This window comes from Medicago truncatula, chromosome 6 (genome assembly GCF_003473485.1).
Source record: "Medicago truncatula cultivar Jemalong A17 chromosome 6, MtrunA17r5.0-ANR, whole genome shotgun sequence".
NCBI lineage: Eukaryota > Viridiplantae > Streptophyta > Magnoliopsida > Fabales > Fabaceae > Medicago > Medicago truncatula.
The window spans coordinates 16669049-16813227 of NC_053047.1; the positions used below are offsets into that span (position 1 = coordinate 16669049).

Genomic DNA, 144179 nt, shown 5'->3' on the forward strand with positions numbered 1-144179 from the left:
ATTTGCATCTACCAATTGAAATCCATCGTGTTCCTTATTCAACTTTGATACTAAGCATCCCAAATTTGCATTGAACTCCAAAGCTACATCATTGTAATGGCCAGAATGCACCACTTGGAATAGAAGAAAAAGAAAAAAAAAGCTTCACCAGCATCAGCATGGTGTTCCATAAGGTATGCAACTTGACCCAAATAACCCAATAATAGGCACGGCAAAACAAGAAATAAAAATGTAATCTGAACTGATCGAACAGAGAAGTAGCAAAGATCTGCAAACATGGCTTCATGGTCAGTTGGACACAGAAGACAACCCCGGCCCAAGAGAATACCATGCTTTAGTTGAATTCCTTGCAAAGAAATAATAGATGTGAATAGGATTAAAAGCCCTAAAAACGCTGCTGTCATATTTGACAAGATAGTATACACCATTACCCGCAAGAGAACAGAACCCAATGCAGGTCCTACATCAAGCCCAAATTTACTTGTTCCATACTTCTGTAAACTGAACAAAACGACAAGGCAAGCAACAGAAATCATCACCACTTCATCTTGTCGAATTGCATCTACCCCAACCTTCAAGCCGTTAACACAATTTGATTGGGTTTGAGTTTTCATCTTCCTGATTAATTTTTTTTTTTTTTTGTCATTTTTGTATCCATGATTACAATCAAGAAGAGTTTGTTAAATCTTAGGGGATTAACGTGTAATCACATGAAAAATCCTTAAGGATAGCGTGATCAGCGCGTCTTAGACTTTTCATCGTTTGTTCGTCTTGTAATCTTTGCGGTTGATGTTACAATGAATATGATAAGTTGTCACAAGATGGTGATCTAATTCTACAACAAAATCAAGAAAGATAAGTTTCCTTGAAACCTCTCTTGATCATTCTCATTAATTTAAATTCATTCTTATATTAATATGTTGATTATTATTTATTGAGATAATCTTATGTCTAATTTTACAACATATCAAACCAAAGTAAGTCTTATATATGCTTATCCAGAAGTCCTAGCTCAACTGGTAAAATGCCGAAATTGTTAGACCGAATGTAATGACCGGGGTTCGAACCCCGGTACCTCCACTTGTATGTGTGAGTTTATAATGGCTTTGTCATTCTGCCTATCTACCAAAAAAAAAAAAAAAGTCTTATATATGCTTGATTCAAATGAATACCAATGAACAACATTATACTCTATATTGTTTGATTTAAATAGTAAGTTTCATATAATTAAATTATGGATTATCAAACTAAAGTTTTATTATAAAATTATAATATGAACAATAACATATAGTATTTGTTTTTTTGAATAATAACATATAGTATTATTGTTTCATATTATTGTAACATTGTCATTGCAAAAACGACCATTATACATAGTAACTGAATTATCATATAGATACATAAAAGAAAATACATTTAATGATTAAATCAAGCATTTCACATATTCCAAATTTTTTAGTTAGATTCTCAAGAAAAAACATGTTCTATCATCAATTCTGTTGGGAAATTTGGTCAACGAATTAATAAGAGGGCCGTTCCTAGAGTTTTACGAATTTTAGACATAATATGAGAAATAGGCCCTTATATAATACATCATAAAAACATTTAGTTCATTGTTGTGTTTATATTAGTTCTTCATTTAGTTTTTTTATTCCATTTTCACTGCTAAATAAATGTTTTTTTAGGCAAAATCCGATAATAAGAGGGTGGGTGTATATAGAAATCTTCGTGCTATACTTCTGAAGAGATGTTCAGAACTAATTGCAGCAGATAAAAACCAAGAGAGAGAGAGAGAGAGAGAGAGAGAGAGAGAGAAGAAAGACAAAAGCAATTTATACAGGTTCCTTCCACAAACCGGAAGTCAGTCCTGTCCCCCTTGCACTTCCAAGGAGAGATCACTATTTAATATCTGATTACAATTGCTCATTGCTAAAACTAGCAAGAGAATTCAAATGCTCAAGCACAATTGCAAGAGACTTCATATGCTCCTCAACACAATCAAGAGACTTCTAATGCTCAAGCACAACTACAAGAGACTTCTGAATTCAAACATAATTATAAGAAAAATGTTTGAGGTTGAACATTTGATATACAATTAGTGGTGTTCACAATACAAATCAGATACAGACTCTAAAGACTCTAGAATTTCTAAGATATGAGCTTTGATAAGAAATTCTTAGAAATTCTAAGTGAACTTAGAATGCAGAACAATTTCAGCAGAGTTTTGGCACTTTTAATTCTTGGTATTGTTCTGTATATAACTCTAAGTCTTCACTCCTTTATATAGAGGTGTGAAAGAGACGTTGAATTGCCAGCACATTCAAAATAGAGTCGTTTGAAGCTTTTGATCAATCACCAATGAACTTTTGTCTGATGTTATTGTCCTATGAAGGATTAATTTCAAATGCATTCCCATTGTGAAGGAACATCATTGCAGGCAGAGCTGTTTTTCTTGTCTTGTAGAAGAGACAAAAACAGAGTAGTGGAGGTAGTGGTTGTACACTTCGTACAAACGTACTTTGTCAACGCTCTTTGAATAACAAGCATTCAATGCCTTCAAATCCTTTCAAATTAGTCGTTGCTTCATTTTTCCAGTCTTCTGCAATCTTTAGAAGAGTTTGAATCCGTTAAACAGCTTTTGAAGCTTTAAGTTGCATCTCTTGATGAACTACAGCTTCTGGTAATTCTCAGCTTCTGATAAACTTGCTTCTGATGACGTCACCACTTCAGGAGCACTTTGTCTTAAGGAGCAGTTTTTTTCAGACGCTTTAAGCTTCCCTTTTTGTTGATTCCTTTGCTCTTTATTGTTCTTCCAAGACCTTTTTAAGATGTCAAATTTTTTCTATAGTCCTGTACACTTGAACAAATATTAGCATATCCAATTGACAATTTTTAATACCTTGTTATCATCAAAACTCTTAAGGGTTAATGTTAAACACATTTTGTTCCAACAGTGTGGGATTGTGATAACTTTAATAGTCCGGGTCCCGATGGCATCAACTTTGGATTAATCAAGAATTTTTCGAATTAGATGAAAGATAATATTGTGCGCTTCGTTGTAGAATTTCATTGGAATGGAAAGTTGTCGAAAGGTATAAATTATATGTTCATTGCTCTAATACCTAAAGTTGAGAGTCCTCAATCCTTGAATGATTTTCGACCTATTTCACTAGTGGGAAGTCTATAAAATTCTGGCAAAAATTGTAGGAAACAGGTTGAGACAGGTCATTGGGAGTGTTGTGTCAGAAGTCCTATTTGCATTTGTTAAAAATAGATAAATTCTTGATGAAATTCTGATAGCTAATGAGGTTGTCGATGAGGCACGAAAAACTAAGAAAGATCTCTTGTTATTCAAAGTGGATTTTGAAAAGGCGTACGACTCTATTGATTGGAGGTACCTAAAGGAGGTAATGGGGAGTATGTCTTTTTCGACATTGTGGAGAAAGTGGATAAAAGAGTGTGTCTGCACCGCTACTGTATCAGTTTTAGTGAATGGTAGTTCAACTGATGAGTTTTCTATTGAGAGGGGTCTTCGTCAGGGTGACCCTCTATCTGCCTTTTTGTTTTTATTAGCAGTAGAAGGGTTGAATGTTTTGATGAAAACAATGGTTGAAGCAAATATATTTACGGGGTGCTCTGTGGGGGGCGCTAATTCAGTGGCTGTGTCTCATCTTCAGTTTGCTGATGATACGCTCCTAATTGGGAAGAAAAGCTGGGCTAATGTTCATGCATTGAGGGCTGGTCTCGTTTTGTTTGAGGCTATATCTGGCCTGAAAGTTAATTTCCATAAAAGCTCTCTGGTAGGGGTCAATATTAATGCCTCTTGGTTGTCTTAAGCGACTTCTGTGTTGGGTTGCAAACTGGGTAAAGTGTCGTTCCTCTATTTGGGCCTGGGGGTGATCCGCGCCGGTTATTATTTTGGGAACCTGTTGTTAATCGAATTAAAACTATATTGTCTGGTTGGCATAGTCGGTTCCTTTCTTTTGGTGGTCGCTTAATCCTTCTATAGTTCGTCCTAACTGCGCTTCCTGTTTATGTACTTTCCTTTTTCAAAGCTCAGTTAGGTATAATCTCTTCCATTGAATCTTTGTTAAATATATATTTTTTTTTTTTGGGGGGGGTGGGTGGGTAGTGAGGATAAAAGAAAAATATCTTGGATTGGTTGGGATTCTTTGTGTTTAAAAAAGGAGTATGGAGGGATGTTTGTTAGGTGGTTGAGAGACTTTAATATTGCCCTGTTGGGAAAATGGTTTTGGCGGTTGTTAATTGATAGAGAAAGTTGTGGCGTAAGGTGTTGGTGGCTAGGTATGGTGTGGCGGATGGGGGCCAGAGTTGTTCTTGGTGGAGGGAGAAAGTGAGGATTTGAGATGGGATATGTAACACCCCGTTTTCCCAACATAAATATTCCATTTAATAATCAAAGTTATTCACGTAAACGGAATGCTACACTTCTTTTCTTAAAATCATAAACTGAATAAATAACTATTTATCCTTTAAAATTCAATAACAAAATCTTTAATACTTCGCAGCGGAATTTATTCAATAACTAAACAGTCTTTGGCACGAAGGCCTCTTCATAAATTTCTCATATAATCCAATCTAAAACCATAGTCATAATTCTTCTTAAAACAATACGTAAGGAATAGAAAGACAACAATAAAATTCTCATCCCGTTACGTATCAGAGCACCTAAAGACACACATGAGAGCTACACAACAGCAATCTAACAGCAACTTAAACTCGATCACCTGCAAGTTACTCATACGAAGAGCAACATTTCCAAGCAGAAGGGGTGAGATTTCACAAAACAATAATATCAAGCATATAATTCAATAATTATATTTAACAACACAAATAACTTCATCTATTAGTAATAATAATTCTTCATGTATAATTCTTAATAGTCCAACCAACTTCTAATTATCATTTACTTCATATTCATCACATTATAACATCATCATATAACACGTATTACCCAAACCATAACAACATAGATCATCACATCATACTCATAGTTCATATTCAACATAACAACATCTTAATCTTAATTCATATACGACTTTGACTCGACAAATGCGACAATGCAACTTAGACACTTATATGCATGTGGTACCAATCGTCATCATAAGTATTAATATACTTTCATCGTGCGGAGGACAAAGCTCCTAAACGTGCGGAGGACAAAGCTCCTAATCATGGTGAGGACAAAGCTCAATGAATGCTAATGCATGGACTCTATCAACAAGACACCTTAATCAACTTATCACTTATACATCCAATAATTTGGAGTTCATCATCAACTTATTCATACTCATGCAACTTAGTTAAATAACAATTGCAGCATAATCAAATCACATCAAGCTTAATAACAATTCATTTCAACAACATCTTGATCATTCAATAATATTTCGAGCAATGCATTTAATCATTAAATCACAGTATATAATATTCTCTCATTAATCATATCATCAAAGTAAATCATATTCATCACAACAACAAATTAGCATCAATCAATAATGATAATCATCATATATAACAATTACAAATGCATGTCATCAACATCTCAATCATCAAACATAATTCATGCAATATATATCTAATTATATAACATTATAAATATCATCAAATCATCTTAATCATTATCTAAGGTCTAAGGACAGTTTCTACATCTTTTTAACAAGTTTCCACCGTTTATTCATTAATTCTACAATTTTAACCTACTTTTCAATTCCTCAAAAACTCATCCTACATCATGTTAAACCTAACCATTGATTCACATACTTAATAGAATTTCAAAGTTAGTCTCACCCTTACCTTTGGATTGATCGACGAAGGACTCTACCGCTTTCTCTTCTCTAAAAGGATATTAAACCGAAGAGGGATTATGGTCTTAAGAACACTTTTAATTCCGAAGGGACAGAAAGGAGTAGAAAAAGAAGAAAGACTCGTCAACACAAGTCAAAAGAGGGAGAAGAGAAGAAAAGTACAGGAAGCATCAACTGTGAATTTCGGTGTGTAGAATGCACTGTGTGAGTTCTCTATTTATAGAGATAGTTTACAACTAATAAGTGAGAAACTTTGGAAACAAGTAATGCACCTATTAGATCTAGTAATTAAATATATCAATTGAGTACCAAAATATATTATATTAAGTACAAAAATATATTAGATTGCCTACCAAAATCTCAATATTCTATTCTAATATATATATATATATATATAATATTTATACAACAAATAACAATTATATCTCTATAACAAATATATTTCTATAACATATATATATTTATACACCAGATAACATATATTTCTACACAAAATAACATATATCTCTACACAAATTAACATATATTTCTACAACAAATCATGTGTATTTCTACAACAAATTATATATACTTCTACAACAAATAACATTTATTTCTATATCAAATCACATTTACTTCTGCAACAAATCATATGTATTTCTATAACAAATAACATTTATATTTCTAAACCAAATAACATATATATATATATATATATATATATATATATATATATATATATATATATATATATATTTCTAAATCAAATAACATATATATTTCTAAATCAAATAACATATATATATTTCTAAATCAAATAACATTTATAAATCAAATAACATATATATTTCTAAATCAAATAACATTTATATTTCTAAATCAAATAATATATATATATTTCTAAATCAAATAAAAAAAAAAAAAATATATATATATATATATTTCTAAATCAAATAGCATATATATTATACTAATAAATACTGTTATACCCTGTTTTTGGACCTAAAAATACTGGGCCCAATTTCATTTCAAACTTTGTCAATTATCAAATTTCAACTGCACAGTTCAAATTGTCTCTGCCTCGCAGTATTTTCAATCACAATTTTACCTATGTTTTTCTTGCATAAAACCTTTCGAAATGTCTTTACTTGTCTTGTAAGTCATTCAAAAGTGTCTCTGAATCATTACATTGCTTTTTCTACAGTTTATTTCAAAATTTGCAAAAAAAGTCATACAGAAGGGTATTTTGGTCATTTCCTGCAGTGGGACCCATTTTCATCCTTGTGACTGTCTCTGAGTCTTTCTCAGAATTTTAACATTTCATCAGTAAACCTTGTTAAAATTCATTTCAAACTTGCGTCTGAGTCAGTGTCAAGTCTGTTTGAGTCAGTTTAGGTCATTTTTAGCCCTAGGGGCATTTTGGTCATTTCACACGAAATTTTGACATAGGGAGGTTACTTTGAAGTACCTCATTTAGGCCATTGGTTCGTTTTAGTCCGTTTTGTCAGTTTTATTTTTGTTTCGCTTTACGTTTAGTCAAATTACATATTTTAATTCATTTTTATTTTTACTTTGCATTTTAAATCCTTCAACTTTTTAAAATTGCATTTAAGTCCAAACTGTCCAATCTTTATGTTCTTTTTAGTTCTATTTTTAAAATTGCAGTCCAGTCCCATATTTTACAAAATTGCAGGGAGGTCCTCAAAGTCCAAAACTGCAAGGCCGTGCCATTTTTTTTTTCCAGATCCAGGTGTCCTGTTCTCATTGGTTCAGATGCACACTTGTCAGCTATAAAAGCAACACAGTGGCAATGAATTTCACACGTTTTCCATTCATCAAGTGCCAACTCATAAACACAAAATCACACTCTCTCTCTTGTCAGTTACGAATCAAACAGAAAAAGCTTCAACATTCATCAATGGCGAAAACCTAAACCACTTCCAGAACGCAAAATCCAGAAAAGCCGAACTGGTTTGTTACTGCAATTCTCAGTGATTCAATTGAATCATCATCACTGAATTGCAGACTCTGCAATTCGAAGCACGAGCTCTTCACCTATGGCAAAAAGCTACGAGTGCTGATCGCAGAGATTCGAAGGAAGAAGAAGAAAAGAAGTTAGGGTTTACACCGAAGAAGATGAAGATTCAAGGCTAGCAAGGACCACACTGATTTATTTTCAGTCTCCAGAAACGAAATCAGATCAAAACAGAAACAAGATTTGAAGATTTTCTGAAGAAATCAACAATCTCCATACAAACTCAGGTAAACACGTGAATCTTCATCATTCTCATCATCAAAGTCAATAACAAACTCAGAGAAGATGTAGATCTGTGAAGTTGAAAACATTTAAGCCAAAAAAACCTAAAAGATTTCCAAAAACCGTAACACCAAAAGCGCAGATCTACATCATCCAGACCGTTAATCTCTTCATCTTTTCGTAAAAAGGACCATCAGTACGTGAATCAACAGAATCTCAAAAAAGATTCAAAGAATTTCATCAAAAAGAGCAAACCCTAATTTTGCGAAAAAACGTAAGTGAGAAGACCAGATTCGCGTTGATTCACGTAGTGTTTGTAAAAACCAAGGCCAGAACCGTAATCGCAATGAAAAGACGAAGAGAATGATGTGATTTTCATCAGATTCTGGGTTGAAAGCTCGCCGGAACCCTAGGGAGCTCACCGGAGAAGATGAAGGTTCCGGCGAGCCTACGGTGGCTCCAGCCAGACCTTCATCTCTCACGGTGGCTCAACCCAGAATCCGGTGAGCTTATGTTAGAGAGAAGAGAGAGAAGCTCTGAGTGTAGAGAGAGAAAGGTTTTGTAAAAATGAAAAAACCGGTGCTAGCTTGTTTATATAGGCAACTGAACCGGACCGGTTCAAGACCGGTCCAATCCCTTCAATCCTGAGCGTTGGATCTAGGGTTTCCTTCCCTGGATCAATCCAACGCTCCCTGTGCATCCGGATCTTTTAGTGATTGGGCTTTGGTTTGGGCTTAGTTTTCCTTTACGTTTTTTTGTTTTTTCTGCTATTTGCACTGTTTTTCTTTGCTATTTGAACCTATGTCTTGATTTAAAAATCTTGATAAATTTCCTAGAAAATCCATGCTTACTTCTTGACATTTTCTTGATGTTTTATGGCATTTTTGCACGCTGGAATTGGCAAAATTCTTGTACGATTAATCCATGGCATTTTAATTCTTCTTGGATTATTTCTTATGATTGTTTTGTCAATTCTATCATTGATTTGTGAAAATGTGATAAAGGCCATTTGATATGTTAATGTGAGGTGCTCACACCTACGATCCTATCTTGATTTTGCTGTTTTAAATGGATTCATGAAACCTTGATTGTATGAGCAACGTATGCATATTCTAGAAAGTAATAAGATGCTAATTCTATCTCAAAATTGGCATGAAACTAAGCTTGTTTGTTTCTAATGATCCCATAATTATAGCTTGAGATAAAAGAAACTATTTCAAACTTGCTATAGCATGAGAATTAGAAGCTACAAATGCCTTAGTTCTTATATCAAAATTTTGGGTTTTTATTACCATTTTATTACTATCTTTATGGCATTTTATGCGTCTTTGCCTCTTGCTACTCTTTATGCTTTATTTCACTAACAAGTTTATTTCCATGTTTCATGCATCCCATTTAGCATTCCCTCCACTTTCTTTAGCCTAGCATTTATCTTTTGCAAGTTTTAATTCATTTGGTAATGTAATTTGTTATCATTGGTTTGTAGCTTGGCAAAGGGGCCATAGAATGTATTTAGGCAATTTTTGTAATATGGACTATGGACACTATGACGCACCGACACGCACACACTCACCTTAGATGTATGCGTAGGATTGTATGGTTAGATGAGCGCTTAGGTTTGAACACTTAGAGAAAATCCATCTTTTTCCAAAAGAGAACAATTGAACTTCATTTCAAAAATTTTCATAATAAATATGAAGTCAACACTTCATTTTTTTTCTTTTCTTTTTCTTAAGAAAAATTCAATTCATCTTAATCATTTAGACTTTCTTTTTAATCACTAATCAAACCTCACTTTTTGCTAAATCTAATGCCCTTGAGGCCTCTCATCTCTATTCTTCAAAATCTCTTTTCAAACTTAAAATCAACCAATAAAAACAGAAAACCATTTTTGAGAATGAACTACGAACGGTTTTGATCCCTTAAAAGGGTACGTAGGCAATGAGTCAAAACTCATCCAAGCCGAAATAAAAATCAAATTCTACTTCTTCTCACCCCCCATTCTTAACTAATCACACCTTCATTTTTTACAAATAGTCTCTAAAAATAAAGCGTAGAAATAAACTTAGGAGAGCGGTTCTTATGGAATACCATAATCGCTCCGGGTGCCTCACACCTTCCCGTAGCGAAAACGACCCCCGGATTCGGAAACTCAAGGGTTTTTCTCCCTTTTACCCTTCCCAAGAAAAAAGAGAGATATCAACGGTCGAAAGGTTCAAGTCCAATTAATGGCTTGGCATCCAAAAACCATGATAACAGAAATGGCGACTTCACTGGGGATTCTTTTTAGCGGGTCGCGCCTAGTTTTCCTTAGTTTATATTTACGCTTTGTTTTATTACTTACATATGTGAATACTTGTTTATTTTCATTTGACGTGTGGGGTGAGAATATCAAAAGTCCTATACCCGGGCTGAGTGAACTTATGTTTAGGTAGAGATATAATCGACAATTCGATCCGGGGGTTGCCTCGTGTATTGGATTATGCGATCAATCTCACATAGCTGAGGCATTTTGAAGGTGATATTGTCGGCGTGTGTTGTCATGCTTAGGCACTTCACTTTCAATTGTTCGACGAAGCTATGAACCGTAGTTACCAAACCCATCCTAGCCTTTTTAGGACGTAGTGCGGTGGCTAAATTGAGTGTTGTCTCAAACTTTAGTCGTCACGCGATACTACACTCAAACTAGACCTTCTCACAAATAATCATGGAACGGGTGTCGTCCTGTACTACCATGATATATGTGAGAGAGGTTGCAGTTTGGGAACTGTGTTAGAACCTTGGTTACTACTATCCAAAGCCTTAGTTCACCGGACGCCGTGTCCATCCGTGGCCCTGTTACTTTGAATCTCAACCCACCTTGTTCTTTGTAACTAAACAAAACAACCATGCATACATGCATTCATGCATAAGTTTTTTTTCACGCATACATCGAAGATTTTTTTTAGACAGATCGAAACATTGTAAGACACCGCAGGTGTGAACTTGTATTCATAAGTTTACCATTGTAAAACCTTATTTTGCTTGTTTAACAGTGTTTACAATGTTTCGAATTTGTTTAAAAAGTCCTTCGATGACATTAAAAAGAGTCGTTTTTGCATTTGCATCTGCATATCATGCATCATATGCATCATACATCGGTCACAAAGGCTTCCAATTGCTCACTACTTCCTGGTTCCTCTGCCACAGTTTGAAAAGTGGCTCGTGCTCAGAAGGTCTACGAACCTGATAGAATCGATCGAACCAGAGAGTACAGTGTTGGAACAAAATGTGTTTCACAATGAACCTTATTAAGTTTTGATGATAACAAGGTATTAAAAATTGTCAATTGGTTATTACTAATAATTGTTCAAGTGTACAGGACCAAAGGCTACTCAAGTTATTTCAATAGGTCTTGGAAGAACAATGGAAAGAAAAAAAAGAAATTCTGAGCATCTGAAGAAAACTGCTCCTGAAGCTAAACTGCTCCTGAAGCTAAACTGCTCCTGAAGAGATGACGTCATCAGAAGCAGAACGTCATCAGAAGCAGAAAGTCATCAGAAGCAGAAAGTCATCAGAAGCAAAAGTTTTCATCAGAAGCAATATCTTCACCAGAAGCTACTTTTGATCCTTTAATCAAACTGAAGATTCAAAGTTGCTGATTCTCAATTCAGTCTTATCAAAGAAGAACAAAGAATTGAAAGGGAGGTATCAACGGATATATGGATAGCACTGAGCTCTTGTCTCTCGTTAATAGAGTTGACAAAGTACAAGTGTACAACCACTACCTCCACTACTCTGTTTTCTGTCTACGCTACAAGACAAAACAACAGCCATGCCTGCAGAATTTGTACACTCAAGATGGGAATGAATTTGAAGTTTATTCTTCAAAGGACTACACCCAAATCAGGCAAAGGATCACTGGTGGATAATCAAAGGATTTCAAACGACTCTTTAGACGTGCTGATTATCTCAACGTCTCTTTCACACCTCTATATAAAGGAATGAAGACTTGAAGATTCAAGAGAGAGAGATACATAAGTTTAAAAGCGCCAAAACTCTGTCAATTTGATTCTACAAAGCACACTGAATTTCTGCACTGATTTGATACATCTTAGAAATTCAAAGTCTAGAGTCTTTTCTGTATTGTATTGTGAACACCACTGATTGTATATCAAGTGTTCAATTCAAACTCAATTCTCTGTATTTTTGTTTGATTAGAAGTCTCTTGCCTGCGTGCTTGAGCATTAGAAGTCTCTTGCTTAGTGCTTGAGCATTGGAAGACTCTTGCTTGTGTGCTTGAGCATTGTTTTGTGAAGTCTCATACTTTGAAAGTATTGAGCAGTTGTAATCTTTGTGATTATAGTGAAATCTCCTTGGAAGTGCAAGGGGGACTGGACTACTTCCGTGTTGTGGAAGGAACCAGGATAACTGCTTGTGTCTTTGTCTTTCTTTTCTCTGCTCTGTTCTTTTCCGCTGCAATCTGACTCTGATCATTTCATCAGAAGCAAACAAACTGCTTCTGAAGTTTTATCAGAAGAAGTATTTTTTAAGAGAAAAAGAAAACACAATTCAACCCCCCCTTCTTGTGTTTTTCACCTTCAATTGGTATCAGAGCTTGCTCTGTTATCACAGCACTTAACCGTGTTACAGTTCAAGATCTATTAGAAAAACATGTCTGGAGATGAGGAATCAACTACTACAAAATACACAAGTGTCAAGCATGACTATGATACTGCTGACAAGAAAACAGACTCTGGAAAAGCTCCAAAGTTTAATGGAGATCCAGAAGAGTTTTCATGGTGGAAAACTAATATGTACAGCTTTATCATGGGATTGGATGAAGAGCTATGGGATATACTGGAAGATGGAGTTGATGATCTGGATTTGGATGAAGAAGGAGCTGCTATAGACAGAAGAATACATACTCCTGCTCAGAAGAAGCTTTATAAGAAACACCACAAGATAAGAGGAATCATTGTGGCTTCTATACCTCGCACCGAATACATGAAAATGAGTGACAAATCTACTGCGAAGGCCATGTTTGCTTCTCTATGTGCAAACTTTGAAGGCAGCAAGAAAGTAAAAGAGGCTAAAGCTTTGATGCTAGTTCATCAGTATGAACTTTTCAGAATGAAGGATGATGAGAGTATAGAAGAAATGTACTCAAGATTTCAAACTTTAGTTTATGGATTGCAAATACTGAAGAAAAGCTATGTTTCTTCTGATCATGTTAGTAAGATTTTGAGAAGCCTACCTTCAAGATGGAGACCCAAAGTAACTGCCATTGAGGAAGCTAAGGATCTAAATACTTTAAGTGTTGAAGATCTTGTTAGCTCACTCAAAGTGCATGAAATGAGTCTAAATGAGCATGAAACCTCTAAGAAGAGTAAATCCATTGCTTTACCATCTAAAGGAAAGACCTCAAAGTCTTCCAAAGCCTACAAAGCCAGTGAATCTGAAGAAGAATCACCTGATGGAGATTCTGATGAAGATCAATCTGTAAAGATGGCTATGCTGTCCAACAAGCTTGAGTATCTGGCAAGGAAGCAGAAGAAATTTTTGAGCAAGAGAGGTAGCTACAAGAACTTCAAGAAAGAAGATCAGAAGGGATGCTTCAATTGTAAGAAGCCTGGTCATTTCATTGCTGATTGCCCTGATCTTCAGAAGGAGAAGTTTAAAGGCAAATCCAAGAAATCAAGCTTCAACTCCAGTAAATTCAGAAAGCAAATCAAAAAGAGCTTGATGGCGACCTGGGAAGATTTGGATAGTGAATCTGGTTCTGATAAAGAAGAAGCTGATGATGATGCTAAGGCAGCCGTTGGGTTAGTGGCAACAGTATCATCAGAAGCAGTATCAGAAGCTGAATCAGATTCAGAAGATGAAAATGAGGTATATTCCAAAATCCCTAGACAAGAACTTGTTGATTCTCTAAAAGAACTTTTATCACTGTTTGAACACAGAACCAATGAGTTGACAGATTTAAAAGAAAAATATGTTGATTTGATGAAACAACAAAAGTCAACTCTATTGGAACTGAAAGCTTCTGAAGAAGAACTCAAAGGGTTTAACCTCATATCAACAACATATGAAGATAGACTCAAGAGTCTTTGTCAGAAGCTACAAGAAAAATGTGATAAAGGTTCAGGCAATAAACATGAGATTGCCTTGGATGATTTTATTATGGCTGGAATAGACAGAAGCAAAGTTGCTTCTATGATCTACAGCACATACAAGAACAAAGGCAAAGGGATTGGATATTCTGAGGAGAAATCCAAAGAATACAGTCTCAAGAGCTACTGTGATTGTATCAAGGATGGATTGAAATCCACCTTTGTGCCTGAAGGTACAAATGCTATAACTGCTGTTCAGTCAAAACCTGAAGCTTCAGGTTCACAGGCTAAGATCACATCAAAGCCAGAGAATCTTAAGATCAAGGTAATGACAAAATCTGATCCTAAGAGTCAAAAGATTAAAATTCTGAAAAGATCAGAACCTGTTCATCAGAATCTGATTAAACCAGAATCTAAAATTCCAAAACAAAAGGATCAGAAGAACAAAGCAGCTACTGCTTCTGAGAAAACAATACCAAAAGGTGTCAAACCTAAAGTATTGAATGATCAGAAGCCACTCAGCATTCACCCTAAGGTACAAGGGAGGAAAAGTAAAACCTCCAAAACTAACCCAAAAGGACCCATGAAGATATGGGTACCTAAATCTGAATTGGCCAAAAATGCAGGTGTGCTTAAGGGCAAGAGAGAAACAAAGGTCATGGTACCTAGACAGCGGATGTTCAAGGCACATGACTGGAGAGAAAGCTTTGTTCCTTACCCTTACAATGAAAGATGGAGGAGAAGTGAAGTTTGGTGGCAACCAAACTGGAAAGATCATTGGTACAGGTACTATTGGTAATTCCTCCATCTCAATTAATAATGTGTGGCTAGTAGATGGTCTGAAGCATAACCTATTGAGCATTAGTCAATTTTGTGACAATGGGTATGATGTAACGTTCAGTAAGACCAACTGCACACTAGTCAACAAGGATGACAAATCCATTACATTCAAGGGAAAGAGAGTTGAGAATGTCTATAAAATAAATTTCTCTGATCTGGCTGATCAGAAGGTAGTTTGCCTTCTGTCAATGAATGATAAAAAATGGGTATGGCATAAAAGGTTGGGACATGCTAATTGGAGATTAATTTCTAAAATTAGCAAGTTACAACTGGTCAAAGGATTGCCTAACATTGATTATCATTCAGATGCACTTTGTGGTGCATGTCAGAAAGGGAAAATTGTGAAAAGTTCTTTCAAATCTAAAGACATTGTATCAACCTCCAGACCCTTAGAATTACTCCATATTGATCTTTTTGGTCCAGTTAACACTGCATCTTTATATGGAAGTAAATACGGATTAGTCATTGTTGATGATTACAGCAGATGGACTTGGGTAAAATTCATTAAAAGTAAAGACTATGCATGTGAAGTGTTTAGCAGCTTCTGCACTCAAATACAATCTGAAAAAGAATTGAAAATTTTGAAAGTCAGAAGTGATCATGGTGGAGAATTTGAAAATGAGCCATTTGAACTTTTTTGTGAAAAACATGGGATTCTCCATGAGTTTTCTTCTCCTAGAACTCCACAACAAAATGGGGTTGTAGAGAGAAAGAACAGAACCTTACAAGAAATGGCCAGAACCATGATCCATGAAAACAACTTAGCTAAACATTTTTGGGCAGAAGCAGTCAATACTTCATGTTATATTCAAAATAGGATCTATATCAGACCTATGTTGGAGAAAACAGCATATGAACTCTTTAAAGGAAGAAGACCCAATATCTCTTACTTTCATCAGTTTGGATGTACTTGTTACATCTTAAACACTAAAGACTATCTGAAGAAATTTGATGCCAAGGCTCAAAGAGGAATCTTTTTAGGTTACTCTGAAAGGTCAAAGGCATACAGAGTGTATAATTCAGAAACACAATGTGTTGAAGAATCTATGCATGTAAAATTTGATGATAGAGAGCCTGGAAGTAAAACTTCAGAGCAAAGTGAAAGTAATGCAGGTACAACTGATTCTGAAGATGCATCAGAATCTGATCAACCTTCTGATTCTGAAAAGTATACAGAAGTTGAATCTAGTCCAGAAACTGAAATCACTCCAGAAGCTGAGTCTAATTCAGAAGCAGAACCTAGCTCAAAAGTACAGAATGAAATTGCTTCTGAGGACTTTCAAGATAACACTCAGCAGGTTATTCAACCTAAATTCAAGCACAAATCTTCACATCCTGAGGAGTTAATCATTGGAAGCAAAGATAGTCCTAGAAGAACAAGATCACATTTTAGACAAGAAGAGTCTTTAATAGGACTGCTTTCAATAATTGAGCCCAAAACTGTTGAAGAAGCTCTCTCAGATGATGGATGGATATTAGCTATGCAAGAAGAGCTAAATCAATTCCAAAGGAATGATGTGTGGGATCTGGTACCCAAACCTTCTCAGAAGAACATTATTGGAACAAAATGGGTATTCAGAAACAAGCTGAATGAACAAGGAGAAGTAACCAGAAACAAAGCCAGACTTGTTGCTCAAGGCTACAGTCAACAAGAAGGCATTGATTACACTGAAACATTTGCTCCAGTTGCAAGATTGGAAGCAATCAGGTTACTTCTATCCTACGCAATTAATCATGGCATAATATTATATCAAATGGATGTCAAAAGTGCTTTTCTTAATGGTGTCATTGAAGAAGAAGTGTATGTTAAACAACCTCCTGGGTTTGAGGATCTTAAGCATCCTGACCATGTTTATAAACTTAAGAAATCACTATATGGCTTGAAACAAGCTCCCAGAGCTTGGTATGATAGACTAAGTAATTTCTTAATTAAAAATGATTTTGAAAGAGGACAAGTTGACACAACACTCTTCAGAAGGACTCTTAAGAAAGATATTTTGATTGTGCAAATATATGTTGATGATATAATATTTGGTTCTACTAATGCATCTCTTTGCAAAGAATTTTCTAAGTTAATGCAGGATGAATTTGAAATGAGTATGATGGGAGAATTGAAATTCTTTCTGGGAATTCAAATCAACCAAAGTAAAGAAGGAGTATATGTTCATCAAACAAAATATACAAAGGAGCTTCTGAAGAAGTTCAAGCTAGAAGATTGTAAAGTGATGAACACTCCAATGCATCCAACCTGCACCTTAAGCAAAGAAGATACTGGAACAGTAGTAGACCAGAAGCTATACAGAGGTATGATTGGTTCTCTGTTATACCTCACTGCATCTAGACCTGATATTTTATTCAGTGTATGCTTGTGTGCAAGATTTCAATCAGATCCTAGAGAATCTCATTTAACTGCAGTTAAGAGAATCTTCAGGTATCTGAAAGGAACAACTAATCTTGGACTCCTGTATAGGAAATCCCTAGATTATAAGTTGATTGGATTCTGTGATGCTGATTATGCTGGTGATAGGATTGAAAGAAAATCAACCAGTGGAAATTGTCAATTCCTGGGAGAGAATCTGATATCCTGGGCAAGCAAAAGACAAGCAACTATTGCTATGTCTACAGCAGAAGCAGAGTACATTTCAGCTGCAAGTTGTTGCACACAACTACTTTGGATGAAACATCAGTTGGAAGACTATCAGATCAATGCTAACAGTATTCCCATTTATTGTGATAATACTGCTGCTATTTGTTTGTCAAAGAATCCAATTCTACATTCAAGAGCCAAGCATATTGAAATCAAACACCATTTTATCAGAGACTATGTTCAAAAAGGAATTTTAGATATACAATTCATTGATACTGAACATCAATGGGCTGATATATTTACAAAACCTTTGTCTGTTGAAAGATTTGATTTTATTAAGAAAAATTTGAACATGCATTTTGTGTCTGATTGAAAAATTGCTTGCCTCTGAATAAGAAGTTTGGTTCTGAAGTTTATTCAGGAGCATTTTGGTTCATCAGAAGCTCTTAACTGAGGTTCTGAGGAAAATGTGCTTCTGAAGATGACGTCAGCACTAAAACTTCAGAAGTGTTATTCTTTGCTTCTGAATAGCTTGGTTAGTGGGAACGTTGGTAGTTACTTTATGTAACAGCTGTCCCATTACCCAAAAAGTAGTTTTCTGAAGAGTCTCTGACGTGGTCTATTTGTATTGGAGTATAACAAAAAAAGGGCAATGATGTTTTTATTCGCTTTTTAACATACTTACACGCGCCCCTAATTTGTCATTAATGCTGTGTTTGTTTGTCCCTTCTGAATTACAAACGTTTTAATAAAAACACTAAGTCAATTCACACACTACTCACTTCACAACAAACACTTTATATTTTTCGTCTTAACCCTCTGCGAAAGTAAACGCATTCTCTCATCCTCTCAAAAACTCTTTAGAACCCTAAAACCACTTCATATCAATGGCATCTTCAAGTTCTGCCGGTGGTTCTTCATCGAATATGGATATAGATACTCCTGCTTATGAAATCAAAGGAAGAACTATGTCGATTGAGGAATGGGATCTAATCATTCAAGCGGAAAATCCAGTGGATTTCACTTCTCTAACTCATCATGGATGCGACTTGGTAAGATTCTACAAAAAGCAGAAGCTGATGAGTTACTTCAGTCTTCTCAACGGTCCTACTTATGAAGTGCTTGTCAGACAATTCTGGGTAAGAGCTTCAGTGTTTGACAAAGTTGCTGCTAAACAGGAAGAAGCTCAGATGTTTCTGGTTGATCCTACTTTGGAGGGAAAAACCAGAGAAGAAATGGGTCTACTCGCCTTCACTGGGACTGAGATTAGATCAAACGTCATGGGGATTCCTGTAACAATCAATGAGCATGTGATTGCTCAAGCCATGAGAAGGGATGCTTCTGGGACATACGATGGAGAAGAGATTCCTAACCCCAGAACAAGCCCATGGAAGGAGATAGTAAACAACACTATCTACGGATCAAAGGATGCTAAGCCTTACAGCACCTTAAGCATGGAAAAGAAAATGCTGCTGAAGATCCAAAATGAAAACATTTTTCCCAAAGGTGGAGGAAATGATCAACCTTCACTTGGTCACAAAGTCTTTCTGCATCACACCATCTCTCAGGAAACAACAATGAACGTTCCCAAGTATATGTTTAAATACATGATCAAGGAACTCAAGAAGAGCCAGATGGAGAACAGGAAGTTTGTTCCCTATGGAAGGCTGCTCTCCATAATCTTTCAAGAAGGAGGACTCCTAAGTGCCCTGAAAGATGTGGGTATTTATGATAATCAGAAGCTGGGAGCAGTCACAGGAAAAATAATCAATGGGGCAACTCTAGTCAAGATGAGGCTGATTTCAACTTGCAAGAAACTAGATACAGATATGCATGAATCTGATGTCATATCTGATCTAGTCACTCATCACATCCCTATCTGCAAGAAAGATCCCCTGGATGTGCAGAGGGCCTACATCTTGGACTACTACAAGAGCTACAACAAGAAAATCAGCCTGAAAGATATCCCAGAAGAAATGTATGGTGGTGATCTGCCTGTGGCCAAAGGCAGAAAATCTAAAAAGAAGCAGATCACCAAGGAAGAATACCTTGCTGAAGATGCTACTGAGGTGGGTGCTCAGAAGCATAAGAAAGCTAAGAAGGAAAAATCTGCTATGTCCACCATTCTTGAGGAAGTGGAGGATTTGGATGATGTCCCTCTTATCAGAAAAAGGACAAGGAGTACTCAAGAAACAGCAGAACAGCCTGCTTCTGAACAAGCTGGTTCTGAACAAGCTGCTTCTGATCAAGCTGCTTCTGAAAAGCCTTCAAGTCCCAAAAATAAAAGAGAAGCTGCTCTTCAGACCATCAAAAGGAAGAGGTCTAATTCAACAAGAAATCTGAAGACAGCTGAAGGAAGAAGGGAAGAAATGTTGAAAGAACTAGAAGAGAACTGGGATGAGCGTCTCAAGGCTGCAGGGTATGTGCCTACTCCTGACATTGCTGCTTTAGCTTCTGAGTTAGAGCAAGAAACAGTTCAGTATGGAGCAACTCTGCTTTCTCAAGCCTTGAAGAATAAGCAAGCTTCAGGAGCAACTTCATCAGATCCAGTTTCAACAGCTCCAGAAGCAATTCATCCAGAAGCTCAGTCCTCAGGTAATCCATCTAAAGCTCCAACTAATACTCAGTCTCTATCTCTACCCTCTTCACCCTCTTCATCATCCACAGAATCAGATGACCAACCCCTTAGCCAACATATAGACAAGCTTCTAAAAACCAAACCTACCAAACTAACAGAATTTGGAACACTTGACTATGAGAGTACTCAAATAGAATTTTCAAAAAATAGGATAAAACTTTGTGAGAAATTCAATTTGCCTACTACTCATCCACTATATCCAGATATTCCAGAACCTGTTAGTATACAACAACCTGAACCCAACCAAGAACCTAACCAAACTCCACAAAAAGCCTCTGAAGTAGCTTCAGATGCAACTACTTCAGAAACCCCCCAACACCAAGAATCCTCAACCCTTCACAACTTAGAAAAACATCTAGGTGGTGAAATGCAACCAACACCCACTAAGGCCTCTAAGACAGTTTCTGAGAAGACTGTCTTGGAAACCCAAACAGAAACCCAAACAGAAACCCAAACCATCCCTGAGCAAACTGTTCAGGAGCAAACTGCTTCTGAACAAGTTGCTCCTGACCAAACAACTTCTGACCAAACAACAGAACAACAACAACAACCAGACTCACCCACTATAATAGACTTAACCTCTGACAAACCTTCCACATCACATACAACTCAAACTGAACCTTCACCCATCCCTGACCATATCCTGGAGTCTGAGTATATAGAGGAACAGCTGATTAGACTTAGTGATGAGATTCAGGCACTGATTCTTCGCAGAACAGTTCCTGCACCTCCTATTCACTATTATGATCAGTGGATGAATCTACAGAAGAGCTTTGATGAGCTGCTGGATCAGCTTAGAACTAAATGTGTGTCATCTCACTCTGCTATGCTGAAAAAGCTTTTGGATGATATGCATGAAGCAGCTAAGGAGAAAGAGCTGAATTTTGTGCCTCTGCTGGACATCACTCCTTTCTATCCAGAAGAAGAGTACATCACTAGGGCTGCTAGAATTCAGGCTGGATTTAAACGAAGAATGAGGGAAAAGGATGAGCTACTTCAGAAGAAGGATGATCAGATCAAGTATCTCTTAGAACAGTTGTATAAGCAAGCCCAACCTTAGTTGCACACCCAACTCTAACTTGTTTTTTACTTTTGTTCTTAGTAGCTGTGTCTTTGTATCTTAATCTTTCTTTATATATATTATCATTGTTTCTGGATCTTGTGCTTTTTCACCTTCAATATGTTTTACAAGCTTTAACTCTGATGATATTTACTGTTTTCAATGCTGCTTGCTCTGAAAGATTATATGTTTATTCTTTTGTTTTGTTTTGGCTCTGATACTCTTTCTTTTGTTTCTATTCTTTTTGTTGATGACAAAAGGGGGAGTAAATGTATAGTATTTGTTAAGGCACTGAGCCCTACTATAACCACTTCTAAATTTCTTTTAAATACTTCTGATTTGATTTTATAAGTATTTTATTGAAATTTAATTAATAAGAATAGAACTTAGGGGGAGCTTACAAACCTCACCTTAAAGAACTATTAGACTCAGGGGGAGCTTACAAACCTCTGTCCCAGTAGTCAACTTATTAATTAGATCAACAACAATTGAACATTTTAAATACTATTGTTTGTCATCATCAAAAAGGGGGAGATTGTTGGAACAAAATGTGTTTCACAATGAACCTTATTAAGTTTTGATGATAACAAGGTATTAAAAATTGTCAATTGGTTATTACTAATAATTGTTCAAGTGTACAGGACCAAAGGCTACTCAAGTTATTTCAATAGGTCTTGGAAGAACAATGGAAAGAAAAAAAAGAAATTCTGAGCATCTGAAGAAAACTGCTCCTGAAGCTAAACTGCTCCTGAAGCTAAACTGCTCCTGAAGAGATGACGTCATCAGAAGCAGAATGTCATCAGAAGCAGAAAGTCATCAGAAGCAGAAAGTCATCAGAAGCAAAAGTTTTCATCAGAAGCAATATCTTCACCAGAAGCTACTTTTGATCCTTTAATCAAACTGAAGATTCAAAGTTGCTGATTCTCAATTCAGTCTTATCAAAGAAGAACAAAGAATCGAAAGGGAGGTATCAACGGATATATGGATAGCACTGAGCTCTTGTCTCTCGTTAATAGAGTTGACAAAGTACAAGTGTACAACCACTACCTCCACTACTCTGTTTTCTGTCTACGCTACAAGACAAAACAACAGCCATGCCTGCAGAATTTGTACACTCAAGATGGGAATGAATTTGAAGTTTATTCTTCAAAGGACTACACCCAAATCAGGCAAAGGATCACTGGTGGATAATCAAAGGATTTCAAACGACTCTTTAGACGTGCTGATTATCTCAACGTCTCTTTCACACCTCTATATAAAGGAATGAAGACTTGAAGATTCAAGAGAGAGAGATACATAAGTTTAAAAGCGCCAAAACTCTGTCAATTTGATTCTACAAAGCACACTGAATTTCTGCACTGATTTGATACATCTTAGAAATTCAAAGTCTAGAGTCTTTTCTGTATTGTATTGTGAACACCACTGATTGTATATCAAGTGTTCAATTCAAACTCAATTCTCTGTATTTTTGTTTGATTAGAAGTCTCTTGCCTGCGTGCTTGAGCATTAGAAGTCTCTTGCTTAGTGCTTGAGCATTGGAAGACTCTTGCTTGTGTGCTTGAGCATTGTTTTGTGAAGTCTCATACTTTGAAAGTATTGAGCAGTTGTAATCTTTGTGATTATAGTGAAATCTCCTTGGAAGTGCAAGGGGGACTGGACTACTTCCGTGTTGTGGAAGGAACCAGGATAACTGCTTGTGTCTTTGTCTTTCTTTTCTCTGCTCTGTTCTTTTCCGCTGCAATCTGACTCTGATCATTTCATCAGAAGCAAACAAACTGCTTCTGAAGTTTTATCAGAAGAAGTATTTTTTAAGAGAAAAAGAAAACACAATTCAACCCCCCCCTTCTTGTGTTTTTCACCTTCATACAGAAGAAGGAAAAAGGCTATGGAAGAAGAGAACGCTCAGCTCCGTACCGAGTTAGCCACTCTAAGGGAGGAATTGGCTAAAGCTAATGATGTCATGACTGCTCTGCTAGTCGCTCAAGAACAATCAGCTACGGCTATCCCTATAGCCACAGCTGCACCGGTGACTACAAGCGTGCTCCCAACCACATCTGCAGACGCTCGCTTTGCTATGACAGCTGGGTTTCCGTATGGGCTTCCACCGTTCTTCACTCCCAGTACTGCAGCTGGCGTTTCTGGTACTGTCAATAATGGCCAGATTCCTGGGAAGAACCATGTCTCTGTCAATACCACCTTGCCTCAGACAACGGCCACTCTGGATCGATTGAGCTATCGGGGAACTCCCTTGGGAATGAGCACCTTTCTGGTTAAAGCCTTCGACGGATCCCGTAAGAACATTCTTGGGGAGATAGATCTGCCAATAACTATCTGTCCCGAAACCTTTCTGATCACGTTCCAGGTCATGGACATCAATGCTGCTCAGCTACCTCCGTCGTACACGTATGCGCAATACTCTCAGCATCCCTTCTTTCCACCATTCTATCATCAGTATCCTTTGCCATCGGGTCAAACTCAGGTACCCGTTAATGCCGTCGTCCAGCGAATGCAACAACAGCCTCCAGCTCAACAACGACAGCAGCAACAGGCTAGACCTACCTTTCCTCTGATACCAATGTTATATGCTGAATTACTCCCGACTCTACTTCTCAAAGGGCACTGCACAACCAGACAGGGCAAGCCTCCACCTGATCCATCGCCTCCCAAGTTCCGTTCGGACCTCAAGTGTGATTTCCATCAAGGTGCTATGGGTCATGATGTCGAAGGATGCTACGCGTTGAGGTACATTGTAAAAAAACTCATAGACCAAGGAAAATTGACCTTTGAGAATAACGTCCCTCATGTCGTCGACAATCCTCTTCCGAATCACGCTGCTGTAAACATGATTGAGGTATATGAGGAAGCTCCCAGATCGGACGTTTGTAACGTTGCAACTCCTCTGGTGCCACTACACATCGAGTTATGCCAAGCCTCTCTGTTTGACCATGATCATGCCAGTTGCCCAGAATGCTTCCTTAATCCTTGGGGTTGCTACGTTGTTCAGAATGACATCCAGAAACTGATGAACGACAATTATCTGACTGTCAATGACATCCAAGAAGGACAAGCTGCTGGCTGGGGCAAGTTAATACAACTCCTTGAGAATAAGCATAAAGAGGGTCTCGGATATTCCCCAACTTCAGGAGTCTCCACATGAATCTTCTACAGTGTTGAGTTTATCAATGCAATTACTGAAGAGGCGACTGGATGTAGTCCTAGGCCTATGTTTGTTATACCAGGAGGCATTGTGAGAAATTGGGATGCCATCATCATTCCTTCAATCATGCATGTTTCCGAGTAATGTGTCTTGTTGCTTAAGTGTTTTGTTTTTCAAAAATAACAATCCTCTCGCTCTGCCCGAAGCGACAGTGATATTTTTTGTAAGGGCATGTTTGTTTCGGCATCGCCGTTATTAATAAAAATTGTCGTTTCTTTCACGACTTTTTTTTTTTTTTTTTTTTTTTTTTTTTTTTTTGAAATAATGGTAATACCAGAAAAAACCAAAACATCTTTATTTTTCTTATCAATTTCAAAGAACTGCATAAAAAGAAAAAAAAACCATTTTCTAAAATCATTCAACCATTCTATGCAGTTTGAACCATAATAAACCCGTTGAACACAGTAATCCTACAGTTCCTCCAAATTTTGAATTCCCTGTGTATGAAGCCGAAGATGAAGAGGATGGTGATATACCATATGAGATCACTCGACTGCTTGAGCAAGAATCGGCCTATTGTATGGAATGATGAATGCCAAGAAGCTTTTGATAGCATCAAGAATTACCTGCTGGAACCACCTATCCTTGTCCCTCCCGTGGAAGGAAGACCTTTGATTTTGTATTTGTCAGTGTTTGATGAATCTGTGGGATGCGTGCTTGGTCAACAAGATGAGACTGGAAAGAAAGAACATGCTATCTACTACCTAAGCAAGAAGTTTACCGATTGCGAAACTCGGTATACAATGCTTGAGAAGACTTGTTGTGCTTTGGCCTGGGCCGCTAAACGCCTGCGTCATTATTTGGTGAATCATACAACTTGGTTGATATCCAGAATGGATCCGATAAAGTATATCTTTGAGAAAGCTGCTGTTACTGGGAAGATTGCACGCTGGCAGATGCTTTTGTCTGAATATGATATTGTGTTCAAAACTCAAAAGGCAATCAAAGGTAGCATTCTTGCCGATCACCTTGCTTACCAACCTCTTGATGATTACCAACCAATTGAATTCGATTTCCCCGATGAAGAGATCATGTATTTGAAATCCAAAGACTGCGAAGAACCGTTGATTGATGAAGGTCCAGATCCCAATAGCAAGTGGGGTTTAATCTTTGATGGTGCTGTCAATGCTTATGGTAAAGGAATTGGGGCAGTCATTGTATCCCCGCAGGGGCATCACATTCCTTTTACCGTCCGAATTTTGTTCGAATGTACCAACAATATGGCTGAGTATGAAGCATGTATCTTTGGGATCGAGGAAGCAATTGACATGAGAATCAAACACCTCGACATCTATGGAGATTCTGCGCTCGTCATCAATCAGATAAAGGGTGAATGGGAGACCCACCATGCTAAGTTGATTCCTTATCATGATTATGCGAGACGTTTGCTGACATATTTTACAAAGGTTGAGCTGCACCATATTCCTCGTGATGAGAACCAAATGGCTGATGCTCTTGCTACTCTATCCTCCATGTTTCGAGTAAACCATTGGAATGATGTGCCAATAATCAAAGTGCAACGCCTTGAAAGACCTTCGCATGTGTTTGCTATTGGGGATGTGATCGATCAGGCTGGTGAAAATGCGGTTGACTATAAACCCTGGTACTACGACATCAAACAGTTCTTGCTGAGCCGTGAGTATCCGCCGGGTGCTTCCAAACAAGATAAGAAGACCCTGAGAAGATTGGCCAGTAGATTCCTGTTAGATGGAGATATTCTGTATAAGAGAAACTATGACATGGTATTGTTAAGATGTGTTGATGAACATGAAGCAGAGCAGTTAATGCATGATGTACATGACGGTACCTTCGGGACCCATGCTACAGGGCATACTATGTCAAGGAAGTTGTTACGAGCAGGTCACTACTGGATGGCCATGGAGCATGATTGCTACCAGTACGCCAGAAAATGCCACAAATGTCAAATCTATGCTGATAAGATTCATGTGCCTCCGCACGCTCTCAATGTTATTTCATCCCCATGGCCGTTCTCAATGTGGGGCATCGACATGATTGGAAGAATTGAACCGAAGGCTTCAAATGGTCATCGTTTCATCTTAGTGGCAATTGACTACTTTACCAAGTGGGTTGAAGCAGCATCTTATACCAATGTGACCAAGCAAGTGGTAGCTAAATTCATCAAGAATAACATCATCTCTCGATATGGTGTTCCCAACAAGATTATTACCGACAATGGTACCAACCTGAACAACAATGTGGTGCAAGCTCTTTGTGAAGAATTCAAAATTGAGCATCATAACTCTTCTCCCTATAGACCTCAGATGAATGGTGCAGTTGAGGCCGCCAACAAGAATATCAAGAGAATTGTCCAGAAGATGGTAACCACTTACAAGGACTGGCATGAGATGTTACCCTATGCTCTGCATGGCTACCGTACTACTGTGCGCAGTTCAACCGGGGCAACCCCTTTCTCTCTTGTATATGGTATGGAAGCAGTTCTTCCTTTGGAAGTGGAGATCCCATCTCTCCGTGTGATCATGGAAGCAAAGTTATCTGAGGCTGAATGGTACCAAAGCCGGTATGATCAGTTGAATTTGATTGAGGAAAAACGTATGGATGCCATGGCTCGTGGACTGTCATATCAAGCAAGAATGAAGACTACCTTTGACAAGAAAGTCCATCCTCGAGAATTCAAGGTAGGGGAACTTGTATTGAAAAGGAGGATAAGCCAGCAACCCGACCCAAGGGGCAAGTGGACGCCTAACTATGAAGGTCCTTATGTTGTCAAGAAGGCCTTCTCCGGTGGTGCTTTAATCCTTACACACATGGATGGTGTAGAACTTCCAAATCCAGTGAATGCCGATATAGTCAAGAAATACTTTGCCTAGAAATATGAAAAGAACAGCGTGGTAGGTCGAAAACCCGAAAGGGCGGCCTAGGCAAAAATGCGCTTCCCGGTGGATCGAAAACCCGAAAGGGCGGTCCAGGCAAAAATAAGGGACAAAAAAAAACAAATATAAAAAGCTCGCTGAGATTGAACACAACTCAGGCAAGAATGAGCGTCTCGATGAGCCGAAAACCCGGAAGGGCGGTTCATGCAAAAATGAGATTGAAACAAAAGGCAAGTAACTATATATGGCCAACCACCGTCCCCCTTGGGGCATCTGCAGCTGTTAATGACCATCTTCATCAAAAGCGAATGCTTGCGAATTCAAAGTTTCTAGGAAATGTCATGATCACTGTGTTCAATGTACCACCAACCAATAAAATTACCATTTTCCAAGCTTTGTAAATCCGTGGAGTCACGCCTTCGGCTGACCACCCCTCTTATACATCAAATTGAGCCTGTGCTTTTGTTTAAAACTCTATTTTCTTCTACTTTCAAAGCTATATACAAAACATTTTCCTTCTATTTTGATAATGACAATGCTTGAAACAAACATTTTTTTTGAAAATTGAAAACTTTTTGTCTATTTTGAAAAGCAAACCTGAGCAACAGGGTACATTCAAATGAAACATGCATGAGCGAGAGTATGTTGATGTCTATTTCAATATATGTTACAAGCAGGTTCTCCTCCAGGATAGTCTGTGGTCAATGGCAAGAATGAAAAAACAGAATGAAAATGCATGAAATTGAATAGGCTCGCTAAGTTGAAAACCCGAAAGGGCGGCTTAGGCAAAAATGAGCACCCCGCTGGATTGACAACCCGAAAGGGCAGTTCAGGCAAAAATGGGGCATTGAAAAGAATTTATTTCCCCGGTGGGTCGAAAACCCGAAAGGGCGATCCAGGCAAAAATGGGATGCAAAAAATGAATGATGAAAGTTGAGAAAATAACATGCAAAAAGCATTGACCACAGATGCGACATCCACGGTACATCCGGCATTATTTCCAGTAGAGTCTCCCAAGATTCTATCCCCAGCAAGTTGCATAGCTACCGGCCCTCAGCCTAGGTCCCGAAACGTCTCCCAACGACGTCATCTCCAAAGAGGATTTCCAAGAATGTGTAATATAGCACGAGCCACTACGTGCCCAATACTCTGAGGTCTTGTCTTCCCCGTGAAGTCGTGCCTACAAAATGCCAACAGTCATGCATTACAAGCATTCATACATGCATAATCATGCATATTACGTGCCCATGCATTTAATGAAACTGTTATATCATCCGTGCATATTGCATTTCCAATGTCAACATCAGTCTCAATTCGATACTCATGTCAGGTTCTCTGTCAAAACCTTGTGAGCCAATAATATCGGTCAATTTCTGCCTTTCAATTCAAATCGACGTCAAGTCAATCTCAATCTATATTTTGTCAAAAAAAAACCAATCCCCAGTGAATATGTTTCTGTTTGGTCAAGTGGCTAGTTCAAGTCCAAGAACAGCTTGTACCTATCAATTTGCTTATGTTATCGGTCGAGTGCCCAGCTCAATCCAAGAGCAGCTTGTACCTGTCAATATGTTTCCGTTTGGTCAAGTGGCTAGCTCAATCCAAGAGCAGCTTGTACCTGTCTATCTGTTTCTGTCCGGTGGAGTAACCAGTTCGCATCCAAGAACAAGCTCACACCTGTTTATTTGCCTTTGCTTTCGGTCGAGTGACCAGTTCGAATCCAAGAACAACTCGTACCTATCTACTTTTCCATGACCCCGGTCGAGTTACCAGTTCGAATCCAAGAACAGCTCGTACCTGTCTATGTGTCTATGATTTTGGGTCAAGTGGCTAGTTCAAGTCCAAGAACAGCTTGTACCCGTCTATCTGTTTCTCGCTCAAGTGGCTAGCTCGATCCAAGAGCAGCTTGCGCCTGTCTATTTTGTATTTGTCTCCGGTGGAGTAACCAGTTCGCATCCAAGAACAAGCTCGCACCTGTCTATTTGCCTTGCTTTCAGTCGAGTAACCAGTTCGAATCCAAGAACAACTCGTACCTATCTACTTTTCCATGACCCCGGTCGAGTTACCAGTTCGAATCCAAGAACAGCTCGTACCTGTCTATGTGTCTATGATTTTGGGTCAAGTGGCTAGTTCAAGTCCAAGAACAGCTTGTACCCGTCTATCTGTTTCTGTTCGCTCAAGTGGCTAGCTCGATCCAAGAGCAGCTTGCGCCTGTCTATTTTGTATTTGTCTCCGGTGGAGTAACCAGTTCGCATCCAAGAACAAGCTCGCACCTGTCTATTTGCCTTGTTTTCAGTCGAGTAACCAGTTCGAATCCTTAAGAACAACTCGTACCTGCCAATTTTACATGTTTTCAGTCGAGTCACCAGTTCGAATCCATAAGAACAACTCGTACTTGTCAATTTTCTCTTTTTCCAGTCGAGTCACCAGTTCGAATCCGTAAGAACAACTCGTACTTGCCAATTTTCTCTTTTTCCCAGTCGGGTCACCAGTTCGAATCCATAAGAACAACTCGCACTTTCCAATATCCCCAAGTGAGTTACCAGTTCGAATCCATAAGAACAACTCATGTTTGTCCAGTAACCTCTATCCCCTGTGAAGTGACCAGTTCGAATCCATAAGAACAACTCGCAGTTGTCTGTTTGTTTCATTCCCGGTCAAGTGGCTAGTTCGAATCCAAGAACAGCTTGTACCTATCCAACTTGTTTCTAGTTTCCCGTTACTCTGCTATTCACTATCTTTGTCAATGTCTACCAATCCCGCAATGGATACGACATATTTTGTTAATTCCAATCTCCATGAGGTCTTGCATTTATAATCCAAATGATGCATAGCATGCATATTATTTGAAAATGGGTAGGCGTATTTTTACGTCCAAACACAGTGCAAATGTTAATATTTAAGTATCTTCGTCCTGTCAAGCCAAAGACTCCGTCTCTTGACTCTCCAGACAAAGAAACTTAAGTAGGGGCAGCTGTTATACCCTGTTTTTGGACCTAAAAATACTAGGCCCAATTTCATTTCAAACTTTGTCAATTATCAAATTTCAACTGCACAGTTCAAATTGTCTCTGCCTCGCAGTATTTTCAATCACAATTTTACCTATGTTTTTCTTGCATAAAACCTTTCGAAATGTCTTTACTTGTCTTGTAAGTCATTCAAAAGTGTCTCTGAATCATTACATTGCTTTTTCTACAGTTTATTTCAAAATTTGCAAAAAAAGTCATACAGAAGGGTATTTTGGTCATTTCCTGCAGTGGGACCCATTTTCATCCTTGTGACTGTCTCTGAGTCTTTCTCAGAATTTTAACATTTCATCAGTAAACCTTGTTAAAATTCATTTCAAACTTGCGTCTGAGTCAGTGTCAAGTCTGTTTGAGTCAGTTTAGGTCATTTTTAGCCCTAGGGGCATTTTGGTCATTTCACACGAAATTTTGACATAGGGAGGTTACTTTGAAGTACCTCATTTAGGCCATTGGTTCGTTTTAGTCCGTTTTGTCAGTTTTATTTTTGTTTCGCTTTACGTTTAGTCAAATTACATATTTTAATTCATTTTTATTTTTACTTTGCATTTTAAATCCTTCAACTTTTTAAAATTGCATTTAAGTCCAAACTGTCCAATCTTTATGTTCTTTTTAGTTCTATTTTTAAAATTGCAGTCCAGTCCCATATTTTACAAAATTGCAGGGAGGTCCTCAAAGTCCAAAACTGCAAGGCCGTGCCATTTTTTTTTTCCAGATCCAGGTGTCCTGTTCTCATTGGTTCAGATGCACACTTGTCAGCTATAAAAGCAACACAGTGGCAATGAATTTCACACGTTTTCCATTCATCAAGTGCCAACTCATAAACACAAAATCACACTCTCTCTCTTGTCAGTTACGAATCAAACAGAAAAAGCTTCAACATTCATCAATGGCGAAAACCTAAACCACTTCCAGAACGCAAAATCCAGAAAAGCCGAACTGGTTTGTTACTGCAATTCTCAGTGATTCAATTGAATCATCATCACTGAATTGCAGACTCTGCAATTCGAAGCACGAGCTCTTCACCTATGGCAAAAAGCTACGAGTGCTGATCGCAGAGATTCGAAGGAAGAAGAAGAAAAGAAGTTAGGGTTTACACCGAAGAAGATGAAGATTCAAGGCTAGCAAGGACCACACTGATTTATTTTCAGTCTCCAGAAACGAAATCAGATCAAAACAGAAACAAGATTTGAAGATTTTCTGAAGAAATCAACAATCTCCATACAAACTCAGGTAAACGCGTGAATCTTCATCATTCTCATCATCAAAGTCAATAACAAACTCAGAGAAGATGTAGATCTGTGAAGTTGAAAACATTTAAGCCAAAAAAACCTAAAAGATTTCCAAAAACCGTAACACCAAAAGCGCAGATCTACATCATCCAGACCGTTAATCTCTTCATCTTTTCGTAAAAAGGACCATCAGTACGTGAATCAACAGAATCTCAAAAAAGATTCAAAGAATTTCATCAAAAAGAGCAAACCCTAATTTTGCGAAAAAACGTAAGTGAGAAGACCAGATTCGCGTTGATTCACGTAGTGTTTGTAAAAACCAAGGCCAGAACCGTAATCGCAATGAAAAGACGAAGAGAATGATGTGATTTTCATCAGATTCTGGGTTGAAAGCTCGCCGGAACCCTAGGGAGCTCACCGGAGAAGATGAAGGTTCCGGCGAGCCTACGGTGGCTCCAGCCAGACCTTCATCTCTCACGGTGGCTCAACCCAGAATCCGGTGAGCTTATGTTAGAGAGAAGAGAGAGAAGCTCTGAGTGTAGAGAGAGAAAGGTTTTGTAAAAATGAAAAAACCGGTGCTAGCTTGTTTATATAGGCAACTGAACCGGACCGGTTCAAGACCGGTCCAATCCCTTCAATCCTGAGCGTTGGATCTAGGGTTTCCTTCCCTGGATCAATCCAACGCTCCCTGTGCATCCGGATCTTTTAGTGATTGGGCTTTGGTTTGGGCTTAGTTTTCCTTTACGTTTTTTTGTTTTTTCTGCTATTTGCACTGTTTTTCTTTGCTATTTGAACCTATGTCTTGATTTAAAAATCTTGATAAATTTCCTAGAAAATCCATGCTTACTTCTTGACATTTTCTTGATGTTTTATGGCATTTTTGCACGCTGGAATTGGCAAAATTCTTGTACGATTAATCCATGGCATTTTAATTCTTCTTGGATTATTTCTTATGATTGTTTTGTCAATTCTATCATTGATTTGTGAAAATGTGATAAAGGCCATTTGATATGTTAATGTGAGGTGCTCACACCTACGATCCTATCTTGATTTTGCTGTTTTAAATGGATTCATGAAACCTTGATTGTATGAGCAACGTATGCATATTCTAGAAAGTAATAAGATGCTAATTCTATCTCAAAATTGGCATGAAACTAAGCTTGTTTGTTTCTAATGATCCCATAATTATAGCTTGAGATAAAAGAAACTATTTCAAACTTGCTATAGCATGAGAATTAGAAGCTACAAATGCCTTAGTTCTTATATCAAAATTTTGGGTTTTTATTACCATTTTATTACTATCTTTATGGCATTTTATGCGTCTTTGCCTCTTGCTACTCTTTATGCTTTATTTCACTAACAAGTTTATTTCCATGTTTCATGCATCCCATTTAGCATTCCCTCCACTTTCTTTAGCCTAGCATTTATCTTTTGCAAGTTTTAATTCATTTGGTAATGTAATTTGTTATCATTGGTTTGTAGCTTGGCAAAGGGGCCATAGAATGTATTTAGGCAATTTTTGTAATATGGACTATGGACACTATGACGCACCGACACGCACACACTCACCTTAGATGTATGCGTAGGATTGTATGGTTAGATGAGCGCTTAGGTTTGAACACTTAGAGAAAATCCATCTTTTTCCAAAAGAGAACAATTGAACTTCATTTCAAAAATTTTCATAATAAATATGAAGTCAACACTTCATTTTTTTTCTTTTCTTTTTCTTAAGAAAAATTCAATTCATCTTAATCATTTAGACTTTCTTTTTAATCACTAATCAAACCTCACTTTTTGCTAAATCTAATGCCCTTGAGGCCTCTCATCTCTATTCTTCAAAATCTCTTTTCAAACTTAAAATCAACCAATAAAAACAGAAAACCATTTTTGAGAATGAACTACGAACGGTTTTGATCCCTTAAAAGGGTACGTAGGCAATGAGTCAAAACTCATCCAAGCCGAAATAAAAATCAAATTCTACTTCTTCTCACCCCCCATTCTTAACTAATCACACCTTCATTTTTTACAAATAGTCTCTAAAAATAAAGCGTAGAAATAAACTTAGGAGAGCGGTTCTTATGGAATACCATAATCGCTCCGGGTGCCTCACACCTTCCCGTAGCGAAAACGACCCCCGGATTCGGAAACTCAAGGGTTTTTCTCCCTTTTACCCTTCCCAAGAAAAAAGAGAGATATCAACGGTCGAAAGGTTCAAGTCCAATTAATGGCTTGGCACCCAAAAACCATGATAACAAATACCAACATATATCATAACAAAATATCACTCATCAAAATAAATCATATAAGTCATACAAATCATATAAGTATATTCTAAACTCATTAAAAATAATCAAATAATTAGAGAGGGCGTTACAGGATAGACAAAGGAGGGGAGGGTTGGTTTTCGGATTGTGTTAGGAGGAGGGTGGGGGATGGATCCGAAACTGATTTTTGGCGTGATTGTTGGTGTGGTAATGTTCCGTTTTGTGAGCTCTTTAGTCGGCTATATGATTTGGCTGTCAACAAAGTAATCACAGTTAGGCATATGTTCTTGCTGGAGGTGGATGTTGGTGGGGAGGCGTGGCAGTTGCGTCGTCGTTTATGGGCGTGGTAGGAAAACTTGTTAGAGGAATGTAGGGTTTTATTACTGACAGTTTCTTTGCAGGAATCATTGCCTGATAGATGGTTGTGGTTACCGGATCAAGGTGGTGGGTATTCAGTTCGCGGTGTGTCTGACATGCTGACATCACAGGAACAACTTCAGTTACATCCAAATATGAAGTTAATATGGCATAAACAGGTTCCTCTTAAAGTCTCTATTCTTGCTTGGCGGCTTTTGAGGGATCATTTACCTACGAAAGCAAATTTGGCAAACCATGGTATCATTCCTTTGGAGGTGCAGTTGTGTGTCACTGATTGTGGGCACGTGGAAGATGTGAATCACTTGTTTTTATCTTGCCCAATTTTTGGTGCCTTATGGCCATTGGTGAGAGGCTTGGCTTGGGGTTGAAGGGGTTCATCCTCAGCATATTTCAGACCATTTTTCGCAATTTGTTCATTACGCAGGTTGCTTGAAATCGCGAAGATCTTTTTTCCATTTGATTTGGCTTAAGTGTAATTGGGACCTATGGAATGATCGGAATGATAGAATTTTTAGAAACAAGCAGAGTTCTTTACCACAAATGTTAGACAAAGTAAAATCATCTTCTTTGTGGTGGTTAAAAGTTAGTAATGTTGTTTTTAGTTTTGGTACTCATAATTGGTGGTCGAGCCCACTTTTATGTATGGGCATCGACTAAAAACTTTTTATTCTTGACTAAACCTTGTTCTTTCCGTGATTGTTTAGTACACATTGTGCTTCAACAATTACGCTTTTGGTAGTAATATACTTCATTTTCGTTTGTTAAAAAAAAAATATTTAATGCAAACATTATTTAGCAATTGTTAGATCTTAAAATAGAAAAATATAGAACTGATATAAATATAATAGGATTAATGGTGATTTACCCCCTGTAATATAGGTCATTTTAGAAAACAAAAAATGACCTATATTACAGGGGGTAAAACACCATTAACCAAATATAATATATCAGTTCTAACAATGAACATCAAATTAAATTAATAGAAATTAACTTGCAACACAAACTACAACTATTCATTTAAATACCATTTGTGTTTGGGGTGAACATGTTTACAAAATACAACATACAAAAATATATTTAAATGCAAAAAGATAGGGCCTAAAACCTTTGCTTTAATGGAAACCCTCTTAGACTGACTTTGTTTCTGTCTAGATTGACCTTTTGAAGTTGTCCCAACAACCATGAAGTTGGAGCACAATGTGAAACTGACATTTCATAATACCATAAATGCCAAAATAATTGAACACAGTGTTCTCGAACTTGATACTTCAATAGCTCAACCACTTCAACGAAGCAATGCATGTGCAAATTATATCGCAAGTAAATTATATGGAAAATGCTGATTTGAACGAAGCTGGCACGCAAGAGTCACAAGAATGTTTGTTGGCTATTCATGCATGCTTTTCATTAGATGGAACATTATCTATTAATTTTTTATTTGTTTAAATATGTTAAGCAAGTTTGAAGAATATTGGTCATTTATTAATATATTTATTATTTATTAAGCAAGTTTGAACAGGTTTCACGGAAATCACCGGGGAGTCAATATGGAAAATAGAAGTAAAAAAAATGGCTTATCTTTTTTAATATAATTTAATATAAACAAATATAATATAAATCTTTATATTTTTTAATATTACCAATATAAAATTAATATAGAAAAATTTGTTTAAGGGTATAATTGAAATTATAAAAAATTCAGCCCAAAATTTCTATCTCATTCATATATAATATTGATAATATTATTCCTATTGTAGTGAGATATTTCCTATTTTAATGAGATGTATTTTTTTTAATTGAAATTTAAAATATTATTATTAAAGGATAAAATAGTCTAAATATTTCCTATTGTCAGAACATTGATTTGACTAGAGGAACCTGAATCTTCATCAAATAAATCATCATTCTGAATTTGATTTAAATTCTCAGAAGATTCTTTATGCGATTCATTCTCAGATGACTCGATTAACAGATTAGTAATATGGTCTTCAACTTCTTGATCAAGGTTAAGTGACTTAATTTTCCCTTGTATCCTGCAATATTTACTAAGATGGCCAAGCTTTCCACAATTATAGCAACCAGCTTCATTCCTAGGTTTCTTAGGGACATTATTGAAATTGAAAGGGAAGCTAGAGTTAGGCTGCTTTTTTTTTTTGAAGGAAGAGTTAGGCTGCTTACTGGGCTAAGAATTGAAAGGTTTATTATACAGTTTATTATAACCTTTATTGTAAGGTTTATTATAGTTATTGTTATAATAATTTGGTTTGGGTAAATTCTTCTTTGGTTTAGGTTTAGAATTCTTTGAACAAGGAGGTAGACCAAATGGCTCACAAAAAGATCCTAGGTCTTTACGATTTTAGGCCTTCTCTTTAGCAAGCTGTTGTTGGATCTTATCATCTTGGCAGATCTTTAAAGTCACCTTTTGAATATAAGCAATTAATTGGACATAACTTAATTGTTCATATAAGGGATATCACCACTAGGGTTTTGGCCTCTAAGTTTTTCTCTAACTTTATCTCCTAGAGGAAGAAGAGGAACAAGAATCCTTAGACCTCATCATAAACAACCTCAAAAATAAAGCTTTACAAACCAACCCAAAAACCAAAACTAATCAAATTCATGAAGGAACAACCCATACACAAACCCATGACAATCAAACTACCCGGTTTCGATACACACCAAAGTCCAAATACACTACTAGAAAAAGCAAAATTAACGAGGGAAATTAGTGACGGAAAAAATGAAATTCCTTACAAATTTCTTGATCGCAAAATTTAGTAACGGAATTAGAGAGGAATTTTACGTTTTCCCTCACTAATTTTTGTTTTTTTAGTAGTGATACCTACCTGTTATCCAAATGGAACTAAAATTCTAGGATTTTTCCACCAAGATTCCACCACCAACCTATAGCCTTTAATAAAACACAACAATTTTATGAATTTATCCTGGTAGATTCAGACTCAATTTCCATCAAACATTATAAAGATGTCAAAGATGCATCAAACATTACACACTCAACAGTTAAAATTTTTCATCTTTATCAGAATAAGATTGTGATTGTATCATATTGAGGCCTTTTGTAAAAGATGGTTGAGGCGTTTGACGACTATCGGAAATAGTTGTATGGTAAAGTTTTAATTGGTTATTAACCATATGTTGAGAAGTTCATTTTTAACTTCTTCCTTTAATTTTAGTTTTTGGTTAGAGTCTTGCAACTCTTTTTTGATTTGTTTAGACAAATTAAAAGGTTTAAATTATAAAGGTTTTCTAACAGGGTAGAAGAGGATGTTGAGGCCTGATTAAAAGAATTTAGGCTAAAATATGGTTTTAGTCCTTGCAAATATGCCTCGTTTTGGTTTTAGTCCCTGCAGAAAAAAAAATTTGTTTTTGGTCCCTGCAAAATTTTTTGTTTTTGGAAATAGTCCCTAACCCCACTTTTGTGATGATTTGCATACGTGGCACATTATAACTGAACCAATTTTTTAGTTTTTGGTCCCTGCAAAATATTTTGTTTTTAAAAAAGGTCCCTGCAAAATTTTTTGTTTTTTAAAATAGTCCCTGAGGGACTATTTTAAAAAACAAAAAATTTTGCACGGACCAAAAACAATTTTTTTTTTTACAGGGACTAAAACCAAAACGAGGCATATTTGCAGGGACTAAAACCATATTTTAGCCAAGAATTTATTAGTTGATTCATTCCTAAAGCTTGAAGATATTTTTTTTTAAGAAGACTTTAAAATATTTATTAATATAATTAGATTGTTCAATAAGATTTTTAATATCTGTTGAGTTTATAGGTTCACTTTCAAGTTTAGTTTTGCAAGCAGAAGCCAAAACAGGATTATCACCTTTACTTTTAAGTTTAAAGGGAGCATCTGGAGGAAATTCAGATTGGATAGTTTTATCATCTATTAATAAATTCAATACGGATGAATTTAGAGGGTCTCAATATATATATATATATATATATGAGATTTGCTAGAACACACCCACTAATTTGTATGTGGGAGTGTTTTAACAAGTTATAACTAAAAAGTTAATAAATACACCTTAAGGTGTATGTTGCTATAACACACCTTCTAAAAAAAGCAAGTGGGTGTGTTCTAGCAAATTCTATAGGCATTTTCTAGAATACACCCACTTATTTTTTAGAATGAGTATTTTAGCAAGTGAATAACTAAAAAGTGGTTAAATACACCTTAAGGTGTAGCTTTGCTAAAACACTCCCACATAAAAAACTAGTGGGTGTGTTCTAGCAAACCCCATATATATATATATATATATATATATATATATATATATATGCAAACTATCAATGTACAGGTCTAGTCCATAAAAATGTTAATTGCTGTCATTTGTGTCTAGATTGACCTTTCATGCAAATATTTTAACTAGTCCAAGCAACCATGAAGTTGGAGCACAATGTGAAACTGACATTTCATACTACCATAAATGCCAAAATAAATGCACACATTGTTCTCCAACTTGATAAAATTATATCGCAAGTAGTAAATTATATGAAAAATGCTGATTTGTACGAAGGCTGGCACGCAACTTCACAGGAATGGTTGCAGGCTACCCATGCATGCTTTTCATTAGATGGAACATGTTCCACTAATTATTTATAATTTGTTTATATATGTTAAGCAAGTTTAAAAAATATTGGTCATTTATTAATATATTTATTATTTATTAAGCAAGCTTGAACATGCTTCGCGGAAATCACGGGGAGTCAATATGGAAAATGGAAGTCAACAAGTTAGCTTATCTTTAATAATATAAATATAATATAAACAAATATAATATAAATTTTTACACTTGAAATTATAAAAAAATTTGTCCAAAATCTCTATCTCCTTCATATATAGTATTGATAATATTGTTCCTATTGTAGTGAGATATTTCCTATTTTAATGAGATGTAATTTTTTTAATGAAATTTAAAATAATATTATTAAAGGATAAACTCATATAGGTAATGAAAAAGTTAGCTCAAACTCATATATTTTAAACCTATTTTCAATATATAGTATATATGTTGCTACTATATTTTCTTCCTTAATCATCAATGATACAATATAATAATAAGAAAATGCATATTTTCACACATTGAACAAATTGGCCATGCACAACAAAATTTTAAGATCCATCACTATTTATTTATTTATTTTTTGGTCAAGTAGCCTAGTGGCTAGAACTCACACAATTAAATTGTGGAGAAGTGGAGTGTCCAGGGTTCGAACCCCAGCCCCTGCATAAAATATGCAATATCCCTACCAACTGAGCTAAGCTCAGGGGATGATCCATCACTATTTATGGTCCACTAAAAGAATAATTGAAATTAAAATTTAATATTGATATTGTGTTCACATTACAGATAAATTCTATATAAAGAGAGCCTTCACAAACCGAAAGCAAAACATTCATATCCTTTACCTTGAAAAAACAAAATAAATAAACCTCCAAAAAGAAAAATGCCAAACGCCATAGATGCTGCATTTTGTTCATCCAAAGCGAATGAATGTTACATATTTGTGAAACAAAAGTATATGGTTGTAAATTATGCTCCTGGAGGTCAAAAGAAAGATATAATCAGTGCTCCAACAAATATTGCTGGTGGGTTTCCAATGTTTGCTAATACAATCTTTAAATATAAAATAGATTGTTCATTTGACACTGGAGACAATGTTGCATTCTTCTTCTCCGGCGATCAATGCGCGAAAACAAGCTACACTCCAAATTCATTAGCAAAAGCCAGATTACTTCAAGGTCCTATGCCAATCAAAACCATGTTTCCTGCTCTTAAGGGAACCACATTTGAAAGTGGAATAGATGCTATATTGAGATCTCACAAGGAGAACCATGTTCACTTGTTTAAAGGAGATCGAAGGTGTCATTTCAACTTCAAATCCAATACTGTAACAGGAAATAGCTCTATTTCCAAATATTTTCCACCATTACTTGGTACTGTCTTTGAAAAGGGTATTGATGCAGCTTTTAATACTCACTTTGAAAATGAAGTTTTCATTTTCAAAGATCAATACTATTTACATTACAATATTAAAGATGATAAGTTTTTAAATGGGTACATAAAGCTAATCAGTGATGATTGGCCAGCTCTTCGTCGCATATTATAGTATGCTAGATTTAAGTGTTCATCACTTTGATGTGATTTTTTCAAGGGGTTTGGATTTGAATTTTGTGGTCATTTGTGATGGAGTTGGAGGCTTTTAGCTTATTATTTGGATGCTGCTGGTTTAAGGGGGTTTTGTTGGGTTTTGGTGTAGGCTTTGGAGGTTTTTTTTTCTTTTTCTTTAATTGGTGTTGATGATAGCCGTTGTGGAATTGTGTCTTTATTGATGTTTATGATGTACGATATATGTGTTTTCTTCTAGGTGTTTCGACTATGTACGAACCTTTTGATATGTAGTTTCCGTGTTGTCGGTCTCTTATTTTCTTGGCAGACCCAGATATTAATAAATTTTGTTGTTGAAAAAAATTGTTTGTCACTCCTAAAAAGAAAGAAAAAAAGTTAATTAGGTTGAGATCTTACCATTAAATAATGGTAGATAATTTATCTAACAATCAATAAAAATAAAAATTAGTTGTTTGTGTAAATTTACAAGTGGTACTTATAAGTTAATATTTACTTCAATTGCAAATTTAGCTATGTCCTTAATTTTGATCAGAGTAAACCATTAAATTGATACTTTTCTGGTTTTTTCTAAATTATCTTTGAAGAATGGTGGGTAATTTACCCACCAACCAATGAAAATGAGCAATTTATTTGTGGGGTTAAGATACTTCATGAATATGTGTTTATGTGGCTAATGTGTATTGGTTGGGGTAAATTACCCATCATTCTTTCATGGGTAGCCTAGTTGTCACCTATTTTTCTTTATAAGCCACTCTCATATTAGTCCCCGTTTATATTAATATTTTAAACTAGTCTATATCCTTGTCAAAAGTTTTTCAATTACGTCCTTCGTCATGTGACAAAAACATAAAGACATGAACCTAATTGAAAAACTATAACAAAGACTAGTTTAAAATATTAATAGAGTTAGACACTAACTTGATAATGACTTGCAAAAATAAAAACCAATTGAGTGGTTTACTCACTTTTATTGCTTTGTTGAGTAATCTAGAAAAATAATAGAATAAATTTTTTTTTCATGTTTAAAAATAAATGATTTATTTAGTTTTAGACTTCTTAGAGACTTTGCTGTCGGTTCTTTTGTTGACCTCATTATTAAAATTCTTTTGTAAAAGGGTAAAATCTATCTTTCCAAACGTAGCTCCAGTTTGGGCTTCCAGTTTTGGTAAAAATAGCCAATCTCAAAAGACAGCCTGCAAATATTGTAAAAGGGTTATAAGGACAGGACTTGCAGTCCCCAATTGTTTTGAAATAACAATTTATTCCAAAGCATGTAGAAGGACCTGATCAAGTTGTATCTATATCATTTTGCAATATCAGTTCACAAAATTTTAGAGTTGGAGTTGATTAAAACCATCACTTTTATTCCTCACACTCATAATTCTTGTCTTGTAATTGTTTGCCTGTGTTTTTGACAAACTACGGGCTAGTTCTGATTATTACATATGCGAGACCGAACTAGAGATCTTAGGATCAGGAGCATGTTGTGCAAAGGTTTCGATCGAAAAAATGTTTCGAAAAAGGGCCACGAGATGAAGATTGAAAAAGGGCCACTTCACAAATGCATTTAAGGTATGTTACCATTGCAATGCATTTACTAAAACCACTTCATGGTCAAACTCCAATTTGATGAATACATTCTCACACTGCAAGGATAGGCATGTAGAAATGGTTAAAAACCGTGTACGTCACAAGAAGAGATCATTCCATGTCCCTCAAATCTTTGACAACATCACAAATATGAATATCTTTGCTAATGAGATTTAAATCTTTTCCTTTGAGTTATGATTACTTATACATTTGAAAACTTGAACCAATGCCATTATTAAAGTTTGAGTAAATTACACTATCCTCGCATGAGAAATGCTCATATTACATTACACAAATGCATTTCAAGTAGTTACCTTTTAACTGCAACGTGATAAAGATTCGGAGGTACGGCAGCGGCCGTTCCAGCAGAAGAAGCATGTGGAGAGAATTTCGAACGATAGCTAATGATCTTCACGCCCTTTCCAAATGCTTCAACCTACTACTTCCGTCCCTAATTATAAGTTTCTTTTGAAAAAATAACGAGAATTTAAGATAGTGGATATTTGTATTAAATATGTTTGTAATTACTATTGTTTTTACAATTTTATCCTTTAAGAAAGAGGGTTGGCTTATGTTTTCAACATTCTATTTATTGCTGATTGAAGAAAAAGATGTATAATAAATAGGGGCATATATGTAAAGAAATAATTAATGTAGTTGGAAATAGAAAAGGGGTCTTATAAAAAATGACAAAAAAAATTCTCAAAAGAATTATAATTAGGGACGGAGGTAGTATTTAATAACATTCATTCACAATGATACATTTAAGATATATTAATTCTCTAAAAAAAATCACATACAAAAGTCATGATAATAACCAAAACAGTACTTTATCAAATTAAGCTCTTAATCCTCACAACCTTGTGTGCATAATGATTATCTAACAAGAATTTTTTAGGTCAACGACATGACTTTTATTCTTCTTAATCATTCCTTAAACTACTAGTACATTTCATAAATGAAACATACCGCAAAACCAAAAGTTACCTACAACTTGTTAGCAATGCTTCCATCAATATTGGCAACATACAGTGAACAAGCTACATTTCTACACAGGGTAATTTTGCAAACAAAACAGCTTATCCACTATATGCTGCCAATATTGATATTGGCTGTTTTAAAATTGAAAGAAACTTAAAAGTGAACCCTAGAAACGACATTATTGTGTCGCAACAAATGAAAACGATAAAGGTATATAAGGGTGATAAGTTTGTATGAATATTAGTAGAAACGCAAAAGCAGTCTTAAATATTAAATCAATGGAAGAAGACAATTTACAAAACTTAAGCAGAATCACAAATTTTAAAGGGAATAATTTACGTTACATACTTCTCTCTCTCAATTTCATCCTCTCACTTCCTGAATATGTGCATCACCAGTCCCTTGCAAATCGCCTTTGACTGTGTAAATGCCACATAAGTGCTTATTTCTAACTTTTCCATTCAATGGAATTAGTTTTCATACAAAAAAAAAATAAAAAAACGCATGCTGGTTGGGGTTAATATTTCTGACCCATGGTTTGTTGGAGCAGCATCCATTTTGAATTGTAAAGTGGGACATGTGCCGTTTTTGTATTTGGGCCTCTCCATAGGAGGTAATCCTCGTCGTCTAGCGTTTTGGGACTCTGTGTTGCAAACCATAGCGTTTTGCATACCATATGTAGTTAATTTGGCTTCTTTGAATTTGGCTAGTTTGGAATGAGCGTAATAATAGGTTATTTAATAATTCTCATAGTTCCTCTTTAGAGCTATTGGAGAAGGTTAGATTTCATTCATACCGGTGGTTGAGGGCTAATAATGCCTTTTTATTTTTGGGTGTCAGCAGTAGTGGTCGAACCCCTTGACACGTCTAGGAATCGGCTAACTATTATTCTTCTTCTTATTGTGACAGATACTGTAACTTTGTGAGCCTTTTTGTTACACCTTATGCCAAGGAGGAGTCTCTGTTTCTGTGAATAAAAATTCCATTTTTGTTTCTTAAAAAAAAAAACTCTTTCAATTCATAAAGAAAAAAAGTATATCTTTGACATTTTTAAGGACCAAATTAATATTTCTTTAATGAGTAAATAGTCAATTTCCCCCTGGAAATTGTAAGTTTCATCAATTACCCCCCTGAAATTAACAAAACTTCAATTACCCCCCTGAAATTTCACAACGTTAGTCAATTTACCCTCTGAACATGACGTTTTGCAAATACCCCCCTGAAGTTTTGCACTTATGTGCAAAATTCCGCCCAAACTTAAAAATTTATATTATTTTTTTCTTAAAAATAAACAATTAATAGTTAAATATTAAAGCTAACTATTAATTTTGGAGTTTGGAAAAATTACATACATATATATACATCAAAATAGAGAAAAATGTGTATTTTTAAAATGGCAATAATGGTTATTTCTAAAATTAATACATATATACATGCATATGATAAGCTGAGCGGATCGAGAACATACCATCTTTTTCACTATGCCAAAGTTGTTTATCATCCCGAAGGCTCCAAGGGAGAGGAATGCTAAGAATTTGTTGCGCTTCGAACCTGTTGAAAATCTGATTGATCAAAACCGGCTTCCACTTCTTTAAGTCCACATCTATAAGCTCACTTACTAACGCATCAGCCCCCAAAATAGAGACTGGGCTGCAAACTTTGAAACCAGCTTGATTTGGCAACCAGTTAGCTGGGAGGCTTTATATCTAGCACACATGCAAACACTAAATATAATTTCGGGTCTACTAGCGGTTAAATAAAGCAAAGAGCCGATCATACCTCGGTATCTCTTACCATCTACCTCAATGCAAGATTCATCTTTGTTAATGGATAGTGCAGATGCCATAGGAGTGGAGATTGACTTGAAATCTTGCATATCAAAATTTTTGAGAAGTTCTAATGTATATTTTGTTTGACTTATAATATGCCGTCACGATTTTAAATTATTTGAAGACCAAGGAAGAAGATGAGCTCTTCCATGAGAGACATCTCAAACTCTCAATGCATCAACTTAGAGAATTCTTGACACATAATGTCATTAGTAGAACCAAAAATAATATCATCAACATATACTTGGACAAGTACAATATCTTTCCCTTTATGTTTACTAAATAAGATGTTGTCTACATTTTCACGAGAGAATCCTTTTTCCAACAAAAACTTGCTCAAACGTTCATACCAAAATGCGAACTTAAACACTAATCCAAAATTAAATACGCATAAAGACAAGTAAGCACGTACAAACACACATAAACACATATAATAAGTAATTAAAAAAATTCTAGCTAAAAATGGGATGTTACAAAGAACTTCCAACTCTTTATAAACCCTGGTAACCAAAGATCAACGATTATAGATAGAGGAAACTAAAGGGTCCACGGTCCAATAGTATTTGCAGTCGTCTGATGGTATATGCCACTATCACTTAAGCAATCTAAAGTCAAAAGAAGTAAAAGTCATGAAAACACACTTTGGAGAAACAGTTGTTGAACAAACTTAAATTGTACTCGTCGCGATCCAAAATTCACAATCGTGACCGGCGCACGAAATAGAACATCGTAGCCCGGCAAGTCTAATGACGACACTTGACAAACTATAATTTAAACAATTTTCAAATTGACTTACCATTGAAATTTCGACAAAGTATCCTCTCTATTTTGAATATTTTCCAAGATATTATTAATCCTGTTTTATGAACATGTATTCTCATCCAGAGTTTCATATTTACATATTTATACATCTCAAAATAAAACATTCCTAGACTCCAAATAGCTGCAGGTACTCTGATTCAACATATACATAAACAAAAGAGACATCCATCAAAAAAGCCTGCCTAGTCTACTAGCAGCTTTCTACTTAACTGCTTGGAAATCTGAAGAAAATAATAGAAAATAAAAGAATAAGTCACAAGGACTTAGTGAGAGACAACAACCACCACCAACTAGAAGGGCAACACACAAGGGCACGATTAAATTACTTTTCTCAAATCTAATTTTAATTTACAAATAGTACCCGTATAAAAATATAATCAACTCATAATCTAGTGTACCTTGAAAATTCGGAAAACTTTGTAACTTTATCAAACCAAATAAGACTACATCAAAATCGCAATGTCGTACAAAGGTGAACCCAAATCCACAACTTTAATTAGAATATAGAAATCATCCATAATGAAAAGGATCGAAATAATCAAATCCAAATCGAATATAAAAATTGGATTCAATGAAATGGAATCAAAATAATCAACTTGAAAGAAATTATAAAAATCCAATTTTAGTGAATATATCAAAATGGGTGAATCGAGAACTAGATTCTTCTCGTTGATAGCCCTCTCCTCCTAATGGTGGTCTTTCCATAGGGCTGGCTCCATCTAACCGATAACTTTTTTCTCTCGACTAAGTGTAAAATATTTTCAATTAGGGAGTTTACCTCTCATTGATAGCTCTCTCCTCTTAATGACGGCCTTTCCATAGCATAAAAAATTAATAGGTCTATGATAACCACTTTTAAGGTTCATCTACGATAGATATTTACATTTACAGTTAAAATTAACAGAATATGACCCAATAGACTGACTAACGTAAAGTTAAGGGATGAGTATAAACATTTAAGAGGTATGACATTCAAAAATTAATTAAGCGACCAGTTAACCAATTACGCTTTAAATTAAAAAGTAATGAAGATCCAACAGTGTTATAACATTTTTTTATGGGTACAAAACAAAACAGTGTTATAACATTATTCTTCTCTGCATACATATTATGAGAGCTTCTACGGTGCAGTCATAACATTATTCTGCTCTGCATATCTATATAATACCCTCTAATTACAAACGTTTTCAATTAAAAAAATAAAAGCATTACACCTATACAATATCATTAGGTAAGAAGTCTTGGTTGATCGACTCAATTTGTTTCCTGTGTTGCTTGAAGATCGTTTGGAAGAACATGTGTTTCTGTAGATGGTGTGGAGCGTAACAAGTATCTATTAGTGTATTCTTTAATCTTTAAAATACACTTTTGCCAAATAAGAGTTTCAGAGACAATTAAAGCCAAAGAGATTGAAATGCCAGTAATCATGAACAGCCCTGCGAAGCTGTGAAAGGTAAGACTTGGTGATGCTGAAGACACTTGCGTAGACTGCTTTTGTACATCTTCGATTCTCCCAAAATATTTTTCCTCAATTTTATGCATTATATCATAATTTTCAGTCACATTCAAGATGGCTCTTGAAAAGTGCTCTGTAAGATTGGATTTATAAGGGAATGCCTGAAAAAAATTATAATTAATAAAGCATAAATAACAATACACACACCTACACTCTTGCTATACAAGGTGGACATCAAATTCAACATGAAACATATTTGCTAACAAATAAAAACATGAGACACTACACCATTTGTTGTCTCCAACAACATTTTTTTGGGGAACATGTAAAAATTGTCCCCTAAAAGTCTCTAAGGCAACGATTTACGAGTGTTGCCAAAAATATTTTCGCAACCCCTGATGAACATCACCCTAAAAGTCTCTAAGGAAACAAGGATCCATATTTAATTAGAAAGTACTTACAAAACCAAATCCTTCAGATCTAAAGGTCGGACCAGCTATGATGTAATTTGATCCAAACGTTTGAAGGTAGGCATTAAGATAGGGCACTTCGTCGAAAATAGCTATGACACCACCACCTTGGCTTCCAAGCTTTAAAGCATCGTGGTAGCTATAAATGTTTTTATATCCCCTCAACTTGGATGGATCAAACTTCAATTGTTCTACCAAAATATCATAAACGAAAGAACCAGTTTGATATCCAACATAATAACCCCATTTCTTTAGATCATTCAAAGTGAGAAATCTAGGTTGTATCTGATCTACGGTTAATATAGACGTCAAGTTTGCTGTGTAACTTTGCATGAGGACAAACGCCAATAGAAGCCAAACCATCAACACAAATCTCGAGCAGTTCTTGGCAACTACCTGTCCTAAAAATCCAAAATTTATTTGATTTAAAACCAACAAATCATCAAAAGTAGGGGTAACACTTGGGTGACATTGGTCAACCACACCGTGTGTAAAAAAAAAAACAGAAAAACCCAAGTGCTAGTAAACATAATTTGTATACGAGGGGTCCACTACACAAGTAGAAAAGAAATCCCTATTTTTGCTTTATTTAGTTATAAATATTAAACACCTTAAACTTTTTTTTTTTTTTGTACTTTCATTTTAATCTCTCTTTAAGTTACAAATATTGAACAGTTTTGTCTTTTTGTCACTTTTCCAATTGCCATTGTTGAATGTCTTGTATAGATCATTCAAAGTTCAACGAACCTCAATCGTCAAACATATTGGAAAAAATTCAAGATGTGTATTGAAAGTGTGCTCTTAACAGATAAAAGATATGGCACGATTAGAGTTTATAAAAAGTGATAGCTCTTAACAAACCGATTATGTAAGGATTTTGTAAGGATGAGGAAGACTCAATATAGAAATTTACTTTCAGGAAGAACGGCTTGTGATATCGGAAACCATAAAATGGTTACTGCGGTTAGTTGTTGTCGATATGATGAACTTTGGTCTTGATGAGGAAGGGTATGTACGTTTCTTTCCATAATAAGTAAAACAACCCCTATAAGCATGGAGATTATGAGTGTGCTCAACCAAAGATCCCAGCTAAAGGGTTTCACAAAAATCCACATGGTTTGGTGCCTCCCGTGTACCATTGGAACCAACATTCTAACCCCCATTTCTGTATATGGCAGTGTGAAATCTACAAATTGTGCACGACGTGCCATGATTGTTATGTCGCCCACCGCAACATCATACTGTAATTAGTATAGAAAAAGTAGTGTTAATCTAAAATAAAACTGCGGCATTAATCTATTAATATTGTCATTAGTATAGATATATCTTCATATTAACTTTTTCATATTATGAGGTCATTTCCATTCTAAGTCATGATTTGTACTAGGCGGGAATAAGCCGGGTCGAGTTAGACTTTGTTTAAATAGGTCCGACCTAGTTGAAAAAATTAAATCCTAACTCTGACCTATTAACCAGCCAAAGACTTTATTTTAAGTCTGCCATAACCTTTTTAAATGTCGGACAAGACCTATTAACGTGTCTAAAAGCCTAATTTATACTTATAATTTTAAATTGAACATTTGACATCTTTATAAAAAGGCTAATAAACATATTTTTTTAGAAGCTAATAGGTCAATAAAATTTTGTAAAGCATGTACATCCATTTTTCCGCCACTTTATAAGCATATATTTCATATATTTCAAATAAAATTTTGTTGTGCTAATACATACATTTTATGAAAGCTAGCGTTTATTATATAATGGAAGATATATAATTACACATATAAGGGTCGGTTTTGTAGATATAATAAAGTTTATTATAAGTCTTAATCTAATCTATTTAAATTAATGAACTTTTTAAAATACTTGACCTAAATGTATTTAATAAACGAGTTAGAACAAGCCAAATTTTAGAAAGGCAGAATCATAGGCACTTGACCGATGGCCTTGCCTATTCCCACCTAATTTGAAGATATCATGAAAAATAGTAAGTTAATTACACGTGCTAACCTTTGTTGGGATTTGTTTAAGAATTGAGTTGTAGTATGATCCAACTGATTCTGATCCATTAATAACATGAGGTTCCATTTGTACAGAAACCTTAAATGTTAAGTTGTTTACAACGGCGTTGAAAACATCGATGCAATATCCAGAAACATTGTACTTGTTTTCATGAGAGTCCCAGACTATTCTCACAAATTGGTCGAAACCTTCTTTCTTAGGGACTCCAACTCTCAACTTGATTACTCCAATCGATGTTTCATTTGACCCACTTGAAGTCACAGCCGTTTGTGTCTCTACCACAAAAAGTAAAAATAACGTAAACCATGAATAACACGAAAAGGACTTTGCCATATAGTGAATAGTGATCATTAATTATGGCAAGAATGGATTGCACTTTGTTCCATTTGCTTCTCTTTATAAACAAACATGCAGTGTTTGAATGGTTTATGCTAAATTAATCTAACTAATTTTAATTCAAGAAAAGATAATAATATTTACTCGCACAATAAATTATTATTTTTTCAACAATAGCGGTTAGAGAAACAATCAATATTTTGACATTAAAATTTTAAACCAAATGCGTATCATTTAGTTTTGAGAAATGATATTTGAACAACATTTGTTACAACTTTCTCTCTCATATTCACATTATCTTTTTATTTTCTCTCTCTATTGCTTTGGTTTTTGTGTTACTACTTCATTTCCTTTGTAAAATTTTGGTTGTCACAAAAGTTGTTACATATATGGATGTTCAAATAACACAACTCTTTAGTTTTTTATGCGTATATTTGAAAGTTGTTTTACGAAAACATTTTGGTCACGCGTGTTTCTTTTATGAGTGGGTCATGAAACCTTTTTGTGTTGGCAACGGTAGTGTCTTGCGATGAATTTGTCTAGAGGTTGGTTGATTAAGGGGTTCTATTTCTAGTCTTCCTCTTATTCAATTGTGGTTGGATGCTCTTGATAGGAATTTAAACAGCTTTCTGATATTGTTTTAGTTTTCGCTCTTGTTTTATTGTGTGAGGGGTTTATTGATTTTGTCATCTCCTAACTTGAGTACTTTATGTACTCAATTTTTATATATGTTTGTACTTATCGATTACATACATACATACATACATATATATATATATATATATATATATATATATATATATATATATATATTCTTATATTTTTTAAGAAGATTTAGTTATATTTTTACAAATAAAATGTTTAATTCCTCCCATTAAATTTCATAAGAATTAGTTATATTTTTACAAAGAAAATGTTTAATTCCTCCAATTAAAAACAAGAAGCTTCGCAAAAGGTACCATATATAAACGGACTAACCAAAAGGAAATCCATAATCCTTATACATCAAAAACACCATTAAACACACAATCAAAACCAGAATCAACACCAATATCGCAACCTAACCTTCTTCGAAAAACTCATGCATGTTGACTTCTATTTGTGCCAATCTGGCTTGAAAGAGAGTTCATGTGAGCTTAGCTTACTTGATAAGGAATAATGCGTGATATATACAGCGGTCAGAGTTTAAATTTCGAACAGTCTATTTATTCATCTCTAAGGTGAATTTCTCCTGCCGTTAGGCTAATTTAAAAAAGAAAAAAAAAATTTGGCATGATTCCTTTTTGTTAGAAAGTTGCGTGATTTTTTATATTTTTTTTTATCTAGTCACCTGAATCATGCTAATATTGTATTTATTAAGTCAATTCAAAAAACTCTCATATATTACTTAATAGACAAAGACTGGACTGGGTTGGCTCCTTCAGGTGGTGTATAAATATATGAAGAGATTATTCTATCTGGCTTCCCCAATTTTAAAATTGTATCATTTAATGTAAAGAATCATTCTATCGAATCATAAACCTTTGACTTATGTTTCAATCTTCATTCCACCTTCTGGGAAAGATTCAATTAAGTACCAGGAAATTGTTCATAATTTTCATGATTCACGAACTGAAAATTGTCTCTTTCTAGCCAGATTGGCACAAATAGAAGTCAGCATCCATGATATTTTTGAAGGAGATTAGGCTGCATTATTGGTGTTGATTGTGGTTTTGGTGGTGTTTGTGTTTTTTATGTAAGAAGTTTATGGATTTTTTTTTTTGGGTGATTCGTTTACATACGGTGCTTTTTACCTATTTTTTTGTCTTATCGGTTTTTGTTCGTTTCGTGCAGAAATGTGATTATTAATAAACTGGGGCGGTAAAAAGAAAAAAATATGCATAATATTTTCTATACCTTATTTGACTTGGTTTCTGACTATTTGTCACTGTCTCAATCTAAAGGGATCAATTAATAAATAAAATTAAGAATTATATATTTTTTAGAGTGTAAGAGGAAGAATTTAATATCACTCTACCCCAAAAGAGCTCTAAAAAAAACACTATATCCACATTCTTTTTTTTAATCATACTAGTGTTTTGACCTGTGTTAAACACGGCATTGCTCACAATAACTCAACAATGACTTTCATCTTTTGACATATACAAACAATAACAGTGACTCATACATTGAATCAATCATCTTAAATGAGAGTTAGTTACAATACACAGAAAACCTTCATAATTTCCTCAAGGCTTAAACTCACTTTTTACCCCCTAAGTTTGCAAAAGTTGCAATTTTGACACCCTATTAAAAAAAATGGCAAAAGCTACCCCCCATGTTTTCCCCCTTTTGCAAAATGTCAATTTTGACCGAGTCAACCATATGTGGCATGCCACATGTGTAAATTTTTAATTAAAAAATATTAAAATTGCCACGCGTGTATCTTTTGAATTAAAAAAAATCAAAAAAGAAAAAAAATGGAGAGGCACGTGAGTGAGAGAGTCTCTATGCTCTCTCTTCTTTCTTTTCCTCCCAATTCTTTCTTCCTCTTCCTTCTTTCCTAATTGCCGCCTCCCTCTTCCCTTTTTCCGGCCACTCTTTCCAGCCATCCAACGTGGTGCTTCCAACCATCCTTTGTCAAACAAAATACATAATATTTATTCACCCTTCCTTCTCTATCTCATCATAAGTTTATTTTTGGATTGGAGATATTTTGAGTTTTCAAACCACCACCTTCATTGTTAGATTTAGACCACCACAAAACGTTTTTCGATAAATTACCACAATAAAAGTACTCTCCTTCGTATTCCCTACAAAAACCCACAAAAAATTATGCTTGGATGACATTTCTCCGACGACCACCACACCGGAAAACATCACCACCGCGCCGGAATTTAAATCTATTGTTTTCAGTTTGTTTTCCAGAAGCTACGCTTCTTATGACAGTTGCCGATGATGAACTGCTACATTTTTTCATGGATTGCTCCTCAATGTTGATAATTTTAATAATTTGCAAGTCTTGGTTAGGAAAGAAGGAAGAGGAAGAAAGAAGTGGGAGAATTTTTTTTGCAAAATGCATTCTTTCCAGCATTATGGACAAAAGAAACAACAATGGTGTTATGTTCATTCACTCACGTGCCCTCTCTTCTTAATTTTAATTTTTTATTTTTTTTATTTCTTTAATTATACATGTGGAATTTATGGATTAAAAAAAATACCCAAGTGGCATGCCACATATGGTTGACTCGGTCAAAATCGACGTTTTGCAAAAGGGGGAAAACATGGGGGGTTGCTTTTGCCTTTTGTTATACCCTGTTTTTGGACCTAAAAATACTGGGCCCAATTTCATTTCAAACTTTGTCAATTATCAAATTTCAACTGCACAGTTCAAATTGTCTCTGCCTCGCAGTATTTTCAATCACCATTTTACCTATGTTCTTCTTACATAAAACCTTTCGAAATGTCTTTACTTGTCTTGTAAGTCATTCAAAAGTGTCTCTGAATCATTACATTGATTTTTCTACAGTTTATTTCAAAATTTGCAAAAAGTCGTACAGAAGGGTATTTTGGTCATTTCCTGCAGTGGGACCCATTTTCATCCTTGTGACTGTCTCTGAGTCTTTTCAGATTGATTTTTTTTTAACATTTCATCAGTAAACCTTGTTAAATTCATTTCAAACTTGCATCTGAGTCAGTGTCAAGTCAATTTGAATCTGTTTAGGTCATTTTTAGCCGTAGGGGCATTTTGGTCATTTCACACAAAATTTCGGCATAGAGAGGTTACTTTGAAGTACCTCATTTAAGCCATTGGTTCGTTTTAGTCCGTTTTGTCAATTTTATTTTTTGTTTCGCTTTACGTTTGGTCAAATTACGTTTTTTATTCAATTTTATTTTTAATTGCATTTTGGTCCCTCAGATTGAGGTCCCAAAATTGCATTTTTTGTCCAAACAGTTTTTAATTTCATTTCAGTCCTTACTTTCATTTTTCAGTCCAGTGCATATATTTTTCAAATTTGCAAACAGGTCCTTCAAGTCAAATTACAGGGCAGCGCCCCTTTTTCAGTCCAATGCCACATGTCAGCTTTCTAATGGTCCAAGATCACACATGTCAGCTATAAAAGGTGTACAGTGCCACAGAGATCCATTCATTCCACGCCAACTCATAAACACAAATCCATTTTTTTTTTCTCTCAGCAATTGAATCAAAACAGAAAATTTCTCAGAACTTCTCAAGAACACCAAGAACACAAAACCCTAACCGTTTCCAGAAATCCAAAAGTTCATCAGGATCAACAATTTTTGGATCAATTCTCAGAGATTCTGTGGAATCTTCATCACTGAATTGATCATTTCTCTGCAATTCCAAGCGCGAGCTCGCATTGAAGCAAGCTCAAGCGTTGATCACAGAGAGAAGATCAGAAGAGGAAAAGCAAGTTCAAGCGTATAATCACAGAGAAAGAATCGGAGAAGATGAAGAAACAGAGCCAGTGAATCACCGATTTATTTTCGGTCCAAAGAACAAGCAGAAGAATCAAAAGTCATCAAGAACAAATCCAAGTGTTTCCGAAGAAACTCAACAGAATCTCCACAAAAATTCAGGTAAAACTCATTTTCTCTCTCAAAAAGTATTTATCACCGTTAAACCTGCAAACAAGATCTAAAAATTTCCAGAATCATAAAGATAAAATCATAACCGTAAGCACCAAAACATAGATCCATAAGGATCCAGGATTTGTAAGCGAGAACAAGCACCAGAGAAGTAATAAACGACGAAACGATGTAGATCCTTAAAGATATAAACATGCTCTTTCAAGAAAAGATCAAAAAAATTAGTTTCAAAACCGTACGAAGTTTTTTCCGATCTACGTCGTTTCAAGATTTGTTTGTAAAAACCAGTGCCAAAATCATGCTTAGAATAAGGAGACGAATCGATTGATGTGAATTTTTTTGAATTCTGGAAAATTAGGTCACCGGAAAGTGCTTAGTCTCGCCGGGGAAGATGAAGTTTCCGGCGGACCTTCAAGGTCTCCGCCGTTGCTTCATCCTCACCGGCAGTGAGTTTTAGAGAGAGGCGAGAGAGAGGCGAGAGAAGAGGAGTTTAGAGAGAGAAAGACTTGGTGCAAATGAATAAACCGGCGCATTAGGCTTTTATATAGAGCGCTAGACCGGACCGGTTCAAGACCGGTCCAATCCCCTGCGTTGTGAGCCTTTAGATCTAGGGTTTGGGATCTTGGATCAATCCAACGATCCCTGAGCGTCCCTGTGAGATCCGTTTTCTTTGAGTGTGGGCTTTGGGTTTGGGCCTAGGGTTCTGTACGTTTTTTTTGCTTTTTTGTGCTACTTACACCATTTTTTTGTGCTATTTGAACCTGTGCCTTGACCAAAACTTTGATAAAAATTTCTAGAAATTTTAGGCATACTTTTTGTTGATTTCTCTTTGTTTCTATGGCATTTTTGCATGTTGAGCTTGATAAAAATATTGCATGATTAATCCATAGCACTTTAATTCCTTTTGGATTATTTGCCATGAGTTTTTCATCATATTTTTATCATTAATGTGTTAGTGTGTGATAAAAGTCTTTTGATATGTTGATGTGAGATGTTTATGCCTATAATCATATGTTGATCTTGCTGTTTTGGATTGATTCCTTAAATCTTGACTTTGTTACACATTGTGCTTGACAAATTCTCATGTTTTTACCCCTTTTTATTGCATATTCATTTGGTGCATCTTTCATCATTCCCATTATATTTTTCCTTGTTTCACTAACATCTTGTTCCTCATGTGACCTCACTCATAGCATTTCACTATCTCCTCCACTTTCTTTAGCTTAGCATTTATTGTTGCAAATTTTAATTCATTCGGTGATGTAATTTGTTATCATTGATTTGTAGCTTGGCAAAGAGGCCATAGAATGTATTTAGGCAATTTTTGTAATATGGACTATGGACACTATGACGCACCGGCACGCACACACTCACCCTAGATGTATGCCTAGGATTGTATGTGTAGATGTATGGCTAGGATTGCATGGTTAGATGAATGCTTAGGTTTAAACACCTAGAGAAAATCCAATTTTTTCCAAAAAAATATGCAAACAAATTCGCTTCAAATATTTTTCATTAAAATGGAGTCAAAACTCCAACAATTTTTCACCTTTTATTTTCTTAATGAAATTCTCAAATAAATCTAATCATTTAGATTTTTTTGCAAAATCACTAAACAAACCCCCACTTTTTTTTCATACTCTAATGCTCATGAAGCCTCTCAATCCCCTTCTTCAAAATCATTTTTAAAATTTAAAATCAAACAATCAAAAAAAAAAAAAACAACAAGTCTTTTTAGCAAGAACTACGCCGGTTTTGATCCCGTAAAACGGTACGTAGGCAAGGGACTTTAACCCCTCCAAGCCGAAATAAAATCAAATTCTACTTCTTCTCACCCCCATTCTTCACTAATCACACCTTCTTTTTTTACAAGTAGGCAATAAAAATAAAGCGTAGAAATAAACTTAGAAGAACGGTTCTTATGGAGTACCATAATCGCTCCGGGTGCCTAACACCTTCCCGTAGCGAAAACGACCCCCGAATCTAGAACTTTTTAAAGGGTTTTTCTCCTTTTACCCTTCCCCAGAAAAAAGAGAGATATCAACGGTCAAAAGGTTCAAGTCCAATTAATGGCTTGACACCCAAAAACCATGATAACACCTTTTTTTTTAATAGGGGGCCAAAATTGCAACTTTTGCAAACTTAGGGGGTAAAAAGTGAGTTTAAGCCTTTCCTCTAATAAGAGTGACTCTCAGACTAGGTCATCCTTACGGTACATTTTGCTTTTGACCATATTTCACATGTAACCATCTTTTTTATATACTGACTTAAGCGTTGGAGTGTTAACGTGTCTGCATACATATTTCTCATCTATCAAGATGACTCACCCTCCGCCACACTAGAGATCCGTGAACCACCGTTCTTTAACCGTGATAACCAGACAGATCAATATTAAAATTGAGAAATAATTACGAAGATCACTAAAACTCATTACATATATTGAAGAAAAGAACAAGAAATTAAACAAGAAAAATAGAAAAAACCAAGACTAAAAACAGGAACAACAGAAAAGAACAAAATAAAAGACAAAGAGAAAACGACTCTAAAAAAAGGGGAATAAAACATTTATTACACCGATTTAAATAGTGTGTACTTATCTACCATTGCATGGTGAACGACAGATAATTGCAACTCTGTTAATGGGATTTTAGGACTAAAATAGTGATTGGATCGATTTTAAAAGTGTCGACTACTAGTTAGCTATTGTTGTGTGACGAACGACACTTATGTTCAACTATCTGTGAACGGTATTTTAATTTTTTAGCAAATCAAGGGTGTCTGAAGAGCAACCTTCTTGAAACTTTCAATTTATGAATCCAAAAATGTTAAACACTGTGAAAAATGTCTACTCCCTCCGTTCCTATATGCAAGCTCCCTTTGTATTTTTCACATTTCTTAAGAAAAGTTGTTGGTGTAATTAATGTGTCTGTTTTGTGTGTTAATATTACCAAATTGTCATTAGTTTGTATGTGTCTTAAATTTAACTTTTCATATTTCAAGACAAGTTAATAGTATTAATTATAGGTATGTTTTGAAAAAATATAATAAATGCATCTAGTAATTTGAAAAAAGGTTTACATTTAGGGACAAAAATAAAGTTAAATGGGTGCTTATGTAACGCCCACTTTCGTTTAATCGTTTATTTAATCGAGTTTAGGTGATTATATTATAATTATATAATATATGCATGATTTTGATATGTTTTGATGATTTATGATGATTTGATCGATGACGTGATGAGTTATGAGTTTTGGAAGATTTGATAAGGATATGAGAATTATTTTATTGTTAAATAAAATAAAGATTTGAAAATAATATAAAATATTTAGTTAAAGGCTGTTTTGATATTTTAGATAGTTTTGGGGGAGAAAGTGAGATAAGATAAGTAATTAAGAAGAGATATAAATAGGGAAGACCTAATTGTTAGAAAAACTGATTGTACGTGAAAACTTTTGAAAAAAGGGAGAAAAAGCTTAGAGAGGAGCAAGAGACCAAGAGGGCTGCGATTTTCTGCAAACTTAAGGTAAGGGTGAGACTAATAACTCAGTAATATTGGTTGTTGTAATTCTGATGATTAATTAGCAAGAATTAGGATTAATTGGAGAAAAACGAAAACTAGGTCAAAACCTTAGAACTGATGATCAAACGGTGAGAATTGGTTTAATTGATGTAGAAAGTGTTCCTAGACCTTAGATAATGTTTAGGACGAACTTTGGAATCAAAAACAAGCTTAGAACCATGTGGATCGACGGATTTTTGTGATTTTAGGAAACCTGGCCGTAGCGACATTCATCGCTCGCCACGGCGAGCTATGAATCTCGCCTCGCGAGTGATGAACTTTATCGCTCGCCTCGCGAGCCCTTTCCTTTCGCCTCACGAGCGTTTCTGGCATCGCTCGCCACGACGAACAACCCTTCCTCGCCTCGCGAGCTTAGGCAGAGAGCATGTCATATTTTGTGTTTCGACCTTTTTAGTTGGACCTTGGATGCCTTAGAGTGCCTGAACATACCTAGTATTGATTAGGAATGAATGTAGGATCAGATTGAACCCAGAACAACACTAGTTTGGGAGATGAGTGGTACTCGCCATGGCGAGTAAGAACTCTCGCCTCGCGAGCACAACCAGAATTTAGATGCTTGAGTGTTTGTGCGATCTGTGTCGCACGTGTTGATCAAGAGTGAGCCCCTAATTGGTAATGAAACCTAATGATGACGTTTAATGCAATCTGTAAAGCCTTTAAGACATGTTGTCGTTAATTAAGCATGATTAATGTATTGTACCATCATGTAAGATATGAAAGTTAATTATGATGCAAATGATTTGCTGTTGATATAATGATATCATCTTGTTATGTGACTTGTTTATACTGCTTCCGTTATTTAACTAAGTGCATATGGTAAATGATGAAGTTTAGCTCCAAATTATTGGATGCATGTTGATATGTTGATTACGGTGTTTTGTTGTTAAGAGTCCATGCATAGCATATCATTGAGCTTAGTCCTCACCACGTTTATTAGGAGCTTTGTCCTCCGCACGTTTTATAGGAGCTTTGTCCTCCGCACGATTAAAGTATATTAATACTTATGATGACGATTGGTACCACATGCATATAAGGAGTCTAAGAGCATTGTCACATTGTCATGATTAAGATGTCTTGTTGATAATGATTGAATATGTGATTACGTGATAAGTGTTTATCAATTATGTTATGTTTTTCATGATAATTGGATATATGATTACGCAGTAACTGTTTAGCAATTATGCAATGTTGTTAAAGAAATGATTATGATGTTAATTTATGATTCGCAATTACATTGATTAATGTTATTTTGTTATGAAATCTCACCCCTTCTGCTTGAAAATGTTGCTCTTCGTATGGGTAACTTGCAGGTGATCGTGCTTAGTGTACAGTTGCCGTCGTGAGTGGCCTTGCCTTCTCTGTGTCGTCTAGGTCGCTCTGATACGTAACGGGATGGGGTTATATGCTATAACATGCTTCATTCTTTTACGTGAACTGTTACAATTATTTCTGTTTTGATTAACTCTTTTGAGATACCTTGTTGGGGCCTGCGTGCCAAACTGATTTATGATTTATGAACTAATATTCCGCTGCTATGTTAAGATATTATGTGAAAGTTAAATTATTATTTAACTGTTTTTTTTGGATTACGTTTCTATGTGATATCCCGTTTATGGTTTTTACTCTGATAAATGTTTAAGAAATTTATATATTGGGAAAACGGGGTGTTACAGCTTAGATATAGGGACTGACGGAGGGAGTAGTTTATAGTATTTACACCTTCAAATTCAATTGTGATAATTACTCTCGTCTAATTGAATAATCTTGAGAGATTTAAATCGGCAACAACAAAAGAAATAGGATTTTAAAAAGGTAGAGGGTGGGAAGAGAAATTTCTGACTTATTTAGATAATATTTTTGATCATAATATTTTAAAAACTGGAAATAAAATGTATTATATGAGGTAGAACACTGTTAACCCTTTATTGAAATTGAGATACGATTACAAAGAGTACTTAAACTCATTACATGGATGAAGAGAACAAGAAACAACAAAGAAAAATACAGAACATTTCAAGCAAGAACAGAAGAAAAGACATAGAAACGGGCAAAAGAAAACACACATTCACGCATTCAGATCATAGGTAGCGTGAATGCGTGGTCCTTCTTAAGTACCGATGATCTTCGAGCTCTAGCAGCATCATCAACGTTAACGAATACCGCTCCTAAGGCATCGCCATCCATTTCATAGACCAAACGCATTCCATTTTCGTCATTCCTCCTACTTAAATAAATACATACACCTCGTGTAGGAGATAATAACTTGTGACAGAAAAAGATAAGGTATCCCGTCTTCTTGAATCCAACTATTTGAAACCAACCATCATAAACATTCTTGTTTGTACCATCAATAGTCACCCATGGTGCAGGGTACTCATTTTCTTCTTCAACCACCAACCACTTGGAGGATTCTGCACAATCTGGTTTGTTTTCAAATGTAATGTCAATAGGCAACATTAAAGTGATGGGATCATCACTACTTGTTTGATTTTGTGGGGTAAATTTTACTGGCAGACCAGGACCAAGGTTAGAATAATCTTGAAGTACAGTAAATGGACATGTTGAATTTTCTGTTTCACCAAGCCTCAATTCACCACCATTTATTAAGTAATCAGGCCAAATATAGTAGCTGCCACTAGGAACAACGGGGTTCCCAAATATATCTTTGACGATAAATTTATTTGCATGTGTAAAGGGTAATGGAAAGTAGATGGTGAAGGAAAAGAGGAGGAAACAAAGGGTGGTAACTAATGTAGGCTTCATGGCAATTTTATTTGTTTGTGTTTGTGTGTATTTGTGGTGCAATTGTTGTACCATTGAAACCTTTATTTATAGACTTGTTCTAACAAATCATTCATGTTTATCGATATATAAAAATGAATATATACATCACATGCATGAAAAAAATAAAAAAATTAAGGAACCCAACAACGTTCGTGTGGCCGGCCATATATTCATAGATTCTCTTTAAACTATTATTTTTTATTTTCTTTAAAAAATAGACCATATTCATTAATTTAAATTGATATAGTAAATCGATACAATATAGATTCAAAGTCGCTAAAAACAAAAAGATGAATCTGCGAATAAACATACCACATCTATATTAATAGTATAAAACAACAGAATATTTATGGCTACTAATTATTGTGACTATATTCAAGTCTTTGCAAAACTTATGAATCTGCAACGTCGACGACATAAAAGTCATTGATTAAATTTGCACTTACTCAAAATTAATCTTTCAACTTAAATCAAATAAACATAGCATTAAGGCAAAAAATCAAAGACACTACACAAAGATGGAAAACCAAACAAACAAAGTTGTGAAAAAATAACCAAAACAAAAAGAGAAATGAAAGAAGACCGAAAATGCGTGGAAAGGAATTATTTAACTAAACTTCAAATATAACCGTCGGACTACGTACATCTAGCCATTTGAACATTTTTGCTAGTGCAAATGCTAACTAGATTTCAAGTAGGACGAGACAGAAGAGATTAACTACTAGAGGATGATATATTTAATCCCTTCGGCACCAGCTCTCCCTCCTTTAGGCTTTAACCACATATTGGGCATGTTCTAGATTAAACATCACTTCTTAGACTTCACTGGACTTTGAACTACTTTCTTAGATTTTGTTTGCGAATTTAGAGGGGTGGAGTTTGAAAAAAAAAGGAAGAATTAAGTTGAAGTAATAAATGACATTGATAGGGAAAGGCTATGGGGTTTCAGATATCTTCATAATATAAAACCCTCCTCATTTGGAGGGCTTATATGAATTCTTCAAATTTAATATAGGGAGTTATAACATTCTTAAAATTAAAAATATATTAATCATTATCATTAATTTATCATTCTCTAAAAAATTACTCGTTTTTTGTATCTAGGTTTGCCCATTGATGGTGATCCGATGCGTTTATGAATGTGAGAAAAACACAAGAAGGGGGTCGAATTGTATTAACTTTTTCTTCGTTTTCACCTAAGCTAAAAACACTGATCAGAAACAGATAGAGTTCTACTTATGAAGTGATGTTCAGGACTAATTGCAGCGTATAAAAAAGAGAGATAGAGAAAGACACAAAGCAATTATACAGTTTCCTTCCACAAACCGGAAGTCAGTCATGTCCCCCTTGCACTTCAAAGGAGAGTTCACTAAAATGTAATATCTGATTACAACTGCTCACTGCTAAACTTAGCAAGAGACTTCAAATTACTCAAGCACAACTGCAAGAGATTTCCTATGCTCCTAAACACAATCAATAGACTTCTATGCTCAAGCACAACTGCAAGAGACTTCTACTCAAACAGAATTACACAGAAAATTGTTTGAGGTTGAACACTTCAGCAGAGTTTTGGCACTTTCAAATTGTTGTAGAGTCTTGCCATTCTCTAAGTCTTCACTCCTTAATATAGAGGTGTGAAAGAGACGTTATGAATTTCCAGCACATCAAAATAGAGTCGTTTGAAGCTTTGATCAATCACCAACGATCTTTTGTCTGATATGGTTATTGTCCTATGAAGGATCAATTTCAAATCCATTCCAAGTATGAAGGAACATTGTTGCAGGCATAGCTGTTATCCTTGTCCTGTAGTAGAGACACAAACTGAGTAATGGAGATAGTGGTTGTACACTTCGTACAATTGTACTTTGTCAACGCTCTTCAAAGAACAAGCATCCAATGCCTTCAAATCCCTTTTAAAATAGTCATTGCTTCACTCTTCTGGTCTTCTGCAATGCTTAGACGAGATTAAATCCATTGAACATCCTTTGAAGCTCTAAGTCTCTCATCTTCTGATGAGTTGTAGCTTCTGATGAGGTGCTTCTGAGGCTTCTGATGACGTCATCACGTCAGGAGCACTTTTCTTCAGATGCTTCAAGCTTCCTTTTTGTTGATTCCTTAGCTCTCTTTTGTTTTTTCAGAACCTAATAACGATATCAAATTTTTGTATATGGTCCTGCACACTTGAACAAATATTAGCATATCCAATTGACAATTTTTAATACCTTGTTATCATCAAAACTCTCAAAGGGTAATGTTAAACACATTTTTTTTCCAACATTTATTGTTTTTGAGAACGGTGTTGTCTGGGTGGAGGAGTAGATTTCTCTTTTTTGGTGGGCGTCTGGTTCTCCTTAAGTATTTCTTGTCCTCTATGCCTTTATATGCTCTTTCCTTCTTCAAACCTTCATTAGGTATTATCTCTTCTATTGAATCTTTATTGAAAGAAAAAAAAAATTAGGGAGGGAGTGAGAAATATAGGAAAATTTCTTGGATTGGTTGGCATAATATATGTTTGAGTAAGGATTATTGAGGTTTAGGGGTTAGGAAGATGATGGAGTTTAACATTGCTTTGTTAGGTAAATTATGATGTAGGATGTTAGTGGCTAAAAGGGGTTTATGGTACAAGGTATTGGTAGCTCGGTATGGTGAGGTGAATGAGAGGTTGGACGTTGGGGGCCGAAGTGGTTCTTTTTGTTGAAGGGAGGTAGCGATAATTCATGATGGAAAAGGTGTGTATGGAGGTCGGTCATTTAAGGAGTGTACTCGAAGGATGGTTGGCGATGGGACAAATACGTTTTTTTAAACTGACTTGTGGTTAGGAGGGTCCCCCTTGCCTGTGTGGTTTAAGCGTCTTTTCGATTCGTCTGAAAACAAGTCAATATCTGTAGTGGATGGTTTAGGGTGGGAGGAGGGAGGGGTGGCCTGACAGTGACGCCGTCGATTGTGGGCATAGGAGGACGAGCTGTTAGAGAAGTGTAGGATTTTGCTTGATAACATTTATTTGTAGAATAATTCTTCAGATTATTGGCAGTGGAAGCTTGCACCTAGTGGCGGTTACTCTATTCGGAATGAGTATCAAAAGCTTACTACTCAAAAGGACCCTAGCCTTGATGCTACTTCAGAACTCATTTGGCATAAACAAATTTCCTCGAAGGTTTCTATTTTGGCTTCGCTTCTTTTTCGAAATCGATTGGCGACGAAGGACAGTTTTATGGCGGTGGCATTATTTCTCATGAAAGTTAGTTAGCATATGACTGGGTGTGGGTGTATCGAGACTACTCATCATTTATTTCTCTCTTGTCCTTATTATTTCGATTCTCTATGGGGTCTTGAGCGGGCGTAGCTTGGCTTTTCACGGCTGATACGTACCATTTACATGATCACGCTATTCAGTTTCTTTATTCTTCAGGAGGGTCGCGAGTTCGGCGTTCCTTTATGGAACTTGTTTGATTATGTTGCACATGAGTTTTGTGGAATTAAAGAAATAATAAAATTTTCAAGAATACAGAAAGCACCATTCACCACCGGTTAGATAAAGTTAAGTTACACTCCATGTAGTGGATGAATACAACTAATATTAATGTTTGTCGTGGTTGGGTCCTATTGTTTGTTTGGGCATATAATAAAGTTAAGTTGCTTCCTAGTTGCTTGTTTGGTCGTAAGCTTGTAAAATTTTTAAGCCCTTATTGGCACACCTTGTGCTTCTAAGGAGTCTCTTTTGGTCGTCATTTATTCCAATTTTTATTGTTAAAAAAGAAAAAGAAAAATTTAAAAAGCAATATGATAATAGTTTAAAGAAAACCTGGGGCTGGCCAGCCATCATATTTTACCATACAAACGTTGGTAATAGGTATCGCTCAATGTGAGTTCCAAAAATTTATGTCTCGGATAAATCAATAAAGTTATGTATCTTTATTATTTAATTTTTTTTATATTTTTTATTGCGAAAGATTCATTCATAATCAAGGACATCTAATAATATAATTTTAAGAAATTTATCCAAGCCAGGTAAGAAAATGAATTTATACAGTACTAATTACAAAGTAATGATAATATATTTTTTATACTTTTGGTGTCTTAAAAAATGTGGTTCGGCCGCCCCTCCAACCCACGTTAAAGGCCATTCCTTAACATATATATTTTTTATGCATTTGATCTCCTTAATACTCCTTCCGTCCTAAATTGTATGACGTTTTGAATATTTCACACATATTAAGAAATGTAATTAATACTATGTAGGAAAGAGATATTATGAGTTGTTTTACAAAATTATCCTTAATAAATGATATGAGAAAGATAAATGAAAGAATTGAAAGAAGAAAGAGTAATAAATAGTTAAGGATATAATAGGAAAAGTAACATTAATGTTTCATTGGTATTGTAAAATGACATACAATTTGGGACAAATATTTTTTTTAAAATGACATACAATTTGGGACGGAGGGAGTATATTTTTTCGATGCATGTGTTCCATAATTTTGTCATTGGGTTCATAGTGGACAAATCAATATTGTTTTCATGCATGATGTATTATTTTTGGAAAATGTTACATAGACACCTTTTAATTGCATACACCCTTGTACACCCCATATATTAGGAAGAGAGAAGAGAAGAAGAAAGAGAAAGTGTACTTGTGCGGGGTCCATATGGCCACATGTCAGATTTTTGTGTGGGTGTCAAGGGGTGTATTGCCACCTAAGGGTGTTTATGTATCATAACTCTTATTTTTTAACCGGATAATACACGTTCCAATAACCGTATATAAAATTAAGGTTACTCTACTCGAGGCCGCATGCACACAAAATTAAGGTTATCCATATACGAGGAGATAAATCATCTTTTGTTATAAGGATGAATATTTTATAGGCCACGAGAAGCTCGTGAATGGGATATCTTGATGTTTATTTAGTGTCCTGTTTAAAAAGAAAATGTTGGAAGATATGTGAAAATTAAGTTAAAAGACTAAACACACATTTTTCAGTTGAGTAGAACTAGTTTTATCTGATTTGAAAAAGAAAAAAAAATTGAAGTTTCATATTAGATAGATCATACATATCAGTAGTGTTTATATAATGAGTGTGTACCTGTATATAATTATGTGAATGAAGTAAACACTAATTTATATATATATATATATATATATATATATATATATATATATATATATATATATTTTATTATTTCAAAATGTTAAATTAAGTATTTTATTTAATCATGATTGGAAAGTGATTTCTTATGCCTCAACTTTTAGCTAAAATATTTATTAATGCAATCGAGAATATTTCATAACACATTATGAAATATTTTGGTATGCAATCTAATATATTTTGGTGCACAATTTGAAAAATATTTTAGTAGATAATATAATATATTTTTTACTCAATATAATATATTTTATTACTCAATTGAGATATTTTTATACTAGGTCTAATTTGTGAATTACTTAATACCAAAATAATGTATTACTTGTTTCCAAAGTTTCTCACTTATTAGTTGTGAATTTTCTCTACAAATAGAGAACACGTATAGTGCATTCCACACACCAAAGATTTCTATTGAGTTATCGACAACTCTTTCTCTCTTCTCCCTCCAAGTTGTGTTAATGAGCTATTCCTAAGACCATAGTCTCTTTTCGATTTATTGTCCATTCAAAATTAAGAATGTCGACCTTAAGAGCATAGTCCCTATAAATATTTATGTCCCTTAAGAATAAATAATATTTTAAGATCATAGTCCTCTTTTGGTATAATAAGAATGATCTTAGAAGTATATTCTTCATCAATTTCTAGAGAAGTTAGATGTTAGAATGACCGTAGCACCATATTTAAGTGGTTAAATACCATATTGACATTTGGTCTTCATCAATTCTTGGAGAAGTTAGAAGTTAGAATGATCGTAGCACCATATTTAAGTGGTTAAATACCATATTGACATTTGGAGATGTTAAAAGTTAGAGTGGTGGTAACACCATATTTGAATGGTCATAATACCATAGTAGAGTGGTCATAGTACCATAATTGATTGGTTTCAGTTTTAAAAGAGTGGCATTAATACCCATATTTGATTGTGTAATTCTCAAACGGTTTTCGACAGTGCAGTAGTTAACTGCACAATTGCAGCTGAACTTGTTTTATCCTAGAGGCGGCTTGGTTGAAAATCTACCTTGCCTGGTCGTGCCTCGACCTAGTAGCAACTTCGGAAGATATTCTCTATCAAATAGAATTTGGAAATTCAAATACAACAATTTGGAATTCCAAAACCAACAATTCGATGACAGAGCAATGGCAAAAAACAACAATTTTAAGAGGTTTCTTTCTGTCATGTCTACCGAAGAAACTACTCATTGAGGTTTTGTTGTCCCTAAAGACGACAGGGATAAATCATATTATAGAAATACATCTTTCGACTGAAACAATGAAGTGCCAGTTTCAAACAACAACAAGAACGAATTCACAACCGCCGCTCTAAATCTATTTTAAAATTTGTTTTCAAAATTCATAATCGCATTGTGTATAAGAACTCCAATTGCAACGAGAATGGACCCCAAGAAATGACTAGGGCTCACAATTAATTTATTTTTTATACAATTGTGAGTTAACCAGGTCATATGTAAATTGATGCTCCACTGCCTAACTTAAGAGAAATTCACTGATATGCCTAGTTAATTCAATCTAGTTGATGAATTAAGTGATTGGTGGATAGACTTTAGCGTCTTGCGCCATGTTTTATGATTATGCTATGTTTAGAATTATATGTAACTGCTGGAAATATAAAAGTGTTGTCAGAATCTTCTTACACCAATTAAGTAGTTGGCATCGGAGATATGAAGTCGTAATTCACAACCGAAAAGGAGATTATTCTCTAGGACGTGATGCATGCTCTATAGATAAGAAATAATCGGAATTTTAGATTTGTATTAAATAAGACCGAGTTGACTCAGACTTAAAGAGAGACTTGCGCACCATGCATTTTTGTGAGGCAAAGACCGCGCCTTTAATGGCATATTCAAAATTAAATTATCCTTCTATTTTTCAAGTTGTGTGATTTTAACAATTGACATGTCAAAATTTATTATGTGAACAAATGTTTAAAACTTGAGTAACTTGGACTTAATTCTAAAGTTATATGATTAGAAATTTTTTATCTATTGCAGTCAGGATAAATGAACCAAAAATTCATATATATGTTTTGATTAGATTTTAATTTAATACATAGCACGTGACTTCTTTCACTCTCTCTCTCTCTCACGTTACTCTTCCATCTCCTTTTCTAGGGGAAACGAGCATCCCTCTCAATTTCAATTTCCTACTTTACCCTCTCTTCTCGTTGCAACAAACAGAATCCGTGAAAATTTGTTCACCGTTGCCATAACTGTAACCTTCTTGTTCTTAAATCTCAATTTTATTGTCCATCTCTTCAAATGTGCTCCCAGATTCGCTTAAATCTCTACAATTCTACATATCACTTATCATCGCACAAATCTACCTCGCCATCTCCTTCTCTTCTCGCCGCCATGAACACAACCGGTGAAGACGAAAAAGTTGTTTGCCGTCGCCGATTTTTGAACAATCCTCGACTGATGGGTTAAAGGAATTGATGACCTAATGTTTTTGTAATTAATTTTTGCAATGTTGATTTAAATTAACGTTGCTACTGTCTATTAAAGATTACTGCCAGTGCTTAGTTCAGATCAAGAAGTTTGATTGAAATTGTATAAGATTACTGCCAGCTGCATAATTTGAAATCCGAACATTTGAAATGCTGAAAATTTAACCAATAAAACTAAATAGGCCTCTTTATACAATTGACTGTTTAGGGATCTGTTTTTGGCTTGTTTTCCGGTATGTCGTAGACGTTTGTATTTGTTATGCTCTCGAGTTTGTTGTGCTTCTTGTACACGCTTATATCAGTAACAGATTTTGGTTAATATTCATGTTATAAGGCTTTTATAAATCTTTTACAATCAAGTAAAGATTTGTTAGTTGTTACCAATCCCACCTATCAAAATATTTTGGTACAACTCTTTCACACCATACTTTTCCAACAACCAATTAATTACACACCATATTTAACAGTTTCCCAGTCCACTTTAAGGTAGTGATATGAACCCAGTGAACATATTTTAACTACCTTAATTAAGTAAAAAAATTCTGGAACAAGGTTAATTGTAACGAGTAGGGTAACTCACGTTCAGGTTCATTTTCAACATGATAATAGTAACAGGTACAGGGATAATGAGCAGGATATTGATTTTCATTTGTTCAAACTTCAAAGACATACATATGACGTGTAATATAGATGGTATAACTCACTGTTATACCCTGATTTTGGACCTAAAAATACTCGTTCAAATTTGTTTTCTAACACTGATATTTGTCAATTCGCTGTTGTTTTACTCTGAACCTTTACTCTCTTTTCATCTGCATATTTTACTGTCTCTGTCTCAAAGTACGTTCAAACATGATTTTCTTGCATAAAACCATCCAAAGTGTCTTTTCTTGCATTACAAGTCATTTGAAAACTCTCTGAAACATCGCATTACTTTTCTTGCATTTTATTTCAAGAAATCATACAAAAAGGGTATTTTGGTCATTTCCTGCAGTGGAACCCATTTTAGTCCCTGTGTTTGTCTCTGAGTCTTTTCAACTTGTCTGTACCAATCATTGTTGAGTCTTTGTTTAAAAAAACCATTTCAAAAAAATTGCATCTGAGTCAGTTTAGTCCCTAGGGGTATTTTGGTCTTTTCCTGTCAAAATTTCGGCAGAGAGGTATTTTAAAATACCTCATTTTTGTAATTGGTTCATTTTAGTCCTTTTGTTGATTTTATTTTTGGTTTCACTTTACGTTTTTTTTTTCCAAATTACCAATTTTAGTCCAATTTTATTTTAATTACATTTTAGTCCCTCAAACAATTTCCAAGAATCGCACTTTAGTCCAAAACTTTTTAAAATTGCATTTTTTTGTCCATTATTATTAATTGCAGTTTAGTCCTCAATTTTACTTTTTTGCAGAAAGGCCCCTAAGTCCAAAACAGGTGTCATCATCTCATTAATCCAGAATCACACATGGCAGCCTATAAAAGGTGCACAGTGCCACACAGACCCATTCAATCAGTGCCACATCACAAACAGATTCAGATTTTCTCTCTCTTTTATGTTAGATCAAAACAGAAAATCACCAAGAACAAATCAAAAACCCTAAAATTTTCCAGAACTCAAATTCATCACAAATTCATCAAATTCATCAGTTTCTTTTCGATTCTCAGAGATTCATCAAAGAATCTTCATCATTGAATCGTGTTGCTCTGCAATTCAAGTGCGAATTCACCACTGAAAGCGGCAAACTCAAGCACGATCGCTGAGACTTTTTTGAGGAAGAAGAAGAGGGAAAGAAAAGTCGAACCGGTGAAGATGAAGAACACCGATTTATTTTCGGTTTCAAGTCAGAAAATCAACAAACAGAATCAAATCGAAGTTTTCCGAAGAACTTATTCGAAATCTCCAATCGAAAATCACAGGTAAAATTCAAACTTCATCTTTCTTTCTCAAGAACATCAACAAAGACGAATCAAGTGTAGATCTATGGAGTTTTAAAAGATTCCATTCGAAAAAACAAAAAAAAACGTGAAAAAGTTTCTTTCAAAACCGCGAAAAGGAATCTCAGATCTACGTTGATTCGAGCTTTGCACGCAAAATCCAGTGCCATATTCATGTTCAGAACAAAAAAGGATATCTAAAAATGTAAAAAATTTCGAAATCGGAGAAGTTTGTTCAACTGCGGCGGCGGCGCCGACACCCTTGGGCGGCCGGCCACCACGCCGGAGGAACAAACTTCACCGGAGAAGATGAAGATCATCTTCTATTTCCGGTTTCCGGCGAGAGAGAGGGAGGAGAGAAGTGAGAGATTCTCTCACTAGAATGAGAGAAGAGAGAGAAAGGAGAGGAAGAAATGAAAAAAACTGGTCCATAAGCCTTTTTATAAACAACTGAACCGGTCCGGTTTATTTCTGGTTCTTTCCCTTCATTCTGAACCTTTAGATCTAAGGTTTGGCTTCCTGGATCAATCCAACGCTCCCTGTGCATCCAGATCCATGGGTTTTGGGCTTGGTTTTTCAGTTTGTTTGTTTCTATATTTTTTTTCTTATTTCCTGCTATTTGCACCCTGTTTCTTGCTATCTGAACCCCCTGCTTGTCCAATTTTCTTGCAAAAAAATTCCTAAAAATTCCTATATGTTTCTTGATGTATTTTTGATACTTTTGTGATGTTTTTACATGTTAAAAAATGATAAAAATATATGTGATATTTTCTTGATTAATTTGTTCTTTTTGGTCTAATTTTGTGAATTTCTTGCCATATTTTCTTCATAAAATTTTGGCATGTGATGTGAATGATTGATGTGCAATTTAATGATGAATATATCCCTGATTATATGTGTGTTTTACTGTTGGTGTGATGTGTGTTTTCATTCCTTTATTTTTGCCAATAATATGTGTTTTTTTTACAAAAGAAGAAGTGTAAAATATTCCTATGAATGTGTCATAATGCTTGGCTTGTATGTGTCCTTGTTATCCTCACATTATAGCTTAAAATCAAACCTCTTTAAAATTGCTATGATGAGAGAATTATAGGTCATGTGCATGTCTAAGTGTTATAACAAATTCTAGGTATATTTTGCCATTTTATTTCACTTCATTGCTCTTTTCTTTTTTGCTATCCTATTCAATTTTGTTTACCTTTTTTTACCATTTTTATGCCTTATATCACTAACCATTTCATTTCATGTTTCATCCATCCCATGAGCATCTCACCTCTTTCATCTCAATTTCTCATAGTTTAGGCATTATTTTTCTTTTAATTTCTATGTTAAAATGTCATGTAATATTTTAGGTAGTTTAAATTTCCTTTTAATTTCTTGCAAGACCATAGAATGTAAACTAGGGCCAATGTAACGGACAATGGACTCTCTAATGATGTACACCGACACAAGCACCGACACGCACACACGTTGTATGTTTACCGCTTTAGATGTATGCTTAGGAAACGCGATACTTAGAAAAATGTCAATTTTCCAAAAAAATAAGCAAATTCCATCACTTGAAAATTTTTCCGAATAAACCTTGGAGTCAAAACTCCATTGCATTTTCTTTTATTTTCTTAATCAAACTCAAATGAACTCTAATTCCAACTTAGACATTTTCTTTTTAATAATTGAACCAACTCTTCACTACTTTTTCTCATGCCTTTACGGCTTCTTTCTCTTCTTCAAAACTATTTTCCAAAAAAAACTAAAATCAATCAAACACGCAAAAACATTTTTTGAAAGAGAACTACATGGAATTTTGATCCCTTAAAAGGGTATGTAGGCAAGAGGTCAAAACCTCTCCAAGTCCAATGAAATAAAACTTCAAACATTTTCCTCCCTCCATTCTTAACATAATCAACTTCTTTTTAATAAATAGCATTAAAAATAAAGCGTAGACATAAAACTAAGAAAACGGTTCCTATAGAGTACTATAGTCATTGCGGATGCCTAACACCTTCCCGTAACGAAAACGACCCCCGAACTTAGAATTTCTAAGGGTTTTCTCAATTTTGCCCTTCCCAAGAAAAAATAGAGAATATCAAAGATTGAAAGGTTCAAGCCTAATTAATGACTTGATACCCCAAAATCGTGATAACACACACGTTCATGTTCATTTTCAACATGATAATAGTTATGATCAAATTGAAGATATTATTATGGAGTTTATAAGAAAGCATTATCTTTTTTTTTTTGAGAAGCTATGGAAGAAAGCATTATCTTGAATGTTCTTTCTGCTACTATTGATTTCTCTACTTGTGAGTCATTAAGGATGTCAGAAACTGTTGATAAAACTGATTTGAGGTCACTTGCTGCTACTTCAAAGGCTCATAAATCTCTTGAAGGATTGTTTGAGAAAGTTACTGCTGATGATGTTGTTAAGATCAGTCTTGGTTATTGTTCTGTGGGAAACCCAATTGGAGAAGAGTCTTATGGAGAAACTTGATAGGAAGAACAAAAGGAGATGGAAGAGTGAGAGTCATAGACTCATAGTTATTAACGTGGGAGAGAGAATGAAAGAGAGTCACGTGCTATGTATTAAATTAAAATCTAATCAAAACCGTATATTTAATCTAAAGGCTGATGTTTCATCCTCTCACCCTCTCATTTAAAAACTCCTCTCATTTGAAACACCCTCTATATATATATATATATATATATTAGTGTGTAGAGAATTTGAACCTCTAAACTTAATAAATTATGATATGTGCAAACTTGATGGAACATAAACTAGAATTTATAAAAATATATTGTATCATATTTATTGATGACCGTAAATTTTGACAAATAAAATTGATACACTTTATATGTTCAAGTTTTATAACAAAAATTGAAATTTATGTTAAATAGAGTACTCAACTCTAAGACCAAAATTTCAACTTATGAAGTTTTAAAGAAAACACAACTAAAGATGTCTTATTTTTAAGCTTGGGGTAGTCTGGATTATATTTGGATTCTGAACCCCAAGAGACTTGAACTCGCTAGCAGAGCCTATGAATGTGTATTCATTAAGTATGCTTTAAATTGTGAAGCATATAGGTTTTATGACCTAAATGCTAAAGTGATCATAGAAACAATCGATGCTGACGTCTACGAAGATAAGTACCCCTGTAACTTAAAGAATAGTGGGGGCACTAGTGGGGAACAATAAATTCCCTTTTAAAAAATTAAGAGCTAGTGAGGGCATTATATCTGATCACATTCCAATAATCAGAAATAAGTATGAAAACCTCGAAGAGGTATGAAAGCAAGAATTGCTAAAGAGTATGGACCAAGTGTATGGTTTATACATTGAAATAAGATCCATTAAGCATTAAAGAAGTTATATCCTCATTGGGTGCTGATTTTTGGCAAGAAGCAATAAACGACGAAATAGAGTCTAACGAAACATGACATTTAGTTCACTTGTCTCATGGTTGCAAACCATTCGGTTGTATTTGGATTTTGGTAGAAGGAACTAAAACCTGATTGTTTAGTTGATGAATATAAACCTCACCGATGACAGATCATCATATGACATTTTGGCTATGTTTTTTGTACGTTTTCTTTGCATTTGAAGGAAAATGATATGAGAGTTAGAGGAGTGTTCCATGGTTTGAGGAAAATATTGTATTCTTTTCCCTTGATTCGTTGAAATTAAGTTTTCTCATATATCATGCAACTTCATAGGTGTTTTGAGTGTTTTGTAGTGAGGAATCATGTAAATGACCAAATCAAGACATCATGTGAATGATCAAGGATAAGAATTGAAGACCATGGGCTCTTAGAAGGTTGTTGTAGACAATACAAAGTGAAGCAAATTCATTTCAAGTTCCTAGGAGTTCCGCAGGTTCCTTAGTGTTTTGAGTGAAGAAAGTGAAGATTATACAAAAGATTATCAATGAAATCTAACCCTAATTTCTATAACATCAAAACTAACAACAACTACAAGGTTAAACTCTTTTTCAGAATTATACAACTTAGAATTAGAGAAAGTTAGTCTCACCCTTACCTTAGGATAATCGACCGATAGCCCTTCCTCTTTGGTTCTTCTCCTCTCTTGTTTTCTCCCTTTTCTCCAAAAACAGGTTTCACGTAATCCTTATTTTCTAATTCTATCTCTCCCCTTTTATAAAAATCCTTAACCTACTTATTTTCTCTTATTTTCAAATCTTCCCTCCAAGTCTCAATATTCTATTCTAATATATCTATATCTATGGTCAGTTGTTGTATATGAAAACTATATATATATATATATATATATATATATGGTCAGTTGTATGTAATCTAAATTTACATTTATATTTTGTAGAGTTCTAAAGTTATTTCGCTCTGCAAGGGACACTCAAGTATCAAAGAATAAATTTAACAACATATCATGGGTCCGAGTACAGGTTTGATAATATAACATATAACAACCTTAAACAATTAGTGTATGAATATAATATAAATAATTTTATTTATACAAACTTATTTTATTTTTTGTAGTGTCCTCGCCAAGAAAATGGTATAGATTGCGGGTACTTTGTGATGAGGTTTATGAAAGAGATTCTCATTTCAAAACTAAATGAGATTCCAAAGCTGGTATATGTTATTTTTTATATTAAAGTATAATATTTGTATATATTATTTAAGTTTATTAAGTAACATATGGTTATTTTTTGTTATAATATATGTAGTACATTGAGGGTTTCAAGTGTGTGACATACTCAAATGATAAACTAAGAGAAATCCAAGAAGAATGGTGTCAGTTCATGATGAGCCTTTTGTTTATATGATATTTTTATGATAAGGGTGCGTTTCATGTTTCAAAATATATTTGGTAGAAGTGGTAGTGTTTTTAATTTATAATCTTGCTTTAATTTGTACTATGATCAGCAGTAATTTGAATTTGTCTAATATAATATAGTTGCTTATTGCTTAATGGGGTTTTCTGCCATATATATGCAGGTGGTGGAGAGTGAACGAATTTCGGAAATGAATAATGATTTGCCTGCTTTTTTATGAATAAAAATGTTGAGACGACCAAGAAGATAGATGAAGACATGCTACCATAGAAGATTTTGCACTTTATGTTAACTAATTAGTTGTAACTTTCAGATATCCATGTTACCATATTAGTGGCTATACATTTCTGACATTTATGCTATATATACATACATTTTTTATGATATGTTTAGTTTTATTTGATAAATAACAGTCTCAATTTTAATGTGCAAAAAATATACATATTTCCCTTAGAAAAATTATATATATATATATATATATATATATATATATATATCTATTATTTTATCTTATCTATAAAAACAAAAAAAAAATATATCCTAAAAAAAAATAAAATTTAATGCTTTTCCTAGCGCTTCTTTCATGCGTAAAGCGCTATATAAACCAAGTGTTACATAGCATTTTAAAACAAAAACGCTACTTTTTACTAGTGAAAACGTTATTTCAAATGCCTTTTAGACGGCGTTTGTTATTGAAAGCGCTATCTAAGGTTAATCTTTGTTAGCGCTTTTGGACAAAAGTGCTATTTAAATACTAGTGTTACATAGCGTTTTCAAACATAAAAGCTATTTTTTAAAGTTAATGTGTTATTTTAAACGCATTTTAGATGGCTTTTATTATTGAAAGCGCTACCTAAGGTTAATCTTTGTTAGCTCTTTTTGACATAAGTGCTATTTAAACACTACTTTAGATAGCGCTTTATACAAAAATAAAAGCGCTATATTACCTTTACCAGCGCCATTTACAGTAGCGCTAGCTAAAGCAAAAAAAAAAGCGCTAAATAAGCCCATTTTTGTAGTAGTGAAATATTGTTTTTTGTGGAAGGGATATAAAAATACATGGCAATCTTTGTCGGTTGTATTAAGGGAAACAACACAGATGTACAACAAAAAATCGGCTGATAAAAAAGTAACATGAGTTTTTGTTTTGTGAGTTTGATCTATGGTTAACATAGGTAAAAGAGGGTTAACGGAGACGATTAGTGACATGGATTAGTAATCCACGTGTTATTTTATAATTAGCTAACATTAAGAACAATTCATAAGAAATTGTGAGTAAATTTTCTTCTTAAATTAAATTTATTCTTATCTATTGTTTATTTGTATTTAAAATAAAAATTAAAAATCAAAGCTATATTTGAAAAGAAAAGTTGAACCCAAAAGTATGCTGAAAGGGATAGTTTTCTTTTTCTATATATATATATATATAGTATAGATGTCCTATATAAACCTTTACGGTTACAGAAAAATGAAAGACGGATCAGTTATAACATCCAACAAAATGAGTGTATTGGCCTCTAAGAATCTCAATGATGCATTCACATGGCTTTAATATAGTCGGAAACTGCGTGAACCAATTTTTCATCAATATCATAATTGCACAGAGTTGTCGTCAAAGCCTCAAAATTTGCACAGAATGCCATTAGAGCATCCACAATGGTGGGTACCTCACTTATTTAGCACCGGAATTAATTAAGCACCCTTATTATGGAGAGAAAATATTTGGTGCCTCTAGAGAAGGGTGGCTATATAAGCATCCTCTCTCTCTTTAATTCTCGTGGACCATATGTAATAAATTGTACACATATCAATAAACGTTGTTGAAATACAATACATTGAGTTATTAATAGGATCTATTTTCCGAGGTGATGGGTTGAAGAGATTGGGTGCTTAGTAAATAATATGATTGATATTAAAAAAATAGATGATGCGTACATGCACGGTCCACTTAAGCACCCAAAATGGAGTGCTCTATTGAAGATGGTCCTAACCAATCACATCTTCTCAATTGTGTCCTCATTGTTTTAAACTCAATGATGTTAATAAATATTAGCTTGACGTTAATAAATAAACAGCTTTGCTATTTACCGCGACAAGTTTTGTCCTGAATGCATCAAGAATGAAAATAAACCAATTAAAAACAGCTGTCAGCGGAAATCATGGGAGGTGGGGGAGAGAAAGATGGAAATCATAATCTAATGGATGGATGGCATACATGCCACATGTGTCTGGAAAATCTCAGGACAGTTTTATTTCGTGTGAAATAACATTTTTCATAAATAATAGTGATACTTTAGAGATTGAATTTGACATTATTTGTTGCTAATTTTGGTTTCTAAAACTCTTTTAATGTTAATAAATATTAGTGAAACTTCAGTAAGACTGCTGACTTCTTTTTTTGCACTTCAATTTTGTTGTAGGTTCAATGGAATGCGAGAGGTCAACCAATTAAGCATAACAACAAGGGTTTTGCTAGTTTCATTGGTTTCACAGTTTGGACATTGGTGTCACATTTGGCATGACATTAAAGTAACACGCTAACTCAAGCTAATTGTAAAATTTTATTTAAGTTAATCTATTTGTAGGGTTGTTCAAATAATTGTTTAGAACTAAATTGAACCTTGAACTGAACAGAACTCCCATTTAAAAAGCTGACTTGAACACCCTTTAAAATACTGAACTGTGAAAGTGATTTACAAACTGAAGCCAATCTATTTTTGTTATAATTCGTAATGAAATACTTTGTCTTGCAGAAAGCTTTTGTGATTGGCAAGGAACATAACAAATTTGTACTCATAGAAACTGGAAGGGTTGCACAGGGCATTCAGAACCAACATGGCAAAGTTGTATCTAAAAGACAGTAATGGTGCTTTCAATAAACAACGTCCGGCAAAATATTTTTACTGTATAAAACAAGAGTATTGGGAAGTGCTTCGGTTGGATGTTGTTCCTAGTTGTTGTTGTTTTGTTGTCCTTGTTTTTTAGGTTATATTTATTTTGTGAAGAGAATATGAGTAAATTGTTTGTTTGGAATTGAGCAATGTTGTTTTGTATTGGAAAATTTGGCTATGTAATATCTTTTTCTATGCTATTTGTTGACAAGTTTTAGATCTTATGATTTTATATATGCAATGAGTAATTAAAATTTTATTTGATATTGGAAATTGAATGTAGTATATGGCTGCATTTGGGTTACAAACAAATCATAGTGATATTTGAAATGCATACTATTTTTTTTTTATAAATAAATTAGCCTTTTAATTGCGCTTTGTTCAGAAATTGCTATTAAAGTTGCATCATATGTTAGCACTTTAAAAGAAAGTGCTAATAAATCCTATTCAAAATACCTATTTCAAAGGCTTTCAAATAGCCCTTTTCTAAAAACGCTATTAAATACCAGACTTTTAATAGCCCTCTAAAAGTGCTATAAAGATGCTATACTTACAATAGCGGCGACTTTAATAGTAGTTTTTAGTGCTATTAAAGAGCAAAAAAAAGTATTATTAAATCCGTTTTTTGGCGTAGTGGAGGACATTTTATGTGGAATCTCAGGTTCGAACCTGTGTCCCTACATTTCCACCTTCCTGTGTTGGTTGATTTTAATTTAGTATGTGTTAGTCACTAGACCAATAGATAAATATTAGAAAAAAAACTCTATTTCTTTGACATTGTTTCTCTTTTTTGTAAATTGTAAGTTTCTTAGTCTCTATTCTGCAAAACATTTTGTATACTTTGTGAGTTTTTTCTTAGGTTTGTACAACGATAAGTGACTAACAACCTCTTGTGCTGCAATGGATTCTACTCGTGTGAGATCGATGGCCACTTTGTTTTCAAGAAATCGAATCAGTAACATTAAGTATATTCCAGCCATATAGAATCGTCGTTTGCATGAAATCGTAAGAACCTTGTACGTAAAATAAAAATAATGCAATTAACCTCTGACAAAGTAAGTAATTTCGAGCTTCACTAACTCTGTTATTGTAAACCATGAACCCGTAGGTCCTATTATTCCGGGTCGTGGTCTTCGTCAAGGGGACCCTCTATCTCCGTATCTTTTTATTATGTGCGCAGAAGGTCTCTCTTCGCTCATTAGGGATGCGGAGGATATAGGCACAATTTCTAGAACTCAAATTTGCAAGGAGCTCCTGCTATATCCCACCTTTTATTTGCTGATGATTGTTTTCTATTTTTCAGAGCAGATGTAAGCGAAGCTCAAGTCAAAGAAAGATATTCTTGTCACTTATGAAACGGCTTCTGGGCAAGCTATTAGTTTAGCAAAATCTAAAATTTTTTGTAGTCGCAATGTGCCGGATCATCTGAGGAATAACCTTGTTTCTATTTTAGCGGTTCAGGTAGTTCTTGCTACAAGCAAATATTTAGGTATACCCTCCATGATTGGAAGGAATAGAAATTCCACGTTCGCTTTTATCAAGGATCGTGTGTGGCAAAAAATCAATTTGTGGAGTAGTAAATGCTTATCTAAAGCGGGACGTGAAGTCATGATTAAATCTGTTTTGCAAGCCATTTCGTCGTACGTGATGAGTATTTTTCAACTTCCTGCAACACTTATTACCACGATTGAAAAAATGATAAATTCTTTTTGGTGGGGTCACGGACGCACAAATCAGCGAGGAATAAATTGGTTAAGTTGGGAGAAATTATCTATGCACAAAACCAATGGAGGAATGAGATTCAAAGACCTTACGACTTTTAACCTTGCCATGTTAGGAAAACAAGGTTGGAAATTCCTAACGGAACCGAACTCCCTCGTTTCCCAGTTATTCAAAGCCCAATATTTTCCAAACAACACCTATCTCACTACTAATATTGGTCATAATCCTAGCTACGATTGGCGTAGTATTCTGCGTGCACGTTTCATTGTGTGTGGCGGTGCTCGTTGGAGTATAGGTACTGGCAGATCTATCCCTATTTTGGGAGAACCTTGGGTCTTGAATGGAGATAGTATTGCTACTGATATTATTGGTGTACAATATGTTCATCATGCTACTGTTGATAATTTGATGCTTCCAAATGAAAAGAGATGGAATGAGGTGGTTGTCAGATAGGTCCTTAGTGCAGATTTAGCAGATCAAATCATGAGTACTCCACTGGTTGCTCATGTTGAGGCAAAATCCCTAATTAATTTTAAAGATAATAACCTTTAATGATTAAGGATTAAATGGACTTTGATTAATTCCTTTGTATTTAGCTGGTGCTCTTGAATGTTTTTACTAAGACAGGAACAAGGTTTGAATCATACCAAGATGCATGAAATCAAAGGACATTGAATCCATGAACTAATTCTGAAGTTCAGAAAGGTATTTCAGAATGTTGATCAGAGAGTTGATCAGAACGTTCTGATGATAGTTCAGAAGGTTGTTCATAAGCAACCCAGATTCATCAAGAATGTGAAGAACATGCAAGTACACTTGAAATGAATAAAAGGTCCAGAAAAGTACATCTGCATGGATCTATCAACAAATAAAGGCATGAACAAGGAACTATGTCAAAAGGATCTTTAATGTTCATCTAAGACTATGAACATTAAAGTACTAGGAATATTCCAATGAGAATATCATCCTAGATGATGCATTCACTGCACTTCAGTTGTGTTTTACTATCAGTGTTGATTACATTAAAAGTTAAGTCTTACAAATCAACCTAAAGTAAGAACAAATTGAACATTCTGAAGATCAGAATGTTCACTTCTGCACATGCTTCCAGCCATGAACAGTACAGTTGGTGGAAAGATGGAAAAGCTAGCAAAAGGAGATCTTGCATCAGAGATAACGTATCCTTTGATTTGAATCAAGCAAATCTCCTTGAAGCATGGGCCTGAAGATGCAGATCCACTATCCTCTCTCTCCTGCAGAAAATCCAAGACAGATTTGGTAACTTTATCCTACTTTTTCAAGCAACTTTTGATGCATATGGAGAAGTAACTTTTTAAGGATAAAACATGAACAAATCTCATGTCACGTATTGAATGAACCCAGAAACTCATCAGACATTCATCATTGATGAACCCAAATGAAGAACATCATGAATATCAAACATTCTGATGAAGAACACAGCTACATTCTGATGTTCATCCTGGGAACACAACAACATTCTAATGGTTAGAATGTTCACCCAGATTTTCAAGTAAAAGCTTGTGGGGCCCAAGACACATGGCATAACACCATTTGTCACCTTAAAACGGCTATATGAGCCCAAAAACTCAATAAATAGAGATTAAAGGCTCAACATTACTTGCACCCTTGCAAAGCATACAAGAAAACAACAAAGATTGTTTGAAGCTCTTGCAATTTGAATTGATCATTACTGAAGGGTTTTTCATACCTTCTTTGTAGTTTAAATCAGTTCTCTTCTTGATATCTATCTTAAAGATAACTTCTTCTCCCTCCTCTTCTATTTGATTCACAAACATTCAAACTTCTCACAAATTGTAATGAAGTCACATCTAGCTTTAGGAGTACTAAAGTGTTAGCTTGAGCAAATATTGTAAAAGTCTAAGTGGTTAACTTAGCAACAAGGTGCAAGCCTGTTGAGGCTTAGAGAATACATAATTGTAATTGTTCAGGTGAACAAAGATTGTAAGGTACATGATTTGAGAGGTTATCTCAAGCATCATAGTGGAAACTCTCACAAGATTGTGAGGAGTGGACTAACCCACATTGGGGGAACCACCATAAATCTCTGTGTGTTTATTCTCTCTTCCTTATACTCTTTACTTACTGCAAACACAAACACACACAAACACATTCACTTTGTTAAACTATTTTTGCACTCAGACATCAGAACGTTCTGAAGTCTGTTATTAACTTAACCATTCCAAGTTTCAACTTGAGAATTACTTTTTAAGTTACAGGATAATTTTTAAAGGGTCACAATTCAAACCCCCCTTCCTTGTGACTATTTTATTTACTTCAGCTCATGTACAGGCATATCGTTTAATTTGGAAGGCTGATTAGAATGGAAGATATTCCGTGAAGAGCGCCTATCGTTTATGTGTCGAGGAGCTTATTGACTCTTCTCATCTTCTCCGTCCTGGTAATTGGTCAAGTATTTGGAAGCTTAAAGTTCCTCCAAAGATTCGAAACTTAATTTGGAGGATGTGTCGGGGTTGTTTACCTACGAGAATGAGGCTTCAAGATAAAGGTGTGCAATGTCCTATGCATTGTGTGAGTTGTGATTCTGGTCAAGAAGATTAGCACACTTATTTTTTCACTGTTCTTTTGCGGTCCAAGTTTGGCGTTTTGCAGGTTAATGGTCTCATATTCAGAACGTAATTGCAGCAACTGTACCGGTAACATACATGATTTTCAACCTGCAGGAAACTCTCCCAACTGAACATAAACAGACCCTTGCAGCCATGGTATGGAGTATATGGAAACATCATAACCTAAAGGTGTGGGAAGACAAGACGGAAATTGTTGCTACTGCTGTCGAACGTGCCCGCGTTATGATTTCTGACTGGCAGCTAGCAAACCTCAGCCTTCCAGCTGCGGCTTCTGCTGTAACATTAGCTGCTCATTTGTCTCCCAACGCTGCAACATCCAGCTCACCTGCAACTACTATGGTTCGGTGGAAGAAGCCGAGTGTGGGGCGTTACAAATGCAATGTTGATGCGGCATTTTCGTCAAGTTTCAACCGTATGGGGATTGGAATATGTATCCGGGACGAGGAGGGCACTTTTGATTTAGCGAAAAATGGTGAATTTCCCTTGTCTACATCAGGTTGCGGTTCGTGAAGCTATTGGTTTATTTGAAGCCCTCCAATGGCTTAGCGACATGTCTTTCGACAATGTTGATTTCGAGCTAGATTCAAAGGTTACATGTGATGCTTTCCTTTCTCGTAGAGATGATATTTCCGAGTTTGGGCATGTTATCGCATCTTGCAAAGCTCTCTTTTCCGCTTTCTTTACAAATTCCAGGATAGAGTTCACTAGCCGACAAGCAAATGCAGCCGCTCATGTTCTAGTAGGAGAGGATATATTTCTAGCTAGTCCCATTATTTATCATCATATCCCATCTTGTATTAACAATATTATTATTAATGAAATGCAATGAGCATGTTTGTTTCCTTCTGTCGCGTCATTTTTTGGAGATCAAGGCTATTTGATTAGCTTTTGACTCACTAATTATTTCACGACTGAACATTTAATTTTATTAAAAAGGGGAAAAAAGTTCAAACTACCCCTATTTGAAAAGATTTAGGGTTCGGGGGTTAGTTACATAAAGGGAAGGTGTTAGCACCCTTTATGTCCGTAGTACTCTACGAGAACCTCTGGTTTTTATTTAATTAATGTGCTATAACTTGCTTGCTTATTTTGAAAAGAAGAATTAAAGTGAAAAATAAATACCTAAATATCTACATTTTTTATTGATTTGGAAGGACGTGGTCCTCTGCCTACGTACCCGTGAGGGATCAAAACCTCGTAGTTCGGGGTAGAAAACGACGTTTGGTTGGTTTTGTGTTTTTTATTAGTTTTTGAAAAAGGTTTTAAAAAATAAAAGCCAAGTGGCAAATAAGAATTCGTTTGTGTTTTTTATTTAAAAAAAGATAACTCGAAGTATGATTAAATTGATTGATATTTGATTAAGAAAAATAAAAATGAAAAAAAGGACGATCACTTGATTTAGGATCAAGGTTTATTATGAAAAAATGTTTTTGTGATTTTTGGTTATTTGCATGTTTTTGTTGTTTTTGAATAAATGAATTAGAATATAAACTAACGGAGCATAAAGAATAAAAAACGCGGCTACCCTAAGTTAGAAATATAAAATCTATGACTATTACATAAAAAGCCTATTTACATTCTAAGGTCTGCAATAAAAATTAAAATGCTAAAAATAAATAAACAAATACGAAAAGGAATAAAAATAAAAAATAAAAAAAAGGTCCAAACACAAGGTGGGGTGCAGTAGTAATCAGGGGTGTGCAGAAAGCAGAAAAAAAGAAATTGGGCTTAAGGAAAACGAAGCGGGTCGTGGGTCGCGGGTCATGGGTTGACCCGTTTGGGGGGTATATAAGGGCTGTTGGGTCTTTTTTCCTTTCATTTTTCATTTTCTTTCTCTCTCTTCCTCACCGGTCTCTCTCTTCTTCTCTGTTCTCTCTCTTCTTCTCCGGCGGAGTGGGATGGGGGTTCCGGCGGTGGTTGGCCGGCCAGTGCGGCGGCGCCACCGCGCCGGAACCCTAACAGCTTTATTTTTTTAATTTTTTTTGCTCTTTCTCTTCTACTTCTCTCCCTCTGCTCACTTCTAACCTTCAAATTCTCAAAACCTTTACCTAAACGTCTAGATCTAAAAAAGAAAGAGATTTATACCTTTTTGTTTCTTGTGGTTCCGGTTTTGTTATGGTGTTGGTTCACGATTTCCTTTTGTGTGTGCGTTGTCGTGTTCTGTGTTCACGTTGAGTTGTGCGCGTGCGTGCTTGTGTTGCGCGCCTGTGCGTGTGTTTGTTGTGTTACCGTGCCGTGTTGCGATGCCGTGTGTGGGTGTTTGTGCGATGCCGTTGTTGTTGTTGCGGTTCTGCCGTGTTGCGATGCCGTGTGTGGGTGTTTGTGCGATGCCGTTGTTGTTGTTGCGGTTCTCTGCCGTGTTCTTCCTCTCTTTTTTCGTGTTTTTTCTTTGTTGTGCAGGTCTCTATTTATAGAGTGAGTTTGAAGCTTGAATTTGTTACTGATGAGCACAAAATCAGTGGCTTGTGGAGGAGAAAAAAGGAAATGCGTCTGTTTGTTACTGGATTTGTTTTAGAGGAAGCGTGAATTGGATTTGGATTGGGATGGAAAAGGAACAGAACGTGTATAAGGATTGAGATGAATTTGGACTATTTTGTTGGACTTATTTTGGACAATTTTGGGATTTTAATTAAAAAGAAAAAAAAATTAAAAATAATAAAAGGATACTGTCTATATTTTTGGTTTTAAAATGGGAATAAAAGAAATTTAATCTAAAATTAAAATTAGAGTTCTAAATTAAAAGATGGAAATAAATAATTAAAGACTGAGAGAAGAGGGCCCGATTCGGAACTTTATGAGGTATTTCAAAATACCTCCCTGCCGAATTTTTCACTGAAATGCGAGTCTGGTCCGAGTTCGGAGACGTGTGTCAGTGGGACCTTAGGTCAAAATTTGGGGTATGACAGATGCCCCTATTTAAGTTTCTTCGCTCAGAGATTCGAAGGTAAAATTTTCGACTCGACGAGCCGAAGAGACTTAAATACAAAAGTGCACCAATTTTGACCTAAGAGGTTTATGAATGCTCATGATTTAATTATGAATGCATGATGACAGTGACGGCTCGACTGGAATGAGAAGACACTAGGATACCCAAATTCTTCGAAGAAAGGGATCCGACTTTATTGGGGAATCTGGTTTCACTGGGGAAGATGATTGTTCCTCATTGTCTCGACATCTCGAAACAAAGTGCAAAGGTTCAGACCTCAATGTCCATTTGTGGACTTGGTTTTGAAAATGAAATAATAGAAGGATACAAGCTTTTTGTTGGTTGAAATTGGCCACTTGTCACAGGCTGTTCGTTGGTTGGAACTGGTCACTGAGCATAAAGATAAAAGATGGACATGAGTTGTTCGTTTGTTGGAACTAGTTGCTCGGAAGGTAAAAGACATTGGCATAGGCTATTCGTTTGTTGGAATCGGTCGCTGGGTATAAAGATAAAAGATTGATATGAGTTGTTCGTTCGTTGGAACTGGTTGCTCGAAAGGGAAAGAACTGTCATAGGCTATTCGTTTGTTGGAATCGGTCGCTTGAAACATAAGTTGTTCGTTGGTTGGAACTGGTTACTTAAAATAAAGACACAAGCTGTTCGTTGGTTGGAACTTGGTTGCTTGAAAAGTTTGGATTGGTGACATCTCTAGAACAGCTATGCTGGGGATGATACCTTGAGTTTGAAGTTGACATCGAGATCAAACCAGCGCCATGACTAGTACGGCCTTCTGCCGGGGATGTCACTTCGAAACTAAAATTGAAATTGACTTTGATTAGTGACATAACTAGTACGGCTTTACGCCGGGGATGACACTTTTGAAACTAAAATTGAAATTGACTTTGATTAGTGACATAACTAGTACGGCTTTACGCCGGGGATGACACTTTTGAATTTGAAATTTGAAATGGAAGACGCTCATTTGTAGAAACTTGCGGCTTGACACAATGGTAAGCTTTGACTGATGCGATTATGTGTGAATTGATGTTATGCATATGTCGTGTACGCGTAAACGTATGATCATGTGAAAGTATTGGTGAATGCATGATTGTATGAATGTATGGATATGTGAATGTACATGACACGTGAATCGATGAACTGAGACAAGACAGGTAAGATGGGAGTCGGACCGACATTGCATTACAAACACTCGGCAACCTTCCTTGGAGATGATATTATTGTGAGCAAATCGAACCGTTGATGGTGTAAGAACCTGGCACTAGGTAGCCACCGATGCCTCCTGGGGGGTGAGCCCATTGTCGATGAAAAAAGTTTGAAGAAGTCGCCATTTGTAAACCGGCACAGAGTGTCCTTCCATTGGTATACTTCCGCAGTCATACCTTTTGTTTTATTAAAAGAAAATCCCTAATTTTTGCCTGGACCGCCCTTTCGGGTTTTCAGTCCACCGCGAATATCTATTTTTTTGTTTTGCCCCTAATTTTTGCCTGGACCGCCCTTTCGGGTTTTCAGTCCACCGGGACGCTCTCTGTTGCCTAAGTCGCCTTTTCAGGTTTTCAACTTAGCGAGCTTCTTTGTATTATTTTTGTATTTGTTTATTCAGAGACTTTCCTTAGTGTCGAGCCACGCTTTTAGCAGGATCTAACCTCTCTTGAGTTGATATATGCCTTTCTTACTCCCGAGTGCCAAGTTGTATCTATTTGTTTATGCTTTTTATTATATAACCCCTTTTTAGAAATCTATTTCAAAGTATTATCATCAGTAAAAGAGGAAAAAATCGAGAAACAGAATAAGTAGGAGTCAAAAGAGAGGTAAAGGCTCAAAGTTTATTAATCGAATGACGCTATGCCAATGGCATGACTTCATGGAGTTATTTACAAAGTTTGAAAAGAAATGGTAATTTAAAATGGAAAGGTACGTTGAACTTCATAACCCTATCGTTCTCTAGCAACTTTGAAATCCGTTATCTTGTGGCTCGAATGTTTTTGATATCAGGTATGCCCCAAGTGTATCTGTGTTCGACTGGACGCAGTTACTTTGTCTCTATTTTCCCTTTTTTTTTTTTTTTTTTTTTTTTTTTTTTTTTTTTTTTTTTTTGAAAATCCTTAATTTTTGCATAGACTGCCCTTTCGGGTTTTCACTCTATCAGGATAATGATCTCTGTTTATTGTCTCTAATTTTTGCCTGGACCGCCCTTTTCGGGTTTTCAGTCCACCGAGACGCTCATTTTTGCCTAAGTCGCCCTTTTCGGGTTTTCGACTTACCGAGCTGTTCTTTTAAAATTTTTAGACAAAGTATTTCTTGACTGCATCTGTGTTCACAGGTCGTGGAAGTTCTTCACCGTCCATGGTTTGTAGAGTCATGGCACCACCTGAGAAGGCCTTTTTAACAACATACGGTCCTTCATAATTAGGAGCCCACTTGCCTCGGGAGTCTGGTTGGAAAGAGAAAATCTTTTTGAGCACGAGATCACCTTCTTTAAACTCACGGGGACGAACTTTCTTGTCAAAAGCCTGTTTCATCCTTTTTTGATATAACTGTCCGTGACATAGGGCCGCCATGCGCTTTTCTTCAATTAGATTCAACTGGTCGTATCTATTCTGAACCCATTCAGCTTCTGATAAGTCAGCCTCCATTAGGACTCTCAATGATGGAATTTCGACTTCTACAGGAAGTACTGCCTCCATGCCGTATACCAGGGAGAAGGGAGTTGCCCCTGTTGATGTGCGTATAGAAGTACGATATCCATGTAATGCAAAGGGAAGCATTTCATGCCAATCTTTATAAGTCACCACCATCTTCTGGACAATCCTCTTTATATTCTTATTTGCAGCTTCGACAGCACCATTCATTTGGGGTCTGTAAGGTGAAGAGTTATGGTGCTCGATTTTGAAATCATCACACAATTCTTTCATCATCTTGTTGTTTAGATTTGTTCCGTTGTCGGTGATGATCCGGTTGGGGATGCCATAACGACAAATGATATGATTCTTGATAAATTTGACCACCACTTGTTTGGTCACATTGGCATACGATGCGGCCTCGACCCACTTAGTGAAGTAGTCAATAGCCACTAGGATAAAACGGTGTCCATTTGAAGCTTTGGGCTCAATTCTTCCGATCATGTCAATGCCCCACATAGAGAAAGGCCACGGAGAGGAAAGCAAATTGAGTGTGGTTGGCGGCATATGAATCTTGTCGGCGTATATCTGACACTTGTGACACTTTCTGGTATGCTTGTAGCAATCTGATTCCATTGTCATCCAGTAGTAGCCTGCTCGCAATATCTTTTTAGCCATTGTGTGCCCATTAGGATGAATTCCAAAGGATCCTTCGTGTATTTCATGTATCAATAAATCAGCTTCATATTTGTCTACACATCTGAGCAAGACCGTGTCAAAGTTTCTTTTGTACAAGATATCCCCATTTAGGAAGAAATTACTAGATAATCTTCTGAGAGTCTTCTTATCTTTGTTGGATGCTCCAGGAGGATACTCTCGAGTTTGGAGAAACACTTTAATATCATGAAACCACAGTTTATCGTCGAAAACTGCTTCAGCGGCAAACACATAAGCGGGTCTATCAAGGAATTTGACACTGATTAGTGGCACGTCATTGTGATGATTCACCTTGATCATTGAAGACAAAGTAGCCAAGGCATCAGCCATCTGATTCTCATCTCGAGGGATATGATGTAGTTCCACTTTGTTGAAGAAGGTCAATAAACGTCTTGCATAGTCTCGATAAGGTATTAGTCCTGCGTGAAGAGTTTCCCATTTTCCTTTGATCTGGTTGATTACAAGAGCTGAATCTCCATATATTTCGATGTTCTTGATTCTTAGATCAATGGCTTCTTCAATACCCACGATGCAGGCTTCATATTCAGCGATGTTGTTCGTGCAGTCAAACCGGAGTCTTGCTGTGAAAGGGATGTGAGCACCTTTAGGAGTAAGGAGTACTGCCCCTATGCCGTTGCCGTATACATTGACAGCCCCATCAAATATCAAACCCCATACTGAATCTGGATCAGGACCTTCTCCGAATAGTGGTTCGTCACAATCTTTCATCTTTAGATACATAATCTCTTCATCAGGGAAGTCAAACTTGATAGGTTGATAGTCTTCGAGCGGTTGGTGAGCTAAGTGATCAGCAAGAATACTGCCTTTAATTGCCTTCTGGGAACGGTACTCGATATCATATTCAGATAGTAGCATCTGCCACCGTGCAATCCTTCCTGTCAAAGCGGGCTTCTCAAATATGTACTTGATTGGATCCATTTTAGATACCAGCCAAGTAGTGTGATTAATCATATAATGACGGAGGCGTTTGGCAGCCCAGGCTAGAGCACAACACGTCTTCTCGAGCATGGAGTAGCGAGATTCACATTCAGTAAACTTTTTGCTTAAATAATAAATGGCGTGCTCTTTTCTTCCGGTTTCATCTTGTTGTCCGAGCACACAACCCATGGAATTTTCTAGCACTGTTAGGTACATGATCAAAGGTCTTCCTTCAACTGGAGGGATGAGAATCGGTGGTTCTAGCAAGTACTTCTTTATGCTGTCAAAAGCCTTCTGGTAATCTTCGGTCCACACAATACTTTGTTCTTTGCGGAGTAGTTTGAATATCGGCCCACAAGTTGCAGTCATATGAGAAATGAAACGGGAGATGTAATTTAGTCGTCCAAGAAAACCCCTTACTTCTTTTTCTGTTCTCGGAGCAGGCATCTCTCTGATGGCTTTGACTTTGTCAGGATCTACTTCGATGCCTTTCTGGCTGACAATGAAACCTAGAAGCTTTCCGGATCTGACACCAAAAGTGCATTTGTTGGGATTTAGACGAAGTTTGTACTTCCTCAGGCGCTGGAACATCTTCTGTAGATACTTGACATGGTCTTCTTCAGTAATCGACTTGACTATCATATCATCCACATAGACCTCAATCTCTTTATGTATCATATCGTGGAAAAGAGTAGTCATCCCCCTCTGGTAAGTAGCTCCTGCATTGATTAAACCGAACGGCATTACTTTGTAGCAAAAAGTGCCCCAAGGTGTAATAAATGATGTTTTCTCTCTATCTTCGGGTGCCATCTTGATTTGATTATAACCGGAGAATCCATCCATGAATGAGAAGACTTTAGACTTTGCAGTACTGTCAACCAACACGTCAATATGAGGTAAAGGAAAGTCGTCTTTCGGGCTAGCTTTGTTTAAATCACGGTAGTCAACACACATTCTGACCTTACCATCTTTCTTTGGAACAGGCACTATGTTAGCTAACCACTGGGGGTAATTTGATGTGATGAGGAAACCAGCGTCGATCTGTTTCTGTACCTCTTCTTTGATTTTGAGAGCCATGTCAGGACGTGTTCTTCTCAACTTTTGTTTGACTGGCGGACATTCAGGTTTCAAAGGTAGGTGATGTACCACAATATCAGTGTCTAGACCTGGCATATCTTGGTAGGACCAGGCAAACACATCAACATATTCTTTGAGGAGCTCTATCACTTGCTTTTTAACACTTGTTTCGAGCGATGCCCCAACCTTGATTTCTTTCTTGTCTTCTTTGGTGCCCAAGTTAATCACTTCTAGTTCGTCCCCATAAGGCTGAATGGTCTTCTTCTCTTGTTCGAGTAGTCGAAAGATTTCGTCAGGGATCTCTTCATTCTCTTCTTCCTCTGCTTCATACACAGGGAACTCAAAGTTGGGAGAGATCATAGGGTTATGTTGTTCAACGGGTTCGTCGATTTCTAATTTGGACAAGTGAGCAACAAAAGGAACATCTATGGCAACCCAATTGTGGCTGGATACTCCTGGTGTTATAAAACCTCGTGGCACACTTTCAGGATCATCTTCAATGATTGCATGGATAAAGCCCGAACTGTGGAAAGTGCCCTTCTTTGCTGTGGACAAACTAGTAGATGGGAAGAAACCTAAACCTTCTCGGTGCTTGTTTTCTGGAAGCTCTATCAGCTTTCCCCAGCTTGTGGACCCTCCTGCTTGTATGACCTTCTGAGCATCTTTCAGAGACGAGATAGAGGCTTCATTCTTCTTGGTATTCTTATCTTCTATAGTAAACCCTTGAAAAGGTGTCCCTTCGACGTCGTCTGCCCCAATGAAAGAGAAAGATGACAAATGACTCACCAATAAAGCCTCTTCACCGTTTACAGTTACTAGCTTCCCATTCTTCACAAACTTCAGCTTTTGATGCAGCGTGGATGTGACAGCCCCTGCCTCGTGAATCCAGGGTCGACCCAGTAAGCAGCTATATGAAGCTTGAATGTCCATGACTTGAAAATTAACTTGAAAAACTTGTGGCCCAACTGTGATAGGTAGAACCACCTCTCCAAGGACATCCTTCCTCGAGCCATCAAAAGCTTTCACCATTACCCCACTTCGTCTCAAAGGTGCGCCTTGGTAAGCGAGCTGGGTATAAGTTGTTTTGGACAACACATTCAAAGATGATCCAGTATCCACCAGCACATTTGACAAAGCATCAGTTTTACAGTTCACAGATATATGCAGCGCCCGATTATGGTTCCTTCCTTCTGCTGGGAGCTCTTCATCGCTGAAACTCAAGTTGTTGCATGCAGTGATGTTCCCTACTATTCCGCCAAACTGACCCACCGTTACGTCATAATCCACAAAAGCTTGTTCTAAGACCTTCATTAATGCATCTTTATGGGCCTCAGAATTTAGTAATAAAGACATTATGGATATTTTGGATGGAGTCTGCATCAGTTGGTCAACAACCCTGTACTCGCTCTTCTTTATTAACTTGAGAATCTCATCAAACTCTGCACTTGTGCCAGCCTCTTTGGGTTGATCCACTTCTTTGGCGACATCAGCATCTTTAGTCCGAACCTCCTTGTTTACTGTAGCATCAATCCTCTTTGGGAACACTATGGGGACAACGCGCCCATTTCTCAAAACTCTGCTGTCTTCAACAATATTATCCACACTGGACAGAGGCGGTATTGGAACCTCACGACCCTCTTCAATCATGGTGGCTTTGTATTTGTATGGAATGGCTTTTTCAGAAGCATATGGCAGTGGGCCTGGTAAGCAGATCACCAGAGGGGTGATAGTTGACTTTCGACTGTCGTAAAATACCTCCAAAGGTCCTTCGGGAGTTATTACACACACATCATCGCACTTCCTTTCGACCACAAGCTCTCCTCGGTCTAGAAGCCCTTGAATATCATTTCTTACTTTCTGACATCCTCCGGAGTTCATAAGGCATATTTCACAGAGGTCATGATCATGCTCAAAAAGGTCGACTTTGCATAACTTGGCATGTAACGGGACCAAAGGTGTTCTGATATGTTGCACATTCAGAATGGGACGAGTCTTTTGACAATCTTCGATCATGTTGACTGTTGCGGCACCATGATTCGGCAATGGGTTTGTTTGAACATTTGGCGCCGAGTCTGTGAAAGTTATTTTTCCATCATTGATCAACCTCTGCACTGTGCTTTTAAAGGCATAACAAGTTTCAATGTTATGGCCACGGCCCCCTTCATGGAAGTCACAAGTCTGGTCAAGTCTATACCAAGATGGTAGTTTTTCTGGGATAGGAGGAGCTGTTCTAGTTTGGACAAGGTTTTTCTTGAGTAAGCCGGGAAGTAATTCTGCATAGGTGACTGGTATTGGGTTAATCGGCATTCTTGGTGGTCGAGGTTGTTGTGGGCGTTGTTGATAAGGTTGTTGTTGGAAACTTTGTTGAGGGTATTGTTGATATGGGTATTGTTGGTATGGTTGCTGTTGGTATGGTTGTTGTTGGAAATTTTGTTGTTGGACATTTTGTGGTGAAGGATTTTGTGGGAATTGAGGATATTGTGGTATTTGAGGATATTGTGGTATTTGAGGATGGTTATTTGTTTGTTGAAAAGGGTGAGAGGTGGGTGTGATGGCAGCAATGTGTTGATAGGCTGGATAAGTTTGTTGAGGCCCTCCATGAGTCACCATACTGACTTCTTGTTCTTTCTTCCTCGGGAAATGGTTCCCGGTCTTCTTGGTCCCACTGGCAGGAGTTGTATTCTTTACTAAGCGTCCTTCTCGGACTCCTTCTTCTAACTGTACTCCCATACCAACCATCTCCGCGAAGCTCTTTGGAGTACTCCCGACCATCTTTTTGTAATAAAAATGATTCAAAGTTTTTAGGAAGAGCTTGGTCATCTCTTTCTCCTCAATTCGTGGGCTGACTTGTGCAGCGGTGTCTCTCCACCGTTGGGCATACTCTTTGAACGTCTCTTTATCTCCCTGAGTCATAGCTTGGAGATCACTTCGGTCCGGAGTCATGTCTACATTGTAACTGTATTGTTCCACGAAAGCTTCGCAAAGGTCACGGAAAGTTTGAACCCTTGTTTTGTCTAGGTTTGTGTACCACTTTGAAGCAGGGCCGGTCAAGCTTTCTTGGAAGTAGTAAATAAGAATCTGATCATCTTGGGCATACGCAGGCATCCTTCTCACATACATTTTTAGATGTTCCTCAAGGCAAGAACTCCCTTTGTATTTCTCGAAGTCTGGAATCTTGAATTTGTGAGGCACCTGCACACTCGGTACCAAACAGAGATCGTACGCAGTCTTCCCAAATTTCCCTTTTTCACGGAGGGCTTTCATGTCTCGGCGTAGTTCATCATACTTTTCTCGTAAGTCGTTTACTTCCTCGTAAGCCTCTACATTCCCTGAATGAAAAATAGGTTCTTCAGTTTGCGGGACTGTATGTATCACAGGTGCTGAGTAGGTCATGGTGGCTGGAGTGACCCTCATGGCAGGTAGGGGTACTTGAGCCGTGTACTGGTGAGTGGGCATCTGAGCTTCACAAGTGATAGGACGAAATATCTCCCCAGCAGTGAAAGGTGGAAACCAAGGCGCGGAACGTTGCGGAGCGGACTGCGTTGGAGTGTCAGCACATAGCGTCCAAGAAGAAGATGCCTCGGCCTGAGTTCTGATAGGAGGAGGGGGTGGAGGTGCTTGTGATCGGGCCTGCGCTTCTGTTACGGCCTGAGCTTGAGTTTGCGCTTGTGCCGATGCTTGCGCTTGTGCTTGAATCTGTGCTTGAGCTTGAGTCTGAGTTTCTGCCATTGTTTTTATTAATTCAGCCATCTCGTCCATCCTAGTCTGCATGGCTGTCATTTCTTCACGAAGTACCCGATTTTCCTGCTCAAGATAATCCATCTTCTTCTTTACGTTTGCTCGAGTGTAGTGAGTACGGGTTGACTTGTAGATGATACGTGGGGCCACCTTATGAAACGAGTTGACTCTTTTTCTCTGGAAAAGGAAGTTTGTGTGAGACTTTGATTTGAGACTATGAAATGCAGGATGATGCATGATGTTTATGCAAAAATAGACGTATATTTTTTATCGAAGGACTTATGAAAGTATTTTTGTAAATATCATAGTTGAGAGTTCCATTGCATACTATAAGATAATTCCCTTTCTAAACAACGAAGCCAAGGGATAGACTTTGCAAATAAATAAGATAAATATCTAACTTAAAGCTAAAAACAAAAATAAAAAAAAACTGGGAACTCTCAAGCTCTTTGAAGTAGACTATTCATCAGAATCTGAATGTGCATCTTTGAAGAACTCCCAACGCTCCCCTGCGCTGATAAATTGTGATAGCCTTGTGCTCTGAGCTCGGATCTGAACATTCTTTTTTACTATTTGCCGTCTCAGCTTGTGAACCTCATGCTCTTGTTGTTCTATCTCACCACTCATAGTTTCCATCTTGAGCATAGCTTCATCATACTTCCTCTTCCAAGTAGCACCCACACATTCCGATCGGGCCAACTTCTCTTGACATTCCTCCACAGTTGCGGGGGCCAAGGGTAAAGCCGGAGCTGGGGTTGTTGAGGATAGGTACCTTGGCAAATGGTATGGTAAGACCAGATCGGAAGCTCTATTGATGACCCATTGAGTGTAAGACCCCTGTAAAGAGTCTGATCTCCTCGCCAACTGGCTTCTATTGAGTGTGCGAATGGCATGCCATGCTTGGACAAATCTCCCTCTTTTGTTTGAGGGATCTTCATGGTTGAAGTAGAATTCACCCTGTAAGTAGATGTTATCTGGCTTAGCTTCCATTGGGCATCCGAACTGACGTTTGGCAAGGATAGGATTGTAGCTGATTCCTCCTTGCGTACCGAGAAGGGGTACATTTGAGTATTCTCCACAACTGACAATGATGTTCGTGAAGTTATAAGTAGCACGGTACCAAGTTATGTCGGATGGGGTAAGGGACATGATTCTTTTGGGCCAGGAGAGGTTTTCTGGGTTGGCTTGAAAGGAGTGGGTCTGAGGTAAGTGAGAGGTAAACCATTTGTATAGTAAGGGTGCGCAACCAAGGATAGCTCCACGACCTACTTGGGTTCGATCGTGAATGGAATGATATATATCAGCTAACAATGTGGGGACTGGGTTCTTTGTGAGGAAAATTTGGATGGCATGGATGTCAACATAGTTATCAATATTTGGGAATAATACTAGGCCATAGATGAGTAAAGCTAGGATAGAATAGAAGGCCTCAACATTGTTTGTTTTGGAGAAATCGGAGGCTTGTTGGTAAAGAAATTTAGTAGGTAAGCTTGGGAGATTCCCTTTTAGGGTAAGTTTTTCTTTTATGAGGGAGGTTTTGAGATGGAGGGCATTTGCAATGGTGGCAGCTTTGGGAAAGGGTTCTAAGCCAGTGAAAGGTACCTTATCAAGTACGGGTAGGCCAATTAAGTGAGAGTATTCTTCGAGGGTAGGCATAAGCTGGTAGTCGGGAAAGGTGAAACAGTGGTAAGCAGGGTCATAGAACTGGACCAAGGTCTCCAAGCACCCCTTCTCGATATTTGTCCAGAGGACACCAAGTAAATTCCCATGACGATCACGAAAATTCTCCAAGCTAGTTACTTCAAATGCAAGCTTCTTTAAGTTCTCTAGATCCAATTTCCTGAATGTAAACTTTCTAGTATTTCTTCTTTCCATGCCTATGATATTTACAAAAACAAGTATAAGCCCTTCGATTTTTTTTGATGAGAAAAGATAAAATTATGAATGAATGCATGTATGCATGATTATGCGTAGGTTAAACTCATCATGTTGGAGTTTAAAGGTAATAACCCCCCATTTGGTAAGGACTATGGTTTTATTTGTACCTGTATCACGGGTTCTATCCAGTTCCCAAAGTCATCAACTACCTCCGAATGTTATCAGGTTACAAGACTACTCTTGATCCAATAATATCCGTAGGAAAGTTTCATTTGAGTGTAGTATCGCGTATCAACTAATTCAAGACTACTCTTGATTAGCCACCGCACTACGTCCTAAAAAGGCTAAGATGGGTTAAGGGTAACTAAAGGTCCTCAACTTCGACGGTCACTTGAAAATATAATGCCAACACGACTATTCATGCCAACATAGATTACTTTCAAGATTCCTCCATTGAGTGGGGTTGTACCACATGAACCTAAACACGAGACTTGACTCTCGGAAAGGCACTTTGGTTATACCACCGTCCTATCTTATGTTTCTCTCAAACCCGGGTGTAGGGCTTTATCTCACCACTCATATTTAAAAAGAAAGGAAGAAAGAGAGAAGATAAAAGATATATAGAATTTATTTCCATCTTTATTATTTTGTTTTTTTTGTTTTAAGCAAGTTATAGCACAAAGAATTAAATAAAGCCAAGTTAGGCTCAACCCTCTTAGGGGGGGTCCCCAGTGAAGTCGCCATTTCTGTCGCGTCATTTTTTGGAGATCAAGGCTATTTGATTAGCTTTTGACTCACTAATTATTTCACGACTGAACATTTAATTTTATTAAAAAGGGGAAAAAAGTTCAAACTACCCCTATTTGAAAAGATTTAGGGTTCGGGGGTTAGTTACATAAAGGGAAGGTGTTAGCACCCTTTATGTCCGTAGTACTCTACGAGAACCTCTGGTTTTTATTTAATTAATGTGCTATAACTTGCTTGCTTATTTTGAAAAGAAGAATTAAAGTGAAAAATAAATACCTAAATATCTACATTTTTTATTGATTTGGAAGGACGTGGTCCTCTGCCTACGTACCCGTGAGGGATCAAAACCTCGTAGTTCGGGGTAGAAAACGACGTTTGGTTGGTTTTGTGTTTTTTATTAGTTTTTGAAAAAGGTTTTAAAAAATAAAAGCCAAGTGGCAAATAAGAATTCGTTTGTGTTTTTTATTTAAAAAAAGATAACTCGAAGTATGATTAAATTGATTGATATTTGATTAAGAAAAATAAAAATGAAAAAAAGGACGATCACTTGATTTAGGATCAAGGTTTATTATGAAAAAATGTTTTTGTGATTTTTGGTTATTTGCATGTTTTTGTTGTTTTTGAATAAATGAATTAGAATATAAACTAACGGAGCATAAAGAATAAAAAACGCGGCTACCCTAAGTTAGAAATATAAAATCTATGACTATTACATAAAAAGCCTATTTACATTCTAAGGTCTGCAATAAAAATTAAAATGCTAAAAATAAATAAACAAATACGAAAAGGAATAAAAATAAAAAATAAAAAAAAGGTCCAAACACAAGGTGGGGTGCAGTAGTAATCAGGGGTGTGCAGAAAGCAGAAAAAAAGAAATTGGGCTTAAGGAAAACGAAGCGGGTCGTGGGTCGCGGGTCATGGGTTGACCCGTTTGGGGGTATATAAGGGCTGTTGGGTCTTTTTTCCTTTCATTTTTCATTTTCTTTCTCTCTCTTCCTCACCGGTCTCTCTCTTCTTCTCTGTTCTCTCTCTTCTTCTCCGGCGGAGTGGGATGGGGGTTCCGGCGGTGGTTGGCCGGCCAGTGCGGCGGCGCCACCGCGCCGGAACCCTAACAGCTTTATTTTTTTAATTTTTTTTGCTCTTTCTCTTCTACTTCTCTCCCTCTGCTCACTTCTAACCTTCAAATTCTCAAAACCTTTACCTAAACGTCTAGATCTAAAAAAGAAAGAGATTTATACCTTTTTGTTTCTTGTGGTTCCGGTTTTGTTATGGTGTTGGTTCGCGATTTCCTTTTGTGTGTGCGTTGCCGTGTTCTGTGTTCACGTTGAGTTGTGCGCGTGCGTGCTTGTGTTGCGCGCCTGTGCGTGTGTTTGTTGTGTTACCGTGCCGTGTTGCGATGCCGTGTGTGGGTGTTTGTGCGATGCCGTTGTTGTTGTTGCGGTTCTGCCGTGTTGCGATGCCGTGTGTGGGTGTTTGTGCGATGCCGTTGTTGTTGTTGCGGTTCTCTGCCGTGTTCTTCCTCTCTTTTTTCGTGTTTTTTCTTTGTTGTGCAGGTCTCTATTTATAGAGTGAGTTTGAAGCTTGAATTTGTTACTGATGAGCACAAAATCAGTGGCTTGTGGAGGAGAAAAAAGGAAATGCGTCTGTTTGTTACTGGATTTGTTTTAGAGGAAGCGTGAATTGGATTTGGATTGGGATGGAAAAGGAACAGAACGTGTATAAGGATTGAGATGAATTTGGACTATTTTGTTGGACTTATTTTGGACAATTTTGGGATTTTAATTAAAAAGAAAAAAAAATTAAAAATAATAAAAGGATACTGTCTATATTTTTGGTTTTAAAATGGGAATAAAAGAAATTTAATCTAAAATTAAAATTAGAGTTCTAAATTAAAAGATGGAAATAAATAATTAAAGACTGAGAGAAGAGGGCCCGATTCGGAACTTTATGAGGTATTTCAAAATACCTCCCTGCCGAATTTTTCACTGAAATGCGAGTCTGGTCCGAGTTCGGAGACGTGTGTCAGTGGGACCTTAGGTCAAAATTTGGGGTATGACACCTTCAAAAAATAATAATAGGGTTTAAATCGATATGTTAATGAAATTGTGAATAAAAAATAGAGAAAGATATGTATTCAAAATTTGATTATATTAAAATGAACCCGCAATGCTATTTTTTTTAAAGTGTGTTGAATTATTTTTTTGCTAGATTATTAAAAATAAATAAAAAATTATTGAGGGACTAAAGTGTAGATTTTAACTTAAGAGGGGAGGGGAATATAGTTCAAGCTTCTCTCAAGGGAGGGGAGTGAAATATTTTCTAATATATTTTGAATAAGAGGGGAGGGGAGTGTATATTTTAACATAAGAGGAGAGGGTAGTGTAATTCAACCATCTTTGAGAGAAGGGAAGTGTAATTTACCCTAATATGAATTGTGTAACGATTAATTTTGATCCGTGATTCAAGCTCTGCTAGGGTTTGAAAGAAGTGTCGCTGTTCCTTGCTTTTTCCTGTTAGGTGCCACATATGCTAATTGACTAATTCATAAAGAAGCATGTATTACCATTAACACGCTTGTGAGGAGATTGAATTCAGAGAGAAAAAAGGAATGGAAATCTCATACATTGAATCAATCATCTTAAATGAGAGTTAGTTACAATACACAGAAAACCGTCATTTCCTCTAATAAGAGTGACTCTCAGACTCAGTCATCCTTATGGTGCATTTCGCTTTTGACCATATTTCACACGTAATCATCTCTTTTAAATACTGACTTAAGCGTTGGAGTGTTAACAGTCTGCATACATATTTCTCATATATCAAGATGACTCACCCTCCACCACACTAGAGATCCGTGAACCACCGTGATAACCAGACATATCAATATTTAAAATTGAGAATTAATTACGAAGATCACTAAAACTCATTAGATTGAAGAAAAGAACAAGAAATTAAACAAGAAAAGTAGAAAAAACCAAGACTAAAAACAGGATCTAAAGAAAAGAACAAAATAAAAGACAAAGAGAAAACGACTCTAAAAAAAGGGAATAAAACAAAACATTTATTACACCAATTTAAAAAGCGTCGAACAGTACTTATCTACCATTGCATGGTGAACGACAGATAATTGCAACTCTGTTAATGGGATTTTAAGACTAAAATAGTGATTGGACCGATTTTAAAAGTGTCGACGTGATGAACGACAGTTATGTTCAACTATCTGCGAACGGTATTTTAATTTTTTTAGCAAATCAAGGATGTCAGAAGAGCAACCTTCTTGAATTTATGAATCCAAAAATGTTAAACACCGTGAAAAATGTCTACTCCCTCTGTTCCTATATGTAAACCCCCTTTGTATTTTTCACATTTCTTAAGAAAAGTTGTCAATATAATTAATGTGTCTGTTTTGTGTGTTAATATTACCAAATTGTCATTAGTTTGTATGTGTCTTAAATTTAACTTTTCATATTTCAAGACAAGTTAATAGTATTAATTATAGGTATGTTTTGAAAAAATATAATAAATGCATCTAGTAATTTGAAAACGGGTTTACATTTAGGGACAAAAATAAAGTTAAATAGGTGCTTAGATATATGGACGGAGGGCGTAGTTTATAGTATTTACACCTTCAAATTCAATCGTGATAATTACTCTCGTCTAATTGAATAATCTTGAGAGATTTAAATCGGCAACAACAAAAAAAATAGGATTTTAAAAAGGTAGAGGGTGGGAAGAGAAATTTCTGACTTATTTAAATAATATTTTTGATAATATTTTAAAAACCGGAAATAAAATGTATTATATGAGGTAAAACACTGTTAACCCATTATTGAAATTGAGATACGATTACAAAGAGTACTTAAACTCATTACATGGATGAAGAGAACAAGAAACAACAAAGAAAAATACAGAACATTTCAAGCAAGAACAGAAGAAAAGACATAGAAGCGGGCAAAAGAAAACACACATTCACGCATTCAGATCATAGGTAGCGTGAATGCGCGGTCCTTCTTAACTATTGATGATCCTCGAGCTCTAACAATATCATCAACGTTAACGAATACCGCTGCTAAGTAATCACCATCATCAAAGACCAAACGCATTCCATTTTTGTCATTCTTCCTACTAATATAACGACATTCACCTCGTGTAGAAGATAACTTGTGACAGAAATAGATAAGATATCCGGTTCTCTCGTATGCAATAAGTTCAAACCAACCATCATCATAAACATTCTTTCCAGTACCATCAATAGCCAGCCATGGTGTAGGGTACTCATTTTCTGCTTCAACCACCAACCACTTGGTGGATTCTGCACAAACTGGCTTGTAATCGAATGCAATGTCCAAATGCAAGCCTAAAGTGATAGGATCGTCACTACTTGTTTGATTTTGTGGGGTAAATTTCACTGGAAAGCCATGACCATAGTTAGAATAATCTTGAAGTACAGTAAATGGACATGTTGAATTTTCTGTTACACCAAGCCTCAATTCACCACCACTTACTAAGTAATCAGGCCAAATAAAGTAGCTTCCACTAGGAACAACAGGTTTCCCATATATATCTTTGACGATAATACCAGCATGTGTAAAGGGTAATGGAAAGTAGGTGGTGAAGGAAAAGAGGAGGAAGCAAAGGGTGGTAACTAATGTAGGCTTCATGGCAATTTTTTTGTTTGTGTGTATTTGTGGTGCAATTATTGTATCATTGAAACCTTTATTTATAGACTTGTTCTAAGAAACAATTCATGTTTATCACATGCATTACAAAATAAAAAATATCAAGGAACCCAACAACGTTCATGTTTTACAGATGCTCTTTAAACTATTATTTTTTATTTTTATTTTTTTAAAAAAACACGATATTCATTAATTTAAGAGTTGTGTTATTTGAACATCTATTAATGTGACAACCATAATTTTACAAAGAAATGTATGTATTGGCACGAAAACCAAAACAATAGTGAGAGAAAGTAAAAATATAATGTGAGTATATGAGAGATAAAGTTGTTATAAAATGGTTGTACAAATATCATTTCTCTTAATTTAAATTGATAGAGTACATCCATACAATACAAATTCAAAGTCGCTATAAACAAAAAAGATGAATATGCAAACAAACTTACAACATCCATATTAATAGCATAAAACAACAGAGTACTTATGTCTACTAATATGATTATATTAAAGTCTTTGCAAAACTCATGGATCTACAACGTCGACGCGTCAAAGTCATTGATTAAATTTGCACTTACTCAAAACTAATCTTTCAACCTAAATCAAATAAACACAGGACTAAGGCAAAAAATCAAAGACACGCCGCACAAAGACAGAAAAACAAAACAAACAGAGTTGTGCAAGATAACGAAATCACAAAGAGAAACGAAACAAGACTGAAAATATGTGAAAATGAATTATTTAACTAAAAAAAGAAGGAAAAACAACTCAAAGAGAGGTGATTTCGATCAAAATTGATCTTAAATCACCGCATTAAATAAATAAGAAGAAAAAATATGATGCTGGATAGGGTTTGAGATTGAATGAAGAGAGAAAGAAATGATTTGTCGGACTACGTACATCTAGACATTTGAATGTTTTTGCTAGTGCAAATGCTAACTAGACTTTAAATAGGACGAATTAAGTGAAAAAAATAGATGACAATGAGAGGAGAAGACTTTCACGTTTTATTTTTCTTCATAATATAAAACCTCCTCAGGAGGGTTTACATGAATATTCTTGAAATTTTATTTAAGTAGTTATAACATTCTTAAAATTAAAAATATTTTAATCATTAGCATTAATTTATCATTCTCTAAAAAATTATTCTTTCAAAAAATGTAAAAGATTTTATCATTTTCTCCTATATTTCCAACCCTTCAAAGTCTTTCTTCCTCTCTCCTCTAAACTGCCAAACAAAATCTTAGAGGCTTTATCTAGATTACTTTTAAGGAGTGATTGGTAACATATTCACCAACCAATGAAAATGAGCCATTTAGTTTTCATCAAAACCTAAATGGTCTTAGTTTCATCTAAACCAATTTGGTTGACAAAAGATTACCGTTGGAGTAATAAAATATGCAAGAATTAATGAATTTTGCATATTCACAAGCTGAGACAAGATTTACATTTTCTACTAGTTAGTTCGATAATGTTTCACCACAATAAATGAACTTTATATGTTAGTCTATGATTTGAATTTAAACCTTAAAGAAAGATTCCTAGTTGACTTGGTTTAAAGTTACAAGTTTATAATGTTGAATCAAAGAAAGATATGAGTTTTTGAATAAGGTAAAAAAAAAAAGGTAAAATTATTTTTTGGGTCCATTATCTTATTTATTTGTTAAATGTTTTATTTTTGTTTTTAGCAATCAAGTCCTCTATCATTCAAATACAAATAAATTATTTTTTATTCAAACAATGTTGAGATGTAACACCACATTTGATATTCCATTTATTTATTTATTTTAATTACAGGAAAAAAAAAAACCAAGAAAATTGATAAATATTTTCATCATAAACCCCTCATTCTTCAACCTAAAAAAAACATGTTCATCATTTTCCTAATCATCATCCTTAAACCTACAAAAACCTCGTTACCAAAATCCTAAATCTCCATATTCTATTAGGTAAAGATCAAAATTCATAATTAATGTAGTATTATTAAATTCTATTTGGTAAAGATCAAAAACGTATTCCTCCCAAGGGTGCCACCTGAACTGGCTTTTAGAAGCATTTAGAGCCCTATAAAATGACTTAAGGCCCAGGTTGCTTGGGACTAAGTCACGGGAAAACAAGACCCTGAAGGCTATAATTACCCCCTTTGAGACATTCTCAAGGCATGACCTAATTAGACTAAACCCTATTTCTAGATATTGTACTCACTGCTAGTACAGTTGGAGGCCACCGTGGGGTCTTGGTAAAACTAACCTAGGCCACACCTCTGAATCACAATCGTGATTTAGAAAACAAAACCGCATTCACTAAATCATAACCCTAATCGCGATTTAGAGAACAAAAAATCATAACCTCTACATCGCAACCTTCATAGTAACTTGGAAACCCTTTATTACTCTTCCATCGCCACGATGATTGACTCATCTGATCACGACACCGTCGAGGCGATGAAATTTTAGATTGCACAGCTATAAGAGAGAAACAAAGCCCTTCAGGCTTCCATGGAGACTATCTAATAGCAATATCATGAGCGAGAAGAATTGCAACAAGGAGACTTGGACGATCCATATCCTTAGCCACTTTCAGTAAAAATCTAGAATGCACCTGTCCCAAAGAATTGCACACTGCCCTCCCTCATCTCATTTGACGGCAGGGGCGACCCAGTGGAGCACGTCATTGCAGTCAACACCCGCATGGTTGTAGTCGGAGTCGCCGATTCCCTCAAGTGCAATCTGCTGGTAGGAACCATTCGTGATGCCGCCCTGCGTTTGTATATGAAACTTCAACGCTTCTCAATCATCGGATACTCAGACATGACGAGGAAACTCATCCACCAATTATCCGCTAGCAGACATCGTAAAGTCTCCTACACTAGCCTTTTCAACGTCTGTTAGGGACCAAACGAGACAATACGAGATTACCTCGCCAGAAATTATGACACCACCATCAAGGTAGTTAACCCTAACCAATAACTATTCGTTGGGGATTTTCAGAACGGACGGCAAGTTGGGCAATTTAATGAATCTCTGGCACAGAAACCTACAAACTCAATGGAGGAGATCATGGCAAGGGCTGAATGTTATATCAAGGGGGAAGAAGGCCAGAGACGCCAAGGGGCGAGGCAACACCAACATAGACAGAAGAAATTATTATCCGTCACCCACAAGAGACAAACTAACCTTCAAAAGATAGGACAAAAGACCTTACAATGTGGAAACCTTACCCCATCAAACACACGACCTGAACGAATCTACAAGGAAGGTTTTCACTCCAAGCTGATCCCTGATCCTCCAGAACCTGGTTTTAATCGCATGGGGCTCAATCAGAACGTCTAGTGCAAATACCACAGAATAAAAGGCCACACAACTGATGATTGCATACGTCTAAAGAGGGAGATCGAAAAGTTAATACAAGACGGAAAGCTTTGAGGTTACTTAAAAGGGAAGCATGGCGAGGAAAGAAAACGCCCGATGGAATCAACCAAAGTCATAAAGGACGACACAAATGGGGATCACAAAGAAAGGCACACTCTCAACACCATTTCAGGTGGCTTCACAGGGGGAGGGGAGTCAAGTTATTCGCAAAAAAGGTACTTAAGGCAAGTTATGACACAAATGACACTAGAAGCCAATAACACTTACGTATTTTCCGTATTTTTTCACAACTAAATTAGTATTAAAACCCTAAAAACGTTATAGACTCTTGGGGAACCATCGTCTCCAAAGGCCACCATGGTGGCACCACCGTTTGTTTGCACAAAAAGTTTGTCGAGAGTATGAAAAACAATAAAGAAAATTTTAAAGGGTTAAACTTTTTTTTACTAATTGTAAGGGTTATCATATAAAGGTCTTAAAGAGTGTCTTGGCAACATTCGTTAACATTTTCTTCAACTTAAAACGGCATGTTTTATAAATGTTAAGAGAAATGTTAGGTTTGGCAGCATTCTAACATGTAATAATTGTTTCTTTGTCCAATTACTACAACAACGACAATGAAATTAATCACATTTGGTTTTGTAGGTAAAACGAGTGATATTCCAAAGAGTTAGAGGAGGTACAATACTTGGACCAAGACAAATATTAAGGAAAAGAGTAGGAAACAAAGAGTAGTAACTAATGTCCATGTCGGCTTCATGGCAATTTTTTTGTTTGTGTATTTTTGTTGCAATTGTTGTATCATTGAAACCTTTATTTATATAGACTTGTTCTAAGAAATCATTCATTTTTATCGATATAGAAAAATGAATATATACATCACATGCATGAAAAATATAAAAATATTAAGGAACCCAACAACGTTCTGTTTACAAATTCTCTTTAAATTATTAATTTTCTTTTAAAAAAGACGATATTCATTAATTTAAGAGTTGTATTATTTGAACATCTATTAATGTGACAACCACATTTCTACAAAAAAATGTATGTGTTGGCACGAAAACCAAAACAATAGTGAGAGAAAGTGTGGATGGGTAGACTGCGTGTTGCTTTTCTTCTTCGTGAGTATGCTTGGAGGATAGCTTTGGTTGGAGCTGAAGGTGAGAAAAAACACAAGAAGGGGGGTTGAATTGTGTTGGCTTTTTCTTCTTTTTCTCCTAACTGAAAATACAGATCAGAAGCAGATAGAGTTCTACTTCTGAAGTGATGTTCAGAACTAATTCCAGCGGATAAAACAGAGAGAGAGAGAGAGAGAGAGAGAGAGAGAAGAAAGACACAAGCAATTTATACAAGTTCCTTCCACAAACCGGAAGTCAGTCCTGTCCCCCTTGCACTTCCAAGGAGAGTTCACTATGTAATATCTGATTACAATTGCTCACTACTAAACTTAGTAAGAGACTTCAAATGCTCAAGAACAATTGCAAGAGACTTCCTATGCTCCTGAACACAATCAAGAGACTTTTATTGCTCAAGCACAACTGCAAGAGACTTCTTAATTCAAACAGAATTACAAGAAAAATGTTTGAGGTTGAACACTTGATATACAATCAGTGGTGTTCACAATACAAATCAGATACAGACTCTAAAGACTCTAGAATTCCTAAGATATGAGCTTTGATAAGAAATTCTAAGTGAACTTTGAGTGCAGAACAATTTCAGTAGAGTTTTAGCTTAGTTAATTCTTGGTATTGTTCTTATGAAACTCTAAGTCTTCACTCCTTTATATAGAGGTGCGAAAGAGACGTTGAATTGCCAGCACATTCAAAATAGAGTCGTTTGAAGCTTTTTAATCAATCACCAATGATCCTTTGCCTGATATGGTTATTGTCCTAAGAAGGATCAATTTCAAATGTATTCCCATTGAGGAGAAACATTGTTGCAGGCAGAGCTGTTTTTCTTGTCTTGTAGCAGAGACAAAAACAGAGTAGTGTAGATAGTGGTTGTACACTTCGTACAATCGTACTATGTCAACGCTCTTTGAAGAATAAGCATTCAATGCCTTCTAATCCTTCCAAAATAGTCGTTGCTATACTTTTCCAGTCTTCTGCAATGTTTAGACGAGTTTGAATCCTTTAAACAACTTTTGAAGCTTCAAGTTGCATCTCCTGATGATCTACAACTTCTGGTGATTCTCAGCTTCTGATAAACTTCTGATGAACTTGCTTAAGATGACCTTGCTTCTGATGACGTCATCACTTCAGGAGCACTTTGTCTTCAGGAACGCTTTATCTTCAGGAGCAGTTTTCTTCAGACGCTTTAAGCTTCACTTTTTGTTGATGTATTTGCTCTTTATTTGTTCTTCCAAGACCTTTTAAGATGTCAAATTTTTGTCTATAGTCATCTACACTTGAACAAATATTAGCATATCCAATTGACAATTTTTAATACTTTGTTATCATCAAAACTCTTAAGGGTTATTGTTAAACACATTATAGGTTTAGGGTGTTACAAGGTACACTGTCTACAAAATTTCAGGAGGCTTCGCAGGGGGAGGGGAGTCGACCTATTCCCAAAGAAATGTACTTAAGGCAAGTTATGACACAAATGACACCAGTAACCAATAACACTCAAGTATTTTTCGTATTTTTTTCACATCTCAATTAATATTAAAGAGAAATGATATTTGAACAACCACTTTCTAATAATTTTTATGACAACTTCCTCTTTGATACTCATATTACATTTTTACATTCTCTCTATTACTTTGCTTTTCGTGTCAACACATACTTTTCTTTGTAAAAAGAGTAATGATATTTGAACATCCATTTGAGACAACTCTTGTGACAACTTCTATTCTCTCTCTTTTCATTGGTCAAAAACAATGGAGAGAGAAAAATGAAGAGAGATAATAAGAATGTAATGTGAGTATGAGAGAGAAGGTAGTCAAAAAATTGTCATAAAGTGATTGTACAAATATCATTTCTCTTGTAAAAATATGGTTGTCTATTTGGTTGTCAATTAAATGGATGTTCAAATAACACTACTCAATAAAGTTATAGACTCTTGGGGAACCATGGCTTCCGAAGGCACATCCATTAATCTGTTTGCCCAAAAAATTTGTCGAGAGTATGAAAAACAACAAAAAAAAATTTTAAAGGTTAAACTTTTTTTTTTTTACTAATTGTAAGGGTTGTCATTTAAAGGTCTTAAAGAGTGTTCTGGCGACATTCGTTAACCTTTTCTTAAACTTAAAACGTCATGTTTTATAAATGTAAAAAGAGAAATGTTAGGTTTGGCAGCATTCTAACATGTTATAATTGTTTTTGTCAAAAAAAAAAACATGTTATAATTGTTCTTGTCCAATTACTACAACAACGACAATGAAATTAATCATATTTGGTTTTTTAGGTAGAACAAGCGGTATTCCATAGTGTCAGAAGAGGACCATTTTTTTCGTAGGCTTCGTGGCAATGTTTTTGTTTGTGTGTATTTGTGGTGCAATTATTGTATCATTGAAACCTTTGTTTATAGACTTGTTCTAAAAAAACCATTCATGTTTATCACATGCATGAAAAAAATAAAAATATTAAGGAACCAACAACGTTCATGTTTTCCCTTTAAATTATTTTTTTATTTTTTTTAAAAGACGATATTCATTAATTTAAGAGTTGTGTTATTTGAACATCTATTAATGTGACAACCACATTTTTACAAAGAAATGTATGTATTGACACGAAAACCAAGACAATAGTGAGAGAAAGTAAAAATATAATGTGAGTATGAGAGAGAAAGTTGTTACAAAAGTTATTATAAAATGGTTGTACCAATATCATTTCTCTTAATTTAAATTGATAGATGACACCGATGCAATAGAAAATAAAATGTCTCTAAAAACAAAAAAGATGAATCTGCAAACAAACTTACAACATCCATATTAATAGCATAAAACAATAAAGTACTAATGCCTACTAATATGATTATATTCAAATCTTTGCAAAACACATGGTTTTGCAACGTCGACGACGTTAAAGTCATTGATTGAATTTGCACCTACTCAAAACTAATCTTTCAACCTAAATCAAATAAACACAGGACTAAGGCAAAAAATCAAAGACATGCCGCACAAAGACGGGAAAACAAAACAAACACACAAAACAAGACTGAAAATATGTGGAAATGAGTTATTTAACTAAAAAAAGAAGGAAAAACAACTCAGAGAGAGGTGATTTCGATCAAAATTGATCTTAAATCACCCCATTAGATAAATAAGAAGAAAAAATATGATGCAGGCTAGGGTTTGAGTTTGAATGAAGAGAGGAAGAATTCATCTGTCGAACTACGTACATCTCCATTTGGATGTTTTTGCTAGTGCAAATGCTAACTAGAATTCAACTAGGACGAGACAGAGATTAACTACTAGAGGATGGTATATTTATTCCTTTCGGCACCAGCTCTCTCTCGTTTAGTCTTTAACAAAAGAATGTGCATGTTCCAGATTAAATATCACTTCTTAGAGTTCACTTATTCTCTGGACTTTGAACTACTTCCTTAGGTTTTGTTTGTGAGTTTGGAGGGAAGGGGTTCACTATAAAAAAAAACGTGAAAATTCTGGCGGTTTTGTTGTGGTGGTCAATATTAGCCACCATTATAACTAGTGTATTACAGCAGTTTCTATAGCCGCCTTTATGTACGATACATTGCATCAGTTTCAGCCACCAGTATTACCAAAATTTTATTGAACAACATACCATGTATACTATGGCATTTTCGACCGCTGATATTAACCTTTTTTTTTTAGCTTTGGCGCACTAGGTTCCCTCTATTTGTATTCCAATTTTTAGAAAATCCCTCTATCTATTTTTCTCTTTTCTTTCTTTATTTTCATAATTTGTTTTTCTTATTCTTTTGACACATTCAGAAGATCTATCTTTATCTTTCACGTAACCCTTTTTTGGAGATCAAACAAACCAGAACCCTTTTCACATAACCCTTTTTTAGAACCCTTTTCTTACTTTGTTGCGTTGAAGTTTGATTTTGATTTGCCCGATGATAATGGTTAAGTCGCAACGGTGGCTTGCCCCAACGTGTCGGTGTAACCTTAATAACCATTCCAACTCGCTTATATTAATTATCTCTCCATGTTAGAAATTACTGAGGACTTTAAACTTAAATACATAAACATCAAGTACAAATAAATAGAGCAAATCTTTTATTATTTATCTATTTTTCTCATAAATAATACAAAGGTGTAGAAAGAAACACTCCATCTTTAGCCTTGAACTCCTCTTCGACGGAATCTAAAATCATAGATGAAACACAAGACAAGAAAGCATGGGAGCTAAGGTTTACATACAAGTTTAACAGTGGGGATGAGTTTGTAAAACAATAATATATACATGACAATCACAACTAATCATACAAACGACCATCCTTTGATGGATATCTCTCATCCTAAAGCATTTCTCCAAGATCCATATTAATAGCATATATAAAATAACAAAGTACTAATGCCTACTAATATGATTATATCTAAATCTTTGCAAAACACATGGTTTTGCAACGTCAGCGACGTCAAAATCATTGATTGAATTTGCACTTACTCAAAACTAATCTTTCAACCAAAATCAAATAAACACGGGACTAAGGCAAAAAATCAAAGAAATGCCGCACAAAGACGGGAAAACAAAACAGAGTTGTGCAAAGATAACTAAATCACAAAGAAACGAAACAAGACTGCAAATATGTGGAAATGAGTTATTTAACTAAAAAAAGAAGGAAAAACAACTCAGAGAGAGAGGTGATTTCGATCAAAATTGATCTTAAATCACCCCATTAGATAAATAAGAAGAAAAAATATGATGTTGGCTAGGGTTTTATTTTGAATGAAGAGAGGAAGAATTCATCTGGCGGACTACGTACATCTAGCCATTTGGATGTTTTTGCTAGTGCAAATGCTAACTAGACTTCAAATAGGACGAGACAGAGATTAACTACCAGAGGATGGTATATTTATTCCTTTCGGCACCAACTCTCTCTCCTTTAGTCTTTAACAAAAGATTGTGCATGTTCTAGATTAAATATCACTTCTTAGAGTTCACTTATTCTTCGGACTTTGAACTACTTCCTTAGGTTTTGTTTGTGAGTTTTGAGGGTAGGGGTTCACTATAAAAAAAACATGTAAATTCTGGCGGTTTTGTTGTGGTGGTCAATATTAGCCACCATTATAACTAGTGTATTATGGCAGTTTCTATAGCCGCCGTTATGTACGATACATTGCATCAGTTTCAGCCGCCGGTATTACCAAAATTTTATTGAATAACATACCATGTATACTATGGCATTTTCGACCGCCGATATTAACCTTTTTTTTTTAGCTTTGGCGCACTAGGTTCCCTCTATTTGTTTTCCAATTTTTAGAAAATCCCTCCATCTATTTTTCTCTTTTCTTTCTTTCTTTATTCTAGATTCATAATTTTTTATTATTATTCTTTTGATACATTCAGAAGATCTATCTTTATCTTTCACATAACCCTTTTTTGGAGATCAAACAAACCAGAACCCTTTTCACATAACCCTTTTTCAGAACCCTTTTCTTACTTTGTTGCGTTGAAGTGTTATTTTGATATGTCCGATGATAATGGTTAAGTCGGTGGCTGGCCCCAACGTGTCAGTATAACCTTAATAACCATTCTAACTCGCTTATATTAATTATATCTCCCTGTTAGAAATTACGGAGGACTTTAAACTTAAATACATAAACATCAAGTACAGATAAGTAGAGCCAATCTTTTATTATTTATCTATTTTTCTCATAAATACAAAGGTGTATGTGGATCAACCAGGTACCGCATGGTACTCCTGAAACGAATTATCACGAATATATCATAAATCAAAAGACTCAAAAGATATAAGACCTCAAAAAACACACTTGCTATACAAAGAAGACCATACTCGTGATGCAATAATCGTGTCTACATCTCCTGCTGCATAAATAATAGAAAGAAACACTCCATCTTCAGCCTTGAACTCCTCTTCATAGATGAAACACAAGACAAGAAAGCATGGGAGCTAAGGTTTACGTACAAGTTTAAAAGTGGGGATGAGTTTGTAAAACAATAATATATACGACTATCCTTTGATGGATATCTCTCATCCTAAAGCATTTCTCCAAGATCCTTAAGTGTATCTCTCATATCGAACTTAACTATCTATATCCATCATATTCAACTTAATTATTTCTCTCTCAAAGTCGATCCCAAAACATAACATATATGTTCTTATCCATTCCAAACTATATGCTGACTCAGGTCTTTAGACGCTGTCAAGGACATCCACCCAATTACCAAGATCAGATATCACAAGACCACATGCCACAAACGTCATCCCATTTACCAAGAGCGACACCACCTGACTTCACAAGGAGTCCAAGTGTTATAAGTCGATCGCCCCTACTCAGAATATCCGGTCCCGACTATAGTCTAACCAAGCTCTTCCGGTCCCGACCATAGTCTAACCAAGCTCTTCTGGTCCCCGACTATAGTCTAACCAAGCGCGCAATAATAATCCTCATCAGGATTCCGGCAGTGGACTTACACATTCCTCAATGCAAATCTATATGCGCTCTCAATCAAACCATGACAACTCAAACTCTAAGCACTATATCATTCCTCAAGAATCCATCACACCAACTGTTTCAGTTACAACATATTCTAGTTACCTAGTTTGAGTGTCGGTTACCATCTATAACCTCAAAGTATCTTAATCATTCTTTCCTCACATAAACCTTATTTTTACCCAGTAAAATAGAATGAATAGTGTATGGTTGACTTCCCAGGTAAGAGAGGCAGACCGTAAACGACATAGTCCACCAAGTCTTTCCTTGCCAGAACCCAACCGAATACAACTACTCAAGGTATTCCACTTTCTTTGGGGATCATAAACTTAATATCTAACGATTATCTCTCACCTCAAAGAGTACTATATCATTTTCTTAGACTAATAGTCACAATCAATCAACATAATTAAATAAATAAACAATTAACATAATAATATGCAAATAAACAATCAATTATCTATCTCCTGTAGGGCTTACGTCACCCTACACACATATATAAAACTATTTTATGCTAACCGTCCCTACGTGTACGGAATCTTGCCCCACCTTTGTTGTCGGTAAAATTCTTAGCAACTGCTCTTCAAGTTTTGCCTTGGACAGTACCTCCAATGATAATCCTCGATGAAGTTTAGAAGAAACTGTGAGTGAAACTGTGATTACCCAATAGTCAAAATGGCATTAAAAGGTGGAAATTGAGAAGAAATAGATACGGGTGAGAAACGATGAAAATAAAATGGGCGTATAGAAGAAGAAGAAGATCACACTCAGGTTGAAAAAGATGAAGATAAAAATAACAAAGGTAGCACGATTGGGAATCAGAAAAAAGAATAAAAAAAAATAAAAAAAATAAAAAGAGAAAAGAACAAATCATGAAGAAAGGCAGATGAGTGGGAGTTGAAGGAGGTATGGTGAGAAAAGAGGATACGCGCTTGATAGATTTATGCTATCAGGTTGCTAACCCACCAAAAATTAAGGATAAAACTTTCCTATTGATGCACCAAACAGCAGATTGAGTCAAGATATGATACTTTAATCATATCCTATCATGTGCATCAAACAGTCTTAAATGCTTCTAAAAAACTGCCATCGCAACGACACACTAAAACTCGTTTGAAACCAAACTAAATCAGAATCTACTCACGCCTACACAGAGAGAATTTCTGAAAACTGGAAATGGAGTAGAACTAACTCCTTAAAAGTTAATTACAATTGCTTACTAATGAAGCCTTAACCGTAGCTGTTGCCATGTCGCTAGTTTGGAATGGATTAGTCATTGTACTTATGGTTATGGGTTAGAATGCTATATATGTTCCAGTGAAAAAGACAAGTTATTTGATGAATATCATAACTTATTGTAGAAGTAAGTAAGTATATCTATTTCTTCAGGTGTCTAAAATATACTAAAATAGGTTTGAGATAGAACTTTCACAATTTGTGGACTTCACCTTCGTGTAAACGAATTCCCATTTTTCTTTTCATAGTAATGGTAATGGAAAATATATAGAATAATAAGCTATGCAAATATTGATTTTGATCCAAAAATAGTATCGATCTATTTATACTATGAGATAAAATAATAATAATTTTTCTGAAAAATATCTCTTTTCAAACACTTTCAAAGATCAAAATAGAAAACTTGTCAATATGAAAAATATTAAAGATTCTCAAAACTATCGAGTTATAAAGAAAACTGAAGTTTAGTGTAATCTATGAAGTTAGGAAAAACAGGATGAGAGAATGCTCTGGTATATCGGTAACGGATTTCTGTGCGGTGGCGATGAGTCTTCGCAGTGGAGCGAAGGGTGCCTGCAGGCACGTTAGCACTCCAACACTCAAGTCAGTAATGGAACTGAGAGAGAAAGTGTAAGAAGTGTTGTGGAAAGTGATGTGTACTTTGAATGTGAAGCAAGTTCACACTTATATAGGCACGCGTTGAGCATAACCGTCTCCGTGAGATGCGGCGTATGATTGGGGACGTTAGGGGACCCATGTAGCGTGATCCCTACAAAGAGGCGTCATCCTGTGTGGCAAGGTACATTAAATTTGGCGTGCTCCTTTGAGTGGGGAGCCTTAAGGTGGTGTATCATAGTTCACGTGTAACCGTGGGAGTGGTCTTGTGACCGGTCCATAACAGTTTCCCCCCAAGCCATTGATGCTTTTATCGCTCAATGACTTTAATGGTAAAAGGATGTGTTCGATTAAAGACAATTGTAGTCGCAATGTGCCGGATCCTCTGAGGAATAACCTTGTTTCTATTTTAGGGGTTTAGGCAGTTCTTGGTACAAGCGAATATTTAGGTCTACCCTCCATGATTGGAAGGAATAGAAATTCCACGTTCACTTTCATCAAGGATCGTGTGTGGCAAAAAATCAATTCGTGGAGTAGTAAATGCTTGTCTAAAGAGGGACGTGAAGTCAAGATTAAATCCGTTTTGCAAGCCATTCCGTCGTACGTGATGATTATTTTTCAACTTCCTGCAACACTTATTAACACGATTGAAAAAATGATAAATTCTTTTTGGTGGGGTCACGGACGCACAAATCAGCGAGGAATAAATTGGTTAAGTTGGGAGAAATTATCTATGCACAAAACCAATGGAGGAATGGGATTCAAAGACCTTTCGGGTTTTAATCTTGCCATGTTAGGAAAACAAGGTTGGAAATTCCTAACGGAACCGAACTCCCTCATTTCCTGGGTTATTCAGAGCCCGATATTTTCCAAACAACACCTATCTCACAGCTAATATTGGTCATAATCCTAGCTACGTTTGGCGTATTATTCTGCGTGCTCGTTTCATTGTTCGTGGCGGTGCTCGTTCGAATATAGGTACTGGCATATCTATCCCTATTTTGGGAGAACCTAGGGTCTTGAATGGAGAGAGTATTGCTATTGATATTATAGGTGCACATTATGTTCATCATGCTACTTGTTATCGCGATTTTCGGGTGTCAAGTCATAAATTAGGCTTGAACCTTTCAATCTTTGATATTCTCTATTTTTTCTTGGGAAGGGCGAAATTGAGAAAAAACCCTTAGATTCTAAGTTCGGGGGTCGTTTTCACTACGGGAAGGTGTTAGGCACCCGTGGTGATTATAGTACTCTATAGGAGCCGTTTTTCTTAGTTTATGTCTACGCTTTATTTTTAATGCTACTTATGAAAAAGGAAATTTACTTATGTTAAGAATGGGGGGGAGAAAGTGTTTGAGGTTTTATTTTAGTGGACTTGGAGAGGTTTTGACCTCATGCCTACATACCCATTTAAGGGATCAAACTCCATGTAGTTCTCTCTCAAAAAATGTTTTTTTGTGTGTTTGGTTGATTTTAATTTTTTGTTGGAAGATGGTTTTGGAGAAAAGAAAGAGGCCTTAAAGGCATAAGAGAAGGAAATGGTGAATGTTGGTTCAATTGTTTATTATTAAAAAAAGTCTAAGTAGGGATTAGGATTCATTTGGATTTGTTTAAGAAAATAAAAGAAGAAATTCAATGGAGTTTTGACTCCAAGGTTTGTTTGGAAAAATTTGAGTGATGGAATTGGTTTATTATTTTTTGGAAAATTGGCATTTGTCTAAAGATCGCGTTTCCTAAGCATACATCTAAACGGTAATCATGCAACGTGTGTGCGTGTCGGTGCTTGTGTCGGTGTACATCCCTTATAGTGTCCATAGTCCTTTACATTGAGCCCTAAATACATGCTATGGTCTTGCAAGGAATTTTAAAAAAAGAACTAATCTATCTAAAATTATTACAAACCCAATTGATGTAGAAATGAATAAAAAGATGCTAGAACTATGTGATGAATGAAATGTGAGATGAAATGGTTAGTATCATAAGGCATAAAAATAGTAGAAAGGTAAGCAAAATTGAATAGAATAGCAAGAGAGAAAAAAAAAGTAATGAAATGAAATAAAGTGGCAAAATATACCTAAAATTGGTTATGACACTTAGACAATGCACATGACCTATAATCCTCTCATTATAGCAATGTTAAAGGGGTTTAATTTTGAGCTATAATGTGGGAACAAATAGGACACATTCAAGCCAAGAATCATGACACATTTTCAAAGATATTTTGCACTTTATTTCTTGATCAAAACACACATTACTTACAAAACAAGAAAGAAATGAAAATCCATATCCACAATCTGCAAAACATACATGTGATCAGCAACATATTCACCATAAAATTACACACCAATCATCCACATCACATGCCAACATTTTATGAGAAAATATACCACAAAAATACACAAACTTAGATCAAACACAAAATTAATCAAGAAGAAATAACACACACATTTTATCATTTTTTTAAACCACTGGAAAATATCACAAAAATGTTAAAATGTTATAAGAAACATATAACAAATTTTTTAGGAATTTTTAGAGAAAAAATTGAGCAAACTGGGGGTTCAATCAGCAAGAAAACATGGTGTAAGCAGCACAAAAAGCAAAAAAACGTACAGAACCCTAGGCCCAAACCAACCAAAAGATCCGGATTCACCAGGAGCGTTGGATTGATCCAGGGAAGGAAACCCTAGATCCAACGGCCAGGAACGAAGGGGATTGGACCGGTCTTGGACCGGTCCGGTTCACTTGCTTATAAAAGGATGTGTGCACCGGTTTTTTCATTTTTTGCAAGTTCTTTCTCTCTCTTCTCTCATCCTAGTGAGAGAAGCTCTCACTTCTCTCTTCTTCCCTCTCGCCGGTCGTCTTCTCTGATGGACCTTGCCATTCCGGCGTGGTGGCCGGCCACCTTAGGGTGGCGGCGCCGCCGCCGGAATCGAGCAAAAGCTCCGAATTCAAAATTTTTTTTAGATTTAGATATCCTTTTTTATGCTATTCACGAATCCGAACTTAATTTTTTGAAAAAAAGTCCCAATCGGAGTAGATCTAACTTCAAAGATTCAGAAATTTTTGAATTCAAAAGGAGGAAAGAGGAAAGAAGAAGTTGTTACCTATTTGTGATGTGTTGTGGAGCAAGAGAGAGAGCTTTGCTTTCTTCCAGATCCGGAATATTCCTTCCTTTTTTTCTCTTCTTCTCCTCGTGACTCTTTGACCGAATTTGTGCTTGTTGTTTGGTGATGTTCTTGGTGATTTGGTTCGGACTTTGTTGATTTTGGTGGTTCTTGGCGCGGATTTGTTGCTGGATTCGGCGCTGGATTCGGTCTTGTTGCCGGATTCGGTGCTGGATTTGGTTTTGTTGCTTCGTCGCGTTCGAACTCTTTCTTTTTTGATTTCTTCTTCTTCTCTGGTTCGAGCCTTTCGCGCTTTCCCTCTTCTTCTCTGGTGCGAGCCTTTCGTGATCGTGCTTGAGTCTGTTGCTAACAGCGATGGATTCGCACTGGAATTGCGAAAGGAACGGTTCGATGATGACGATTCAAGGACGAATCGCTGAGAACTGTAGAGAAATCCGAGAGATTTTTGTTGAATTCTGGTGAATTTGTGATGAATCTGTGAGTTAGGGTTTGGGATTTTTTCTGTGTTCTTGATGATTTCTGTTTTGATCTGTAACTGAAAGGAGAGAGATTATGACTTCTGTTTGTGATGTGGCGTGTGGTTAATGGATCTGTGTGGCACTGTGCACTATTTATAATCTGACAAGTGTGCTTGAGACCCAATGAAATGGTGACACCTGGACTTGTATGAAAATGGCTCGGCCTTGGACTGAAATTTTGACTTAGGGACCTTTCTGCAAAAAAGAAAAATTGAAGGACTAAACTGCAATAATAAAAAATGGACTGAAATGAAATTTTTAAATGTTTTGGACTAAAATGCAATTTTAGAAACTGTCTCAGGGACAAAAATGCAATAAAAAATAAAATTGGACTAAAATTGGTAAATTGGACAAAACGTAAAGTGAAACCAAAAATAAAATCAACAAAAGGACTAAAACGAACCAATTACCGACATGAGGTATTTTAAAATACCTCCCTGCCGAAATTTTGACAGGAAAAGACCAAAATGCCCCTAGGGACTAAACTGACTCAAACTGACTCAGATGCAATTTTTGAAATGACTTTTTAAACAAAGACTCAACAGTGATTTGTACAGACAAGTTGAAAAGACTCAGAGGCAAACACAGGGACTAAAATGGGTTCCACTACAGGAAATGACCAAAATACCCTTTTGTATGATTTTTTGAAATAAAGCGCAAGAAAAGTAATGACATGTTTATGAGAATTCTTAAATGACTTGTAATGCAAGAAAAAACACTTTGAATAATTTTGTGCAAGAAAATCGAGCTTGGACGTACTTTGAGACAGAAATAGTAAAATATGCAGATGAAAAGAGAGCAAAGATTCGGAGTAAAATAACAGCAAATTGACAAGTATCAGAGTTAGAAAAGAAATTTGAACGAATATTTTTAGGTCCAAAATCAGGGTATAACACTACTATTGATAATTTGATGCTTCCAAATGAAAAGAGATGGAATGAGGTGGTTGTCAGACAGGTCCTTAGTGCAGATTTACCAGATAAAATCATGAGTACTCCACTGGTTGCTCATGTACAGGAATATTGTTTAATTTGGAAGGCTGAAAAGAATAGAAGATATTCCGTGAAGAGCGCCTATCGTTTAATTTGGAGGTTGTGTCGGGGTTGTTTACCTACGAGAATGAGGCATCAAGATAGAGGTGTGCAATGTCCTATGCATTGTGTGAGTTGTGATTCCGGTCAAGAAGATATGACACACTTATATTTTCACTATTCTTTTGCGGTCCAAGTTTCGCGTTTTGCAGGTTTATGGTCTCACATTCGGAACGTAATTGCAACAGTTGTACCGGTAACCGACATGATTTTCAACCTGCTGGAAACTCTCCCAACTGAACAGAAACAGACCCTTGCAGCCATGGTATGGAGTATATGGAAACATCAGAACCTGAAGGTGTGGGAAGACAAGACAGAAACTGCTGCTACTGCTGTCCAACATGCCCGCGTTATGATTTCTGACTGGCAGCTAGCAAACCTCAGCCTTCCAGTTGCGGCTTCTGATGTAACAGCAGGTTCATCTTCTCATTTGTCTCCCAACGCTGCAACATCCAGCTCACCTGCAGCTGCTATGGTTTTGTGGAAGAAGCCGAGTGTGGGGCGCTATAGATGCAATGTTGACGTGGCATTTTCGTCAAGTTTCAACCGTACGGGGATTGGAATATGTATCCGGGACGAGGAGGGCACTTTTGTTTTAGCAAAAATGGTGAATTACCCTTGTCTACATCAGGTTGCGGTGGTGAAGCTATTGGTTTATTTGAAGCCCTCCAATGGCTTAGGGACATGTCTTTTGACAATGTTGATTTCGAGCTAGATTCAAAGGTTACATGTGATGCTTTCCTTTCTCGTAGAGATGATATTTCTGAGTTTGGGCATGCTATCGCATCTTGCAAAGCTCTCTTTTCCGCTTTCTTACAAACACCAGGATAGAGTTCACTAGGCGACAAGCAAATGCAACCGCTCATGTTCTAGCAGGAGAGGCTATATTTCTAGTTAATTCCATGATTTATTATCATATACCATCTTGTATTAACGATATTATTATTAATGAAATGCAATGAGCATGTTTCCTTCAAAAAAAAAAATAATAGGGTTTAAAATGATATGTTAATGAAATTCTGAATAAAAAATAGAGAAATATATGTATTCAAAATTTGATTATATTAAAATGAACTCGTAGTGCTATTTTTTTTTTAAGTATGTTGGATTATTTTTTTGCTAGATTATTAAAAATAAAAAAAAAATTATTGACGGACTAAAGCATAAATTTTAACTTAAGAGGGGAGGGGAATGTAATTCAAGCTTCTCTCGAGGGAGGGGAGTGAAATATTTTCTAATATGGTTTGAATAAGAGGGGAGGGGAGTGTATATTTTAATATAAGAGGGGAGGTGAGTGTAATTCAAATATCTTTGAGAGAAGGGGGTGTAATTTACCCTAATATGAATTGTGTAACGATTAATTTTGATCCGTGATTCAAGCTCTGCTAGGGTTTGATAGAAGGGTCGTTGTTCCTTGCTTTTTCCTGTTAGGTGCCACATATGCTAATTGACTAATTCATAAAGAAGCATGTATTACCATTAACACGCTTGTGAGGAGATTGAATCCAGGGAGAAAAAAGGAATGGAAATCTCATACATTGAATCAATCATCTTAAATGAGAGTTAGTTCAATACACATAAAACCTTCATTTCCTCCAATAAGAGTGACTCTCAGACTCAGTCATCCTTACGGTATATTTCGCTTTTGACCATATTTCACACGTATCCATCTTTTTAACATACCGACTTAAGCGTTGGAGTGTTAACGTATCTGCATACATATTTCTCATCTATCAAGATGACTCACCCTCCGCCACACTAGAGATCCGTGAACCACCTTTCTTTAACTGTAATAACCAGACATATCAATATTAAAATTGAGAATTAATTACGAAGATCACTAAAACTCATTAGATTGAAGAAAAGAACAAGAAATTAAACAAGAAAAACAGAAAAAAAAAACCAAGACTAAAAACAGGAACAAAAGAAAAGAACAAAATAAAAGACAAAGAGAAAAAGACTCTAAAAAAAGGGGAATAAAACATTTATTACACCGATTTAAAAAGTGTTGAACAATACTTATCTACCATTGCATGGTGAACGACAGATAATTGCAACTCTGTTAATGGGATTTTAGGACTGAAATAGTGATTGGGCCGATTTTAAAAGTGTCGACTACAAGTTAGCTATTGTTGTATGATGAACGAGAGTTATGTTCAACTATCTGCGAACGGTATTTTAATTTTTTAGCAAATCAAGGGTGTCTGAAGAGTAACCTTCTTGAAACTTAAATTATGAATCCAAAAATGTTAAACACCGTGAAAAATGTCTACTCCCTGCGTTCCTATATGTAAGCCTCCTTTGTATTTTTCACATTTTTTAATAAAAGTTGTCAGTGTAATTAATGAGTCTGTTTTGTGTGTTAATATTACCAAATTGTCATTTGTTTGTATTTGTATTAAATTTAACTTTTCATATTTCAAGACAAGTTATTTAGTATTAATTAGAGGTATGTTTAGGAAAAATATAATAAATGCATCTAGTAATTTGAAAAGGGGTTTATATTTAGAGACAAAAATAAAGTTAATATATTTACACCTTCAAATTCAATCGTGATAATTACTCTCGTCTAATTGAATAATCTTGAGATTTAAATCGACAACAACAAAAAAATAGGATTTTAAAAAGGTAGAGGGTGGGAAGAAAAATTTCTGACTTATTTAGATAATATTTAGATAATATTTTTGATAATATTTTAAAAATCGGAAATAACATATATTACATTAGTAAAACACTGTTAACCCTTTATTGAAATAGAGATACGATTACAAAGAGTACTTAAACTCATTACATGGATGAAGAGAACAAGAAACAACAAAGAAAAATACAGAACATTTCAAGCAAGAACAGAAGAAAAGACATAGAAACGGGCAAAAGAAAACACACATTCATGCATTCAGATCATAGGTAGCGTGAATGCGTGGTCCTTCTAACTTTCAATTTTATTCAAACTACTGATGATATTCGAGCTCTAGCAGCATCATCATCCTTAACGAATACCGCTCCTAAGGCATCACCATCACCATCAGTTTCATAGACCAAACGCATTCCATTTTTGTCATTCTTCCTACTCAAATAAATACAACCATCATTTTTGTAACAGAAAAAGATAAGGTATCCCGATCTCTTGTATCTAGTAAGTTCAAACCAACCATCATGAACATTCTTTCCAGTACCATCAATAGCCAGCCATGGTGTAGGGAACTCATTTTCTGCTTCAACCATCAACCACTTGGAGGATTCTGCACAATCTGGCTTGTAATCGAATGCAATGTCCAAATGCAAGCCTCTAGTGATAGGATCATCACTACTTGGTTGATTTTGTGGGGTCAATTTTACTGGTAGGCCATGACCAAGGTTAGAATAATCTTGAAGTACAGTAAATGGACATGTTGAATTTTCAGTTTCACCAAGCCTGAATCCACCGCCACTTACTAAGAATTCAGGCCAAATAAAGTATCTGCCACTAGGAACAACGGGGTTCCCATGTATATCCTTGACGATAAGATCAGCATCTGTAGGTGATGAAGGAAAAGAAGAGGAAACAAAGGGTAATGGAAAGTAGGTGGTGAAGGAAAAGAGGAGGAAACAAAGGGTGGTAACTAATGTAAGATTCATGGCAATTTTTTTGTTTGTGTTTGTGTTTGTGTGTATTTGTGGTGCAATTGTTGTACCATTGAAACCTTTATTTATAGACTTGTTCTAAGAAACAATTCATGTTTATCACATGCATGACAGAATAAAAAATATCAAGGAACCCAACAACGTTCATGTTTATATATGCTGATTAAACTATTCTTTTTTATTTTAATTTTTTTTAAAAAAAACACGATATTCATTAATTTAAGAGTTGTGTTATTTGAACATCTATTAATGTGACAACCGCAATTTTACAAAGAAATGTATGTATTGGCATGAAAACCAAAACAATAGTGAGAGAAAGTAAAAATATAATGTGATTATGAGAGAGAAAATTGTTATAAAATGGTTGTATAAATATCATTTCTTTTAATTTAAATTGATAGAGTACATTCATACAATACAAATTAAAAGTCGCTATAAACAAAAAAGATGAATATGCAAACAAACTTACAACATCCATCTTAATACACTACAACATTTTGACTCTACGAGAACGCCTAATTTTTCTTAGGTAAAAAAATTGTTCTGATAGAGTATTAAATACAACGGTTATTGTATTCTGTTTTGGTAACATATGAACTTTTTTCAATTTGTATGCCACCCCTCAAAATCGTTGTGGAATATGGAAGGAGAACAGATTTTATAGGTTATTTTTGTAAACAAATAATAATCGTTTTGATATACTTCTTAATTATTTTAATAAAAATTATGGTAAAATAAACTAGAATAGATTTTTTTCTTTTTGGTTACAAACTAGAATAGATCGAGCAATATGAAACAAAATTTTCCCCTTCCAATTCCAATAATAACAAAGAAAAAACTTCAACCATCTTTGCCCAGGTGAACCACTCAATCCCTGAAGCTTTCGAATTCCAATCCTCAAACATGGAATTCAGTTCCTTCGAAAATCTCCAACCATCTTTCACGGTTCCCAGAACCCTGAAAATCCCCTTTCTTCCTTCTTCGATTCTACCCTCGAATAATCTCACACCTCTTCCCAAAATGCCACAAATCCTTTGAGAAATCTACGCTCTTTCGAAATTTCAGAGCCCGCATCTTGTTCAAACAATCTCTGAAGGCCGTCGCGGCGACGACGACGTTTGCTGTGATTGACGAACGTACCGGACCCACAAAGGTATATTTGTTGTTGTGATTATTGCTTTAATTGCCTCTGTTCAATATAGATTGTTAGGTTTTTTCTTTTTGCTTAAATGTTAAACAGATTCTCCTTCTCTAATGTTGTTGTTTGTTTTGTATTGTCTATTGATAGAAAAACATTGTGAATTATGATTGTACGATGGCTTTGAATTTTTAAAAGTATCAATTTTTTTTCAATTTTTATCAATATTCTTTAACCATGTTGTAATCGATGGCCTTTTAATTGTCTAAAGCTAGTTACTTCTGCACAATTTTTTTTATCAATTTTTATCTCACTTAAAATTTAGGCTTTTTCCTTGTGCACATTTATCTCACTTAACTAGTAATGACTTGAATTTGTTAATAGACAAAGTAGTTGAATAACTTGGGTAATCACAAGTTACTAAAATTATTCAACTATTTATAAAACTAGGAAGCTTAATTACCTTCTCTAAAACAGAGTTGTGATTGAACTAGTGTCTATGAAGCATGGATATAGACATAGATACTGCACATGACACAGACACTAACATGCCTAATCCAAGGAGTGTTCGTGCTTCACATAATAGTGTTCATAGGCTTAGAAAATGAAAGTTACTTCCCTTTCTTAAAAGTTGTTCGTCAATACTTTCCATCATTTGAAGTTGAGAGGAGGCTAGAAACTTTCTATGATAATCTAGTGTAGAATTTTGCAACTGTTTCTATTGGAGGTTTTATATGCTAGAACTTTGTATGATAAACTTTATATATGTGAACATTTCCTATTACACTTCCACATATAGTTAGCTAAAACTACATAAAAGTGTGTAGAAACTAGCACATTCATGTGTGTAAACGTAAAAAATTTTCAAGACAAGTATCTGTGGTTGAACAAATTCTATAATTGATCTATAAAGTGATTAATTGATTTAACAACTGGCACCATTCTTTGGTTTTTACATTATTAACCACCTGATTACTGTAGTGGTTCATTAGTTTATAAACTTGATTTTTTTTTTTTAGCATAATTTGCTTTTCCCTACACCTATTCTTCAAGTTTGTTATTATCAAATCATTAAATAATGTCTGTTTGTGGGTCTACACACATCAGACCGCTGCAATTTGTTATTGTTATACCCTGTTTTTGGACCTAAAAATACTGGGCCCAATTTCATTTCAAACTTTGTCAATTATCAAATTTCAACTGTACAGTTCGAATTGTCTCTGCCTCGCAGTATTTTCAATCGCAATTTTACCTATGTTTTTCTTGCATAAAACCTTTCAAAATGTCTTTACTTGTCTTGTAAGTCATTCAAAAGTGTCTCTGAATCATTGCATTGCTTTTTCTACAGTTTATTTCAAAATTTGCAAAAAGTCGTACAGAAGGGTATTTTGGTCTTTTCCTGCAGTGGGACCCATTCTCATCCTTGTGACTGTCTCTGAATCTTCTCAGATTGTTTTTTAACATTTCATCAGTAAACCTTGTTAGATTCATTTCAAACTTGTATCTGAGTCAGTGTCGAGTCAGTTTGAATCTGTTTAGGTCATTTTTAGCCCTAGGGGCATTTTGGTCATTTCACACAAAATTTCGGCATAGAGAGGTTACTTTGAAGTACCTCATTTAGGCCATTTGTTCGTTTTAGTCCGTTTTGTCAATTTTATTTTTGTTTCGCTTTACGTTTGGTCAAATTGCGTTTTTTATTCAATTTTATCTTAATTGCATTTTGGTCCCTCAATTGAGGTCCCAAAATTGCATTTTTCGTCCAAAAAAGTTTTTAATTTCATTTCAGTCCTTATTTTCTTTTTTTCAGTCCAGTCCCTATTTCTTTCAAAATTGCAAACAGGTCCTTCAAGTCAAAAATTACAGGGCAGCGCCTCTTTTTTTTCCAATGCCACATGTCAGCTTTCTAATGGTCCAATCACTCACACATGTCAGCTATAAATACTGTTCACAGTGCCACATGGATCAGATCCACTCATTACAATACACATCACCAAAAAACAAATTCCCATTTTCTCTCTCTTTTCTGTTAGATCAAAGCAGAAAATTCCTCAAGAACACAAAGAACCCTAACTGAAATTCATCATCAATTCTCAGAGATTCGTGTACGAATCTTCATCATCGAATCGATTCCACCGCAATACAAGGTGCGAATTCCTCACCGGAAGTGAAGAACTCAAGCACCGATCACGATAGAGGCAGAAGAAGGAAAATCGAATCTGCACAGAGAAAGGGGAAGAAGACAGAACCAAAGAAACCGCAAGCAAACACACGCGCAAGCCAGCAAGCAAGCAAGCAAACACGCGCGCAAGCAAGCGAAGACGCGAGCAAGCACGCGAAGCACAAGCAGCAAAGGCCGTAACAGAAAACAAGAAGAGGTAAGCATCCTCTTCGTTCGTTTCTCTTCCTTTTTCCACCGTTTCTTTACAAAAATTTCATCAAGATTCAAACTCAGATCTACTCCGATTCAAGCTTTTTTCGAAAAATCTAAGTTCGGATTCGAGAAGTATATAAAAAAGGATATCTAAAAATGTGAAAATTTCTCGAATCGGAGCAGTTTGATCTTCCGGCACGGTGGCGCCGCCGCCATCCGCCGCGCCGAAACGGAGGAGCTGGCCGGAGAAGATGACCGGAATCTTAGAGAGAAGTGAGAGCTTCTCTCACTAGAGGGGAGAAGAGAGAGAAGGAAAAGAAAGAAAATGAAAAAAACCGGACTGGACGCATTTATATAGAGCTTTGAACCGGTCCGGTTTATTTTCGGTTTTTTCCTTTCTTTCTCAGCCTCTAGATCAATCCAACGTCCCCTGCGCTTTCCTGTGTTTTGAATATGGGCCTTTGGTTTGGGCTTTGTTTTTTTACGTTTTTGTTTATTTTCCTGCTATTTGCACCATATTTCTTTGCTGTTTGAACCCCTGCATGCTTGAAATTTTCTCTAAAAAATCTCCAAAAATTATCACATGGTTCTTGACGTATTTTCATGACTTTTTTATACTTCTCAATGGTTTTAAAATGATAAAAAAAAAGCATGTGATATTTCTTGGTTAACTAGTGTGTTTAGACCTAAACTTATGCATTTTTTAGTAGCATATCCCTCATGAATTGTTGACATGTGATTTGAACTTTTGGAATGCAATTTTGTGATAAATTTGTTGCTGATTATATGTTTGATTTGCTGCTTGTATGTCTCAATTTCATCTCCATTCTTGGCTTGCAATTAGTATGCATTTTTGCTAGTAAATAAAGTGCCACAATATTTTGAAAGTGTGCTATAAACTTTAGCATCAAATATGTTCCATTTTTTCACATTATGGCACAAAACAAGACTTCTAAAAAATGCCATGATGAAGGGATTATGGGTCATATCTATGCTAGAGCCTTATGACCATTCTCATGCACATTTTGTCACTTTACTAGTTTCTTTTATGTCTTTCCTCTTAATAATTTTTTGTGCACTCCTTTTACTCTATGCTTTATTTTACTAACTATTTCATCTCATGTGCCATACATTTCATAGCATTTCACTACCTCCTCCACTTTCTTTAGCTTAGCATTTATTTTTGCAAGTATTAATTCATTTAGAGGTGTAATTTGTTATCATTGGTTTGTAGCTTGGCAAAGGGGCCATAGAATGTATTTAGGCAATTTTTGTAATATGGACTATGGACACTATGACGCACCGACACGCACACACTCACCCTAGATGTATGCTTAGGATTGTATGCATAGATGTATGGCTAGGATTGCATGATTAGATGAATGCTTAGTTTCGAACACTTAGAGAAAATCCAATTTTTTCCAAAAATATGCAAATAAATTCACTTCAAATATTTTTATAAAAATGGAGTCAAAACTCCAATAACTTTTCCCTTTTATTTTCTTAAGTAAAACTTTTAATGAACTTTAACCATGCTTAGACTTCATTTAGCAAAACGATTAATTCCACCTCACATTTTCCAAATCTTATGCCCTTGAGGCCTCTCATCTCTATTCTTCAAAAGCTCTTTTCAAACTTAAAATCAAGCAACAAAAACAAAAAACCATTTTTTTGAGAATGAACTACGAACGGTTTTGATCCCTTAAAAGGGTACGTAGGCAATGAGTCAAAACTCATCCAAGCCGAAATAAAAATCAAATTCTACTTCTTCTCACCCCCCATTCTTAACTAATCACCCCTTCTTTTTTTACAAATAAGCAATAAAACTAAAGCGTAGAAATAAACTTAGGAGAGCGGTTCTTATGGAATACCATAATCGCTCCGGGTGCCTAACACCTTCCCGTAGCGAAAACGACCCCCGAATCTAGAACTTTTTAAGGGTTTTTCTCCTTTTACCCTTCCCAAGAAAAAAGAGAGATATCAACGGTCGAAAGGTTCAAGTCCAATTAATGGCTTGGCACCCAAAAACCATGATAACAGTTATCATCTATCTGTGATTAATAACAGTTATTGTAATTTTTATATGTATCTAATAATATTATAGGTTGTGGCTAGTAACTGAAGCATTTCTATTCCATACTCCAACTCCACGTCTCTACCTATCAGGACATTTTTTGTTGCTTCAGTGAGTACTCTTCAAGAAGGTATGAACCATTGTCCAATAGTCATAGCCATGCATTGATACAATTGAAATTGTAAATCACTGAAGAAAAAAATAATAATAACAGTAACTCATGTCATTATGAGATAGCTGCTGCTAAAGTGAGAAGATTGAGACTACTAGCTGATTCAATGGCGTTGATGGGATGAAAGTAGATTTTGCGGACAGTCAAGAGTAGTTTGATCTCTTTGAGAAGGTATTTATATGGTTTAAACTTTGTAATTTTAGTTTTTATTAGCTGGTAAATGGGGGAGTTGGGTTTTGTTGCAACCAGAGAATGGTTTGATTTGTTTGAGGAATCAAATTAATTTCCCCATGACCACAGATTGAACACTACTTGTTTCGGCCTAGCCATTTCCAGTCAAGGCCACACATCACTTTCCCTTAGCTTCTGAGTATAGGAGCTAGTTTGGACAAGAGCCAATTAATTTCAAGCACTATCTCCTTGTTTATCATTGTTTATCAATAATACTATGATTAATAAAATATTTCACACCATATTTCTAATTCCTCTTGTAAGAGAGTTAGTAGTATCAAAATCAGTTAAGTTGGTGTAAATTTTTTATGAATCTTGATTCTCTAATCAACTATAATAGCCTAGCCCTAGATATACTCATTAATAGTAACAAATTCACTTGAGTTAGTTTAATTGTGTTGAAGAGCAGATTTGTTCATGTTTGTGTCTTAGTGACATGTTTGTTTTGCTTCTGTATACAATGAGAGACAATGGAATTGATGCACTTTATTAGCTCTTTAAAAGATCAACAATTTTGTGATTGACAATGGCCAATGAACAAGGTTTATATGTTTTTTCCCCATATAACTTGTTGTTGAGTCATGTAATTAACTTTTTCTTTTTGTTTATTTGTATTGTATTTGTATTGGGTCAAGTACAAGCTTGTGATTGATATATGGTTTTTGGCGAAGGATGTTGGAGTATTGGACGTAGTCTATGTTGTATAGGTACAGGTACGATACTTGGTACACGAATACGACAATTTTAGAAAAAGTAAGGTACGGGTACGTCAATAAAATCATAAGTTTTGTTATAGAATATAACATGAAGGAGTTAAATTCTTCAATTCATAAAAGAAAATCACATTAGAAGTTTAAAAAGTCGAAATTTAGAGTTGGTTACAACAACAAAGAAACTCAAACGCACAAATAACACTCACAGTATAATAATTAGTAAAAATGGAGTACCACGATAACCATACGAGTACGTGGTACAGTTGTGTACTTGATACGGGTACTTCACCATTTTACAAGTACCCATACTTCAGAAGACGTAGTGAGTTGTGATTTGTGTGCTTACTTTTAGTTATAAGTACTTTAGTATGTCTTAATTATTTCTTCTCCATATATAATGTCTTAGGGTATACTGTACATTAAAGACAAGTCTTTTATTTTAATGTATGTTATTTGGATAGATATATGAATGATATATGATTGAGAAGTCTTTGACTTTCTCTAGTTCATGATTCAGGAAAGGTTATTGAACAAATAAAAGAAAAGCTTTTACTATCTGATCAGGACCTACATACTAGTAAGTTGGAGCAAGGCTTATGGTTTATAACAATAGACAACTTTTGAAAACCAGCCCAGGTAATTAAATTTTCAATTACTTTGATATATAATTACATATTGTTGATGTTGTGATCTCGGTATTGTTGGTTGCATTTAATGTCTTTTAATTCAAACAGTTACATGTATGTTATAAAGTTAAGATAATCACGTAAAATTAGTGGTTATAAGGCTCATGCTTCCACTGCTGGCATTATTGGAGTTGATATTTTTTTGGATATTGTGTTGTAGAGCAACAACACTATACGGTCTGCTTCTACCTTTTGTATAATTGCAACAATGTAAAAAACCCTATAATTTAAGAAGACTAAGTTTTTTTCCTCTGGGAGTGTCTATGATTTGTTGTAGCTGACAGGTGGTTTGCAGAAGTATAGTTTCGAAAAAGGAAATTGGTCTTTTACTATTAATTCTTAAGATGCTTTTATTGGTGGTTATAATACTCATATCTCCACTATAGTATGAAGTGCAATATAGTTATGTTGATGGTATGAGTGAAACTTAATAATGTGTGAAATGGAGAAGTTGTGATGCAATATGAATTTTGTGTTAGTGTGTGTTGGTGTTAGAGTAGAGAAACCTACTAGTTTAGTATTATCATATGAGAAGAAGGATATCAAATGTCTAAAATATAATAGTTTAGTATACTCTATTGTTGCGTCTATTTGGAAGGGAGTGGCTTTGAAATTACTACCTCAGTGTTTGACATATATAGTTTAATTAATTATTGAACATATTTCTTTTATTTTGTAGATGAATGGTTAATGATGATATCGATGAAGAATTTCAAGATTTAGAAGTACAAGAGATGAAGACAGATGTTTATGTTCAAGTGTTATTTTGATTGTGAAAATGATAATTGACATTTTGAGTTAACAGGACCCATTAAATATTCGAATACTTTATTGTGATCAATGTTATTTTGATGCATATATGAATGATATATTATTGACAAGTAGTTGATATGTAATTTTGAATTTAAGATTATATTAGAATTTTGGATGTATAATATTTCACTGAAGTTATTGTTCTCTAAGTCAAATAATTAAGTTTTATTTTTGACGAACATAGTCAGTGTAATAATAATGATTTAATGTAAATAATATTTAAAAAAAATAAAAATGTATTCACAACGGTGAAAAACCGTTGCGGCAGCTTCCAATAGATATTTTAAACTGGGCCTAAGAGAACGGTTTCAGGAATAACATCAAAACAAAACCGTTTGGATAACACCAAAAATACCGTTCTTAATATGAACCAATTGCAACGGATTTTTCGTTGGTTACGACTTAAAACCGTTGAGGTTGTGAAATTTAAAAACCGTTTTAAAAGGGTATCTAAGACTACGGATTTATCTATGTCGTTGCTGTTTGTGGAAAAAACCGTCTCGGTAGGATAAGACAACGCCTCGGTCTGCCACGACCTGAAAACCGTTCTGGTATCCTACAAAAACGGTTTTTTCACATTACAGAACAGTTTTTTAGCGTCCTCATAAGATGGAAATGTTGTTGTGATAGCATAAAACAATAGAGTACTTATGCCTACTAATATTATTATATTAAAGTCTTTGCAGAACTCATGGATCTACAATGTCGACGACGTCAAAATCATTGATTAAATTTGCACTTACTCAAAACTAATTTTTCAACCTAAATCAAATAAACACAGGACTAAGGCAAAAAATCAAAGACACGCCACACAAAGACGGGAAAACAAAACAAACAGAGTTGTGCAAGATAACGAAATCACAAAGAGAAACGAAACAAGACTGACAATATGTGGAAATGAGTTATTTAACTAAAAAAAAGAAGGAAAAACAATTTAAAGAGAGGTGATTTCGATCAAAATTGATCTTAAATCACCCATTAGATAAATAAGACGAAAAAATATGATGATGGCTAGGGTTTGAGATTGAATGAAGAGAGAAAGAATTGATTTGTCGGACTACGCACATCTAGCCATTTGAATGTTTTTGCTAGGGCAAATGCTAACTAGACTTCAAATAGGACGAGACAGCGATTAAATACTAGAGGATGGTATATTTATTCTTTTCGGCACCACCTCTCTCTCCTTTAGGCTTTAACCACATATTGCGCATGTTTTAGATTAAACATCACTTCTTAGACTTCACTTTTTCTTTGGTCTTTGAACTACTTCCTTAGATTTTGTTTGTGAGTTTGAAGGGGAGGGGTTTGAAGAAAAAAAAAGGACGAATTAAGTGAAAAAAAATAGATGACAATGAGAGGAGAAGACTTTCACGTTTTATTTTTCTTCATAATATAAAACCTCCTCATAGGAGTGTTTACATGAATTCTTAAAATTTTATCTAAGTAGTTATAACATTCTTAAAATTAAAATCATTTGCATTAATTTATCATTCTCTAAAAAATTAATCTTTTAAAAAATGTAAAAGATTTTATCATTTTCTCATATATTTCCAACCCCTCAAAGTTTTTCTTCCTCTCTCCTCTAAACTGCCAAACAAAGTCTTGGAGGGTTTATCTAGATTACTTTTTAAGGAGTGATTGGTAACATACTCACCAACCAATAAAAATGAGCCATTTGGTTTCCATCAAATCCTAAATGGTAGAAGTTTCATCTAAACCAATTTGGTTGAAAAAAGATTACCGTAGGAGTAATAAAATCTGCAAGAATTAATGAATTTTGCATATTCACAAACTGAGACAAGATTTTAAATTTTCTAATAGTTAGTTCGATAATGTTTCACCACAAAAAATGAACTTGATATGTTAGTCTATGATTTGAATTTAAACCTTAAAGAAAGATTCCTAGTTGACCCGGTTTAAAGTTACAAGTGTATAATGTTGAATCAAAGAAAGATATGACTTTTTGAATAAGGTAAAAAAAAAAAGGTAAAATTATTTTTTGGGACCATTATCTTATTTATTTGTTAAATCTTTTATTTTTGTTTTTAGCAAACAAGTCCTCTATCTTTCAAATACAAATAAATTATTTTTTATTCAAAAAATGTTGAGATGTAACACTACATTTGATATTCCATTTATTTATTTATTTTAGTTACAGGAAAAAAACCAAGAAAATTGATGAATATTTTCATCATAAACCCCTCATTCTTCAACCTAAAAAAAATTTAGAAACATAACTTTTTTTTTTCTTCTTCACATGTTCATCATTTTCTTAATCATCATCCTTAAACCTACAAAAACCTCTTTACCAAAATCAAAAATCTTCAAATTCTATTAGGTAAAGATCAAAATTCATAATTAATGTAGTATTATTAAATTCTATTAGGTAAAGATCAAAACCGCATTCCCCTAGGGGCGCCACCTGAACTGGCTTTCAGAAGCATTTGGAGCCCTATAAAATGACTTCAGGCCCAAGTTGCTTGGGACTTAAGTCACGGGAAAACAAGACCCCGAAGGGCTATAATTACCCCGCTTGAGACATTCTCAAAGCATGACCTAAATAGATTAAACCCTAGTTCTAGATATTGTACTCACTGCTAGTACAGTTGGAGCCCACCGTGGGGCCTTGGTAAAACTAACCTACGCCACACCTCTTAATCGGAATCGCGATTTCGAAAACAAAACCGCAAACACTAAGTCATAACCCTAATCGCGATTTAGAGAAAAAAAAAATCATAAACTCTACATCGTAACCTTTATAGAAACTTGGAAACCCTATATTACTCTTCCATCGCCGCGATGATTGGCTCATCTGATCACGACACCGTCGAGGCAATCAAAATTTAGATTGCACAGCTACAAGAGAGAAACAAAGCCCTTCAGGCTTCCATGGAGACTATCCAACAACAATATCATGAGCGAGAAGAATTGCAACAGGGAGACTTGAACGATCCAGATCCTTAGCCACTTTCAGTAGAAATCTAGAATGAACCTGTCCCAAAGAATTGCGTACTGCCCTCCCTCATCTCATTCGACGGCAAGGGCGACCTAGTGGAGCACGTCACTGCAGTCAACACCCGCATGGTTGTAGTCGGAGCTGTCGATTCCCTCAAGTGCAATCTGCTGGTGGGAACCATTCGTGATGCCGCCTTGCGTTGGTATATGAAACTTAATTGCTTCTCAATCATCGGATACTAGTACATGACGAGGAAACTCATCCACCAATTCTCTGCTATCAAACATCGTAAAGTCTCCTCCACAAGCCTTTTCAACGTTCGATATGGACCAAACGAGACGATACCAGATTACGTCGCCAGATATTATGACACCACCATCAAGGTAGTTAACCATAACCAATAACTATTCGTCGGGGATTTTCATAACAGACTGCAAGCTGGGAAATTTAATGAATCTCTGGCACAGAAACCTACAAACTCAATGGAGGAGATCATGGCAAGGGCTGAATGTTATATCAAGGTGGAAGAAAGCAATGTGAAGTAGAAGGCCAAAGACGCCAAGGGGCGAGGCAACACCAACACAGACAGAAGAAATTATCATCCGCCACCCATAAGAGACAGAGTAACCTTCAAAAGATAGGACAAAAGACCTTACTATGTGGAAAACCTTACCCCCATCAAACACACGACCTGAATGAATATACAAGGAAGTTTTTCACTCCAAGCTGATCCCTAATCCTCCAGAACCTGGTTCTAATCACATGGGGCTCAATCAGAACGTCTGGTGAAAATACCACAGAATAAAAGGCCACACAACTGATGATTGCATACATCTAAAGAGAAAGATCGAAAAGTTAATACAAGACGAAAAGCTTCGAGGTAACGTAAAAGGGAAGCATGGCGAGGAAAGAAGACGCCCGATGGAATCAACCAAAGTCATAAAGGACGACACAAACGGGGATCACAAAGAAAGGCACACTCTCAACACAATATCAGGTGGCTTCGCAGGGGGAGGGGAGTCGAGCTATTCCCAAAAAAGGTACTTAAGGCATGTTTTGACACAAATGACACTAGAAGCCAATAACACTTGAGTATTTTCCGTATTTTTTCACATCTAAATTAGTATTAAAACTCTAAAAAAGTTATAGACTCTTAGGGAACCATCGTTTCCAAAGGCCACCATGGTGGCACCACCGTTTGTTTCAACAAAAAGTTTGTCGAGAGTATGAAAAACAATAATGAAAATTTTAAAGGGTTAAACTTTTTTTTACTAATTGTAAGGGTTATCATTTAAAGGTCTTAAAGAGTGTCTTGACGACATTCGTTAACATTTTCTTAAACTTAAAACGGCATGTTTTATAAATGTTAAAAGAGAAATGTTAGGTTTGGCAGCATTCTAACATGTAATAATTGTTCTTTGTCCAATTACTACAACAACGACAATGAAATTAATCACATTTGGTTTTGTAGGTAGAACGACTGATATTCCATAGAGTTAGAGGAGGTACAACACTTGGACCATGACAAATATTGAGGAAAAGAGTAGGAAACAAAGAGTAGTAACTAATGTCGGCTGGTGCACCATGTCGGCTTCATGGCAATTTTTTTGTGTTCCAATTGTTGTATCATGGAAACCTTTATTTATGGACTTCTTCTAAGAAATCATTCATGTTTATCGATATAGAAAAATGAATATATACATCACATGCATGAAAAAAATAAAAATATTAAGGAACCCAACAATGTTCATGTTTACAAATTCTCTTAAAACTTTTTTTTTTTTTTTTAAAAGATGATATTCATTAATTTAAGAGTTGTGTTATTTGAACATCTATTAATGTGACAACCACATTTTTACAAAAAAATGTATGTATTGACACGAAAACCAAAACAATAGTGAGAGAAAGTATGAATGGGTAGACGACGTGTTGCTTTTCTTCTTCGTGAGTATGCTTGGAGGATAGCTTTGGTTGGAGCTACCTCATTTACCGCTTTGTTTTCGTAGTTCCTAGGGCTCAGATTAGGGGTCAGTCCTAGAAGTTTTATAATTATATATATATATATATATATATATATATATATATATATATATATATATATATAGCCCCTCTCGGTTGGTCTTAGCGAAAGAGGTAGGGCGAAGACCAACCGAGAGGGGCTATGTGCACTTAACGTGATCGATGGATCTGTCAAAGCTTTCTTTTATTACGCGTGTACCTATCTCCAACTCCGATAGGGGAAAGAGATTGAGGATAGTTTGACATAACCAGGCATTCATTCCTTAGTCACGAGTGAGCAGCTGCTTCTCCTAAAGACTGGGCTCCCAAGGCATAAGAAAAAGAGAAAGAAAGCGGATTAGGAAATATTCCAAAGATTGCTTTACTCATAGACAGGGTTCAGGTTAAGTACGCTTAAAATAAAAAGGATAAAAGAAATAAATACTAAAAACTGAGGGAGGTGGGAAAGGTCCGGGCTCTTCTTTCTTTGATTTGAAAAGAAGGTGAGAGCCTTAACCCTCTGGTCTGTGGGTAAACCATTCAAAGATAGAAAGCAAGTGTCCTGCCTGAGGAGCAGTTTATGAAACAGAAATCCCGAGTAAACAGGCTTGAAGCTGGTGATCAAAACACTAGCTATTTTCACAGAGTTGTCAAAGCCAAAGCTGCTAAGAGCAGAATTCTATCTATCACCTCTGCTACAGGAGATTGAGGAACCTGCTTTGATTAAAAAGGAATTCTTGCAGCATTTCAAGAATTTCCTTGGAACTGCAGATAGCAATGGTTGAGGTGGTGACACTGAAGAGATCAGATCATTGCTAAGCCATTTTCTCACTGATGAGCAAGGATCTGCACTGGTGGATATGAATCACACAACTAAGCCTCTGTTCAATTGATATCAAAAGAAAGCGTTAAATAAATATATGCTAGAGATAACTTTTCCTCTCTTCACTCCTTTCCTTGTTGGATACTATCAGTGGAAAGCAGTCCAACTCCTCTGGAAATGACAGCCAACCGGAGTCTGGAACCAGCAAGCACTTAGGAGAGGCGAAGCCCTATCTTCTCTCTTTAACTAGAGAGGTAGGTAAACCTGAGTTTAGAGCCACCTCGATTCGGAACACCAACCGAATCCTAAACTGACTTCGGAACAGGTTCGAGAGCTTCTCGATCGAAAGCCTTTCCTATCTAGTGTCAGCTGATCCTTCAGCGTCTGCGCCAACTAAATCGGAAGCTTAATTCGAAAGACGATAGTAGGCTCGAGGGGGATAAAAAGAAGGATTCTCGGTCCCCTAAAATAAGAAAGCTGGTTAGACTGCAATGTATGCCTATGGAAAGAAAAGTCACGAAAAGCGATCCATATGATCATAATAAAGAATTGCCTATACGTCTTTTAAAACAAGAATGTTGCGATCCCAAGCGCAAAAGCTTTCTCTCTCCCAATCAACGATGATCTCAGTAGCGCGAACTATAGTAACAAGGCTCTAGCCAACCTAGTGGAGTAAGTGGAGGACGTTGATAGACGATTTGGTCTACTACCTCGGCTTGATCTATTGGGACTGGAATTCTTTTTTCGTCTTTCACGGATCAGCCTTTCGAGTCCCTCCTATCGTAAGCAAGTCTTGAAGGTCGACCGATAACGAGAGGAGATTGATCAATAGAGTTGCAAAGAAATGATGAAATAAAGTAAAGGAGCCAAAGAGCAGTAGCGCGCCGAACAGGCGACCCTATACCGAAGTCTCCACCTCGCCTATGGATTGAACCTCTTCTCCGGAATGAGTGAGTGTAGTGGTGAACTCTTCTTCTAGCAGCCCTTTATCCTCTACCGAAGGAAGCAAGTCGGTCAATCTCGTAAGTATACTTTACTTTTCCTGTACAGCTAGTAGGCGGATAAATTTACTCGTGAAAAAAAAGAGCGTAATATCGAGGGAAGGACCAGTCCCCGACTAACTAATAGGGATTGAGGCAAGGGAAGTAGCTCTTACGAACCCTTTAGTCTAAAACTAAGAGATTCTTTATGCTGTTACCTGAAGTTCAAGGATTAAAGATGTGTGAAAATGGAGGGGAATTCTATTGGGCTGAAGGCAGGTTACTTTGGGTTAGTGTTCAGTGACAATGGTAGCTAAAGGCTTAACCCATTGTTGAGTACCCAGATTCTAAAACAAACCCCGACCTCAAGAGAATCCGGGGATATCAAAAGAAGCTTGACCGGTAGGGAGAGAGAAGTTTGGGATATCTTATGAGTTTGGGGCTAAGGCCTGTAGCTATCGGAGTATGAAAAACAACAAACAAAATTTTTAAAGGTTAAACTTTTTTTTTTTACTAATTGTAAGGGTTATCAGTTAAAGGTCTTAAGAAGTATTTTGGCGACATTTGTTAACCTTTTCTTAAACTTACAACGTCATGTTTTATAAATGTTAAAAGAGAAATGTTAGGTTTGGCAGCATTCTAACATGTAATAATTATTCTTTGTCCAATTACTACAACAACGACAATGAAATTAATCATATTTGGTTTTTTAGGTAGAACAAGCGGTATTCCATAGTGTCAGAAGAGGACCATTTTTTTTGTAGGCTTCGTGGAGGAAACAAACGGTAGTAACTAATGTAGGCTTCGTGGCAATGTTTTTGTTTGTATCATTGAAACCTTTATTTATAGACTTGTTCTAAAAAACCATTCATGTTTATCACATGCATGAAAAAAATAAAAATATTAAGGAACCAACAACGTTCATGTTTTCTCTTTAAAATATTTTTTTTATTTTTTTTAAAAGCCGATATTCATTATTCAAGAGTTGTGTTATTTGAACATATATTAATGTGACAATCACATTTTTATAAAGAAATGTATGTATTGACACAAAAACCAAGACAATAGTGAGAGAAAGTAAAAATATAATGTGAGTATGAGAAAGAAAGTTGTTACAAAAATTATTATAAAATGGTTGTACAAATATCATTTCTCTTAATTTAAGTTGATAGATGACATCGATACAATACAAATTAAAAGTCTCTAAAAACAAACAAATAAACTTACAACATCCATATTAATAGCATAAAACAAATAAAGATATGAGTTTTTGAATAAGGTAAAAAAGAATAGGTAAAATTTATTTTTGAGTCCTTTATCTTATTTATTTGTTAAATCTTTTATTTTTATTTTTAGCAATCAAGTCCTCTATCTTTCAAATACAAATAAATTGTTTTTTTATTCAAAAAATGTTGAGATGTCACACCACATTTGATATTCCATTTATTTATTTATTTTAACTACAGGAAAAAAACCAAGAAAATTGATGAAAATTTTCATCATAAACCCCTCATTCTTCAACCTAAAAAAAACATTAAAAAAACTGTTTTTCTTCTTCATATGTTATCATCTTCTTAAGCATCATCTTTAAACCTACAAAAACATCATTACCAAAATCTTAAATCTCCAAATTCTATTAGGTAAAGATCAAAATTATAATTAGTGAAGTATTATTAAGGCTTAAATATTGCACTCGTCCCTGCAAATATGGCATGTTTAAGTTTTCGTCCCTGTAAAAAAAAAAAAATTTGGTCCCTGCAAAAAAAATTGTTTATGAAAATAGTCCCTGCCTTTTTAAAAAACAAAATATTTTGCAGGGACCAAAAACTAAAAAATGGGTTCAATTAGCGTGCGCCACGTAGGCATTTTGGTGACTTGTCATGATTTAAATGGGCCCAGGGGTATTTTTAAAAGACAAATTTTTTTGTAGGGACTGATTTCTGAATTTTCATTTTACACGGACCAAAACTTAAACGGATCATATTTGCAGGGACGAGTGCAATATTTAAGCCTATTATTAATAACAACATAGAGATATATTTGATAGTGTGGTGTTACCCTTTTGATCAAACCTTTTAAATCCAATTAATAAAAACCATTCTATACATGTTAATGAATCCTACAATATGAATCCTGGACCGTCAATCTATTCCTAAGGGCACAAATGCCTTATAGGAAGGCTCGGGCGCCCTCTAAAAGGGCTCCTGAAGCCTATGCACATTCCCCCCCAGGGGCGCCACCTTAACTGGCTTTTAGAAGCATCTAAAGACATTAATTCACGGGAAAACAAGACCACGGAGGGTTATAAATACCCCCCGTGAGAAATTCTCAAGGCATGACCTAAATAGACTAAACCCTAGTTCTAGATATTGTACTCATTGCCAGTACAGTTGGCGCTCACCGTGGGGCCTCGGAAAAACTAACCTAGGCCACAACTCTGAATCTTAATCGCGATTAGAAAACAAAACCGCAATCTCTAAATCGCAACCTTAATCGCGATTTAGAGAACAGAAAATTATAACCTCTACATCGCAACCTTCATAGTAACTTGGAAACCCTTTATTACCCCTCCATCGTCACGATGAATGACTCATGTAATCACGACGCCGTCGAGGCGATGAAAATTTAGATTGCACAGCTAGAAGAGAGAAACAAAGACCTTTAGGCTTCCATGGAGACTATCCAACAACAACATCATGAGCTAGAAGAATTTCAACAGGGAGACGTTGAAGATCTAGATCCTCAGCCACTTTCAACAGAAATCTAGAATGCACTTGTCCCAAAGAATTGCACACTTCCCTCCCTCATATCGTTCGACGACAAAGGTGACCCGGTGGAGCACGTCGTTGCAGTCAACACCTGCATGGCTGTAGTCGGAGCCGCAGATTCCCTCAAGTGTCTACTAGCGGGAACCTTTCGTGACGCCACCCTCCGTTAGTATATGAAACTTCCACAGTTCTCAATCTTCGGATACTGGGACATGACGAGGAAACTCATCCACCAATTCTCCGATAGCAGACATTGTAAAGGCTCCTCCACTAGACTTTTCAACGCCCGTTAGGGACCAAACGAGACTACCTCGCCATATATTATGATGCCTCCATCAAGGTAGTTAACCCTAACCAATAACTATTCATCGGGGATTTTCATAACGGAATGCAAGCTGGGCAATTCAATGAATCTCTGGCATAGAAACTTGCAGACTCAATGGAGGAGATCATGGCAAGGGCTGAATGTTATATCAAGGGGGAAGAAAGCAATGCGTAAAAGAAGGCCATAGACGCCAAGGAGCGAGGCAACACCAACTCCGACTGAAGAAATTATTATCCACCACCCACAAGAGACAGAGGAACCTTCAGAAGACATGACAAAAGACCTTACGGTGTGGAAAAATTTACCCCATCAAACACACGACGTGAACGAATCCACAAGGAAATTTTCCACTCCAAATTGATCCCTGATCCTCCGGAACCTCGTTTCAATCGCATGGGGCTCAATCAGAACGTCTGGTGCAAATACCAAAGAACAAAAGGCCACATAATTGATGATCGCATACATCTAAAGAGGGAGATCGAGAAGTTAATACAAGACGGAAAGCTTCGAGGTTATGTAAAAGGGAAGCATGGCGAGGAAGGAAGACGCCCAGAGGAACCAACCAAAGACATAAGGGACGACACAAATGGGGATCACAAAGAAAGGCACAATCTCAACACCATTTCAGGTGGCTTCGCAAGGGAAGGGGGGTCGAGTTATTCCCAAATAAGGTACTTAAGGCAAGTTATGACACAAATGACACTAGAAGCCAATAACACTCAAGTATTTTATGTATTTTTTCACATCTCAATTAGTATTAAAACACTAAAAAAGTTTTAGACTCTTAGGACCATCATCTTCAAAGGGCACCATAGTGGCACCACCGTCTGTGTAACACCTCGTTTTCCCAATATAAAAATTTCTAAACATTTATCAGAGTAAAACCATAAACAACGAGGTATCACATATAACATAATCCAAAACAGTTAAATAATAATTTAATCAAATATCTTAAACATTGCAGCGGAAATTATATCATAATCCATAAAATGTTTTGGCACGCAGGCCCCATCAAAATATTTCAGAAGTTAGTCAACATTATAAAATAACATAAATGTTTCACGTAAGAGAATGAAGCATGCATAATAGACAACCTCATCCCGTTATGTATCAGAGCGACCTAGACGACACAGTGAAGGCAAGGCCACTCACGACGGCAACTGCACACTAAGCACGATCACCTGCAAGTTACCCATACGAAGGGCAACGTTTTCAAGCAGAAGGGGTGAGATTTCATAACAAAATAATGTTAATCAAAGTAATTTGAATCATAATTAACATCATATCAATCTTAAACAACTTTGCATATTTAATAAACATTTATCACGTAATCACATATTCAATCGTCATCAACAACATAGCATATTAGACATGACAATGCGACAATGCTCTTAGACTCCTTATATGCATGTGGTACCAATCGTCATCATAAGTATTAATATACTTTAAACGTGCGGAGGACAAAGCTTCTAATAAATCGTGCGGAGGACAAAGCTCCTAATAAATCGTGGTGAGGACTAAGCTCAATGAATGCTAATGCATGGACTCTTATCAACAAATCACCGTAATCATCATATCAATATGCATCCAATAATTTGGAGCTAAACGTCATCTTATTCATCATATATAGACATTATGCACTTAGTTAAATAACAGCAGCAGCATAGTCAAGTCACACAACAACAGGATGATATCATTATATCAATTGCAATTCAATGGCATCATAATATTTCATTCATATCTCACATAATGCATAGTACATTAATTCATGCTCAATTAATATCAACATATCTTAAACGGCTTTACAGATTGCATTAAACATCATCATTAGGTCTCATTACCAATTAGGGGTTCACTCTTGATCAAAACGTGCGACACAGATCGCACAAACACTCAATGCACTCCAATCTGGAAGTGCTCGCGAGGCGAGAGTTCCTACTCGCCATGGCGAGTACCAGTCAATTTCCAAACTAATGTTGTTCTGGGTTCAATCTTGTCCTACATTCATCCCTAATCATTACTAGATATGTTCAGGCACTCAAGGTCCAACTAAAAAGTCGAAATTACAAAATCTTACATGCTCTCTGCCTTAGCTCGCTATGGCGAGTAAGGTTGCTCGATGTGGCGAGCTGCAAGGTGCAACTCGCGAGGCGAGGGGAAAGGGCTCGCTAGGCGAGCGATGAATGTTCATCACTCGCGAGGCGAGATTCATAGCTCGCCATGGCGAGCGATGAATTTCGCTACGGCCAGACTTGCTATTTTCACAAAAATTCGACGATTCTCATGGTTCTAAGCCTAATATTGATTCCAAAGTTCGTCCTAAACATTATCTAAGGTCTAGGAACACTTTCTACACCAATTTAATCAATTCCTACCGTTTGATCATCAATTCTAGGGATTTGACCTAGTTTTCGTTTTCTCCAATTCAATCCTAATTCTTGTTAACTAATCATCAGAATTACAATCAATTAACGTTACTGAGTTATTAGTCTCACCCTTACCTGGTTATGAAGAAAAATCGCAGTTCTCCTTGATTCTCCCTTCTGTTAGCTTTTTCTCCCTTTTCCAAAAGTTTTCACGTACAATAGTTTTTCTAACAATTAGGTCTTCCCTATTTATATCTCTTCCTAATAACTTATCTTATTCCACTATCTCCCCCAAAACTCTCTAAAATCTCAAAACAACCATTAACTAAATATTTTATATTATTTTCAAATCTTTATTTTATTTAACAATAAAATAAGTCCCTTAATCTTATCAAATCTTCCAAAACTCATAACTTATCACAATATCAACCAAACCATCAAGATAGTCGTAAATCATTCAAATCATACCAAAATCATGCATATATTGTATAAATATAATATAATCGCCTAAACTAGATTAAATAAACAATTAACGAAAGTGGGCGTTACAGTCTGTTTGCACAAAAAGTTTGTCGAGAGTATGAAAAACAATAAAGAAAATTTTTAAGGGTTAAGCTTTTTTTTTACCAATTGTAAGGGTTACCATTTAAAGGTCTTAAAAAGTGTCTTAGCGACATTCGTTAACATTTTCTTGAACTTAAAACGGCATGTTTTATAAGTGTTGAAAGAGAAATGTTTGGTTTAGCAGCATTCTCTAACATATAATAATTGTTCTTTGTCCAATTAC

The 144179-nt window shown here is 35.7% G+C and overlaps 7 protein-coding genes and 2 long non-coding RNA genes across 10 annotated transcripts; 3 read left to right on the top strand and 6 right to left on the bottom strand.

The window, feature by feature from the left end:
• The first annotated feature begins 39714 nt into the window (after positions 1-39714).
• On the top strand, positions 39715-40377 carry LOC25496332 (albumin-2). The gene has a single exon (XM_013596639.2). It carries the CDS (start codon positions 39715-39717, stop codon positions 40375-40377), a length of 663 nt encoding a protein of 220 aa, XP_013452093.1.
• A 6311-nt stretch (positions 40378-46688) lies between these two features.
• On the bottom strand, positions 46689-49916 carry LOC25496334 (glutamate receptor 2.8). Its single transcript, XM_013596641.3, has 4 exons — positions 49556-49916; positions 48459-48786; positions 47537-47946; positions 46689-47236 (listed from the first exon to the last, which is right to left on the bottom strand). The coding sequence occupies exons 1-4, from the start codon at positions 49898-49900 to the stop codon at positions 46874-46876; spliced, it is 1446 nt and encodes a 481-aa protein (XP_013452095.3). The 5' UTR covers positions 49901-49916; the 3' UTR covers positions 46689-46873.
• Positions 49917-59972: 10056 nt separating this feature from the next.
• On the bottom strand, positions 59973-60886 carry LOC25496335 (kunitz-type trypsin inhibitor-like 2 protein). The gene has a single exon (XM_013596642.3). It carries the CDS (start codon positions 60834-60836, stop codon positions 60147-60149), a length of 690 nt encoding a protein of 229 aa, XP_013452096.1. The 5' UTR covers positions 60837-60886; the 3' UTR covers positions 59973-60146.
• Positions 60887-74735: 13849 nt separating this feature from the next.
• On the top strand, positions 74736-75384 carry LOC25496358 (uncharacterized). Its single transcript, XR_003012798.2, has 4 exons — positions 74736-74810; positions 74905-75000; positions 75096-75210; positions 75367-75384. It is a non-coding gene; the product is annotated as an uncharacterized lncRNA (long non-coding RNA).
• Positions 75385-87625: 12241 nt separating this feature from the next.
• On the bottom strand, positions 87626-92653 carry LOC120580857 (uncharacterized). The gene has a single exon (XM_039835045.1). It carries the CDS (start codon positions 92620-92622, stop codon positions 87676-87678), a length of 4947 nt encoding a protein of 1648 aa, XP_039690979.1. The 5' UTR covers positions 92623-92653; the 3' UTR covers positions 87626-87675.
• Positions 92654-92836: 183 nt separating this feature from the next.
• Positions 92837-94719, bottom strand: LOC120576013 (uncharacterized). Its single transcript, XM_039826963.1, has 2 exons — positions 92939-94719; positions 92837-92855 (listed from the first exon to the last, which is right to left on the bottom strand). Exons 1-2 carry the CDS (start codon positions 94717-94719, stop codon positions 92837-92839), a joined length of 1800 nt encoding a protein of 599 aa, XP_039682897.1.
• Positions 94720-100910: 6191 nt separating this feature from the next.
• LOC25496359 (kunitz-type trypsin inhibitor-like 2 protein) lies at positions 100911-101814 on the bottom strand. The gene has a single exon (XM_013596667.3). The coding sequence runs from the start codon at positions 101766-101768 to the stop codon at positions 101085-101087; it is 684 nt and encodes a 227-aa protein (XP_013452121.1). The 5' UTR covers positions 101769-101814; the 3' UTR covers positions 100911-101084.
• Positions 101815-122072: 20258 nt separating this feature from the next.
• On the bottom strand, positions 122073-123098 carry LOC25496362 (kunitz-type elastase inhibitor BrEI). The gene has a single exon (XM_013596670.3). The coding sequence runs from the start codon at positions 122970-122972 to the stop codon at positions 122301-122303; it is 672 nt and encodes a 223-aa protein (XP_013452124.1). The 5' UTR covers positions 122973-123098; the 3' UTR covers positions 122073-122300.
• Positions 123099-128516: 5418 nt separating this feature from the next.
• LOC120580886 (uncharacterized) lies at positions 128517-131167 on the top strand. Of its 2 annotated transcripts, XR_005646655.1 has the most exons (5): positions 128517-128691; positions 128799-128904; positions 129600-129677; positions 130195-130313; positions 131043-131167. It is a non-coding gene; the product is annotated as an uncharacterized lncRNA (long non-coding RNA). The 2 variants fall into 2 exon arrangements; XR_005646654.1 differs by lacking the exon at positions 129600-129677 and having other exon boundaries at positions 128518-128691.
• The last annotated feature ends 13012 nt before the right edge of the window (positions 131168-144179 follow it).

Bases quoted from the DNA above. Each gene is read 5' to 3' on its own strand.
- LOC25496332 (XM_013596639.2), top strand. From the start codon at position 39,715: ATGCCAAACGCCATAGATGCTGCATTTTGTTCATCCAAAGCGAATGAA.
- LOC25496334 (XM_013596641.3), bottom strand. From the start codon at position 49,900: ATGGCAAAGTCCTTTTCGTGTTATTCATGGTTTACGTTATTTTTACTT. The intron at 47,947-48,458 runs GTAAATTTCTAT...TTGGATTTTTAG, and splicing joins ACAAGCCGTTCTTCCTGAAA to GACAGGTAGTTGCCAAGAAC. The intron at 47,237-47,536 runs GTAAGTACTTTC...AATTTTTTTCAG, and splicing joins GATCTGAAGGATTTGGTTTT to GCATTCCCTTATAAATCCAA.
- LOC25496335 (XM_013596642.3), bottom strand. From the start codon at position 60,836: ATGAAGCCTACATTAGTTACCACCCTTTGTTTCCTCCTCTTTTCCTTC.
- LOC120580857 (XM_039835045.1), bottom strand. From the start codon at position 92,622: ATGAACTCCGGAGGATGTCAGAAAGTAAGAAATGATATTCAAGGGCTT.
- LOC120576013 (XM_039826963.1), bottom strand. From the start codon at position 94,719: ATGCATCATCCTGCATTTCATAGTCTCAAATCAAAGTCTCACACAAAC.
- LOC25496359 (XM_013596667.3), bottom strand. From the start codon at position 101,768: ATGAAGCCTACATTAGTTACCACCCTTTGCTTCCTCCTCTTTTCCTTC.
- LOC25496362 (XM_013596670.3), bottom strand. From the start codon at position 122,972: ATGAATCTTACATTAGTTACCACCCTTTGTTTCCTCCTCTTTTCCTTC.